We start from the raw sequence: 133,706 nt of genomic DNA, 5'->3' as shown, positions 1-133,706 counted from the left end.
GTTTAACATTTCTGGTCCTGAGAGGCAAGCTTTAAAAGACTACATTGCTGAGAGTCTGAGCAAAGGGCACATCAGGCCTTCGTCCTCGCCTTTTGCAACGGGGTTCTTCTTCATTAAGAAGAAAGATGGCGGGTTATGCCCGTGTCTGGATTTCAGGGAGTTAAACCAGATTACGGTTCGTGATCCTTACCCTATGCCGCTGATACCTGATTTGTTCAACCAGGTGGCTGGTGCTAAGTGGTTCTCCAAGCTTGACCTCAGGGGGGCGTACAACCTCATAAGAGTCCATCAAGGGGATGAGTGGAAGACTGCTTTTAATACTCCTGAGGGTCATTTTGAAAATTTGGTGATGCCATTTGGGTTGACAAACGCGCCTGCAGTATTTCAACATTTCATAAATTATGTGTTCTCGCATGTTTTGGGGAAATTCATTAGTGTGTACTTAAATGACATTCTCATTTATTCATGCGACCGTGATACTCATTTAGAGCATGTCAGGCAGGTGTTAGAGCTTCTCAGAGAGAATAAGCTCTATGCTAAACTTGAGAAATGTGTATTTTCGGTTCAGGAGTTTCCTTTCTTGGGTTATATTGTGTCCGCTTCAGGGTTTAAAATGTACGCCGCTAAGGTGCAAGCGGTGCTGAGTTGGGAACGGCTTGATAACCAAAAAGTGCTTCAGCGGTTCCTTGGGTTTTCTAACTACTATAGGAAGTTTATCAAAGATTTTTCTACCATTGCTAAACCGCTTACTGACATGATGAAAAAGGGTACCAATTTCTCCGCCTGGCCTGAGGCTGCTGTGCGCACATTCGAATTTCTTTAGAACAGTTTTGCTTCAGCCCCCATTCTGGTGCAGCCGGACGTATCGAAACCATTTACCGTGGAAGTCGATGCATCTGAGGTTGGAGTGGGGGCGGTGGTGTCACAAGGCTCATCTTTGGGCGAGTTGTGTCCATGCGCCTACTTTTTCAAGAAGCTGTCGCCCGATATCGGCAACAGGGAATTGTTGGCTATCAAGTTGGCTTTTGAGGAATGGCGACACTTCTTGGAGGGGTCGGTCCATCAGGTTACAGTTATCACCGACCGTAAAAACCCGCTTTATCTGGAGTCAGCCAAGCATCTGTCCCCCAGGCAGGCTCGCTGGGCATTGTTTTTCACGCGGTTTAACTTTTTTGTTACTTACCGACCGGGGTCTAAGAACACTAAAGCGGATGCTTTATCCAGGTGTTTTCCAGGGGGAGAGCCTCGGGAAGATCCGGTACCCATCCTCCAAAAAGGTGTAGTGGTCTCGGCTCTCACGACAGAGGTTGAGGCTGAGATTGCCAAGGCTCAGGAGGAAGTACCACCAGAGCTTCCCATTAACAAATCGTTTGTACCGCTCCATCTTTGCCTAAAGGTGTTGGGTGAGCATCATGATGCTATCCTGGCTGGCCATCCAGGGGTTAGGGGTACCTTGGAGTTGGTGTCGCGTCGGTTTTGGTGGCCCAAAATCCGACAGGACGTGGTCTCGTACGTGTCAGCATGTACCACGTGTGGTAGGGCTAAGACGCCTCGCTCCCATCCTGCTGGCACTTTACATCCGCTAGGGGTACCCAGTAGGCCATGGACGGAGATCTCCATGGATTTTATTACAGATTTGCCCTCTTCAGCAGGAACACGGTCATCTTGGTGGTTGTTGATCGGTTCTCAAAGATGTCGCACTTTGTGTCATTGCCTTCGTTGCCTAACGCTAAGACTCTGGCTCAGGTATTTGTACAGGAGGTGGTCAGACTTCACGGGGTTCCGTCTGACATCTTGTCTGATAGAGGTACTCAGTTTGTGGCAAAGTTTTGGAAAGCATTTTGCTCACGGCTGGGGATCAAGTTATCACATACTTCGGTGTTTCATCCTCAGTCAAATGGTCAGACCGAGCGTATGAACCAGAATTTAGAGCAGTATTTACGCTGCTTTGTTTCTGACAATCAGGAGGAGTGGTCGAAGTTCCTTCCTTTGGTGGAGTTTGCGATAAATAATCACCGCCAGGAATCGTCTGGGGAGTCCCCATTCTTTTGTGTTTACGGGCATCATCCTCAATTTTGTACTCTGCGTCAGGGGGACTCTGCTGGCATCCCGGAGGAGGACCAGCTAGGAGCAGAACTGTCATCTGTCTGGAGGAGAGATAAACAGCGCTTGCTGAGTGTGGGTGCTAGGTACAAATGTGTGGCTGACAGTAGACGTGTGCCAGGTCCGGACCTGAGTGTGGGTGACTGGGTGTGGTTGTCCACAAAAAACATCAAACTCAAAATACCATCCCTGAAATTAGGTCCAAGGCTTATTGGTCCATTTAGGGTTGCCGTCATCATTAACCCAGTAGCCTACCGATTGGAGCTTCCTACGGTTTATAAGATACACAACGTGTTCCACAGATCGTTGTTAAAAACGGTGGTGGGTTCCGTGGACACGATGCAGACGCCATCTCCAGTTTTGGTGGATGGCAATTTGGAATTTGAAGTCTCCAAGGTGGGTGACTCTCGAGTAGTGCGCCGCACATTACAGTACCTGGTACACTGGCGTGGTTATGGGCCGGAGGAGAGGTCTTGGGTACCAGCCTCGGACATTCGTGCGGACCGGCTGGTCAGTTTGTTTCACCAACGCCATTCCGACAAGCCGGGTCCTATAAGTCGTGAGGGCCCTGGGGTCCCTCGTAGAAGGCGGGGTACTGTCATGTCGGATGCTATTCATGCCAGGGCGTCCGACAGACAGCGGTAATTCTGCATTCGTCCACTATGCTGTTGTGAATTCCGTTTTTGGGCTCCCTCCTGTGGTTGTGAATGGTACTTTTGTGAGTTCTACCCTTGGGCTCCCTCTGGTGGTTTCAAGTGGAACTGCTGCTCCTTGAGTTTAGCTGTAGCAGCTGCTTTCACTGATCGTCACTCATGGCTTTGCTATTTAACCTGGCTCTGGTGTTCAGTTCATGCCAGCTGTCAATGTTCTGGGTTGGATTCAGATCTCTCCTTGAATTTCTCTTATGGCCTGTTCATTTCAGCAAAAGATAAGTTTTTGCTAGTTCTTTGGTTGTCCATTTGCTGTGGACTTTATTGCTCAGCACATGTTATGTTTCTTTTGTCCAGCTTGTCATTATGTTATATTCAGGCTAGCTGGAAGCTCTGGGGAAGCAGCTTTGCCCTCCACACCGTGAGTCGGTGTGGAGATCATTTTTGTAAACTCTGCGTGGATTTTTAGTTTTTAATACTGACCGCACAGTATCCTTTTCTATTCTGTCTATTTAGATTAGTATTGGCCTCCTTTGCTAAAATCTGTTTTCATTTCTGTGTATGTCATTTCCCTCTCCTCTCACAGTCAATATTTGTGGGGGGCTATCTTTCCTTTGGGGGTTTTCTCTGAGGCAAGATAGTTTTCTGTTTCCATCTTTAGGGGTAGTTAGTTCTCAGGCTGTGACGAGGTGTCTAGGGAGTGACAGGAACATCCCACGGCTATTTCTAGTGTTGGTGTTAGGATTAGGAACTGCGGTCAGTATAGATGCCACCTCCTCAGAGCTCGTCCCATGTTGCTCTTTAACCACCAGGTTGTGCTGGGTTTTCCATGGTTACAGGTACATAATCCAGTGCTGGATTGGAAATCTATGTCTGTGACTAGTTGGGGTTGTCAAGGGATACATAGTGATGTTCCTTTGATGTCAATTTCCTCTTCCCCCTCTTCTGAAGTTCCTGAGGTTTTGTCGGATTTCCAGGATATATTTGATGAGCCCAAGTCCAGTTCCCTACCTCCTCATAGGGACTGCGATTGTGCTATTAACTTGATTCCTGGCTGTAAGTTCCCTAAGGGCCGACTTTTCAATCTGTCTGTGCCAGAGCATGCTGCTATGCGGAGTTATGTAAAGGAGTCTTTGGAGAAGGGGCATATTCGTCCGTCTTCGTCACTGTTGGGAGCGGGGTTCTTTTTTGTTGCCAAGAAGGATGGCTCCTTGAGGCCCTGTATAGCTTATCGCCTTCTCAATAAGATCACGGTCAAGTTCCAGTACCCTTTACCTTTGCTTTCTGATTTGTTTGCTAGGATTAAGGGGGCTAGTTGGTTTACCAAGATCGACCTTCGAGGGGCGTATAATCTTGTTCGTATTAAACAGGGTGATGAATGGAAAACAGCATTTAATACGCCCGAAGGCCATTTTGAATACCTTGTGATGCCATTCGGGCTCTCTAATGCTCCATCTGTGTTTCAGTCCTTTATGCATGATATCTTCCGGAATTATCTGGATAAATTCATGATTGTATATTTGGATGATATTTTGTTTTTTTCCGATGATTGGGAGTCTCCTGTGAAGCAGGTCAGTATGGTATTTCAGATCCTTCGTGCTAATGCGTTGTTTGTGAAGGGGTCTAAGTGCCTCTTTGGAGTTCAGAAGGTTTCTTTTTTGGGTTTCATTTTTTCTCCCTCGGCTATTGAAATGGACCCTGTTAAGGTCCAGGCCATTCATGATTGGACTCAACCCACATCTGTGAAGAGCCTTCAGAAATTTTTGGGCTTTGCTAATTTTTATCGCCGCTTCATTGCCAATTTTTCCAGTGTGGTTAAGCCTCTGACTGATTTGACGAAGAAAGGCGCTGATGTGATGAATTGGTCCTCTGCGGCTGTGGAGGCCTTTCAGGAGCTTAAACGTCGTTTTACTTCTGCCCCTGTGTTGCATCAGCCAGATGTTTCTCTCCCTTTTCAGGTTGAGGTTGACGCTTCTGAGATTGGGGCAGGGGCCGTTTTGTCTCAGAGAAGTTCTGATGGCTCTTTGATGAAACCGTGTGCTTTCTTCTCCAGAAAGTTTTCGCCTGCTGAGCGTAATTATGATGTCGGCAATCGGGAGTTTTTGGCTAGGAAGTGGGCATTTGAGGAGTGGAGACATTGGCTTGAGGGAGCCAAGCATCGCGTTGTGGTCTTGACCGATCATAAGAATCTGATTTACCTTGAGTCCGCCAAGCGGTTGAATCCTAGACAAGCTCGATGGTCTCTGTTTTTCTCCCGTTTTGATTTTCTGGGCTCGTATCTTCCGGGATCTAAGAATGTGAAGGCTGATGCCCTTTCTAGGAGTTTTTTGCCTGATTCTCCGGGAGTCCTTGAGCCGGCTGGTATTCTCAAGGAGGGGGTGATTCTTTCTGCCATCTCTCCTGATTTACGGCGGGTGCTTCGGGAGTTTCAGGCTGATAAACCTGACCGCTGTCCAGTGGGGAAACTGTTTGCTCCTGATAGATGGACTAGTAAGGTGGTTTCTGAGGTTCATTGTTCAGTGTTGGCTGGTCATCCTGGGATTTTTGGTACCAGAGAGTTGGTTGCTAGGTCCTTTTGGTGGCCTTCCTTGTCGCGGGATGTGCGTTCTTTTGTGCAGTCCTGTGGGACTTGTGCCCGGGCCAAGCCTTGCTGTTCCCGTGCTAGTGGGTTGCTTTTGCCTTTGCCGGTCCCTGAGAGGCCCTGGACGCATATTTCCATGGATTTTATTTCGGATCTTCCTGTTTCCCAGAAGATGTCTGTTATCTGGGTGGTTTGTGACCGGTTTTCTAAGATGGTCCATTTGGTACCTTTGTCTAAGTTGCCTTCCTCCTCTGATTTGGTTCCATTATTTTTTCAGCATGTGGTTCGTTTGCATGGCATTCCGGAGAATATTGTGTCTGACAGAGGTTCCCAGTCTGTTTCTAGGTTTTGGCGGTCCTTTTGTGCTAGAATGGGCATTGATTTGTCTTTTTCTTCAGCATTTCATCCTCAGACAAATGGCCAAACGGAGCGAACCAATCAGACCTTGGAAACCTATTTGAGATGCTTTGTGTCTGCTGATCAGGATGATTGGGTGACCTTCTTGCCGTTGGCCGAGTTTGCCCTTAATAATCAGGCTAGTTCGGCTACCTTGGTTTCGCCTTTCTTTTGTAACTTTGGTTTTCATCCTCGTTTTTCTTCAGGGCAGGTTGAGCCTTCTGACTGTCCTGGTGTGGATTCTGTGGTGGACAGGTTGCAGCAGATTTGGACTCATGTGGTGGACAATTTAACATTGTCTCAGGAAAAGGCTCAACGTTTTGCTAACCGTCGTCGGTGTGTTGGTCCCCGGCTTCGTGTTGGGGATTTGGTCTGGTTGTCTTCTCGTCATGTTCCTATGAAGGTTTCTTCCCCTAAGTTCAAGCCTCGCTTTATTGGTCCTTATAAGATTTCTGAAATTATCAATCCGGTGTCTTTTCGTTTGGCTCTTCCAGCTTCTTTTTCCATCCATAATGTTTTCCATAGATCTTTGTTGCGGAGATATGTGGTGCCCATGGTTCCCTCTGTTGATCCTCCTGCTCCGGTGTTGGTTGAGGGGGAGTTGGAATATGTGGTGGAGAAGATTTTGGATTCTCGTTTTTCGAGGCGGAAGCTTCAGTATCTGGTCAAGTGGAAGGGTTATGGCCAGGAGGATAATTCTTGGGTTGTTGCCTCCGATGTCCATGCTGCCGATTTGGTTCGTGCTTTTCACTTGGCTCGTCCTGATCGGCCTGGGGGCTCTGGTGAGGGTTCGGTGACCCCTCCTCAAGGGGGGGGGGGTACTGTTGTGAATTCCGTTTTTGGGCTCCCTCCTGTGGTTGTGAATGGTACTTTTGTGAGTTCTGCCCTTGGGCTTCCTCTGGTGGTTTCGAGTGGAACTGCTGCTCCTTGAGTTTAGCTGTAGCAGCTGCTTTCACTGATCGTCTTTCATGGCTTTGCTATTTAACCTGGCTCTGGTCTTCAGTTCATGCCAGCTGCCAATGTTCTGGGTTGGATTCAGATCTCTCCTTGGATTTCTCTTATGGCCTGTCCATTTCAGCAAAAGATAAGTTTTTGCTAGTTCTTTGGTTGTCCATTTGCTGTGGACTTTATTGCTCAGCTCATGTTATGTTTCTTTTGTCCAGCTTGCCATTATGATATATTCAGGCTAGCTGGAAGCTCTGGGGAAGCAGATTTGCCCTCCACACCGTGAGTCAGTGTGGAGATCATTTTTGTAAACTCTGCATGGATTTTTAGTTTTTAATACTGACCGCACAATATCCTTTTCTATTCTGTCTATCTAGATTAGTATGGGCCTCCTTTGCTAAAATCTGTTTTCATTTCTGTGTATGTCATTTCCCTCTCCTCTCACAGTCAATATTTGTGGGGGGCTATCTTTCCTTTGGGGGTTTTCTCTGAGGCAAGATAGTTTTCTGTTTCCATCTTTAGGGGTAGTTAGTTCTCAGGCTGTGATGAGGTGTCTAGGGAGTGACAGGAACATCCCACGGCTATTTCTAGTGTTGGTGTTAGGATTAGGAACTGCGGTCAGTATAGATGCCACCTCCTCAGAGCTCGTCCCATGTTGCTCTTTAACCACCAGGTCATATCAGTGTTGCTCCTTAACCACCAGGTCATAACACTGTGCGCTCAGTGGCGCCGCCTAGATTTCATCTAGGTTGTCCGGGGTTAATCTAGCTGGTACTCGGATTGGAGGCTGGGTCTCGCCCACTGCCTTTAAATAGTTCAGCTGAAGTTTGGGTGTCGCCGATTATAGCTTGTGTCTTGGGCCTGGTGATCTGGAGTGGTGGTCTAGGAGAGGAAAATCGTATCTGGTGGTGTATTATCTTTCGTCATATTTCTCCTTCCTATATTTGTATTTGTTTTGCCTTGTGCACATTATAGTGTTTTCCTGTGTGTCTGCGGCGTGGTGCGTTTTTTTAGTTTTCCCTGTCTGTGCTTCCTGTAGGGGTTGCTGTGAGGTTTTATCACTGGGTGGCGGTTTCAGCTTAGTACTGAAACAGGAGTCAGGGTCGGGCCTGGCGGCCCAGACATGCACACCTTCAGTGTAAACTCTGGGAGAGGGACAGACAGGGTTTCCCTAGTCTGAGGGATATTGCAGGGGCCCGGGTAATCAGCTGTAGTCTACCCAGTACCCTCGGGACAGCCCCCCGCTGTATGCACCAATATGATCTCTGTGCCCCGCTGTATGCACCAATATGATCTCTGTGCCCCCCGCTGTGTGCCCCAATATGATCTCTGTGCCCTCCGCTGTGTGCCCCAATATGATCTCTGTGCCCCCCGCTGTGTGCACCATTATGATCTCTATGCCCCCCGCTGTGTGCCCCAATATGATCTGTGCCCCCCGCTGTATGCAACAACATGATCTCTGTGCCCGCTGTATGCACCAATATGATCTCTCTGCCCCAATTTGATATCTGTGCCCCCCGCTGTGTGCCCCTATATGAACTGTGCCCCCCGCTGTATGCACCAATATGATCTCTGTGCCCCACTGTTTGCCCCAATATGATCTCTGTGCCCCCCGCTGTATGCACCAATATGATCTCTGTGCCCCGCTGTATGCACCAATATGATCTGTGCCCCCCACTGAGTGCCCCAATATGATCTCTGCCCCCACGCTGTGTACCCCAATATGATCTGTGCCCCCCCCTCGCTGTATGCTCCAATATGATCTCTGTGCCCCCAGCTATGTGCCCCCTGTGATTTCTGTGCCCTTTGTGAGTGCGGGCCTCGTTCGTGCTTGGACGTGCGTCTGCAGCCCTGGTCAGTGTGGGCAAACAGGAGAGTGTGTGCACACCAGGGCCTGTGCAGAAGTGTGAAAAGGCCGCACAGACGCCTGAGGCTACTTTCACACTAGCGTCGTGCACTGCATGTCGCTATGCGTCATTTTGTAGAAAAAACACATCCTGCAAAAGTGCTTGCAGGATGCGTTTTTGCTCCATTGACTTGCATTAGCGACGCATTGCCACACGTTGCAACTGTTCTGCGACGGTTGCGTCAGACCGTCGCCACCAAAAAACGTTGCATGTAACGTTTTTTGGTGCATCGAGACCGTCTTTTACGACCATGCATGCGCGGCCGGAACTCCGCCCCCTCCTCCCCGCACCTCACAATGGGGCAGTGGATGCGTTGAAAATCTGCATCCGATGCCCCCGTTGTGCGGCGGTTTCACTGCTTGCGTCGGTACGTCGCAACATCGCAATTCGTCGTGCGTCGTACGACGCTAGTGTGAAAGTAGCTCACTCTGGACAGCGCTCTCCTCACCAATCCCTGGCCGCCATCCGCTCCAAGTCTTCAGCGCCTCCGACGCTGCCTGGACAGTGGACCCTCCTCATCCTACTCCATCTCAGGTGAGTACCAGCATGAAATCTTTTTACGTATACAGCATTTGCAGTTTGACCTGTATACTGTGTATAGACTGCTGCATGTACAATATATAAGTGACACTGCTGTATATAATCACCGTATCACCTATAATAATGTATATACAGAAGTCTATATTCATTATATAGGTGACACTGTGACTAATGTGTATATACCTGATATAGCTGATACTGCTGTGTACATATAGTGCGACTATACACTGCAATCACAGTATCACCTATATAATGCATGTACAGCAGTCTATATACATTGTATAGGTGAAACTGCAACTGCGGTATGTACGTTACATAGGTTATACCACTGTGTGTAATATACTGCTGTGTATAGCCCATATAGGCCAGCCGCAGTGTGTGTGTTATATACACACATACACTCTGCAGCTGGCCTATATGGGCCATTTCTCTGATATGAAACTGAAATGTTGCCACATGGGCTAATAAAGAGTCCACTGTTTAAAAGGATTGTAGAGATATAGAAAAAATACACAGCACCAATGTGCCTACGTGTCGCCGCCTCCACAAATAAATAGTACAACTGATTGCCCCTGCTATGCCATGTATGCCTGACCTTAGACACTGGGTGCACATAAAAAGTGGAATGTAAAAATCCAGGCAAAGAAAAAACAGAAGTGCACTCACCGGTCTCTTGTGCGAAAGTCCTTTATTTAGAACATATGCGGGCACACTTGGGGAGAATGTGGACAAAAGACTTTCTTTTGTCCATGTTCTCCCCAAGTGTGCCCGCATATTTAATATGTAATAAAGGACTTTCGCACAAGAGACCGGTGAGTGCACTTCTGTTTTTTCTTTGCTTGGATGTTTAAAGGGATTGTCTCCCACTAGGACAACCTCGTGTTAAACTAAATGTTCACCCCAATAAAATAATAAAGCCTATACTCACCTCTTGTGCCAGCGCCGTTCCCACAGTGGCTGTGATGATCCCCTCGGGGCTGTGATGTGCTGTTGTGATTCCCGGCACCAATCAGCGCTGGTGTCGCTGTCTCCATCTTCGAACAAACTGAACGTGAAGAGGAAGTCCAGGATGAGGGTGTGAGTTTGGATCAGGATACCCTCCACGAGGCTGGAGGTTGTGGTCTGTATACAGTGAACTTCAGTCTTTTGAACAGAGCCTACAACTAATTCTGTAATGGTGCATGTATACTAACGCAGATCGTGTTCGTTCGTGCGTGTCGCCATTTCTAATTCACCTATATATTTTGGCATGGTGGGGGGGCCCCCATTTGAAAGTTCGCACCGGGGCCCATAACTTTGTAGTTACGCCACTGGGTATACTAATTGATCACAGACTGAACATGAGTCAACAGTGTGATGCAGCAGCAAAAAAGGCAAATGCAATTCTGGGATGTATTAACAGAAGCATACAGTCTAGAGCACGTGAAGTCATTATTGCCCTCTACTCCTCTTTGGTCAGACCTCACCTCAAATACTGTGTCCAGTTCTGGGCACCACATTTTAAAAAATACATCAACAAACTGGAGCAAGTTCAGAGAAAAGCAACCAGAATGGTGACCGGTCTACAAACCATGTCCTATGAGGAACGGTTACATGATTTGGGAATGTTTAGTTTGCAAAAAAGAAGACTGAGAGAAGACTTAATAGCTGTTTACAAATATCTCAAGGGCTGTCACATTGTAGAAGGATCATCTTTATTCTCATTTGCACGAGGAAAGACTAGAAGCAATGGGATGAAACTGAATGGGAGGAGACACAGATTAGATATTAGAAAAAACGTTTTGACAGTAAGGGTGATCAATGAGTGGAACAGGCTGCCATGAGAGGTGGTGAGTTCTCATTCAATGGAAGTCTTCAAACAGAGGCTGGACAGACATCTGTCTGGGATGATTTAGTGAATCCTGCTTTGAGCAGGGGGTTGGACCAGATGACCCAGGAGGTCCCTTCCAACTATCATTCTATGATTCTATGTAGGGTTAGCACAAACAGGATAACTCCCAGCAATTGGCTGGAAGCCCTTTTACAGGTGTAGTAATTATACTAAATAGCTCTGAACAACAAGCTGAGGGCATTTAGTACGTGCTTGCACTGCCCCTTTAAGAATGGGGAAGTGTGCGCATGTGCATACTAGGTGCGCCGCTGGGTGCTGCGCTCACACAACAAGGAGAATGCAGATGATTGCGCCGAGGGTCTGGGGCAGTGAGTATGCCGGCGTCCCTGCATGGAGGAGGAAGGGGACACCATGCAGGGACAGTGGTAGTAGCGCTACAAACAAACTACGCCGTCATGGATTAAAATCTTTCAGGGCATGCAAGGTCCTGCTGCTCACGCCAGCACATGTCAAATAGTTCACCAATGGCCATCTGGATGATCCAGAGGAGGCAACGGAGAAGGTCATGTGGTCAGATGAGACAAAAATAGAACGTTTTACGATCAACTCCTCTCGCCATATTTGGAGGAAGAAGAAGGATGAGTGCAACTCCAAGAACACTGTTCCAACCATGAAGCATGGTGGGGCAAACCTCATTCTTTGAGGGTGCTTTACTGCAAAGCAGACAGGACAACTTTACTGTATAAAGGGAGGATGGATGGGTCATGGATCGCGAGATTTTGTCCAACAACCTCCTTTCAGAAGGAGCATTGAGGATGGGTCGTGGCTGGGTCTTCTAGCATGGCAATGACCCGAAACGCATAGCGAGAGCAACTAAGGAGTGGCTCCGTAAGAAGCATTTCAAGGAGCTTGAGTGGCCTAGCCAGTCTCCAGACCTGAAACCAATAGAAAATCTTTGGAGAGAGATGAATTTCAATGTTACACAGCGACAGCCCCGAAACCTGAAAGATTTGGAGAAGATCTGTATGGAGGAGTGGGTTAAAATCCCTGCTGCAGTGTGTGCAAACTTGGTCAAGAATTACAGGAAATGTCTGACCTTTGTGATTTCAAACAAAGGTTTCTGTACCAATTATTAAAAAAGTTACCCACTACCCTAATTTTTCATTTTTATTCACTAATCTATTATGTGCCAGTAAATGCATCCATACTCTTATTATAGATATATACCTTTATCATGCAGATAGCATCACTTGTGTCTGCCAGATGCAACTGATGTTTATCAATGACTTCTTGTCCCCAGGCGTACTGTGTTATACTACAAGCTCCATCATGGGTTGCAGTGGCCCGTGAGCCAGCACTTAGCATGGCTTCTCCATTTTCCACACAAACTCCTCCCTGCCTCCTCACCATATATATATGTATACATAGACAGATGCACACACATTTCCTATTCTTTTGTATGTTTGTCACACTTACATGTGTCAGATCACCAAACAAAAGTAAATATTAGACAAAGATAACACAAAATACAGTTTTTAAATGAAGGTCTTTATTATTACAGGGAAAAAAAATCCAAACCTACAGGGCCCTGTGTGAAAATGGTTGCCCCCTAAACCTAATAACTGGTTGGGCCGCCCTTAGCAGCAACAACTGCAATCAAGCGTTTGCGATAACTGGCAATGAGTTTCTGGAGTTATTTTGGCCACTCATCTTTGTCCGTTCATGACACAGCATCTCAATCACATAGCTCCCAACCGTCCCGGATTCAGCTGGACTGTCCTGTCATAGCTCAGCTGTTCTCCTAACTTCTATACTCACCTCTCCGACGTTTTCATTGCTCCCATAGCTCCTCCTCCTCGGAGGGTGGGGCTGCTTCTCTGCTGAGTGCATACATTAAGAGAACCAGAGAATAACACACGGAGTATAGGTCCCATTTAGAAAAAGTATAAATAATTGTATTCATAGAACAATCAAATACACTGTTTATAAATAATTAATCATTACAGACATAATGTAGACAGCAAGGGAACCAAAGGGAAACACTGAAATACTCTACACGGCGGCAGCCCCTGTGAGTCTCTGATTATTTTTCATCCTAAAGTGCTGCTAGTGCATATTAAGGTAAAGATACTACATAGGCCGGGTAACTACAGGTCGGACCACATAAATCCCACAGTGGGGTACCGATCAAAAAGTACGGCATATACCATGCTCAACCCGGTTCAATAGTTCTTACCCATTCCACAAGTACACGGGGGTCACTGCCGACGCGGATCAAGAGTATTTTTGTCCATTGTGGGATGGTTTTATTGAGTGCATACATTATATGTAATATTCACTTCCTCTCCCTCCAGTGATCGGTCTCCCCAGGACTATGAACTTCCATCTCAGTGTTTGCAGGCTGTTGCTTTACCATTGAGCCAAAGCTCACAATACTGGAGATGGGAGAGTTTGGTCATATTGACAGCTATATTGCCGGCAATGCACTCAGAAGCAGAGTATACATATCCATAGCAATACATTATGTATACAGTTGCACTCAAAAGTAGGGTTGAGCGAAACAGATCGGACATTTTCAAAAATCGCCGACTTTCAGCAAAGTCGGGTTTCATGAAACCTGACCCGATCCCACTGTGGGATCGGCCATGCGATCGGCGATCTTCACGCCAAAGTCGCGTTTCATATGATGCTTTCCCCGCCATTTTTCAGCCAATGAAGGAGTGTGGGCAGCATGATGACATAGGTTCCGGCTTGCTTTCTGCGGCGTAACAGGGGGTAAAACCGCCATATTACCGTTTGGGATGTAGCGATTTCCACAGTCCAACACAACCTTTGCAGGGATGAGAGAGAGACAGAGGCTCCCCCATTGACTTACATTGGGTTTCGTGTTTCGGGCGATCACCGACTTTGCGCGATAATCGGACGATTTGACTCGACTCGACTCGACTTTTGACAAAGTCGGGTTTCGCAAAACCCGACTCGATCCTAAAAAAGTTAGTCGCTCAACCCTACTCAAAAGTTTACATACCCCAGCAGAATTTTTGCTTTCTTGGCCTTTTATCAGAGAACATGAATGATAACACCAAAACCTTTTCTCCGCTCATGGTTAGTGGTTGGGTGAAGCCATTTATTGTCAAACTACTGTGTTTTCTCTTTTTAAATCATAATGACAACCCAAAACATCCAAATGACCCTGATTAAAAGTTACATACCCTGGGGATTTTGGCCTGATAACATGCACTGAAGTTGACACAAATGGGTTTGAATGGCTACTAAAGGTAACATCTTCACCTGTGACAAATGCCAGGAAAATTGTTTGGGATGCAAAGAAATACCCACAAATAACATCAACTGAAATACAAGACTCTCTGAAAACAAGCGGTGTGGCTGTTTCAAGATGCACAATAAGGAGGCACTTGAAGAAAAATGGGCTGCATGGTCGAGTCGCTAGAAGAAAGCCATTTTCGCCTATAATACACATAACAGCCCAGAGACAAGTCTGAAAACTTCAGGAACAAGGTAACTAGGACTGATGAGACCGAAATTGAACTTTTTGGCCACAACCATACAGTAGGAACACCATTCCTACTGTAAAGCACAGAGGTGAATCACTGATATTTTGGGGATGTGTGAGCTACAAAGACACAGGAAATTTGGTTAAAGTTGAAGGAAAGATGAATGCAGCACGTTATCAGCAAATACTGGAGGCAAATTTGCAATCATCAGCCTGCAAGCTGCGCATGGCAAGTACTTGGACATTTCAACATGACAATGACCCAAAACACAAGGCCAAGTTGACCTGTCATTGGCTACAGCAGAACAAAGTGAAGGTTCTGGAGTGGCCATCTCAGTTTCCTGACCTCAATATCATTGAGCCACTCTGGGGAGATCTCAAGCATGCAGTTCATGCTACACAGCCCAGGAATTTACAGGAACTGGAGGCTTTTAGCCAAGAAGAGTGGGCAGCTTTACCATCTGAGAAAATAAAGAACCTCATCCACAACTACCACAAAAGACTTCAGGCTGTCATTGATGTTAGAGGGGGCAATACACGGTATTAAAAAATGAAGTATGTGAACATATGATCAGGGTCATTTGGCTTTCTACTGGCGACTTGACCATGCTGCCCATTTTTCTTCAAGCACCTCCTTATTGTGCATCTTGAAACAGCCACACCGCTTGTTTTCAGAGAGTCCAGTATTTCAGCTGATGTTTTTTGTGGGTTTTTCTTTGTATCCTGAACAATTTTCCCTGCATTTGTCACAGGTGAGGATGTTACCTTTAGTAGCCATTCAAACTCATTTGTGTCAACTTCTGTGCATGTTATCAGGCCAAAATCACCAGGGTATGTGAACTTCTGATCAGGGTCATTTGGATGTTTTGGGTTGTCATTATGGTGAATGGGCATGGATTGGGGTGTGGCCCAAATTTGTTGCTATGCGCGCCACATGATCTGTGCTTCAAAAGTTATGAGGTGTGCATAGTTACTTGGTGTAACACTGGTGGATGTGGATCCCATGCACCATGGGCCGGGCTTTCCCTGGAGGGGTATAACAAGGTGTCCACCAGGTCTTCACTAGAGCTACTGGTGGAGAGGATAGGCTGGACAGACGGTAGCACCAGGTACTACTCCAAGGTAATCAAGACTGGAGCAGCTGATCGGGGGTCAGAGACACAAGTGTGAGGTACAACAGGCAACACAACCCAACCACTAAAAGCATGAACTGTCTAGGAACCAAGATTCAGCAGATTGGTGGGTGGAGCTGCCTATTATAGGACCTGCCGCCACGGGATAGGCTGGGGACCTAATCTCTGAAGGACACAGCAGGGTTATATTCCTGTAGAGATGGGCCAATCCCCCCTAAGGCCAAATGGAAGCAACATGCTGAGAAGTCGTGTAATGACCATAGTGAGTAGGGAGATGCTGAGAGGGCAGGTGAGGTACCACCGTGACACCTGGTTAGGAGCCCACTCAGATGTTTCCCCCCTGAGCTGAACCCCTTGCTGCACCTCAGAACAAATGTAATATTATCTTCACAACCAAGTGATAAAGAAATCAGTGACAGCTGTGGGATAAAAATGCCCATGACACCCTGAGATGACTTCCCTGGTGGGTACAGTGTCCGAAATGGGGTCACTTTAGGGGGTTGTATGTCTTCACACATCTTGGGGGCTTTGCAGTTGGCCCCCACCACAAGTGAGGACTGCCAAATTACTGCTCCAAAAGCAAAGCAGTGACTCTCCCCATTGGAGCCCGGCCGTGTGCAGTCATTTCTGACCTCAGGTTTGGGGAGAAATTTCTGTATAAATTGTGGCTCCATTTTACTCTGTGAAACTGAAAAATTTGGACCCAAAACATTTTAGTGGAAAAAATGACGACCAGAAATATAAAGATCTATGATACAATTGTGGGTTCAACATGCCCCCCACACCCAGATGGATTCCCTGAGGACTGTCGATCTGAAATGGGGTCACTTTGGGGGTGGGGGGAGGGGGTCGCTGTTCTGGCCGCTGCACATTATTCCAGACAAATGTACAATCCAGAAACCAAACAGTGATTCTTCCCTCTGGAGCCGCGGAAGCGAGATCTCCTGCCACATTCTGGGGGTCGCCTCATTCTCCAGAAATTGCTTTATAAATTGTGCAGCATCCTATAAGATATTCCTGCCCACAGCGCCCCCATCCAGCGAGTGTCTGAGAAAGGTCATTACTCCGAAACGTCATGATGATCAGATCCAGGGAGCACGATCACATTTATCATTGCTGCGCACTGTGTACGGCATCAATGGAGGGAGCAGCGGAGATTCTCTTATCACTGGGATCCCACTTCACTCACTCCTCACACTCAGCAAGTGTCTGCACTGCGGCCTATATACCCGAAGCATCACACTGCTCCGCTCTGTGCGCAGTGTACACCCAGTACTTCTGTTATATGCAGTCTGCTCTGCACATTTTGTACGCACGCGGCTCCGCTCCGTACACCTCGTACACACACAGCTCCTCTTGGCACACCTCATACACACACGGCTCTAATCCATACACCTCGTAGACACACGGCTCTGCTCTGTACACACGCGGCTCCGCACACCTCAGACACACATGGCTCCGCTCCGTACACACCACACACACACACACGCTGCTCCACTCCGTACACCTCATACACACACGACTCCGCTCTGTACACCTCGTACACATGCGCCTCTGCTCCGTACACCTTACACGCACGCGGCTCTGCTCTGTACACCTCGCACGCACGCGGCTCTGCTCCATACACCTCGCACGCACTCGGATCTGCTCCGTACACCTCGCACGTACGCGGCTCTGCTCCATACACCTTGCTCGCACTCGGCTTTGCTCCGTACACCTCGCACGCACGCGGCTCTGCTCCGTACACCTCGTACACACACGGCCCTGCTCTGTACACCTTGTACACACGGCTCTGCTCCATCCACACTGTAAACCCCTCCTGACCCCACACATAAACTTCCCCTCATCCAGCACCATGACAACCAGCACAGCAGAGTCCTGCATACACTGAGGCCCCTGATCATGTGACCCCTGACTCCTCCCCTCCTGTGACCTCATCACAGGTCCTGTGCATACAGTGCAGCCATGCAGCTCGTCTGCTGGTGTTGCCCTTTAAGATCAAGTAAGGTTTGGCAGAAATCTAGTCGGCTGTGTGGCGCAGGTCTCCTGGCAGTGTGCTCTGGGCGCGCTCCGGCCTATCACAGGGGCAGCACCTGCACGTCTGCAAACATCCTCAGCCAATAGCTGGGAGATGGATGTGTCAGAGGCTGCAGACCTCTGCAGAAGGTCTCAGTAGTTTGCTTTGCAGACGAGTGGCCACCTCCCCAAGTGCTAATGGCCATGCCTGGACCTGAGTGTTGATATACTTGCTGCTGGCAAGCGTGGGTGATATTTTCTATTTGCACTTCCCTGTTGAGGCCTGGAGCTGCAGCAGTCGCCTAGCGACCTCTGTGTAGGTTAAAGGACGATGGTGTTTCTCTCTGAGTCTACTCAAGCTAGGTTTCCCGTTGTTTTGTGTATCCTAGCTGTCTTTAGCGGTAGTGGGGATTGACTAACGCTCATTCTGTCCTTCCCGGTGCAGCGATTATCGCAAGGGTCAGGCAGGGATTATGTATCCTGCTCCGTGATAGGTGCGGAACCTATGTAGGTAAGATAGGGCAGACAGGGTGACATTAGATCTGTGGTCTCTAACTCCCCTCTTCCCTAGTGTTTGGTTCCCTTTTCCTTATCCCTTCGTGTTGCACACAGCCTTTCCTTCACGTTACATGATGGAGACGTTTGATATTTAAGGCACCCTCCATTATTGGAAGGTACTTTAGCAACTTTAGTAATCAGTGTGTTTTCTGCTACTTAGTTGTAAGGTCCCTGTATGTGTGCTCCCTTAACCTGATCCTGTCCATCATGCTTGCCCTGTTTGAACCTGATCATGTGCATCCTTCTGTAACCTATTCCTGAGCCCATCCTGCATCTACCAGAACCTGATCCATCTTGTATGCACCTATACCGCTACCCTCACCAGTGCAGTCTGAACCTGCACCTGTGTGATCCTGTACCTGAGTCCGTCCTGTGCTCCTGACCGTATCGTGTCTGTTTCCTATCCAGTACCCGTCCTTTTACCAGCCATACAGTCCTGATCCAGAACTTATTCTGTCTATGTGGTGCTCTGCTTAGATATTCATACTGATGGCTTCTGACAGGTCACTGATCCCTCACTGACCTGCCCCCTATTTTACATACTGAATATAATGTTTTGAAGAAAAATAAATGCACATTCAGCAGGCAGGCACTTGTCGGTGGCGATGCCTGCGCTGTAGCATGATCGCATCTATAATACCCATTTAATCATTTTATTTGGTGATATAAACTTATTAAAAAAAAATAAAAATTCTCTCTCAAAATTGCCCCAGCTGCGCCTGTGCAGTGGCATCTATTGGCGATCTGATCTCGGTGGAGTCAATTTTTTTCCTCTAACAAAATGGCACGGTCAGCGCCTGTGTAGTAGCATCCTTCGGATCGCCGATAGATGTTACTGCACAGGCTCTGCCGGCGCAATTCTTAGAATTATTTTTTTCTCTGAACAAGTTTATATCACAAAATAAAATAATTAAATGGACATTATAGATGTGATCATGCTATGGCACAGGCACCGGCACGTGCCTGCTGAATGTGAATTTTTTTTTTTTCAAAACCTATGATATTCAGTATGTAAAATGGGGGACATGTCAGTGAGGGATCAGTGACCTGTCAGAAGCCATCAGTATGAATATGTAAGCAGAGCACCACATAGAACCCCGCTCACAGGCCGCCCCGGAGCACGAGAATCTCATTACCTGAAAGTTGCAAATACAGATTAAACAACCACAAGACGGATTTCATCACCAGGTATCAATGTTATCAGTATAATGGCGCCTGTCTGTAGGTTACTGTGCACAATCCTGCTGACAGGTTCCCTTTAAATCATGTTGATCTGAGGGGCCCTGACCATTCAGAAGCTCTTCCCTTATCTCAGGCCAAGTTGGATTACACGTAACTGTAATAGACAAATCTGGACCGTCATATATCCGAACATGTGTCATGGCGTCCTGCGCATACTCGTGCATATGTCTGGGACTTCCTGTAAATGTAGCCGGTAAAATAACCATTCCCCCAATGTCCACCACGTTGCCGTAATTGGCAATAGCATTTCTTATATTAATGTATTCATACACTCTAAATATTTCTTTCTTCGGCTATATGTACAAAAGACGCTCGCTTTCCACTTTGGCATACATATCTACTATACATTGATGAAAACATTGCCAACATTGTTAAATGTGGTTTGATGAACCATGTCTGATCATTATTTGGTAGGCATAGAAGTCCATAGCTGATATTTCTTCATTGGTCGGCCTCGCAGTGTTGGGATCAGTCTGTTAGATTATAGTGATCGCCGTCTTGGCCATTCCATAATATTATAGGATATTGTAGAGCATCATATGATCTATGTGATTCTGTAATGCGTTGAAGATTTTTGCTTTGTCGCTGAATAATTACTGTATTTTTCGGATTATAAGACGCACATTTTCCCCCCCAAAATTTGGGGGGGAAATGGGGGGTGCGTCATATAATAATACTGTAATAATAAATAATAATAATAATCTTTTTATATAGAGCTAACATATTCTGCAGCGCCCCAGAGTCCTGGTCGTTGCAGTAGTGATGCTCCGCCGCTAAGGGGAGTGATGGTACGTCTGATGGCACTGAAGGAGTTCACCTGACCAGGTATCACAGACACCAATACACTTCAGTCTGGCCTCCAGGGGGAGCAAAGGGCACTATGTATTAGGCCACTCCTCACAATCTGGTAAAACTGGGGGTTGGATAGGAAGTTAGACAGAAGCTGACTGGGTTGGAACCAGGCAACATCCTGTGGCAGAGGGTGTTGCAGGGGAAGATTCAGGGGGGTCCCTGTCAGGGGTGGGATCCTGACAGAGGCCTAGCGAACAGAACGTTACGGGACCGCGCCTGCACTTCATTGCGGCGGTACCCAAAGAAAGGAAAAGAAGCGAGGTTTATTGTGAAGAGTGAGAAACGAGATCAAAGCAAAAAGGAGATAACACCAGTAGGAGTCGTGCTGTAAGACCGAGGCAACATCCTACTGAGGCGCGTAGCCGGTGGCCGGAACGCCGAGGAAGTATTGGGCTCCAAGCATTACTTCGAACCAACGGCAGGACAGTTAATTATAGGTTGGCTGTCTCACCTAAATCACCTAAGCAGACATAGGGGGCAACTGTGGGAGAGGGGCGTCACTAGGGTCCCGGAAGAACTCCAGGCCTACCCATCATACGGGTGCGTCCTAGCCATATCATCTGGGGGACGGAGAAGAACATCAGAACTGATACGAGTTGTGGGAAATAACATCAGAACCAGACACAACAGTTGTGAGGACTATCCCGTGGTGCTCAGCAGGGAAGTACTACAACACACAGGTGCTAGAAGGAAGGCACAGATTTCCACCTGCGAAGGGAACTCTGGAGGTGCCATCGGACCGGCCGGTCTCAGACAGCCCTGTTAACCGTACTCTGGATTGAGGATCTTGAAGCCTTCAGTAAAGAGGTAAAGAGACTGCAACCCTGTGTCCTCGTTATTCATCGCGACTTGCACCACTCACCACCACCACCTTTTACTCTCTGATTTGTCTTATGCAGGACCGCCTGTCTATCTGCACAGGCCTACTGCCTCTTTTCGTAGTACAGGATCACTGAGCCATCTCTCTATGGCTCCTAGGAGGACTCACCCACTAACCCCTACGGGTTCACTTCCTGTCCTCATTCTCTAGCAACATTATCAAACATTTTCACTGGACGCCCCTTAGCAGGGTCACAGACCAGGTCTAGCCACCGTGACAACCCCAGAATCGAGACAGAGAGAGGCCCGGTACCGAGTACCCCGCGGCCCTGAGTCTGGGGGCGCTCCATTTCCGTAGCGCTTTACAGTTTGCACACATTATCATCGGTTAACAGGGCTGTCTGAGACCGGCCGGTCCGATGGCACCTCCAGAGTTCCCTTCGCAGGTGGAAATCTGTGCCTTCCTTCTAGCGCCTGTGTGTTGTAGTACTTCCCTGCTGAGCACCACGGGATAGTCCTCACAACTGTTGTGTCTGGTTCTGATGTTATTTCCCACAACTCGTATCTGTTCTGATGTTCTTCTCCGTCCCCCAGATGATATGGCTAGGACGCACAGGTATGACGGGTAGGCCTGGAGTTCTTCTGGGACCCTAGTGACGCCCCTCTCCCACAGTTGCCCCCTATGTCTGCTTAGGTGATTTAGGTGAGACAGCCAACCTATAATTAACTGTCCTGCCGTTGGTTCGAAGTAATGCTTGGAGCCCAAAACTTCCTCGGAGTTCCGGCCACAGACTACGCGCCTCAGTAGGATGTTGCCTCGATCTTACAGCACGACTCCTACTGGTGTTATCTCCTTTTTGCTTTGATCTCGTTTCTCACTCTTCACAATAAACCTTGCTTCTTTTCCTTTCTTTGGGTACCGCCGCAATGAAGTGCAGGCGCGGTCCCGTAACGTTCTGTTCTGTTCGCTAGGCCTCTGTCAGGATCCCACACCTGACAGGGACCCCCCTGAATCTTCCCCTGCAACACCCTCTGCTACAGGATGTTGCCTGGTTCCAACCCAGTCAGCTTCTGTCTAACTTCCTATCCAACCCCCAGTTTTACCAGATTGTGAGGAGTGGCCCAATACATAGTGCCCTTTGCTCCCCCTGGAGGCCAGACTGTGAAGTGTATTGGTGTCTGTGGTGGTGTTCTATACCTGGTCAGGTGAACTCCTTCAGTGCCATCAGACGTACCATCACTCCCCTTGGCGGCGGAGCATCAGTACTGCAACGACCAGGACTCTGGGGCGCTGCACTCCCCCCCCCCCCCCCCCCCAGTTAAATCCAGTACTCCCGGACTGGGAAGAAAACAACAATACATGTCAGCAAAAAGACATACAAATTTTGAAATGCATTGAACAAGTAAATTTGAACAGAGCTTCCATTTATGGGAGGTGAGGACTCTTAAACGTTACAAACAAAACATGGTTAAATATTTTAAATAACATACTATAAATAACTTTTATTACCCAGCCGGGTATTCTACTAAGTGCAAATTCTGAACAATAATTTAACTTTGCCTCTAAGGAAGTATAAGCAGGATCCACTAAAGGCTCAGTATAAAACTCCTAAAATATAAATTAACTTTAATTCATTTTTTTTTTCTGCTTAGTGCAACATTTTTTTTTTTACTCTCTGATTTGTCTTATGCAGGACTGCCTGTCTATCTGCCCAGGCCTACTGCCTCTTTTCATAGTACAGGATCACTGAGCCATCTCTCTATGGCTCCTAGGAGGACTCGCCCACTAACCCCTACAGCTTCACTTCCTGTCCTCATTCTCTAGCAACATTATCAAACATTTTCACTGGACGCCCCTTAGCAGGGTCACGGACCGGGTCTAGCCACCGTGACAACCCCAGAACCGAGACAGAGAGAGGCCCGGTACCGAGTACCCCGCGGCCCTGCGTCTGGGGGCGCTCCAATTCCGTAGCGCTTTACAGTTTGCACACATTATCATCGCTGTCCCTGATGGGGGCTCACAGTCTAGAATCCCTATCAGTATGTCTTTGGAATGTGGGGGGGGGGGGACCGGAGTAACCAGAGGAAAACCACACAAACACGGGGAAAACATACAAACTTCTTGCAGATGTTGTCCGTGGTGGGATTTGAACCCAGGACCCCAGCGCTGCAAGGCTGCAGTGCTATCCACTGAGCCACCGTGCTGCCCAATGCAGGTATACCGTATATATTCAAGTATAAGTCTACCCAAGTATAAGCTGAGACACCTAATTTTGCCAAGGAAAACTGGGTAAGCTTATTGACTCAATTATAAGCCGGGTATGCATTGCCCCCTCATCCATGTCCTGCTCTGTGTGGCTCCCCCCATCCTGTCCTGCTCTGTGTGGCTCCCCCCATCCTGTCCTGCTCTGTGAGGCTCCCCCCATCCTGTCCTGCTGTGTGGCATCCCCCGTCCTGTCCTGCACTGTGTGGCTCGCCCATCCTGTCCTGCTCTGTGTGGCTCCCCATGTCTTGTCCTGTCCTGTGTGGCTCCCCCTGTCCTGTCCTGTGTGGCTTCCCCTCGTCCTGTCCTGTGTGGCACCCCCCCGTCCTGTCCTGTGTGGCTCCCCCCATCCTGTCCTGCTCTGTGTGGCTCCCCCCGTCCTGTCCTGCTCTGTGTGGCTCCCCCTGTCCTGTCCTGTGTGGCTCCCCCTGTCCTGTCCTGCTCTGTGTGGCTCCCCCGTCTTGTCCTGTTCTGTGTGGCTCCCCCCATTCTGTCCTGTGTGGCTCCCCCCATCCTGTCCTGTTCTGTGTGGCTCCCCCCATCCTGTCCTGTTCTGTGTGGCTCCCGCTGTCCTGTCCTGCTCTGTGTGGCTCACCCTGTCCTGCTCTGCGTGGCTCCCTCTGTTGTATGCATGGTTCCCCCGGTCCCACATCCCATCTTGTATGCATGGCTCCGCTCGGATCCCCCGTTCTCCCCTCTCTGTTGTCCCGATGCAGCAGCTCTTCCTGTGCTCAGTGGTCACGGGCCACCGCTCATTAAGGTAATGAATATGCGCTTGATGCCTATGAGAGTGGAGACGCGTGCATATCCATTACCTTAATGAGCGGTACCACATGACCGCTCAGCACAGGGGAGCTGCCGGCGTCGGGATAACCGAGATGCAGCGCCGTTCAGCAAGGGCCCGAGGAGGGTGTGTATGATGTCACAACTGCCGGCTCCTGCCGTTGCTCTGCCGCTCCCTCGCCAGCTTTTTGGACAAAGACTTGTGTATAAGCCGAGGGGGGTGTTTTCAGGACAAACAATGTGCTGAAAATCTTGGCTTATACCCGAGTATATACGGTACCTTACCGGCCACAGTGGAGCACGGTCATAGGGTAGCTGCAGGCTGGGATGAGGGGTGTTCCGATGTGCAGCACGCCGCTGCTGGGGTCTCCGGTGCTGTTGCGACGGTCTGCGGTTCTGCTGCGGGGGTCTCCGGTGCTTCTGCGGGGACCTGCTGGGGCTCTGTTGACATTTTGTAAGAGGTCAGAGGCCCCGCAGTTCCATGGTTTCCTATGCAGTGGACTCCGAGAAAATGGCTGCCGGGGACGGCGCATGCGCAGATGGAGATCTCGGCACCAAGATCTCAGGAGATGAGATCTCGGCGCTGAAATCTCATCTCCTAGATCTTGGTGCCGAGATCTCAATCTGCGCATGCGCCACCCCCTGGCAGCCATTTTCCCAGAGTCCACCGCATAGGAAACCATGGAACTACGGGGGCTCTGGCCTTTCACAAAATGTTGGAAGAGTCCCGGCAGCAGCACTAGAGACCCCCGCAGCAGCATCGGAGGCACCCACAGTGGTGTGCCAAACATTGGAAACCCCCCATCCCGACCTGCGCCACTTCTGTCTCCTCCAGCAGCGACCCTGGGATCCCGCTTCACCGCAGCCTACACCCCCGGTAAGCAATAAGATGCATGGATTATAAGAAGCACCATTTTATAATCTGAAAAATACGGTATATCTTGGCTTAGAAAGTCCTGTCCAACCATGACAATAGCTACTTCGTTGACACTGGGAGAACTAAATCTCCTTCTGCGCTCACCAACCGGAGTCTTGTCTGCTCTTATTACACCCTGATATTCCGCACTTGGCATTCTTTTTCTAAGTCTGTTTTATAAAGGTTTACTAACTGATTGTGTTGATGGAAAAATCATTGCAAATTCAAAACAATGTCTTTTTGTGTCTCAGGTATAACTTCACAACGTCTATCAGCTTGTATCTGTTCATCTCCCAAACAGTAAATTTGTAAAAATGCTGGGTCTTGATTTACTACAGGAAGCATCAAACCTATTTTGTGATGTACCGTAAATACTCAAGCATAAGCCGACCCGAGTATAAGCCGAGACCCCTAATTTTACCACAAAAAACTGGGAAAACGTAATGACTCGAGTATAAGCCTAGGGTGAAAAATGCAGCAGCTACTGGTAAATTTCAAAAATAAAAATAGACACCAATAAAAGTAAAATTAATTGAGACATCAGTAGGTTGTGTTTTTGAATATCCATATTGAATCAGAAGCCCCATATAATGCTCCATAAAGTTCATGATGGGCCCCATAAGATGCTCCATAATAAAATATACCCCATATAATGCTCCATAAAGTTTATGATGAGCCCCATAAGATGCTTCATGCAAAAATATGCCCTATATAATGCTGCACAAAGGTTGATTATGGCCCCATAAGATGCTCCATAGAAACATTTGCCCCATATAATGCTGCACAAAAGTTGATTATGGCCCCATAAGATGCTCCATAGAAACATTTGCCCCATATAATGCTGCATAAAGGTTGATTAATGCCCCATAAGATGCTCCATAGAAACATTTACCTCATATAATGCTGCATAAAGGTTGATTATGGCCCCATAAGATGCTCTATAGAAACAATTGCATCATATGCTGCTGCTGCGATAAAAAAATAACTGACATACTAACCTCTTGTCCTGAGCAGGCGGGGACACCCTCACTTGTGATATTCACCTGTCCTCGTTCCACCGCCGCATGCCACTCCGTCTTTCGGCTCTCTACAGTGACTGTTCAGGCAGAGGGTGGCGCACACACTAACCACGTCATCGCGCCCTCTGACCTGAACGTCACAGCCAGTGGACGCGGAAGACTCATCCCGGCGGTGGAACGGGGACAGGTGAATATCGGAATGCTCACCCTCCCCCGTTATACTCACCTGCTCCCGGTGCGGTCGCTGGCAGCTTCTCACTGACAGATGTTCTCCAGGTGTCGGCATCTTCTTCCTATGTTCAGCGGTCACATCGTACCACTCATTAAAGTAATGAACATGTCCTCCACCCTTATACATCGCAGCCATATTCATTACTTTAATGAGCGGCACCACGTGACCGCTGAACATAGGAAGAAGCTGCCGGCGCCTGGAGAAGCAAAGACATACAGAGACGTGCCGGGAGCAGGTGAGTATGATGTGACAGCTGCCGCTCCCCCTCCCCCGCCAACCCACTAGGACAATGACTCGAGTATAAGCCGAGAGGGGCACTTTCAGCCTAAAATAATGGGCTGAAAATCTCAGCTTATACTCGAGTATACACTGCTTGCAGAATTATTAGTCAAGTTGTATTTTAGAGGATTATTTTTATTATTGATCAACAACTATGTTCTCATTCAACCCAAAAGACTCGTAAATATCAAAGCTTAATATTTTTGGAAGTTGGAGTGGGTTATTTTTAAATTTTGCTATCTTAGGAGGATATCTGTATGTGCAGGTAACTATTACTGTGCAGAATTATTAGGCAACTTAATAAAAAACAAATATATTCCAATCTCACTTGTTTATTTTCTCCAGGTAAACCAATATAACTGCACAAAATTTAGAAATAAACATTTCTAACATGCAAAAACAAAACCCCCAAAATTAGTGACCAATATAGCCACCTTTCTTTATGATGACACTAACAGCCTTCCATCCATAGATTCTGTCAGTGGCTTGATCTGTTTATGATCAACATTGTGTGCAGCAGCCACCACAGCCTCACAGACACTGTTCCGAGAGGTGGACTGTTTTCCCTCCCTGTAGATCCCACATTTTATGAGGGACCACAGGTTCTCTATGGGGTTCAGACAGGGCCGCCATCAGGGCATTACAGCCATTACTACAGTATGGGGCCCAGAGGTCAGAGGCAAAAAGGGGGGCCCAAACACAAACACGCTGGCAGCTCACTCCACTCGGGCCCCTCTCTTTGTTTCTGTTCATCGGGCCCCTGGACATTTTGTTCTATTCTGCCAAACTCCCGATGCATAACAACACTGTGGTGATTTAAAGATAAACCTACAGTGTTGTTAACGCATCGGACAGATGAAAATGGGCGCTGTACCTTTAAGTTGCGGCCGGCCGGGGTGCATCATTGTCCTGAGTCACACTGCTCGTGATTGCACTTCCTCATTCCAAGCAGAGCAGCGTGCGATGTGCCAGGTGTCGGTGGGCGGACAAAGTAGGCTGAGGAGGACGCGGCGGGCAGTCAGGCAGAGTAACGTGAGGAGACTGCATCCTGTCTCTGAGTCTGGTGAGCAGAAGAGGCTTCAGGTGGCTGCGCCTGGCAGCGTGTGGCTGATGAGGGAAGGCGAGTGGTGACTGGGGGCTGCGTCCAACAGGGTTCAGGGGAAGGATAGTGGGAACTGCCAGCCCCCACTAGCCTCCCCCCTGGACCCTGCAGCCCCCACTAGCCTCCCCCTGTGACCTGCAGCCTCGAGTCCTCACTAGCCTCCCCCTGGGACCTGCAGCCCCGAGTCCTCACTAGCCTCCCCCTGGGCCCTGCAGCCCCCAGTCCCCACTAGTCTCCCCCTTGGGCCCTGCAGCCCCCACTAGCCTCCCCCTGGGCCCTGAAGCCCCCATTAGTCTCCCCCCTGGGCCCTGCAGCCCCCACTAGCCTCCCCCTGGGCCCTGTATCCCCCAGTCCTCACTAGCCTCCCCCTGGGCCCTGCAGCCCCCCAGTCCCCACTAGCCCCCCTGGACCCTGCAGTCCCCACTAGCCTCCCCCCTGGGCCCTGCAGCTCCCAGTCCCCACTAGCCTCCCCTGGACCCTGTAGCCCCCACTAGCCTCCCCCCTGGGCCCTGCAGCCCCCAGTCCCCACTAGGCTCCTCATGGTCCCTGCAGCCCCCACTAGCCTCCCCCCTGGGCCCTGCAGCCCCAGTCCCCACTAGCCTCCCCTGGACCCTGCAGTCCCCACTAGCCTCCCCCCTGGACCCTGCAGCCCCCACTAGTCTCCCCCTGGGCCCTGTTGGGGCCGCATCCAACAGGGTGAGGGGAGGCTAGTAGGGGATGGGTGCTAAGGGGAGTATGCATCCAGCAGGTGGAGATTGCTAGGGTGAGTCTGCGTTCTGCAGGTGGAATCTGCTGCGGGGAGGCTGAGGGGAGAGCGAGGTCAACCAAGGCTAGTCGAAGATTGCGTTTCAAGAGGGTGCCAACCTTTGCGAACGGGTAGCAAACAAGAATAGTTGACAAGTGTAAAGAGTTGTGGAATTAATGGTGCTATAAAAGTGAGTAAAATAATAATAATAATAATAAGAAATAATAATTATTTTATTTATATAGCGCCAACATATTCCGCAGCGCTTTACAAATTTATAGGGGGATTTGTACAGACAATAGACATTACAGCATAACAGAAATCACAGTTCAAAACAGATACCAGGAGGAATGAGGGCCCTGCTCGCAAGTTTACAGACTATGAGGAAAAGGGGAGACACGAGAGGTGGATGGTAACAATTGCTTTCGTTGTTTGGACCAGCCATAGTGTAAGGCTCGGGTGTTCATGTAAAGCTGCATGAACTAGTTAACAGCCTAAGTGTGTAGCAGTACAGACACAGAGGCTATTAACTGCATGAGGTGTATGAGAACATGATGAGAGGAACCTGATTATGGTTTAAGATTTGTGAATGGGCCACCAAGGAATAGTTAGGTAAAGGTCCTCGCCCCTCTGTATCAGTCTGTCATTGTTAGTTTACTGTAAGTGATATCTGTAATTTGCATGTAACCCCTTGTCATGTACAGCACCATGGAATCAATGGTGCTATATAAATAAATAATAATAATGCATTGAGGCGGTAGGCCAGTCTGAACAAATGCGTTTTTAGGGCACGCTTAAAACTGTGGGGATTAATTGTATTAACCAGGGTAGTAAATAAATGGGGTGATCACTCCTTTACTGTTGACTACTTTTTATTTTTTATATGATCACTTTGAGTTAAGTTTTGAGGTGTATTTATGTTCTAGAATTTATAGATTTTTAATGAATACCAATAAAGATTTTTTTTAGTTTTGCATAATTGGTGATTATATATGCAACTAGCTGAATAGCCCGGCTTTGCCTGGGCATAGTAAACATCTGTGGTTAATTATAGCACCTCACTTCTCTTATTTTCCCATCACGCCTCACATTTCCCCCCTCACATCTCTCATTTTCCCCCTCACTCCTCTTATTTTCCCCCTCACTCCTCTCATTCCCCCCTAACACTTGTCATTTTGACCTCACATCTGTCATTTTCTGATCACTCCACTATTTTCCCTCACTCCTCTCATTTTGCACTCACACCTTTTCATTTTCACCTCACACCCCTCATTTTCACCTCATACCTCTCATTTTCCACTTAGTATATACATGTTTGTCATCTCCCTTATATATAGTATACACCTGTATGTCATCTCCTGTATATAGTATATACGTGTATGTCATCTCCCCTGTAAATAGTATATACCTGCTGTATGTCATCTCCTCCTATATATAGTATATACCTGTATGTCATCTCCTGTATATAGTATATACCTGCTGTATGCCATTTCCTCCTCTATACACCTATGTGTCATCTCCTCTTTTATATAGTATATACCTGTATGTCATCTCCTCCTGTATATAGTATATACCTGTAAGTCATCTCCTCCTGTATATAGTATATACCTGTGTGTCATCTCCTCCTGTGTATAGTATATACCTGTAAGTCATCTGCTCCTGTATATAGTATATCTGTGTGTCTGCTCCTGTATATAGTATATCTGTGTGTCATCTCCTGTATATAGTATATACCAGTGTGTCATCTCCTCCTGTATATAGTATATACCTGTATGTCATCTCCCCTGTATATAGTATATACCTGTGTCATCTCCCCTGTATATAGTATATATGTGTGTGTCATCTGCCCTGTATATAGTATATACGTGTGTCATCTCCTCCTGTATATAGTATATATCTGTGTGTCATCTCCCCTGTATATACCTGTGTCATCTCCCCTGTATATAGTATGTACCTGTATGTCATCTCCCCTGTATATAGTATATATTTGTATGCCTTCTCCTTCTGTATTAGACCGCTTTCACACGTTATTTGGTCAGTATTTTTACCTCAGTATTTGTAAGCTAAATTGGCAGCCTGATAAATCCCCAGCCAACAGGAAGCCCTCCCCCTGGCAGTATATATTAGCTCACACATACACATAATAGACAGGTCATGTGACTGACAGCTGCCGTATTTCCTATATGGTACATTTGTTGCTCTTGTAGTTTGTCTGCTTATTAATCAGATTTTTATTTTGAAGGGTAATACCAGACTTGTCTGTGTTTTAGGGCGAGTTTCATGTGTCAAGTTGTGTGTGTTGAGTTGCATGTGGCTACATGCATGTAGCGACTTTTGTTAGGTGAGTTTTGTGTGGCGACATGCATGTAGCAACTTTTTGTGTGTCGAATTGCATGTGACAGGTTAGTGTAGAAAGTTGTGTGCAGCAAGTTTTGCGCATGGTGAGTTTTGCACGTGGCGAGTTTTATGTGTAGTGCGTTTGGAGTATGTGCAAGTTTTGTGTGAGGCAACTTTTGCATGTGTTGCAACTTTTGTGCATGTGGCAAGTTTTCCGTGTGTGCAAGTTTTGCGTGTGGCGAGTTTTCCATGAGGTGAGTTTTGCATGTGGTGAGTTTTGCGCGTAGCGAGTTTTGAGCGGCGACTTATGTTTTTCAACTTTTATGTGGCGAGGTTGGTGTATGTGTGGTGAAATGAGTGCTGAGGGTGGTATATGTGTTCAAGCATGTGGTAGTGTGTGGCTGATTTTGTGTGTGTGTTCATATCCCCGTGTGTGGTGAGTATCCCATGTCGGGGCCCCACCTTAGCAACTGTACGGTATATACTCTTTGGCGCCATCGCTCTCATTCTTTAAGTCCCCCTTGTTCACATCTGGCAGCTGTCAATTTGCCTCCAACACTTTTCCTTTCACTTTTTCCCCATTATGTAGATAGGGACAAAATTGTTTGGTGAATTGGAACGCGCGGGGTTAAAATTTCGCCTCACAACATAGCCTATGACACTATTGGGGTCCAGATGTGTGACTGTGCAAAATTTTGTGGCTGTAGCTGCGACCGTGCAGATGCCAATCCCGGACACACACACACACACATACACACACATACACACACATACATACACATACATACACATACATGCACACACACACATTCAGCTTTATATATTAGATAATATACACTGTTTCCATTTATTTGGTGGGCAGGCTGAGGCGACCATTAGATTCTTCTTGACTGGGTAGTGGGTGCGGTGGCAACATCGGCTGTGTGAGTAAATAACAAGTCCATGTATTTGTTTGTCCACCATTTCAGTTTTATTGCTGCAATTGTTGATGCAAGTGAGTATATATGACTGGGAAGCATCTTTATTATTATGGCAGTGTAATTTTGAAAGGGGGAAATCGGTCTGCGCTCACACAGCAGTGCATGGACTGGGCAGCCGGTCCATGCACTGCACTCCAGGTGCAGACCGATATTCACCAGCGGTTCCTCTAGTCAGATTTCTCTAGTTAGATCAAGAGTCTACCTTGTCGTGGTGGTGGAGCGCCCCCACACCGCCGCAGGGCCGAGGGGCACCCGGAGCCGGGCCTCTGAGTCTCTGCTCTGGGGTTGTCACGGTAGCTAGACCCGGTCCGTGGCCCTGCCGGTCAGTGGGGGACGTCCGGTGCAATGAGTGATGATGGTGGTGCAGTTGTGGGGTGCAGGTCGCGGTAAATAACGAGGACACCAGGTTGCAGTCTCTTCACCTCTTTACTGAAGGTTTTAGAGTCCTCAGTCCAGAGCGCTGTTAACAGGGCTGTCAGAGACCGGCCGGTCCGAAGGCACATCAGGAGTTCTCTTTACAGGTGGGAATCAGTGTCTACCTTCTAGCGCTGGGTGTTGTAGTTCTTCCCTGCTGAGCTCCCGGGATAGTCCTCACAACTGTTTCTGTCTGTCTCTGATGTTCGTTCTCTCCGTCCTCCAGGTGATATGGTAGGACGCACCCGTATGACGGGGTAGGCCTGGAGTTCTTCCAGGACCCTAGAGTCGCCCCTCTCCCACAGCTGCCTCCGTTGTCTGCTTAGGTGTTAAGTGAGACAGCCAACCTGTAATTGGCTGTCCGGCCGTGGTTTGCAGTGTACTTAAAGTCTCTTACTTACTCGGCGTTCCGGCCACCGACTCTTTGCGCCTCAGAAGGATGTTGCCTCAGTCTAACAGCACGACTCCTTCTGGTCCCAATTCCTCTGTACTGTATTCCCGTTGTGCACTGGTTAGTTCTGCTCTGAGGAGTCTGCCAGGATCCCATCCCTGACAGGTCCTCTCACTAGCTCTTCCCAGCTACTTCTCCCTGTCTTCCTGTCCAACCCCCAGTTTTACCAGAGTGTGAGGAGTGGCCTACTAGATAGGACCACCCCCCCTGGTGGCCGGAGTGTGAAGTGTAGTGAGGTGTTACCTGGTCAGAGAAACTCCTTTAGTGCAATCAGACGTACCATAGCTCCCCATAGTGGCGGAGCCACAGTACTGCAACGACCAGGACTCTGGGGCGCTGCACTCCCCCCCGGTTAAATCCAGTACTCCGGGACTGGGAAAACAAGAACAACAATACATGTTAACAGAAAACACACAAGTTTGTGAAATAGCATAACAATTAAACATAACAGTGCTTCCCTTTACGGGAGGTGAGGATTCTTGAACATTGCGAAAGTTAGGTCATGCACAGTTTATGACTCTCAGTTCAGTGGTTGAAACAGCGGGGACCCCGGGTAAACAAAGGGGTCCCCCTTATGAAAGTTTTTGAGCAATTCACCGTCCATTACTCTATTGTCCATTTAAAACCTGTAACAAAAGATATACACAAAAACATTCTCAACTAAAGAGCAGCCCTTATTAATACCTCCAAGTTTTGTAGCGGAGGGGAGTTTGATTTTGAGTGCTGCGTGTGGACCTTCGCAGCGCAGGGGTTGCTATTGGCCTAACAGGGCCCGCTATGCTTGCTACCGCTGGTGTAGTGCACTGTCTTCTAGCTACACTTCTAGTGAGTCTGGGTAGCACTGGCAGGTTGGGGCTCTCAGAGCTGCTGCTATCAACAGTGGGTACAGCAGATTCACCGATAGCAGAGGGAGGATTTGCCGGTTCAACGGTTGGCATGGCATCATCAGGTAAGGCTCGTTGAGGTAGCGGGGCCGGATGATCTGGTACCACCATTGCTGCTGGTGGGTCCGGCTGTTGAAACATTAGAACAGGCACCACGATGGCTTGATTTTTCTGAGTCCAGGACTGGGGAAAGTCACCAAGGACGGTATGGATCATCTTCTCCTTTTCTACCGGCGGGGAGATTTCTGGGGCCGTGTCCCTCTCTTTCAACTTATCGGGGCAGACCTTAAGGTGATCCCTGGATACCGCTGTCGAGGTCTCCCCTCTGTCCTTGCTAATGAGACAGACCTTCGTGTTGTCGAAATCGGATGGCAGGATGGTATACGGTTCCGCTTCCCATTGGTCATCGAGCTTGTGTAATCTCCTCTTTCGTTTAAGTACTTACTCGCCAGGTGACAGGGGAATCGCAGGAGCGTGTTGGTTGTAGTCCCTTTGTTGTTTCTGCCTAGCCTGGGCGAGACTTCTTTCTACACACTCCTGTACTTCACGGTACCTTCACTGCCTTTCTGCATCCCAATCTGCATCCGGCGAGGTATCTTCGGGTACTAGGACCCCCATGTCCAGATCAACGGGTAACCGACTAGATCTTCCTCGCATCAGGTACGCTGGAGTACAGTTGGTGGAACTTACTGGGATGTGATTGTACATATCCACCAAGTCAGGCAACTTTATCGGCCACAGGTTCCGTTCCTCCACGGGCAAGGTCTTCAATAAATCGATTACCACTTGGTTCATCTTCTCGCACATCCCGTTGGTTTGAGGATGGTACGGCGTGGTTCTGATCTTCTTACACCCGTACAGTTGGCAGAATTCTTGGAACACTTCCGCTTCGAATGCAGGTCCCTGATCGGTCAGTACCTTTTCTGGGTAGCCATGGGGCCTACAAAAGTGCTGCTGGAAGGCCCTGGCGGCAGTCCTGGCCGTTAGATCCTTGACAGGTACAACCACCAAAAACCTGGAGTAGTGGTCCACGATGGTAAGGGCGTAGATATAGCCCGACCGGCTAGGTGTCAGCTTCACATGATCCAGCGCGACCAGTTCGAGCGGCCGTTTGGTGATGATAGGCCGCAGGGGAGCCCGTTGACTGTCACGGTCCTTCCTGCGCAGACTACATGGACCACACTCCCGACACCACTTCTCAATGGTTCTCTTCATGCCAATCCAATAGAACCTCCCTTGGAGTAGCTTTTCTAGCTTCCTCCATCCGAAGTGTCCGGCTCCATCATGGTAGGCTCCCAGAACCATGGGCGCATCTCGCCTTGGCACCACTATCTGCCACACCAATTCATGAGTACGTGGGTCGATGCTCCTCCTGCACAGCTTGCCATCATGGATAAACAGTTTGCTTCTCCCCTTCCACAGCTGTTGGGTTTCTTGTGGATCATCTGGGCCAGGGTGCAACCCTACCTGCGTCAAGAGCTCTTTCACCCGACGGACCGCGGGGTCACCATCCTGAGTTTCTGCCCATCCGTGATGGGGCAGGGGATTCAGCGTGGCATCCGGTTGGTTCTTGTGCCTGTTCTTCACCTGATGAGAGTTCTGAGTGGCTTTGGGGCGATGGAATGCTGGCAGCTCCACCTCTTCAAGTGCCTCCGGGTCTTCTCCCGCTTCTGGCAAATTGGGCATTCGGGACAAGGCATCGGCATTGGCATTCTGGTGTCCCGCCCGGTACTTGATGGTGAAATCGTAGTTGGACAGCCGGGCCATCCACCGCTGTTCCAAGGCCCCGAGTTTGGCAGTATCCAGATGCGTTAGCGGATTGTTGTCCGTGAAGACGGTGAATTTCGCGGAGGCCAGGTAGTGTTTGAACCTCTCTGTCACTGCCCAGACAATGGCAAGGAATTCCAGCTTGAAGGAACTGTAGTTGTCAGGGTTCCTATCCGTGGGACGGAGTTTCCTGCTGGCGTAAGCGATCACTCTTTCTTTGCCTTTCTGGACCTGAGACAGCACAGCTCCTAATCCCACATTGCTGGCATCTGTGTACAGCACAAACGGTTGGTCGTATTCGGGGTAAGCCAGTACCTCTTCTCCCGTCAGTGCTGACTTCAAACAGGTGAAGGATTCCTCCAGCTCCTCGTTTCAGTCAAAGGGGGTGTTCCTCCCCTTGGTCTTCTTTGGTTGGCCCACCAACAGGTTTTGCAAGGGTGTGGCCTTCTTGGTGAAGTCCTTAATGAACCTCCGGTAATAGCCTACCAGCCCGAGGAACTGCCGGACTTCGTGGAGGTCACTGGGCTTTGGCCAGTCCTTGATCACGGTGACCTTGTCGGGGTCTGGGGCCACTCCTTCAGCGCTCACCACATGGCCCAGGTACTGCACTTTAGGTTTCAGCAGGTGACACTTGGACGGTTTCACCTTTAAGCCGAAGTTGGACAAGGCTTCAAACACCTCGGCCAGGTGCTTCAGATGGTCTTCGTAGGTCTTAGAGAAGACAATGACGTCATCCAAATACAGCAGCACAGTTTCAAAGTTCATGTGTCCCAGGCAGCACTCCATCATCCTCTGGAACGTCCCGGGAGCATTGCACAATCCGAAGGGCATGTAGTTGAACTCGCAGAGACCCATTGGTGTCGTGAAGGCCGTCTTCTCTTTGTCCGCCTCCGCTACAGGAACCTGCCAGTACCCACTGGTGGGATCTAAGGTAGAGAAGTAGTTAGCAGATTTTAAGGCAGCCAGAGACTCCTCTATCCTGGGCAAGTGGGTATGCGTCCTTATGTGTAATGCGATTCAACTGCCTGTAATCAACACACATCCTCATTGTACCATCTTTCTTTTTAACAAGGACTAACGGAGCTGCCCAGGGGCTACAGCTGTCTCTCACCACCCCAGCCTCCTTCATTTCCCGCAACATGTCCTTGGCACACTGGTAATGAGTTGGGGGTACAGGGCGATATCTCTCTTTTATGGGTCGGTGATCTCCCGTGGGGATGTGATGTTGGATCCCTTTCACCTGCCCAAAATCTAAGGGGTGTTTGCTGAATACCTGCTCGTACTCGTGTACCACCCTGTAAGCCCCCTGTTTTTGATAGGATGGGGTAGAGTCAGTGCCCACATGCAATTCCCAACACCAGTCTTTCGAGTGCTCTGCAGAACCTTTGTTCTCCGCCACGTTTGACGGGACCAAGGGTTCAGGTGTCTGTATCACACTATTATTGACAGTGAACAGTTTGGCGAGCGTGGTATACTTGGTGAGGTGAACCTCTTCCTCCCCACAATTGAGGACACGTACGGGCACTCTCCCCTGGCGGACGTCAACCACCCCCCGGGCTGTCAGAACAGTAGGCCTATTGTCTGAATATACGGGTTCTACCAAGGCCTGGTAGTCCTTACCCCTGAGGCCTATGGCTGCCTGACACCATATTAACATTTCACTCCTGGGGGGTATCGCGATGGGGTTTGAGTCACTCACAGTGACACGACCAATCTCACCACCAGTCAGCTCTACCTGCTGTCTCTGCATCAGAGCTCTGATTTACTTCTGCAGGGCATGTTGCTCACTGTGGCCAGCGGTTTCTGCCACCTGTTGCAACAAAACAATAACTTCTGCAAGACAATTTTCTATAACATTAGTACCAAGAGTCATCATGGGATTACATTCTCGACGATCAATATCAACAATCACAATCCCTTGGGCTTTCAATTCCACCCGCCCCACCTTGATGGTGACCTCCTTATACCCCACTTGTGGCAACGGCTGACCATTACTGGCTATTATGGTGAAATCATCGTCAGGGCCACGAGTAATATCAGCGTCCTCCCAATACCGTTTATAAAGCACGTAAGGTATAGTCGTCACCTGAGAACCGGTGTCCAGCAAAGTGTTCAAGGGGATTCCATCAATCACTACAGGGAGAACTGGTCGTCCTCCAATATACTTGGTTCTCCAATGCTGCGGGCCTGACCGTCCTACTCCTGGGGGTTGGCCCCTTGCCCCAGGGGTTGCTCGTTTAAAGGACAGTACCTTGCAAGGTGGCCCACCTGGTGACATTGGCAGCAGATGGGTCGTCCGTCCTGATGGAAGCGATCGCTGTCCCGGCCTCTGGTCGGTGGGGTCCTCTTCTGTCGCATCCAGGGGACATCTTCTGGTCTGGAGGCTAGCTGGATCTTTTCCTTGGGGGCCTCCTGTAGGGACTGCACCATCCGGGCTAGGGCAGCAACGCTCTTGGTCAGCTCCTGCATCTGAAGACGGAGTCCTGCAGGGGAGTCGTCCTCGAAGCTCTGGGCGTCGGCCCCCGCGGCAACTGGGGTATCCGATGCCACCTCCTGGTGGTATGTGAGAGCGGGGCGCCTGGATGGTATTGCGCGGCTGGGCTGTCGCTCCTGCAATGCCTGGATAGCTTTATCTTTGAATTGCGCAAAAGTCAAGTCTGGATTTTGCATGGCCAGGAAGTGCAATTGGCCCCGCTGGTGACTGCACAGGAGCCCCTCAATGAACCGTTCCTTCAGGAGTTTATCCTCATCCTGCATGCTGCCGGGGTCATTCTGCTTAATGGCCCGCATCGCCTCCTGGAGATTAAGGGCATAGTCCCGTAAGCTATCCTGCGGCCTCTGTTTGCATCCATAGAAAGTCAGTTTAATTTCTGTAGCAGTGCGAGTATCGAAGGTGGCTTTAAGCTTTGCAAAAATCTGTTGCGCAGTTCCCTTATCCTCGGCGGGCCAGGACTTCAATTCTCTCAGAGCCGCCCCAAAGAGTTGGCCGGTTATCATATGAACCTTCTGAGGCTCTGTCAGGGGATAGAACTCGAGCAGGCTGCAGAGCCCTTCCTTAAAGTCAGTGAATGTATGCGACTCCCCAGAGTATCGTGGGAGCCAGGCCGCTCCGGGCAGGTACGGCATAGAGAAGGGCATTATGGCTTTTGTGTTAGCGGCAGTGTCCGACTGGCTGAGGGGAACAGCGGGTTCTGCGGCAACCGGTGGTGGTATTAGGGCCGCGGCTTCGCCCGCTGCGGGGACCGGAGCTGCCCCTGCGTCCGCGGCTGCGGCCGCCACCTCCTCTCCTCCCGACTCGGACATGGCTGTCCCTTCCTCCCACTAACCTGCTTGAGGTCGGAGTTCCTCTTCCGGGATTGGCACCTTACCGCGCTTTCCGTTCCGCGCTTCTTTTGGCTGGTTCCACCCACGAAGCTAAGGCTCCTCCCTCCGTGCGCGGCAATGGCGAATTTTGGCGGTAAATGGCAATACACAGTCCAAGCACAATAAATCACAGTTCCAAGGCACACATGACCTGATTCTTCAGGCTTAAGTAGATCCTGTTCATGACGCCAAGTTGGAGCGCCCCCACACCGCCGCAGGGCCGAGGGGCACCCGGAGCCGGGCCTCTGAGTCTCTGCTCTGGGGTTGTCACGGTAGCTAGACCCGGTCCGTGGCCCTGCCGGTCAGTGGGGGACGTCCGGTGCAATGAGTGATGATGGTGGTGCAGTTGTGGGGTGCAGGTCGCGGTAAATAACGAGGACACCAGGTTGCAGTCTCTTCACCTCTTTACTGAAGGTTTTAGAGTCCTCAGTCCAGAGCGCTGTTAACAGGGCTGTCAGAGACCGGCCGGTCCGAAGGCACATCAGGAGTTCTCTTTACAGGTGGGAATCAGTGTCTACCTTCTAGCGCTGGGTGTTGTAGTTCTTCCCTGCTGAGCTCCCGGGATAGTCCTCACAACTGTTTCTGTCTGTCTCTGATGTTCGTTCTCTCCGTCCTCCAGGTGATATGGTAGGACGCACCCGTATGACGGGGTAGGCCTGGAGTTCTTCCGGGACCCTAGAGTCACCCCTCTCCCACAGCTGCCTCCGTTGTCTGCTTAGGTGTTAAGTGAGACAGCCAACCTGTAATTGGCTGTCCGGCCGTGGTTTGCAGTGTACTTAAAGTCTCTTACTTGCTCGGCGTTCCGGCCACCGACTGTTTGCGCCTCATAAGGATGTTGCCTCAGTCTAACAGCACGACTCCTTCTGGTCCCAATTCCTCTGTACTGTATTCCCGTTGTGCACTGGTTAGTTCTGCTCTGAGGAGTCTGCCAGGATCCCATCCCTGACAGGTCCTCTCACTAGCTCTTCCCAGCTACTTCTCCCTGTCTTCCTGTCCAACCCCCAGTTTTACCAGAGTGTGAGGAGTGGCCTACTAGATAGGACCACCCCCCCTGGTGGCCGGAGTGTGAAGTGTAGTGAGGTGTTACCTGGTCAGAGAAACTCCTTTAGTGCAATCAGACGTACCATAGCTCCCCATAGTGGCGGAGCCACAGTACTGCAACGACCAGGACTCTGGGGCGCTGCAGTGGCAGTCTTAAAAAATCTTTTGGTCAAAACAAAAGCTGATGGCTATATATGTGATATGGTGTATGTGCGATTGGTGAGGACGTGGTGCAGAAGTGGAGTTTTTCCAAGAGAGGGCAGAGGGACCGTGGAAGTTTTGAAGGGTGGAGGCGGAGCTAGGGTGGAGGCAGAACTGGGGGGTGGAGCCTGGGTGGAGTTTCAAGGGGGCCCCGAAATTTTGACAGTATGGGGCCCTGAAATTCCTAGTGGCAGCCCTGGGTTCAGATCAGGTGAACAAGGGGGCCATATCCTTATGTTTTTCTTCTTTGAGGCCTTTACTAGCCAGCCACTCTGTGGAGTAGTTGGAGGCATCTAATGGAGCATTGTCCTGCATGAAAATCATGTTTTTATTGAACGATACCGACTTCTTCCTGTACCACTGCTTGAAGTTGTCTTCCAGAAACTGGCAGTAGGTCTGGGAGTTGAGCTTCACTCCATCCTCAACCCGAAAAGGTCCCACAAGTTCATCTTTGATAATCCCAGCCCATACCAGTACCCCACCTCTACCTTGCTGGCGTTTGAGTCGGAGTGGAGCTCTCTGCCCTTTACTGATCCAGCCTGTGGCCCATCAAGAGTCACTCTCATTTCATCAGTCCATAAAACCTTTGAAAAGTCAGTCTTAAGATATTTCTTGGCCCAGTCTTGACATTTTATCTTATGTTTCTTGTTCAAAGGTGGTCGTTTTTCAGCCTTCCTTACCTTGGTCATGTCCCTGAGTATTGCACACCTTGTGCTTTTTGTTACTCCAGTAACGTTGCAGCTCAGAAATATGGCACAACTGGTGGCAAATGGCATCTTGGCAGCTTCACGCTTGATTTTCCTCAATTCATGGCCAGTCATTTTGCGCCTTTTTTGCCCAACACGCTTCTTGCGACCCTGTTGGCTATTTGCCATGAAATGCTTGATTGTTCGGTGATCACACTTCAAAAGCTTGGCAATTTCAAGACTGCTGCATCCCTCTGCAAGACACCTCCCAATTTTGGACTTTTCAGAGCCCGTCAAATCTCTCTTCTGACCCATTTTGCCAAAGGAAAGGAAGTTGCCTAATAATTAAGCACATCTTGTATAAGGTTTTGATGTCATTAAACAACACCCCTCCTCATTACAGAGATGCACATCACCTGATTTACTTAATTTGTAGTTCGCTCTCAAGCCTGAACAGCTTGGTGTAGGACAACATGTATAAAAAGTATCATGTGATCCAAAAAACAATTTGCTTAATAATTCTGCACGCAGTGTATATGCAGCGCCCCAGAGCCCTGGTCGTTGCAGTACTGTGGCTCCGCCGCTAAGGGGAGCTATGGTACGTCTGATGGCACTGAAGGAGTTCATCTGACCAGGTATCACAGACACCAATACATTTCACAGTCGGGCCTCCAGGGGGAGCTAAGGGTTCTATTCACTAGGCCACTCCTCACATACTGGTAAAACTGGGGGTCAGGCAGGAAGTTAGATCAGAAAGCTGACTGGGTTGGAACCAGGCAACACCTTGTGGCAGAGGGTGTTGTGGGGGAAGATTCGGTAGGGCCCCTGTCAGGGGTGGGATCCTGATAGAGGCCTGGCAACTTGAGAGAACGTCACGGGACCGTGCCTGCTCAGCATAGCGGCGGTGCCCAAGGAAGGACTAGAAGCGAGATAGATTGTGCCGAGTGAGAAACGAGATCAAAGCAACAAGGAGAATACCAGTAGGAGTCGTGCTGTGAGACCGAGGCAACATCCTACTGAGGCGCACAACCGGCGGCCGGAACGCCGAGGAAGTATTTATAAATCTAGCTTCAAGCAATACTTCAAACCAACGGCAGGACAGTCAGTCATAGGCGGGCTGTCTCACCTAAATCACCTACGAAGACATAGGGGGCAACCTGTGGAGAGGGGCGACTCTAGGGTCCCGGAAGAGCTCCGAGCCTACCCGTCATACGGGTGCCGTCCTAACCGTAACATCAGGAAGGGACGGAAGATTAGCAGAACATCATCTAATCGAGTTGTGAGGGAACTTAAGAAACAGACACAACAGTTGTGGGGACTTTCCGTAAGCACAGCAGGGAAGGACCGCAACACATAGCTCTAGTAGGAAGGCACAGATTTCCACCTGCAAAAAGAACTCTGGAGGTGCCATTGGACCGGCCGGACTTGAGCAGCCTGGTTATCCGGATTCCGGACTGAGGACCCAGAGATCTTCAGTAAAGAGGTAAAGAGACTGCAACCTGGTGTCCTCGTTATTTACTGCGACCGGCACTTCACAACTACATCATCATTCACCACTCTGTCACCGGACGTCTCCCACTGACTGGCAGGGCCACGGACCGGGCCTAGCCACCGTGACCACATACCCCCCGAACAGAGACTCTGAGGCCCGGCACTGGGTACCCCTCGGCCCTGCGGCAGTGGGGGCGCTCCATTTTGGCGTCACGAACAGGATCTACTTAAGCCTGAAGAATCAGGTCATGTGTGCCTTGGAACTGTGATTTATTGTGTTTGGACTGTGACTTATTGCAAAGACTGTGTATTGCCACTTGCCGCCAGAAGTTCCCGCCAAAACCGCCGCCATTGCAGCGCTGAGGAGAAGCGCAGGAGAAGAAGAAGGGCGTGGAGTGGGCGTAGACAAACTGGAGAGCGCGAAAGACAATGGCCGCCCAGTCTAAATATTTCTGCCCCTTGAGGATGTGTCCGTCAGCAGCCGAGATCCGCCTACTGATCCTCAATGGGGGGTGGAGCCAACGAAAGCGAAACCGCCCACGAAGGAGAGAGCGGGAAAAGGATCAGGAAGAAGAAGTCAGCGACATGGAGGACGCCATGGCGAGCCACCCGGAGCGGGAGCGTGGGGTCGGAGCCGAGGACTCCCCCAGCTACCCGGAGAGGCACCGCAGCCAGACCTCCACAGTTGACGCTGACCTCCTGCAGACCGGAGCGGACGGGCTGATCCACCAACTCCTGCAGATGGAGCTAAGCACTGAGGCCGGGTGGAAGAAGACCATCATCGGGAGCCTCACCAGACGCCTGTCGGCAGCCTCGCTTGGTCCGGATCAGGAAGGAAGGTCCAGCGCTCCGAAGCTGGAAAGCAAGGCCCTGCCGGAAAGCGAGATGCTGCAAGCAGAGATGACAACGCCGCAGCGCGAGGCCCTGCAACCAGTGCTACAGGCCGCAGTGGAGACGGAGCAGACCGGCACCGGAGGGACCGCATCTGAAGCAGGTATGAAGGACGACCCTGCCCTGACGACCGACACCACTCCAGTGACTGCTAGTGCCAAAGCTGCTGACTCCGTTCCAGTGACTGATCTTGCAGCAGCCGCTACCTCTGCTGCAGCAAATGCCCCTACTCAAGCTGCGCAGACCTCCATCGCTGCACCCGATTTAACCGTACATGCAAGACGGATTAACGGCATTTGTCCAGCACTGGGTGCAACCCTGGACCTCACTTTTCCCAGGCCAGGAAGGGTTAAGTGCCAGGTGCAGCCCTGGAAGCCGTCCAACTAAACCTCGGAAACCTGAAACTGTACATAGTTAACTGTTTGTTTCCCTGCTTTTTGCTACTTTAAACCCGACCTGGGTTATTCTTAAAGGGATCCCTTTGTTTACCCGGGATCCCTTCTTCTGCTTTTTGTTTTGTTTCCTGTTTATTCACCACTGAAATAACTGCTGGATCATGAACGATGCATGATACAAACTTCTTGTAAATAGTTTGCACCTTCTTAAAGGTGCTCCCTACTGGTTTTACTTAAAGAAGGACTCTTTGCGAAGATACCGCACCGGAGCCTTTGCTGAGTACGGACTGGTAGCCTGAGAAGATATGCTACCTCATAAAGACTTGGTCTCCTCTTAAAGGGGATGTTCATGTGTTGTACTTAAAAAGTGGTATTGCTTTAAACCAGTTAGCAATAATGTCTTGACAAAGAGAAAGTGATGATAATTCTTACATGTAAAACTTATATGTATCCAACTAGTTGATTGTAAGAAATGATTGATAATGTTGATAGAAGCATGGGGACAGAAAGTGAACCCGTACGGGGTTAGTTAGCGAGTCCTCTGAGGAGCCATATAGGGATGGCTCAGTGATTTCAAACTGAAAGTAATGTTATGTTCTATACTGTGTATAGTAGTTGAAAAGGCAGTAGGCCCGGGCTGAAAGGGGCGGTCCTGTATAGAAAGGAGAGGCAGTAGGCCTGGAGCAGTTAGGACAGGCGGTCCTGCAGATTTAACGAAGGAGAATGAAAGAGAAAGAGTTAATTGATATTATAATGTTTTATAAGTACCGTATTTTCCGGCGTATAAGACGACTGGGCGTATAAGACGACCCCCCAACTTTACCAGTTAAAATATAAAATCTTCTTAAAAGTCGGGGGTCTTCTTATACACCGTATGTCGTCTTATAGGGCCGGTGAATATGTGCCTTTTGGGGGGGGAGTGATCCTGATGATGACGAGGGGGCGTCTCACAGGAAAGTGAGTATCCCCCATTACCTTATCGTAGCGCTGCAGCGTGGGGGTCTCTGTGCTGGGAGCGGCGGCTGCTGTGCTGTGGTGCGGCGGCTCCTCTTCTGTGTGGGGCCTCTGTGCTGTGGTGCGGCGGCTCCTCTTCTGTGTGGGGCCTCTGTGCTGTGGGGTGGCGGCGGTGGCGTATCTTTATGCATTTGGGGCTCCTCCGGCATCTAAGCCCTGGAGGCCCCGCCGGCAACTCCATCGGTGCAATGCAGCGGCCATTTTCCCGGAGGCAGCTCAATAGGTGCGATGCGGTGGCCTCCAGGAAAATGGCCGCTGGGGGCTGCGCATGCTCAGATTCAGATCTCGTCCCGAAATCTTGGGACACGAGATCTGAATCTGAGCAGCGGCCATTTTCCCGGAGGCCACCACATTGCACCGATGGAGTTGCCGGCGCTGCCTCCAGGGCTTAAGGAGATGCCGGAGGAGCCCCAACTGCATAAAGATACGCCGCCGCCCCACAGCACAGAGGCCCCACACAGAAGAGGAGCCGCCGCACCACAGCACAGCCGCCGCCGCTCCCAGCACAGAGACCCCCACGCTGCAGCGCTACGATAAGGTAATGGGGATACTCACTTTCCTGTGAGACGCCCCCTCGTCATCAGGATCACTCCCCCCCCCACCCACCCACCATATACACCCGGCGTACAAGACGATTCCCGGCGTATAAGACGACCCCCGACTTTTAAGAAGATTTTCAGGGGTTAAAAAGTCGTCTTATACGCCGGAAAATACGGTAAGTCTTTAGTGGATAGGAAGTGTACGTCCTTAAAGACAAGTTAACTTATCGTTCAAAAGTTTGCACTGAGTAGAATACCCGGTTGGGTAACAGGAGTTATTTATAGCCTGTAATTTATAATGTTTAACCATGTTTGTAACGTTCAAGTGTCCTTACCTCCCATAAAGGGAAGCTCTGTTCAAATATGCTTATTGTTTTGCACTCACAAATATTGTATGTCTTTTTGCTAACCTGTATTGTTGTTTTCTTCCCAGTCCAGGAGTACTGGATTTAACCGGGGGGGAGTGCAGCGCCCCAGAGCCCTGGTCGTTGCAGTACTATGGCTCCGCCGCTAAGGGGAGCTATGGTACGTCTGATGGCACTGAAGGAGTTCATCTGACCAGGTATCACAGACACCAATACATTTCACAGTCGGGCCTCCAGGGGGAGCTAAGGGTTCTATTCACTAGGCCACTCCTCACATACTGGTAAAACTGGGGGTCAGGCAGGAAGTTAGATCAGAAAGCTGACTGGGTTGGAACCAGGCAACACCTTGTGGCAGAGGGTGTTGTGGGGGAAGATTCGGTAGGGCCCCTGTCAGGGGTGGGATCCTGACAGAGGCCTGGCAACTTGAGAGAACGTCACGGGACCGTGCCTGCTCAGCATAGCGGCGGTGCCCAAGGAAGGACTAGAAGCGAGATAGATTGTGCCGAGTGAGAAACGAGATCAAAGCAACAAGGAGAATACCAGTAGGAGTCGTGCTGTGAGACCGAGGCAACATCCTACTGAGGCGCACAACCGGCGGCCGGAACGCCGAGGAAGTATTTATAAATCTAGCTTCAAGCAATACTTCAAGCCAACGGCAGGACAGTCAGTCATAGGCGGGCTGTCTCACCTAAATCACCTACGAAGACATAGGGGGCAACCTGTGGAGAGGGGCGACTCTAGGGTCCCGGAAGAGCTCCGAGCCTACCCGTCATACGGGTGCCGTCCTAACCGTAACATCAGGGAGGGACAGAAGATTAGCAGAACATCATCTAATCGAGTTGTGAGGGAACTTAAGAAACAGACACAACAGTTGTGGGGACTTTCCGTAAGCACAGCAGGGAAGGACCGCAACACATAGCTCTAGTAGGAAGGCACAGATTTCCACCTGCAAAGAGAACTCTGGAGGTGCCATTGGACCGGCCGGACTTGCGCAGCCTGGTTATCCGGATTCCGGACTGAGGACCCAGAGATCTTCAGTAAAGAGGTAAAGAGACTGCAACCTGGTGTCCTCGTTATTTACTGCGACCGGCACTTCACAACTACATCATCATTCACCACTCTGTCACCGGACGTCTCCCACTGACTGGCAGGGCCACGGACCGGGCCTAGCCACCGTGACCACATACCCCCCGAACAGAGACTCTGAGGCCCGGCACCGGGTACCCCTCGGCCCTGCGGCAGTGGGGGCGCTCCATATACAGTATTTGATCCTGGACTTTAAGGCTATGTGCACACGTTCAGGAATTTTCGTGTTTTTTTTTTTCGCTATAAAAACACTATAAAACTGAAAAAAATGCACACATTAAGCATCCTATTATTAGAATGCATTCCGCATTTTTTGTGCACATGCTGTGTTTTTTTTCCACGGCGGAATCACATTCCGGAAAAAAATGCAGCATGTTCATTCTTTGTGCGGGGATTCCGCACACATAGGAATACATTGATCCCTTTACTTTCCGCATGTGGCTATGCCTACCATGTGGGAATTAAGCGGATGATGTGCGGTTGGTACCCAGGGTGGAGGAGACTCTCCTTCAGGCCCTTGGAACCATATAATTGTTAAAAAATAAATAAATAAAAAATGAAAATAAAAAATCATGATATTCTCACCTTCCGGCGTCCCCGGCAGTCTTCCCGCTCCTCACGATGCTCGCGTTCCCAAGGATGCTTTGCGGCAATGACCTGTGATGACGTGCAGTGCTACGTCATCTGGGGTCATTGCCGCTAGGCATTACTGGGAACGCGATGCATCGCGAGAAGCGGGAAGGCTGCGAGAGACGCCGGAAGGTGAGAATATCATGATTTTTTTATTATTTTTAACATTCTATCTTTTTACTATTGATGCTGCATAGGCAGCATCAAAAGTAAAAAGTTGTTCACCCTTGTCAAACACTATGTTTGACAAGTGTGACCAACCTGTCAATCAGTTTTCCAAGCGATGCTACAGATTGCTTGGAAAACGCTAGCATTCTGCAAGCTAATTACACTTGTAAAAAGCTAGTGTTTAGCGGGAAAATGCATGCCAATTCCGCATGCGTTTTTCCCGTGGCAGGGAGTTCCGGAATTGCCGCAGAAATTTCCGCGGCATTTCCGGACGTGTACACATAGCCTGAAAGTTGGCATAATTCCTGCTTCAAGTCAATCTGTCTTACAATTTATCTTTCCAGGTGACATCCTATGGTATCTCCTAATTTAATTTGCAGTAAATGCTTAGACTCATGAGTTGTTCCCAACATGTATGAAAAAAGTGGTTCGGGAGGTAGAGTTAAAGCTGGGGTCACACTAGCGATGAATACGGACGATTGCTATGTGATGAAACATAGCACTCGGACCAGTATTTATCTATGTGGGAGCTCCCATCGGCGTTTTTTTTTTTTCTCGACCGTTTTCAACGTGCGAGTGAAATCGCAGCATGCTGCGATTGTCACCGACACTCGTCCGAATCTCGGTTCACTCACACCCATATAAGTCTATGGGTGCGAGTGAGACAAAGCACATCCCTTAGATATCATCCGAGTGATGTGCAATATATGCTGACCAGGGGCGTAACTACCGCGGTCGCCGTTGCGACCGGGCCCAGCAGGTCAGGGGCCCGGCAGGTCAGAGCAGTGGCGTATCCGGGGGGCGGCCGGGGCATGTGCCCCGGGCGCAGCCAACAGTGGGCCGCCTGATGATGCGGCGGTCCAAGGAGGGGGTTGGCAGGCCCAGGGAGCGGGGGTGCTGTCTAATTATACTCGCCTACTCCTGGCGCGGTCCCTGCAGGTCCCTGGCTGCCCGGCGCCCCGGCTTCTTCCTGTACTGAGCGGTCACATGGTACCGCTCATTACAGTACTGAATATGCGGCTCCACCTCCCATAGGGGTGGAGCCGCATATTCATTACTGTAATGAGCGGTAACGGTAACTGCTCAGTACAGGAAGAAGCAGCAGCGCCGGGGAAGCAGGGACTGCACCACGCCAGGAGCAGGTGAGTATAACGGGGAGGGGAGCCCAGCACTGCGCGATATTCACCTGTCCTCGTTCCAGCCACCGCTCTGTCTTCTGCAGTGATGCTGAGGTCAGAGGGCGCAGTGACATAGTTAGTGCACGCCTCTGCCTGAGCGTCAGTGCGGAGGAGGCGGAAGATGGAGCGGCCAGCGGCGGCTGGAACAAGGAGCGGTGAATATTGAAAGTGCCGAGGGCCTGAGCGACAGAGAGGTGAGTATGTGGTTTTTGGTTTTTTTTTATCGCAGCAACAGCATATGGGGCAAGTGTCTGTATGGGGTCATAACGTTTGTGCAGCACTATATGGGGGCCATAATGTTTGTGCAGCACTGTATGGGGGCCATAATGTTTGTGCAGCACTATATGGGGGCCATAATGTTTGTGCAGCACTACACTGTGTTCCAAATTATTATGCAAATAATATTTCCTCATATTTTCTCTAAATTACCTATCTGAATTGCAGTCATTGTTATTTTCCAGTCATCTACTATTCTAGTATAATTGCAATGTTTTTGGAAAAAACTGCCCATGAAAACAGTATCTTTTAAAAAAAAATAAACACTCAAAATGCATGTTCCAAATTATTATGCACAGCAGAGTTTTCAACCTTTTTTTTTATTTTGAACAAAAAAATGGTCAATTGTGAAGTTATAAGCATTATCAGCTTATTACAAAATGAAATCAAACAGTTTTCAAGTGAAAACTTTATTCTAGGTGATGTTACATTTGCACGTAGGACCTCTTGTTCGAAATAAGCTTCTGAACTCTCTCGTCCATTGAATTTCAGTTTTTGGATGGTTTCTGCTTCAATTGTTTTGCATGTGGACAGAATACCCTCCCAGAGCTGTTGCTTAGATGTGAACTGCCTCCCGCCATCATAGATACTCCTTTTGATGATGCTCCAGAGGTTCTCAATGGGGTTGAGGTCAGGGGAAGATGGTGGCCACACCATGAGTTTGTCCTCTTTTATGCCCATAGCAGCCAGAGATGCAGATGTGTTTTTTGCAGCATGAGACATTATCATGTATGAAAATGATCTTGCTGCGGAAAGCACGGTTCTTCCTCTTGAACCATGGCAGGAAGTGTTGTTTTAGAAACTCCACATAGATTATGGAGTTCATCTTTACCCCTTCAGGGATCATAAAGGGGCCGACAATCTCTCTCCCCATGATTCCAGCCCAAAACATTACTCCACCTCCTCCTTGCTGGCGCCTTAGCTGTGTTTTCATGGGGTGTCCATCCTCCACTCCATCCATCTGGACCATCGAGCGTTGCACGGCACTCATCGGTGAACAAAACAGTTTGGAAGTCAGTCTTCATGTATCGTTTGGCCCACTGGAGCCGTTTCTGCTTGTTGCAGTGGATAGAGGTGGTCGATAGGATGGCTTACGCACAGCTGCAAACCTCTGAAGGACCCTGCATCTTGTTGTTCTGGGGACGTTGGAGGCACCAGCAGCTTCAAAAACTTGACTGATGCTATGACAAGGCATTTTTGCAGCTTCTCTATTAACCTTATGCAATTGCCTGTTGGAAAGAGTCCTCAATTTTTCCTTATCAGCACACACACGTGTGTGCTGGGAATCAGCTACATACTTTTTGATTGTGCGATGATCACGATGAAGTGTCTTGGCAATGTTGATTGTAGTCATGCCTTGACCTAAATACAAAAAAACACCAGAAAACAGGCAGAGATGCTTACCTGTTCAAGGCCTCCAACAATTGCACTAACCAGGGTGCACCAGGCCCAAGTAAAGATAGCAAAAACACAGGTGCAAATAATACCTATGCAGCCAACCTACAATCAGGAATTGGCTGCTTGGAGCACCCGTGCACAAAAATAGTCTGTATGTGGCATGTTCACACAGGAATGCAAAATATATGGTGCAAAGCCTATTAATGACGCCATATATATAGTGGGCTAACCATGGTGCATCCTGTGTGAACAGAGGCCACAGTGTACAGAGCCATCTAGGGCCCAGCCGCACCCTGGAAAAATGTACAGTGCACCAAAAACATAACAATGTATGCAAGGTATTGGTTGATATTATGGCCACAATATTGAAGCTGCCAACCCACGTCAAGGGTCCTTGTATCTTGGCAGTCCTAATCTAAAAAAAAAAAAAAAAAAAAAAGCACGGGTGCTCCAAGCAGCCAATTCCTCATTGTAGGTTGGCTGCATAGGTATTATTTGCACCTGTGTTTTTGCTATCTTTACTTGGGCCTGGTGCACCCTGGTTAGTGCAATTGTTGGAGGCCTTGAACAGGTAAGCATCTCTGCCTGTTTTCTGGTGTTTTTTTGTTTAGTATAGTGGAGGTTTTTCCTCCAATGGTGTTTTTTTTTTTTTTTTTTTTTTTTAAGATTAGGACTGCCAAGATACAAGGACCCTTGACGTGGGTTGGCAGCTTCAATATTGTGGCCATAATATCAACCAATACCTTGCATACATTGTTATGTTTTTGGTGCACTGTACATTTTTCCAGGGTGCGGCTGGGCCCTAGATGGCTCTGTACACTGTGGCCTCTGTTCACACAGGATGCACCATGGTTAGCCCGCTATATATATGGCGTCATTAATAGGCTTTGCACCATATATTTTGCATTCCTGTGTGAACATGCCACATACAGACTATTTTTGTGCACGGGTGCTCCAAGCAGCCAATTCCTGATTGTAGGTTGGCTGCATCGGTATTATTTGCACCTGTGTTTTTGCTATCTTTACTTGGGCCTGGTGCACCCTGGTTAGTGCAATTGTTGGAGGCCTTGAACAGGTAAGCATCTCTGCCTGTTTTCTGGTGTTTTTTTGTTTAGTATAGTGGAGGTTTTTCCTCCAATGGGGTTTTTTTTTTTTTCTTGACCTAAATACTCCACAATTTGTTTCTTCTCAGCAGCCGACACATCCTTTTTCTTTCCCATTTTGGCAAAAAATGTAGGCTGCTTAATAATGTGGAACAGCCTTCCTAAGTAGTTTTGCCTTTATTTGGATGCACCTGCCAAACTAATTTGCACAGGTATCTGCAATTGCTTTCAGTGATATAAAGAGCCCTGACACACATCACCATCAATGAGTTTAAATGACAAACAAAAAAATTCTAACCTTATCACTCCTAAACTCTATGTGCATAATAATTTGGAACACAGTGTATATGGGGCCATAACATTTGTGCAGCACTATAATGGGACAAGTGTCCATATGGAGCATCTTATGGGGCCATAATCAACGTTTCTGCAGCATTATATTGGGCAAATGTGTCAATGGAGCATCTTATGGGGCCATTATTAACCTTTATGCAGCATTATATGGGGCATATTTTAATATGGAGCATCTTATGGGCCCATCATGAACTGTATGGAGCATTATTTGGGGCTCCTGATTCAATACGGATATTCAAAAACACTTAACCTACTGATGTCTCAATTAATTTTACTTTTATTGGTGTCTATTTTAACATTATGGAGATTCAGGAATGTACCTTGGCTTGGTCATACAGTTTCAATAGAGTTAAGGCTCAAATGGGGGAGGTTTTGGGGGGGGTTGGCCCATTTGAAAGTTCGCACTGGGGCCCATAACTTTGTAGTTACGCCACTGACGCTGACCCCGGCATTGGAGGAGATGGAGAAATTTATTTCTCCGCCTCCTCCTCAGCTGTGCTCCAAATGTCTGTCAAATGTGCGAGAGGCTCGGAGCACAGTAGCATGACTCTCGGCTCCCACTTGCAGCAGAGCAGGAACAGAGGGGTCCTTAGCATATCGCATCAGATGCCATACGCTAGTCTGACACCGGCCTAAAGGTGACAAACTGACATTACTATTTGACCACCACTCACCAGGCGATTTAAAGTTAAACTTTTGTTTGGCAATGTTCTCATATTACGTCCATTTTGCCTATTATGATTTTCAGATGTGACCTATAATCCTAAATTGAGTTGTAATGAAACACATCCAGACTCAGGTCAGCCTGCCTACGTCCTTATGTTCATCCTTTTGTTCAGATGTTTCCTCATTCCTTGAATCAGCATGTCTTTATTTTACACTAAATAGCGTAAAATAAATCTTATTATCTTATTTCCCTTATTATCTCCAGTAATTGTATTATTACACAGGATTTTTATGATGTTACATCGGCTCATCTTCTTCTCATTCAGGTCTCTACAATATCAGATCCTCTCAGTGAAGATCTTCCATATAAAATAATTTTTCTGATTTACCCATCAAAGATGGATATGGACAGAGACAAGATGGCGGAGAGGATATTAAACCTCACCCTAGAGATCCTCTTCCGGCTTACTGGAGAGGTGAGAGATTCTGATGACGTCACATTACATCATTCTTATCTATGGGAATAACAGATGGACAGAACTGGAGAGGTGAGGACTCTGGAAATGTCTGTAGTGAGATTTATTATTGTGTCTCTCCATAACCAGGATTACACAGTAGTAAAGAAGACCTCTAGTGAGCGCTGTCAGGACCCTGTGTCTGAGGGATGGGGAAGACCCCTGAGCCCAATCACGGGGCCTCCACCTCACCCCCTGATACATGAGGACATCAATGACCAGAAGATCCTAGATCTCACATACAAGATGATTGAGCGGCTGACTGGAGAGGTGACACTGCTGGGAATGCTGGGACATTATACAGTAATGCTATGAAGGGATCGGGTAGATGACGGTATCATTGTATGTGTCAGGTTCCTATAAGGTGTCAGGATGTCGCCGTCTATTTCTCCATGGAGGAGTGGGAGTATTTAGAAGGACACAAAAATCTGTACAAGGACATCATGATGGAAGTTCCCAAGCCCCTCACATCACCAGGTAATAGACAGGACTAAATATACACTGCCTATAATTATCTGTATGCAAAAAATGATTCAGTCCCTGTATGTGTTTCCTCCAGATCTAGCCAGTAAGAGGACAACACCAGAGAGATGTCCCTGTCCTCTTCTTCCACAGGACTGTAAACAAGAAGATCCCAATGTTCCTCAGGATCATCAGGTAGATGGAGTGAAAGTGTCATGAGATCTCCCCTATGATGTGTAGACGCCGGTGAAGGTCTTGTGTTCAGTCTTGTTTTATCCACCAGTATTATATGTTTTATACTTGTTTAATGAGAACGGTGGAGATGGCAGGAATAGAGCTGATCATAGATGTGACTTCTCCATCTGTCTGTGACTTTTACAATATTTGTTTCAGGGTGAAGATCTGACCCATATTAATACTACAGAGACATATGTGAGGGGTGATGAGCAGTGTAAAGAGGAGATTCCTACATATGACTACCCAGGTGAGTAGTAATGATAAGCAATTTTTTTCAGAAAACGATCGCCAAGCATCAATTCACACATTCGGATTCATGATCGGAAACACGAGCAAAATTTTATAAAATAGGGAAAAATCAGAAACATTTTGTTGAAAATACTTTTGTGGCAATCTACAAATTTTCCTGCAATTTTCAACTCTTTTGCAGCCATAATGGTGGTGTATCATGAGCGTGGGGCACGTGTTTGAGGGAAGGAGGTTTGCAGAGCTCAGAGGCGCAGCGTGCTTGTAAAAAGTATTTTTCTCAGTCCCCCATGACAGCTCCACGGAGAGAGGGGATCCGCCCTTCAGTGACAGGAAACCTATAGTTAAAAGGGCGGTACCTCTCCCTCGCATCAGTTGGTTTCTTGTTCCTGACGGGGAACCTTCAGTACGGTACCTGCATGAAGACTGCGTCTGATGAAGATAGGGAACGGGGCTGGTCAGTCGAAATCTCCCCGCGAGGACGCTCCTGTCGCGGCTGGTCCCAGGTTCCAAGGCTGCCACGTCTGGAACCAATGGGTTCTTCAGGGTGAGCGGGGGGACTGCCACTGCTCCAAAAGGGAGATAGGGGCTTTCTGGACTCTGGGGAGCTCACATCTATCAGCACTCCTTCCGGAAGGTGCACAAAGATGGCTGCCCCTCTGGTAGTAGAACGGAGCTTCCGGGTCCCTGAGGCGCGCGCACGCACAATAAGAACTCTCCCTCACTGACGCGGTGCAGGAAGAGGCAGCCGGAAACGCTGGAGGGGCGAGAGATTTAAAAATGGGGAGAGTGCACACACTCTTGATGCACTCAGTCCCCTATGAGCCATGGAGGACGGCGACATCCAGCAAGAACTGGAACAGCAGCCTAGGCCATAGCACCAGCGCCACCAGAAGCAGCAAATGGAGATCCCTAAATACAAAGACAGGAGAGGTGGGTCCAGCAGCCACTCTACACAGCGCAGCAGATCTGCTGCAGTGAGCAACCCACCATCTTTGAATCTTCCTCCGATTCCCCCCTCCAGAACCGGTACCTGCGTCCACATCTGAATGGTGAATGATCATAGAGAAAGATCACTATTATAATTAGGTTCCTTCTCTTCCCTTACTAGGGAAAGAAGAGATAGGGGGAAAACAAAAAATAGGCGATGTCCTACCTATAACAAAGCTTTGCCGGTATCCTGGAACAAGAAGCTTTGTAATGCCTGCATTCAACATTGGTCCGTGTGCAATGCGTAGTTTTTGCACCTCCCATACGTCCGTAAAACTCTCTAGTGTGATGCAGGCCTAAAGCTTATGGGAAAACCTGGATAAAGTTCCTTTGTATCTCCAAAATAAAAGTGCAGGATGGGGCTTCAATTAGTAAAATACTTGAATTCCTACAAAAAGGTCTGGAACAAGGCTTAGCAGTCAGTACTTTAAAAGTACAGGTGGCGACCTTAGGTGCACTATACAATCAGGACATTGCAGTCAACCCATGGATAACAAGGTTCATTAAACCTCCAGCAAGATCTAAACCTCTAGTCACACAAAAGCTACTGTACCTTCATGGGATCTCAATCTAGTCCTGTCCGCTCTAACAGGTCCTCCATTTGAGCCCATAGAGACAATTCCCCTTAAGATCTTATTCTTAAAAACTATTCTCCTGGTAGCTATAACATCTGCACGAAGCGTAAGCGACATTGAAGCCCTATCTGCAACCCCTCCCCCTTTAACAAAGATCTTAGATAATAGGGTCATCCTTAAACCCGACCCGTCCTATTTACCCAAGGTAGAATCTGATTTTCTCAGATGTCCAAAGGTATCCCTTCCATCTTTTTGTCCAAATCCCAAAAAAATGAGAAAGAGAAAAAATTCCATACCTTAGACATTAGTCTGGTTCAATACCTAGAATCTACCCAGGGGTATAGGAAGGAAGGCTCTCTTTTTGTCTGCTTCCAGGGACCCAGGACGGTATTCAAAGCATCCAGGGGTACCTTGGCGAGGTGGATAAGGGATGCCATAGCCTTGGCTTAATCATCCACGGGGATTATTGTCCCGGATGGCTTAAAAGCTCATTCCACAAGGGCCATAGCAACCTCATGGGCTGAGAGGTCAGAGGTATCAATAGAACAAATCTGTAAAGCTGCCACCTGGTCATCACCATAAACCTTCTTCAAACACTGTAGATTAAATCTAGCCTCTGTTTTTGACTTGACCTTCAGGAGAAGGGTTCTTCAGGCCGTGGTCCCTCACTAAGCTTATAGTCTCTGCAAATCTCTCCGTGGTGCTGTCATGGGGGACTGAGAAAGTCGTAGTTACTCACCGATAGCAGTGTTTCTGAGAGACCATGACAGCACCCGCTTATTCCCTCCTGTCACGTCTGTGGTGAGCACCTCTTATTTTTTGAGTTGTGTATAGACACGGTGTATATTTTGCTAAACAAATATGATGTGCATATAATTTTCCTGTTGTCATTAACCTGGAGGTCCTCCGATGCTCTGCAACTGATGCGAGGGAGAGGTACCGCATCATCTTATCTGTAAGTTTCCTGTCCCTGAAGGGCAGATCCCCTCTCTCCGTGGTGCTGTCATGGACTCTGAGAAACACCATTATCGGTGCGTAACTATGACTTTTTTTCCCCTAACTTTGTGTGCACATTGCAGCTAGCCAGTTAGGGTGCAGAAAACATCCACAATGTCCTGACACAACGACTTGTGGCATTAGCTGCTGAAGTCATATGTCTTTCTCCATTTAGAGAGCGGACATCCTGTTTTAGCGGCATTTTGACACTGTAACAGAGAAGAGAGGCTGCTCCTGACGCTGGCAGTGTTAGCATCTAGTTTTTAGCTAGTCAGCTAGGCGGTTGTTTCTTACTCCTAGTGTAGCTCGGTAGTGTCCTGTACGGCTGTGAAATCGACCTTCTAAATATATATATATATATAGATAGATATAAAATGTATTATTATTTTTTTATTTTGCCATCACTGAGGTCCACAGACAAAGACAGCAGGTTGTGTGTTGTGCACTGCTTCTATTGTGCTCCCTGCACAAGTTTGATTCTAAATCTTATTTTTTTCACTAGCTAAATGTGAAACAGCATGCTATATCTCACCTTGTCATTTAGTGCTGTGGTGATATTGTTCTTTGATTTGAGCTGTTGTGTATGAAGAAATATTATTTTTGGGCTGTTGCTAGTGTGATTCGCCATGCCATATCTCACCTTGTTATGTGTTGGCGGTGAAATTCCACAGTGTGCATATTATTAATTTATAATATTATTTTTTTTTCTATTGCTTAATGTGATACAGCCCGCTGTATTCCACATTGTCATTTTGTGGCGGTGATATGAAGCTGTCTGCAGACCTCACACACATTAAAATATATATATATTTTTCTTTTGCTAAACTTGATGCAGCTAGCTTTATCCAACCTTTTCATTTACTGGCGTTGAAAATGTTCTGTGTGCAGAGCTGTTGCACATTATTTTTTTTTCTTTTTTTTTTTGCAAACGAGATACAGCAGCAGAGATCTGAGTTTGAAATTAGTTTTGAGTCTATCTTCATATTTGGCAACTAATTTCTCACGGGCATCTTTTTGCCTAGCTTGAGACGCACATCTGTTACACATATCTTCTGACGAGCATCAAATGCTCTCTGGTAATTGGTGTGGGTAAACGAATATTCTTTGTATGATGGATCCTGGATCTCATACCACCCATAGCCACCATGTTATTGATCCTGTTTATCCTGTCGTACGACGTTCCTGCCACCGTCATGCCCCTTTTTCTGCTCAGTTCATCTAACGACACGTCGGCCATTCCATTTTTCTCAAGCAAACTTTCCAGCAGGAACTGTAGGAAAGAGGATGTTCCAACGCCATGGACAATCCTCTAGATTATACAGGCCTCATCCACACTAAAAATATATTTTTTTATGTTACTAACGTGATACAGAAAGCGTGATCTCAGTTTTAAATTGTTTTGAGCATCTAGTCAATTGTATACAGGCCTCATCAAAAGGCCCCTAAAAATTTCATCAGTTACGAACGTCATACACTAGGGGACATCTCACTTTGAAATTTTTTTGCGCAGTTCTTCTTTGTCATGCAGGCCTTATCCACACTGAAATAATTCTTTCTTCTGTGAGTAAAGTGAGTCATCACGCCATATTTCAACTTATCATTTTGTGCGCTGAAATTCAGCTGTGTGCAGAGTAAAAAAATCAAATTTTTAGTTGCTAATAGTGTTCTTCTAGCACAATATTGGAGCAACATGACTGTGGAAAAAGCGAGGTCATGGTGGAAGGGGGATTAGACTTGGTGTTCGAGGTGTATGTGGGGTAGGTGTTAATGTTTCTGAAAACACTATTGAACCAACAACGTGATGTCCTATCCAAAGACAAATGACAACTTTTATTACTGGATGTTGAAGATGGGAATGAGGTATCATACAAAGTGCTTTTGATGAAGGTTCCAAACAGAATGTACTTGAAAAGATTTATTGTGAAGGTTTTAAAAAGTCTACGCATTTGGAGGTCACGCAGGACCACGTTATCAGGACATAAAACTAGGTTTCCAAGACTTGGTTTCTAGTGACATCTTGGTGTCTACTTCTTTAGTTCTCCATCCCCTGATGTCTAGTAGCTTAGTCCATCTTATGGTGTGTAGTGGATTATTTCTCCATCCCCATGCGCCCTGCAAGCCTTGGGGATTGCAAGACTTGTGTAGCAGCCTGAGCCCCGACTGCCCTGACAGCCACTAGAGTCACCCAGGGCCCTGTCATCGAGTTAACAAAGGTTTGGAGGGTTTGTGGATAATCTGCGCTGTTTGTATCCCATATAATAAATCCAAATCCAGACAAAGTACATGCAGTTAATCTTTATTTAGTCTACGCATTTTGAAGAACTGCAGACTTCTTCATCGGGGCAAGAATAAGGCTTTTCTTGTCCTGATTAAGTCTGTAGTACTTTGAAATGCGTAGACTAAATGAAGAATAACTGTTTTCTGTCTGGATTTGGATTTATTATATGTGATACCAGCAGAACAGATTACCACAAACCCTCCTTACCTGTGTTTTCCTGGTCTGAAGACCCCCTTGGACCTGCAGCAACTGGATGTATAAGTGATTGAAATGCTGTGTATACCAGGGCTGTGGAGTCAGTCATGGAGTTAGAGCCGATTTTGGTGGAGTTGGAGTAGATATAAAATAGACAAACTCTTGACTCCTAAAATATATAACAGGAAAGATATATATCTTGGTACCGTGTTAGCCAGTGGATAGAAAAATGAGTCCTCAGTGGTTGATACCTTTTAATGGCTAACTGAAAAGTTGGTAACAAATTGCAAGCTTTTGAGACTACTCAGGTCTCTTCATCAGGCATAGACTAAAAGAAATTCTGAGGAATCACATATTTATGCACAACACAGCACAGAAAAATGCCATAGACAAGACAGGTGACGTGAAGCAGGATTACCATTATGTGAGTGATAAACAGGTTATGTCCATAAATATTGGAGGTTCATAGATAAGGAATGTTTTATTGTCCTCTACTTGGGGTCTGGTTCTGTTATCATGACCCCACATGGTCTGAGGAGCAAATCCCTTAGTTAATGTAAAAGACATAAATCCATGCAACACATTCATTCCTGCACTGAGAGTGTCAAAGGTCATAATCAGCTTATATTCCCATACTCTACTGTCTCTCTTAGATTTGAAGTTACCTTTAAATATGGGTAATTTCATGTCCATAATGTTATGATTGGGGAGACAAAAATGTATTGTCACAGGTAGATCCATTCTTTTTTCTCTTATTGTATGGCGATGAGAGTTCATCCTTGTTCTCAGTTTCTGCCCTGTCTCCCCTACATACAGACCCCCAGTTGGACATTTAGTACAAATAATTAAGTACACCACATTAGAAGTGATGCAGCTGAAAGTACCTGGTATCTTGTAGTCCTGATGTGAATTGGGGATCTTTATCTTGTCCGTGGTCATTATAAATGGACAGGTTTTAAATTTTTTCTGGTTGCAAGGAAAGGTTCCTGCAGCTGTTGGAGAGGACAGCGAGCTTCTGACAATGATGCTTCTTAGATTTGGGGGCTGCCTAAAACACAGTAGTGGGGGGTCTGGAAAAATGGAGTCGGGCATCTTTTTGTAGTAAAGGTTGTAATTTCCATGCAGCTCCCCTTAGCACCTCCAGATTTGGATTGTAGGTGACCACTAGAGGCACCCAGTTGTTTTCTTCTTTAGCTTTGTAATGTAGCAGGTGATTCCTTGATATTCTGGTGGCTCTTGTAATCTGGTTTCCAATTATTCTTGGATGGTAACCTTGATTCAAAAAGGTCTTTCTGGGGCGTCCAAAGTGTTCATCTCTATCCAACATACCTTAAATTGGACAGTTTCTATCCAAAACACATAAAAAATTCTATTGTCTACAGCCAAGCCATCAGATACAATCGTATATGTTCCAACCCCATGGATAGAGATGAACACCTTGGTCGCCTCAGAAATACCTTGTTTCTAAATTCTCAAATTAGGATCTACAGTAATATGATTGATGAGGATATATATATATTTGTGTCTGTGTTCCGGAACATGATTCAGCACAAATATACTCCCTCCCTCCTCCTCTCTTCATAGACTTTGAAGAAATATGATGCAAAGCATTTAGTGAGCTGTACCCTGAGACAAGCCTGACATTGTAAAATATGTTGTTAGATAGTGTTACGCTGAACTTTCAAACTTTTATACTTTTCTGTCCTATTGACTTATGCAAAGATTTTTATTTCTATCCTAAATTATACAGTGCATGATTCCCTATTCTTGCAAGAATTTCAATATACCTTATTTTTTAGAGGACAAAATTATTTTGAGAGCGAATTTACATAATTACAAAATGTCTAAGCATCTTATGAAGTCCACTGTATTTGAGCATTTCACAGTGACTCAAGATAAAAAAAAATACATTTTGTGTGTCAGTGTATAAGTGACCCAGATGAAAACAAATGCTGTGATGCCAAAATCACTGCATACTCAGGCAGTGATATAAATGTTCCTTCAAGAGCTTCCAATCTTAAAAGACATTTGTAACACTGCCACCCAGAAGATTACAAAGCTGTGATTGTAATAGATCACAGCAGCACCAAGAAACCAGATCCCAGCACCTCCTCACCCGACAAAGGAGGAGGAAAGAGCATCTCGAACATCAGTTACAAGATATTTTGTAAGTGATAGTTACTGTTACTGTAAAAATGACAGCAGATGTTTAAAAGACAGCTCATCGAGCTTGTTGTGAAGGACAGTGTACAATTATCATTATTTGCACAACCAGATTTTACAGCTCTTAATGGAGAAATGGCCCGCAAACTTGGTGTTTATCGGTCATCCATGACAGCACTACGGAGAGAGGGGATCCGCCCTTCAGGAACAGGAAACCTACAGATACATAAGGGCGGCACCTCTCCCACGCATCAGTTGGTTTCCTGTTCCTGAGAGGACAGGATTCCCTTCAGATACGACTTCGTTTCTCCTATCAACACCCAGGCCGGCTGTCCGACCCAGGTAGTGAGGGGGTCTCCTACCTCGGGCAGTGCGGGTCCCTGGAAGCGCCACGGTGGGTCCGGGTAGGACTCCACGACAGTGAGAGGTGCAGTGTGGAGCGACGTCTGGAGGAGGTCCATCCTCAGTGGTCAGCAAGGTGAGTATGCCCCCCCGGGGTCCGCTCACCCTCCTGGGCCTCGGTCTTCCCCGCCTCTAGTCCCTGTCGGTGCGGTGTGGTGCGGCGCCCTGTGCGCTCCTTTTTGGTTGGCAGGCCGGGGGTCGGGCGCCGGCTTCTGCCGCTTTCGCCGCTGTGCTGCGGCCACGGGCGGCGGTGGTGTAGCGGCGGGCGGTTAGGGGGGCCGGCGACCCCGGCTTCCGGGTGCGTTCCTGAGCCCTCAGGCTGATACCGGAAGTGACGCACAGGGGGCGGGGCCAAAACCGGAAGTTGGACGCAGGCCGTTTTTTTTGCAAAAAACACCGCTGTCCTGCATGCGGTCGTGGCGGGGAGGGGGGGGCGGTTGGAGGCGGGGGTGTGGGGCACGGATTTGCAGGTGGAGGAAAAGATTCTGGCCACACACCTGCACATGTTCTGGATTTGGGGGTGGGCTATATATAGCCGAGCATAACGCTGCAGGGCTGCTTGTGAGCCCATCTGCAGCTATGGATGAGCCGGAAGCTGCCGTTGGTCTGCTGGAGCAGGAGCATTACAGATCCTCGGAGAAGTCCCATGCGAACCCCCAGCCGAAGGCCCGCGGACGCAGTAACCAGCCCGGTCGCAGATATAAACAGAAGGAACTGGACCGACCCCCCCAGTAATCCGGTACCTACTGCTACTGCCTGGGTAAGAGATCTTCGTGAATGTACCCTGATGCAGTCTTTTCCTATGTTTATTTCCGTAGGGGAAAAAAAGCGCTGGTAAAACAAAAAACAAGGAGTGCGCGCTATGCGCTTGCCCTTTGCCAGACGCCTACCCTAAAAGACTTTGTCAGTCATGTGTACGGCAGACGGTAGGAAATAAATTGATGGGAACTCTGATAGCGGTAGCGCCAGATAAATTACATAGCCTTTTTCTCCGCTCCCATAGGTGGCGGAAGAATCTCCTGATTTCACATCAAACCTTAGGGAGATGATCAGGAAGGAGGTGAAAGATTCCCTGAAATCCCTGTCCCGGGAGCCTTCCAAAAGAAGGGAACCTAGCGCCTCAGATTCGGATTCGTCCGCTGGCCCTAGTAGGGAGAATGAGTCAGATGCCTCTGTCTCCTCAGCGTCCTCTTCGGAAGAGGAGTCTAACCGGTTCTGTTTCCCATTGGACCAAATGGACAAACTAATTAAATCAGTTAGATCCACCATGGGGGTGGCTGATGAAAGGCCAGAACTCTCAGCACAGGACCTAATGTTTGGCGGTCTAGACCCTAAAAAACTTAGGTCTTTTCCGCTCAATGACAAGGTCCAGAACCTCATCAAAAGGGAATGGAAAAAAAACAGAGAAGAAAGGCTCTTTTCCACCTGCCTTTAAACGTAGATATCCCTTTGAGGACCCCATGGTGAACACATGGGATAAGGCGCCGAAATTGGACGCAGCGGTGTCTAAGGCGTCTAAAAAATCATCTATCCCCTTCGACGACATGGCTTCCCTAAAGGATCCTCTCGATAAGAAGGCTGACTCATTCTTTAAAGGGACATGGGAGATGTCGGCGGGTGCCCTGAGACCTGCTGTAGCCGCGACATGTGCAGCCAGATCGATGATGGTCTGGCTGGATCAGCTAGGGTCTAAGTTGGAAGGGGGTGTTTCCAGAGATTCTATGCTGAAATTCCTGCCAACAATTCAGAATGCCGCTGCCTTTCTCGCGGATGCATCTGCGGATTCGGCAAGAATGGCGGCTAGGGCGGCTTGACTATCAAACGCAGCACGCAGGGCCCTATGGCTGAAATGTTGGCCGGGTGACCTTCAATCCAGATCCCGTCTGTGCTCTATCCCATGCGAAGGGGAATACCTGTTTGGTCCAGTCCTAGACGAACTGCTGGAGAAAGCTGGAGACGAGAAGAAGAAGTTTCCCAATCTACCAACTACCTCTTACAGGCGTCCCTTCGCAGAGAAGAGATTCTTTCGGAGGAGACCAGCCAGAGACCAGAGCAGATGGGATGAGAAAAAGAAGAAAGGTACTGGATTTATGTTTGGAGGTGGAGGACGTCAGGAGCCATCCCGTGAGGTCAAAAAACCACCCCAATGACTAGTCGCCCCGGTGGGAGGTAGACTATCTGCCTTCTACCCGGCCTGGTCCAAAATCTCCAGTAGTGATTGGATTTTGGGGTTAATAGCTACGGGTCTGCAGCTAGAGTTCTCTTCTATCCCTCAGAACTTCTTCAGAATTACCCCTCTCAGGTCCTTTCCAGCAGAACAGGCGGCCCTGGAAGCAGAAGTTCATGACCTGCTCAATAAGAATGTCCTGTCAGAGGTTCCGGAAGGAGAACAGGGTAGAGGATTCTACTCTCCTCTATTCCTAATAAGTAAACCTGACGGCTCCTTCAGAACAATTATTAACCTTAGGGCTCTTAATAATTTCCTGACCGTTCAATCATTTAAGATGGAAACTATTAACACCGCAATAAAGCTGCTGTTTAAAAACTGCTTTATGGTAGTATTGGATTTGAAGGACGCCTATTACCATATCCCTATTTATGCAGGTCACCAACGATACTTGAGGGTGGCGGTAAGGTTGGAGGGGGTAATCAGACACTTCCAGTATAGGGCCCTCCCCTTTGGTATATCGGTCACCCCTCGAGCGTTTACCAAAGTTATGGCGGAAGTTATGGCACACCTGCATGAGTCCAACATTCTAATAATCCCCTACCTGGACGATCTCCTTATCGTAGGTAAAACAGCGGATCACTGTCTAGAACAGTTACATAAAGTGATGTCTGCACTGGAGCGTCTGGGGTGGATGCTAAATGTTAAAAAATCGCGCTTACAGCCCATGACGGTGCAGCGATTTTTTTTTTAGGCCTGACCCTGGATTCCCAGGTTCAGGAATGCCGGTTGCCTCAAGAGAAAATTGATCGCCTGCACCTTCAGGTGCTGAATGCCTCTAAAAACCGCACCATGTCCCTTAGAAGAGCCATGTTGCTGTTGGGTTCTCTCTCGTCCTGTATTCCAGCGGTCCGATGGGCCCAGTATCATACGAGGATACTTCAGGGCGAGGTGCTGTTACAACAAAAAAGGTTGGGGGGATGTCTGGAGAGCCTGATGACCCTATCCCAAGATGCTATTATGTCCCTCGGATGGTGGCTAGACCAAGAGAACCTGTCCATAGGGGTCCCCTGGGAATATAATGTAACTCGTATAGTCACCTCGGACGCTAGCCCTTCTGGGTGGGGGGCTCACATGGGGGATACATTGGTCCAGGGGCTTTGGGATCAGGATCAGATAGAAATGTCTTCCAACCTAAAGGAGTTAATGGCTGTGGAACAGGCAGTTAAATCACTCCTTGTCTATCTACAGGGCCACCACGTGCGGGTATTCTCGGACAATCGGGTCGCCGTGGCATACATAAATCACCAAGGCGGGACTCGTTCCAAATCCCTAATGTGCATAGCAGATCGTCTATTCCATCTAGCAGAGCAACATCTTCTCTCATTGACGGCTCTTCACATAAGAGGGGCAGAAAACACTACGGCGGATTTCTTAAGCCGCAACACATTGAGGCAGGGAGAGTGGTCCCTGAACGACTCCATCTTCAACCTCATCGTGGAAAGATGGGGTCAACCAGAGGTAGACCTGTTTGCCACAAAAGAAAACAGGAAAGTGGCACAATTCTGCTCTCTCAACCCCAGAGAAAATCCTCTGTCAGTAGACGCCCTCCTCATAGACTGGAACTTCAGGCTAGCCTACGCCTTTCCTCCCCTGTCTCTACTTCCTCTGGTGGTGAGGAAAATCAGGAAGGACAAAGCCACAGTGATAATAATTGCCCCCTTCTGGCCCAGAAGGACATGGTTTCCATGCCTGAGAGCTATGTCGATATCCGACCCATGGGTCTTGCCAGACATCCTGGATCTCCTATCCCAGGGCCCAGTCTACCATCCTCTGGCGGTTAACCTTCATCTGACGGCGTGGATTTTGAGCGGGCGCTGTTAAAGGATAGGGGGTTCTCTCCGGGCCTCATTAACACTCTGCTGAAGAGCAGAAAAATAATCACCACAAAGATTTATGTTAGGATCTGGAAGAGGTTCCTTCAAAACTCGGGGGTAATAGCTGGTCAGTCAATACCAATAGACCAGATTTTAGAATTATTACAGAAGGGGTTAGATATGGGGTTGTCCCCAAATACTCTTAAAGTACAGGTATCAGCCTTAGGGGCCCTCTTTGGCTGCAACATTGCTGAGAATCACTGGGTCAGCAGATTCATCAGAGCGACAAAACGGTCTAGGCCAATGGTGAAGAATAGGGTCATGCCATGGGACCTGAACCTAGTCCTCTCAGCCATGACAGAGGCTCCATTTGAGCCAATTGCATCAGCCTCTATTAAAAATGTATCCCTTAAAGTAGCCTTCCTGGTGGCCCTAACATCGGCGCGTAGGATAGGCGACATCCAAGCATTATCCAGGGTTCCCCCTTACATGCAGCTTAGGGATGATAGAGTGATACTATCCCCTAATCCAGCATATCTTCCTAAAGTAGTGTCCAGGTTCCACAGAACACAGGAAATAGTTCTTCCATCTTTCCTCCCCAATCCTACTAACGATAAGGAAAGGAAGCTACACACTTTAGATGTAAAAAGATGTATCCTGGAATATCTGGCAGTAACTGATCCCTGGAAGATAGATAACGCCCTATTCGTGTCCTATCAGGGTAGTAGGAAGGGTCACAGGGCATCAAAATCTACTTTAGCTAGATGGATTAGGGAGGCTATCTCGCTGGCATACATCTCAAAGGGCAAGCCGGCGCCTGAAGGTCTGAAAGCGCATTCCACTAGAGCTATGGCGGCTTCGTGGGCGGAAAGATTGGAGGTGTCGATCGACCAAATTTGTAAGGCTGCTACTTGGTCTTCCCCACATTCTATAACCATTATAGATTGAACTTGGGTGCCTCTTCTGACCTTTCTTTTGGTGTAAGGGTGCTGCAAGCTGTAGTCCCTCCCTAGTTAGTTACTCTCTGTAATTCTCTCCGTAGTGCTGTCATGGACGACCGATAAAGTCTTAGTTACTCACCGGTTAACTGTGTTTTTCGGAGTCCATGACAGCACCTGTACATACCCTCCCATCTTCTTAAGTTCTGGGTGTACACCTCTTCCTTTATTTATATAATTCACGGGTAGTGAATAGTTAGTTATTGTATCATTGTTTATTATGTATGCTATTAACCTTGGTGGTCCTCTTGTGCTCTGTAAACCAACTGATGCGTGGGAGAGGTGCCGCCCTTATGTATCTGTAGGTTTCCTGTTCCTGAAGGGCGGATCCCCTCTCTCCGTAGTGCTGTCATGGACTCCGAAAAACACCGTTAACCAGTGAGTAACTAAGACTTTCCCTGAAAAGAGAAAATATTAGAAAATTAGTAATTTGGAGAAGACCTTTGTTAGGTGTCGAGTTCCCGCCGCTGCACAGGGGGAATCTCGAACCATGTCCACTGCGGTCTCCCATTCATTCTTCTCCAGCCGCAGTGGAACCTGCTCAGCGGAGACGTCAGTCCCAGCGCCTGGCTCAGACAGATACTGGACGTTTGGTTACTGCTGCCCTTCCAGATTCATCCATTATAACCAGTACTGATCGGCGGTGAGCAGGTGCTCCTGGGACTAAGTCCTGCTTTTCTCCTTCTGAGCATGCCCAAGGGAAGACCTCTCACTGGAGGTCGGGGGTCACATGCTCAGGTCCTGTAACAGCTCCTATTGGTCCACTAGGAAGGTCCTGGAGAGCTACAACTATAAAAGGTTTGCATGGCCATGCGCTAGTATCCTTTGTGTTTGGCTGTTGCCAGTGGATACTCTACCACTCAGTTATATGTGGTGTGAGTCTGTTTAGCTTTGGGGCTGTACAGGCAGGCAGCTAGCATCAGCGGAGGCAATTAGCCTTGGCTTAGCATCTGGTTCCTTCATGTGTGCGGTTAGCACAGAAGAGTTCCAGAGCAAGCACAACCCTAGTTAGGGTATTATCTTCTGTGTACAGCGCGACTCTGTGAGGTAACAGAGCTCGCTTTCATTTCACACGTGGTGAAGTTTAACCCACGTGTGAGCTCAGTGTCCATCTGCCATTACTTTGCTGCAGGTATATCTGCAGGGCGGACTCCGGGCAGCGAACGCACCTCGTATCAATCTCTCTATTACTTGGTGCATTCCGCTAGCCCTAACAGTATACTAGCGCCAGGGTCTGGCTAGTAATGGCGGACGAACAGCAACTGCTGCGGTACATCCTGCAGCTGGAGGGCAGGTTGGCTGCTCTCGAGTGCACAACCTCAGCTGTGGATATTACTGCCGTAGCTGTTCAGGCTGCTAGCGTGGTGCAGCAAGTTTGTCCACTGCCACCCCTGTTCCGACCTTATCTTGCCTCCCGCTGCCAGATAAATACTCTGGTTATAGTAAATCTTGTAGGGGTTCCGTGAGCCAGTGTGCAATACACCTCGAGCTCCTGGCTGCACATTTTCCCACAGAGCGGGCAAAGGTGGGATGTATTATATCTCTCTTGTCGAACAGGGTGTTGGAGTGGGCTACACCTCTGTGGGAGTGTAGCGATCATGTGGTGCAGAGTGCTGTTCTTGAGCACTCTGAAACAGGTCTTCTTAGGACCTCGAGTCACCCATGATACGGCGCTCCAACTGTTGGCATTGACTCAGGGCTCGTCCATGGTCAGCCATTTTGCCGTCCACTTCCGGACTTTAGCATCTGAGCTGGAGTGGTCGGAAAAAGCCCTCATCCCTGTATTTTGGAGGGGGCTGGCTGACCATGTGATGGACGCTTTGGTCACAAGGGAGATTCCCGCCACACTGGAGGGGCTAATAGCTGTATCTACTCGCATAGATCTTCGTTTTAATGAACGAAGGTTGGAGCGAGCCCAGTGTAGGCAGAGGTGTCAGCTGGCTCCCACCTTCACCAAACTTTTGGAACCTCCGATCCAGGTGCCCGAGTCACATGAGGCCATGGGGGTGTCACGAGCGGGATCGAAGTCCCGGACCGCTCATGCACTCAACGTCTGTCATGTCTGCCGGCAGTCAGGACATCTTGTCTCCACATGTTTCCAGCGGTCGGGAAAAGTCAGCGTCTAGTGGTTGTAGGAGGAGGTACACTAGACACGGTGACGGTTTCCTCCAAACTGTCCTTTAAGGGGACATTTACCATAGGCTCATCATCTCATTCGGTAGAGCTTTGCATGGATTCCGGGGCAGAGGGCAATTTTATGTCATCTGCCTTCGCCCAACGACATGCAGTACCCCTTGTGATGCTCGCCAATCCAGTGACCATACGAGTCGTGAATGGGTCGACACTGCCCTCACAGATAACACATCAGACCATCCTCTTTACTCTATTTATTTTGCACTCTCATCAGGAGATTATTTCTTTACTCGTCATTCCTGAGGGAATTAATGGGGTCCTGTTAGGGATACCTTGGCTACGGTACCACTCCCCTCATATAGAGTGGTCCACAGGCAGAATTTTGGGATGCAGTAAATCTTGTGAGGGTAGATGTCAGAGGGAGTGCGTTCAGGTTGCTACTACTGAGGTACCTGCAGATCTTTCCTCTCTCCCCAAGCAATATTGGCCCTATGCAGACATGTTATCCAAAAGGGCTGCGGAGACCCTTCCATCTCACTGTCCCTATGACTGTCCTATTGACCTCTTGCCTGGTGCTGAGCCTCCCCAGGGTTGAGTCTACCCGTTATCTCTCCCGGAGATGGAGGCAATGTCTCAGTACATCCAGGAGAATCTGGCAAGAGGATTCATTAGGAAGTCAGTGTCACCTGCAGAGGCTGGGTTCTTCTTCGGCCAGAAGAAGATCGGAGAATTACGTCCATGTATAGATTAAAGGGATCTTAACGCCATCAAAGAACAAGTACCCACTGCCCCTGATATCTGAGCTCTTTGATAGGCTTCGGGGAGCAAGGGTATTTACTAATCTAGATCTGCGGGGTGCTTACAACCTGATTTGCATCCGTGAGGGGGACGAGTGGAAGACGGCTTTTAACACCAGGGATGGGCACTGTTGTGAATTCCGTTCTTGGGCTCCATCCTGTGGCTATGAATGGTATTTTTGGGAGTTCTGCTCTTGGGCTCCCTCTGGTGGTTTCGAGTGGAACTTAGCAGCTGCCTTCACTAATCGGTTCCCTGGCCTTGCTATTTAACTGGGCTCTAGTCTGTAGTCGATGCCAGCCTGTCAATGTTTTCCTGTTGGATTCAGTCCTCTCCTGGAAGTACTCTGTTGGCCAGTCCATTTCAGCTTAAGATAAGTTCTGCTAGTTCTTGGGTGTATCCCTGCTTTTGACCTTCTGTTCAGGTTTAAGTTATGTCTCTTTTGTCCAGCTTGTCATTATGAAATATTCAGGCTAGTTGGAAGCTCTGGGGTACAGATTTGCCCCTCCACACCGTGAGTCGGTGTGGAGGTTATTTTTGTAAACTCTGCGTGGATTTTAGTTTTTATACTGACCGCACAGTATCCTTTTCTATCTCTGTCTATTTAGATAGTGTTGGCCTCCTTTGCTGAAATCTATTTTCATTTCTGAGTTTGTCATTTCCCTCTCCACTCACCGTTAATATTTGTGGAGGGCTATCTTTCCTTTTGGGGGTTTCTCTGAGGCGAGATAGTTTTCCGTTTCCATCTCCAGGGGTAGTTAGTTCTTAGGCTGTGTCGAGGCATCTAGGCAGAGATAGGAACGTCCCACGGCTATTTCTAGTGTTGGTGTTAGGAGTAGGGATTGCGGTCAGTAAAGCTACCACCTCCTCAGAGCTTGTACATTTTACCCACCAGGTCATTTCTGTGCTGCTCCGTAATCACCAGGTCATAACTGTGATTGTTGTCGGTGGAGCTGCCACCTCCTCAGAGCTTGTCCATGATTGGTTTTACCCACCAGGTCATCTCAGTGCTACTCCGTAGCCACCAGGTCACAACAGTACAGCTGGCCCACAATGTGTTAAATGCATCTCAAAAGAGGGAAAATAAAGTTCTGAGTCATTGTTTTTTTTTCCTTGTTGCCTGTTTTGTCCTTTTTTTTCCCCTTGATCTTTGGATGGTTCAGGAGCTTGGTGCTGATATGGAGGTTCAGGGTCTGTCTCCGCGTGTTGATCATCTCGCTGCAAGGGTACAGAGTATCCAAGATTATGTTATTCAAACTCCAGTTTCTGAGCCTAGAATTCCTATCCCTGATTTGTTTTCTGGGAATAGATCTAAGTTTTTGAACTTTAAAAATAATTGCAGATTGTTTTTTGCTCCGAGACCCCGTTCCTCTGGTGACCCCATTCAGCAGGTGAAGATTGTTATTTCTCTGCTGCGCGGAGACCCGCAGGACTGGGCATTCTCACTTGAGCCATGGAATCCTGCATTGCTCAATGTAGATTCATTTTTTCAAGCGCTTGGACTGCTTTATGACGAACCTAATTCTGTGGATCAGGCAGAAAAAATCTTGCTGGCTCTTGGTCAGGGTCAGGAAGCAGTAGAAATATATTGTCAGAAATTTAGAAAGTGGTCTGTGCTTACAAAATGGAATGAGGATGCCCTGGCAGCTATTTTCAGAAAGGGTCTTTCTGAAACCCTGAAAGATGTTATGGTGGGGTTCCCCACGCCTGCTGGTTTGAACGAATCAATGTCTCTGGCCATTCAGATTGATCGACGCCTACGTGAACTATGCAATGTGATAGGATTTTGACTAGAGCAGAACGGCAGGAGTTCAGACGTCAGAATGGGCTGTGTTTTTACTGTGGTGACGCTACTCATGCTATCTCTGACTGCCCGAAGCGTACTAAGAGGGTTGCTAGGTCAGTTACCATCAGTACTGTACAGCCTAAATTTCTCTTGTCTATTACCCTGATTTGCTCATTGTCGTCCTTTTCTGTAATGGCATTTGTGGATTCTGGCGCTGCCCTGAACTTAATGGACCTAGAATTTGCCAAGCGCTGTGGTTTTTCCTTGGAGCCCTTGCAGAGCCCTATTCCCTTGAGGGGGATTGATGCTACGCCATTGGCCAAGAATAAACCTCAGTACTGGACACAGTTAACCATGAACATGGCTCCAGCATATCAGGAAAATATTCGCTTTTTGGTGTTGCATAATTTGCATGATGTGGTTGTGCTGGGGTTTCCATGGTTACAGGTACATAATCCAGTGCTGGATTGGAAATCTATGTCTGTGACTAGTTGGGGTTTTCAGGGGATACATAGTGACATTCCTCTGATGTCAATTTCCTCGTCCCCTTCTTCTGAAGTTCCTGAGTTTTTGTCGGATTTCCAGGATATATTTGAGGAGCCCAAATCCAATCCCTGCCTCCTCATAGGGACTGTGATTGCACTATTAATTTGATTCCTGGCTGTAAGTTCCCTAAGGGCCGACTTTTCAATCTGTCTGTGCCAGAGCATGCCGCTATGCGGAGTTATGTAAAGGAGTCCTTGGAGAAGGGGCATATTCGCCCGTCTTCGTCACCGTTGGGAGCGGGGTTCTTTTTTGTTGCCAAGAAGGATGGCTCCTTGAGGCCCTGTATAGATTATCGCCTTCTCAATAAGATCACGGTCAAATTCCAGTACCCTTTACCTTTGCTCTCTGATTTGTTTGCTCGGATTAAAGGGGCTAGCTGGTTTACCAAGATTGACCTTCGAGGGGCGTATAATCTTGTCCGCATCTAACAGGGTGATAAATGGAAAACAGCATTTAATATGCCCGAAGGCCATTTTGAATATCTTGTGATGCCTTTCGGGCTCTCTAATGCTCCATCTGTGTTTCAGTCCTTTATGCATGATATTTTCCGGGAGTATCTGGATAAATTCATGATTGTATATTTGGATGATATTTTGGTTTATTCTGCTGATTGGGAGTCTCATGTGAAGCAGGTCAGGATGGTGTTTCAGATTCTTCGTGCTAATGCACTGTTTGTGAAGGGGTCTAAGTGCCTTTTTGGAGTTCAGAAGGTGTCTTTTCTGGGGTTCATTTTTTCTCCCTCGGCTATTGAAATGGACCCTGTTAAGGTCCAGGCTATTTATGATTGGACTCAACCCACATCTGTGAAAAGCCACCAGAAATTTTTGGGCTTTGCTAATTTTTATCGCCGCTTCATTGCTAATTTTTCTACTGTGGTTAAACCTCTGACCGATTTGACCAAGAATGGTGCTGATGTGGTGAATTGATCCTCTACGGCTGTGGAGGCCTTTCAGGAGCTTAAGCGTCGTTTTACTTCTGCCCCTGTGTTGCGTCAGCCAGATGTTTCTCTCCCTTTTCAGGTTGAGGTTGACGCTTCGGAGATTGGGGCAGGAGCTGTTCTGTCTCAGAGAAATTCTGATGGCTCTGTGTTGAAACCGTGTGCTTTCTTCTCCAGAAAGTTTTCGCCTGCTGAGCGTAATTATGATGTCGGCAATCGGGAGTTGTTGGCTATGAAGTGGGCATTTGAGGAGTGGCGACATTGGCTTGAGGGAGCTAAGCATCGTGTTGTGGTCTTGACCGATCATAAGAATCTGATCTACCTAGAGTCTGCCAAGCGGTTGAATCCTAGACAGGCTCGGTGGTCTTTGTTTTTCTCCTGTTTTGACTTTGTGGTCTTGTATCTTCCGGGATCTAAGAATGTGAAGGCTGCTGCCCTGTCTAGGAGTTTTTTGCCTGATTCTCCGGGAGTCCCTGAGCCGGCTGGTATTCTCAAGGAGGGGGTGATTCTTTCTGCTATCTCCCCTGATTTGCGGCGGGTGCTTCAGGAGTTTCAGGCTGATAGACCCGACTGCTGTCCTGTAGGGAAATTGTTTGTTCCTGATAGATGGACTAGTAAGGTGATTTCTGAGATTCATTGTTCTGTATTGGCTGGTCATCCTGGGATCTTTGGCACCAGAGATTTGGTTGCCAGGTCCTTTTGGTGGCCTTCTTTGTCACGGGATGTGCGTTCCTTCGTGCAGTCCTGTGGGACCTGTGCCCGGGCTAAGCCCTGCTGTTCTCGTGCTAGTGGGTTGCTTTTGCCTTTGCCTATCCCTGAGAGGCCCTGTACGCATATTTCCATGGATTTTATTTATGATCTTCCTGTTTCTCAGAAGATGTCTGTCATCTGGGTGGTTTGTGACCAATTTTCTAAAATGGTCCACTTGGTACCTTTGCCTAAGTTGCCTTCCTCCTCTGATTTGGTTCCTTTATTTTTTCAGCATGTGGTTCGTTTGCATGGTATTCCGGAGAATATTGTGTCTGATAGAGGTACCCAGTTTGTTTCTAGGTTTTGGCGGTCCTTTTGTGTTAGAATGGGCATTAATGTGTCTTTTTCTTCGGCATTTCACCCTCCAACAAATGGACAGACGGAGCGAACCAATCAGACCTTGGAAACCTATTTGAGATGCTTTGTGTCTGCTGATCAGGATGATTGGGTTACCTTTTTGCCGTTGGCGGAGTTTGCCCTTAATAATCGGGCTAGTTCGGCTACCTTGGTTTCGCCTTTTTTTTTGTAACTTCCTTTTTCATCTTCGTTTTTCTTCAGGGCAGGTTGAGCCTTCGGACTGTCCTGTGGTAGATTCTGTGGTGGACAGGTTGCAGCGGATTTGGACTCATGTGGTGGACAATTTAACATTGTCTCAGGAAAAGGCTCAACGTTTTGCTAACCGCCGTCGGTGTGTTGGTCCCCGGCTTCGGGTTGGGGATTTGGTCTGGTTGTCTTCTCGTCATGTTCCTATGAAGGTCTCTTCCCCTAAGTTCAAGCCTTGTTTTATTGGTCCTTATAGGATTTCGGAAATTATCAATCCGGTGTCTTTTCATTTGGCCCTTCCAGCTTTTTCCATTCATAATGTGTTACATAGATCTTTGTTGCGGAGGTATGTGGTGCCCATGGTCCCCTCCGTTGACCCTCCTGCTCCGGTGTTGGTTGAGGGGGAGTTGGAATATGTGGTGGAGAAGATTTTGGATTCTCGTCTTTCGAGGCGTAAACTTCAGTATCTGGTCAAGTGGATGTGTTATGGCCAGGAGGATAATTCTTGGGTTTTTGCCTCCGATGTCCATGCTGCCGATTTGGTACGTGCTTTTTATTTGGCTCGTCCCGATCGGCCTGGGGGCTCTGGTGAGGGTTCGGTGACCCCTCCTCAAGGGGGGGGTACTGTTGTGAATTCCTTTCTTGGGCTCCATCCTGTGGCTATGAATGGTATTTTTGGGAGTTCTGCTCTTGGGCTCCCTCTGGTGGTTTCGAGTGGAACTTAGCAGCTGCCTTCACTAATCGATTCCCTGGCCTTGCTGTTTAACTGGGCTCTAGTCTGTAGTCGATGCCAGCTGTCAATGTTTTCCTGTTGGATTCAGTCCTCTCCTGGAAGTACTCTGTTGGCCAGTCCATTTCAGCTTAAGATAAGTTCTGCTAGTTCTTGGGTGTATCCCTGCTTTTGACCTTCTGTTCAGGTTTAAGTTATGTCTCTTTTGTCCAGCTTGTCATTATGAAATATTCAGGCTAGTTGGAAGCTCTGGGGTGCTGATTTGCCCCTCCACACCGTGAGTCGGTGTGGAGGTTATTTTTGTAAACTCTGCATGGATTTTAGTTTTTATACTGACTGCACAGTATCCTTTTCTATCTCTGTCTATTTAGATAGTGTTGGCCTCCTTTGCTGAAATCTATTTTCATTTCTGAGTTTGTCATTTCCCTCTCCACTCACCGTTAATATTTGTGGGGGGCTATCTTTCCTTTTGGGGGTTTCTCTGAGGTGAGATAGTTTTCCGTTTCCATCTTCAGGGGTAGTTAGTTCTTAGGCTGTGTCGAGGCAGAGACAGGAACGTCCCACGGCTATTTCTAGTGTTGGTGTTAGGAGTAGGGATTGCGGTCAGTAAAGCTACCACCTCCTCAGAGCTTGTACATTTTACCCACCAGGTCATTTCTGTGCTGCTCCGTAATCACCAGGTCATAACTGTGATTGTTGTCGGTGGAGCTGCCACCTCCTCGGAGCTTGTCCATGATTGGTTTTACCCACCAGGTCATCTCAGTGCTACTCCGTAACCACTAGGTCACAACAGGGCACTATGAATACCTGGTGATGCCCTTCGGGCTCTGTAATGCCCCAGATGTTTTCCAAGACTTTGTGAACGATATCTCCTGCGATATGCTCTCCACCTTGGATGTAGTCTATCTGGATGATATTCTCATCTACTTTCCAGATATGGACTCCCACCGGAGAGATGTTTGCAAAGTCTTTGACCTCCTACGGGCAAACTCCCTCTATGCCAATTTGGAGAAGTGTGTGTTTGAGCAGGACTCTGCCTTTCCTGGGCTATATCATCTCGGCCCAAGGATTGTCTATGGATCCCGCCAAGCTACAGGCTGTGATGGACTTGCAGGAACCCCATTCTCTCAAAGCAGTGCAGTGCTTTATGGGGTTCATCAACTACTATCGCCGGTTCATTCCTCACTTCTCAACTTTGGTAGCTCCCCTGGTTGCCCTCACCAAGAAGGGAGCAAATCCCAAATTGTGGTCGGAGGAGGTCTCCAAGGCATTCCTCTTTATTAAGTCCCATTTTGCTGGCACTCCCATTCTACATCGCCCCGATGTACATAAGCCATTTATAATGGAGGTGGATGCCTCATCTGTCGGTGCAGGAGCAGTCCTCTTCCAAAAGGATGCTCAAGGTTGGAAGCATCCTTGCTTTTTTTTCTCCAAGACCTTCCGCAGAGAGGAATTACTCCACCGGGGACAGGGAGTTGCTAGCTATGAAGTTGGCTTTTTCAGAATGGAGACACCTTCTGGAAGGGGCTCGCTTTCCCTTCCAAGTCTACACTGACCACAAGAATTTGGTATATTTGCAGATAGCCCAGCGGCTGAATTCTCGCCAGGCCAGATAGTCCCTGTTCTTCTCCCGGTTCCACTTCACACTTCATTTCCTATCTGGGGAGAAGAACATTCATGCCGATGCTCTCTCCCGCTCCGTGGTATCATCATCATCATCAGAGGAGCCTCGACTAATTGTTCCCTCTGAGAGTCGAGAGTCTGAACTGTGGCACCGGTGTCGCTAGAGTCTGTCCCTCCTGGCAAGACTTTTAGTGCCATCTAATTTGCGACCGAAGGTTCTCTCTTGGGCTCATTCGTCCAGGGTGGGTGGACATTTTGGGATCAAAAGGACATCTGAGCTTCTGGCAAGGACGTACCGGTGGCCGCATATGGCCAGTGACATTAGAGACTATATTCTGGCGTGCGTCTCCTGCACAAAGAGTCGGTCTCCTCGGCAACAGCCTGCTGGGCTACTTTACCTTCTGCCGGTGGCAGACAGGCCCTGGGAGATGGTCGGGATGGACTTCGTGGTGGGCTTACCCAAGTCTCATAGCTGCACCGTTATCTGGGTAGTCACCGGCCATTTTTCTAAAATGGTGCACTTGGTGCCGCTTCCACGGTTACCTTCTGCACGGGCCTTGGCGGCGTTGTTCATTAAACATGTTTTCTGTTTACATGGCATGCCTGACAAAATTGTCAGTGACCGGGGTCCCCAGTTTGCTTCTCGGTTTTGGAGAGAGCGCTGTCGTTTACTCAGCATTGAGCTGAATCTCTCTTCTGCGTACCATCCCAAGACGAATGGGTTGGTAGAGAGGGCCAACCAGACTCAGGTCACATACCTGCGACATTTTGTCTCTGTCAGGCAGGATAACTGGGCATCTTTGTTACCCTGGGCGGAATTTGCTTTGAACAACGCCGTAGTTGACTCCACGGGGCAGACTACATTTCTCCTTAATTACGGCCAGCATCTGCGTGTCCCTGTGGCCATGCCCGTGTCATCCACCGATTCTTGGGTGGCAGACTAAGCGGTGGAGGCACGTGACATTTGGGACCGCACACAGGATGCCGTCCTGGCCTCCAAGGAGAGAAAGAGTGTTTCTGCCGATGCACACCGGCGCTCTGCTCCGACCTTTGCTCCTGGCGACTTATTGTGGCTCTCCGCCCGTAACATCAGGCTGTTAGTGGAGTCCACTAACTTTGCACCTCGCTACATAGGTCCTTTCAAGGTTCTGAAACAAATTAACCCTGTGGTCTACCGTTTGACTATTCCTCCGCGCCTAGGTATCACTGACATTTTTCATGTATCCATCTTAAAGCCCATCTATATGTCCCGGTTTTACGAGTCATCTGCCGGGACATCGGGTTCGTCCACGGATGAGTACGAGGTGAACTCTATCTTGGGGTGCAAGATGGTACATGGCAAAAATACTATCTGGTGGACTGGAAGGGCCACAGCCCAGAGGACAGAACCTGGGGTGCACATTCGGGCTCCGCTGCTCATTGCAGCCTTTGAACGTAGTGAGGTCCAAGGAGTGGGGGCCCTAGGAGGGGGTAATGTTAAGTGTCGAGTTCCTGCCGCTGCACAGGGGGAATCTCGAACCATGTCCACTGCTGTCTCCCATTCTTCTCCAGCCGCAGTGGAACCTGCTTAGCGGAGACATCAGTCCCAGCGCCTGGCTCAGACAGATACTGCACGTTTGGTTACTGCTGCCCTTCCAGGTTCAGCCATTATAACCAGTACTGTTCTGCGGTGAGCAGGCACTCCTGGGACTAAGTCCTGCTTTTCTCCTTCTGAGCATGCCCAAAGGAAGACCTCTCATTGGAGGTCGGGGGTCACACGCTCAGGTCCTGTAGCAGCTCCTATTGGTCCACTAGGAAGGTCCTGGAGAGCTACAACTATAAAAGGTTATGAACTCAAAAAAGAACAGCTTCTTCCTATTGTAACTGATAATGCTTCAAACATAAGTAGAAATAAAATGATGAATAAGAATAATGAAGGTGAACAGCAGCAAGAAGAGCATTTCACATTCAGTATGTTCGAGATGGAAGGCCACAGTCCTTTTCCCATAATGGAGGAACAAACAGATATTACTACAGAAGAACAGCAAAATGATTCTTTACAATTAGATCTTGTTGAAGCTGCTTCACACCTCTTTCCTATTCATCACATGCGCTGTGTTGTGAAATTGGCTATTGTTACCAGAACCCCTAAAATTGATTCCATCTTGAGGAGTCATGCTGGAAAGGGGCAATTGTGGTTCAAGTCACTCAGTGGGGCAGCACCTATTTAATGATTGAGTGATTGAGTGAGCTGAAACCTTCCTTGTAGATATAGCCAACCTTCAGGTAACACTACATGAAGGTCAATAGACACAGGTGGCTGAAGTGAAGGAATTGCTTTATCACCCATTTACAGTGACTAAAAAGTTGCAAGCTGAGGATTTAACTCCTGGCTCCTTTATAAAGAAGTGGAAGAACTTGTTGTTTTGCCTGTCCCAAAGAGGAGGTTTAATCGCAGATGGCATTGCTGCTTCAATGAAACGGAGAGACACTGCTATTAGAAAATAAAATTCTTCTGGCAGCTATTTATGTGGACCCGAGTCATCGTATATTGCTGGCTGATCAACAGCTTACTAAAGGAAAAGAAGCTCTGACTGAGGTACCAGTTAGGACAGACCTGGGCAAGATGCGGCCCATGGGCCGCATGCGGCCCGCCTGATTTTAAACGGCCCGCCAGCTAGCTGTCACTTCTGCCAGCCGCCCCCGACACCGCTGGGCCAGCCTCCAGACGCTTCTGAGGAGGACCGCTGGTGGCTGGAGTGAAGGCCCAGAGCTCATACGCATCGGCCCTGTACGTCACGTGCAATGTGAGCAGCACAGCCGGGTTGATCACCGGTTTATGGGTGGCGGCGGCCATCTTCCCGATGCCGCGTGTGCGCGCAGATGGAGTGCTCTGCCTCACGGGGCTTCAGGAAAATGGCCTCGGGAGGCCGCACGTGTGCAGAGAGATCGTGGCGGCCATTTTCCTGAAACTAAGTTTGCAGATTTAGATCTCGGCTTCAGGAAAATGGCCGCCGCGATCTCCATCTGCGCACACGCGGCCTCCCGCAGCCATTTTCCTGAAGCCCCGTGAAGCAGAGCACTCCATCTGCGTACGCGCCGCCTCGGGAAGATGGCTGAAGCCACCAATATTCAACCCGGCTCTGCTGCTCACATTGCATTCCAGGCCACTGCGTCACCTCACTGGTGGAAGGGACCCTGCGCACGCCATACCGCACCTCTGCCGTCGCCACACCACTGCTGCAACCCCCTCATGGACACCAGGCTGTGGCGTTGCCCACCTAAGCAGGAAGGGACCCTGCTCAGGTGCATGCCACACCACATCACCCCACCTCTGCCGACTCCATGCCTCCTGTGACCCTGCCCTGCCACCGCCAGCCCTCAGGTAAGATACTATAAATTCGGACAATAAGACGGTCCCCATCTTATAAAAAATCTTCTGTTCTGCAATTTTCACCCCAAATTTGGGGTGCGCCTTATGGTCCTGTGCATCTTATAGTCCGAAAAATACGGTAATTATATTAGTCCGGCCCTCTAAAACCATCTCAATTTCTAATGCGGCCCCATGGCAAAATCAATTGCCCACCCCTGAGTTAGGATGAGTGGGCTACAGGATGGCTAAGAGCTAGAGGACTCGGGTCCTTCCATTGCTGCTGCTGTCATTTCTTCATCCTCATCAGATGAAGAGTTTGATTTCGACAAGTAGTTGGACGGCATGGAGCAGGCAAGCGCTGCAGCAGGGAAAAAGATTCCACTCCCATAGAAAACAGATTCAACATTTTTCACTTGCTCTCAAAGAAGTAGTAGAGTTCAACAGTTTATCAAAACTGACTGTGCACGAGGCAATTTCTTTACACCCTGAAATTGTTAGAGATGTTGCCCATGTGGTTACAGCTTTGCCACCAACCTAAGTTAGTGTAGAGAGGTTGCTCTCTAGCCTTAAAATAATTAGGTAAGATTTGAGGTAATCTATGAAGGAGGATCTGATGGAGGCGATACTTTTTCTCATAACAAATTCATAGACTGCACAAATGTTATTCAGTACGTTTTTGTTGAAAACACTTTTTTTCCCCACTTACTGCAGAGTGTATAATAAATTGAAAATATGTAAATAAAGATTTTTGCTTTAAAGTTGTATTCCAATAAATATATTTTATCTAACTGTCTTGATTGTTGTATCATAATAATGATTAAAAGCCTTATGTTACCATTTTACTACAGTAAATTTATCACTTAAACATGAGTCATGTATGAGTCGGATATTTGATTTACTGACTCCACAGCCCTGGTGTATAGACAACTAAATTGGGTTATTATAACCTTGTTTAAACACCTTTTATCTTCCTTGAATGATGCGATTGGGCAATGATCATCCCAGGAGGCTGCAAGCTGTTCGCAGTAATTAGTTCTCTGAAAGTAATAGTGAGCGTACGGCTTATCAACCTCCAGATTAGAACACATGGAATATGTGTATATTCCCCTGTACGATCACTGATAACTCCACAACAACCACCCTCGCTGCCAACAACAATCCTGTTTTTAACTAAATAAATAAAGTCCAATTGGACACCATTCTTCTTTTGAGGTTCACACCATCAGGGTCTTCCAAAACTCAGAGTAGCAGTCATAAATCGGCCCCCAGGCTCACCCATCCACTTCCTTGATCACTTTTATGTGTTGCTGCCACACTTCATAAATATAGCTCAAAAATGGGATTTAGAGAGCCTTCAAAAATTCAAAAAATACTTGCAAAAAGGCTGAGATGCTTACCTGCTCAGGCCTCCAAACAAATGCACTATCAGGATGCAGTGGACCCATGTAGTTAAGATGGTGGCAACACAGCTGCAGAAATGCCCGGGGCTTCAGGAAAATGGCCGCGGGATGCCGCGCATGCGCAGATGGAGATCGCGGCGGCCATTTTCCTGAAGCCCCGGGCAGCAGAGCGCTTCATCTGCGCACGCGCAGCCACAGGAAGATGGCCGCGCCCACCGGCAAACGGCTGAATAGCGCAGATCGCGCTCTTTTTCATCACCTGGGCAGTGGATATTCTCTGTTGGACATGCGCACACAACTACGCCACCAACGGAATGATGAGCCTGATCTGGGGGAGAAACTGCGCTGTCACCACGCCCATAGGACAAGACCAGCGTGAGTGACAGCACAAAACGGCGACTTTACAAAGGTATTTCGGCAGCATAGGTGGGTAATAAAGGCACACAAAAGACACTAATGTAACGCCCAGCTCTGCCCCTATTTAACGCTATTTTTAGCTCATCTTTAAAAAAACGGGTGACAGGTTCCCTTTAAGATGGCGGCAACACAGGTGCAGAAATACCGATGAGGCAACCACTCACAACTTACCAATCCCAATGGAGGGCCAAAAGTCTTTTTTGTGCAGTAATATACCCAACAGCCACCCCCTCCATTGGGATTGGTAAGTTGTGAGTGGTTGCCTCATCGGTATTTCTGCACCTGTGTTGCTGCCATCTTAACTACATGGGCATTTGTTTGGAGGCCTGAGCAGGTAAGCATCTCTGCCTTTTTGCTAGTATTTTTTGCCACAGTTCATATCCTCAAAATTGCCAACCCTTATCCTGGGAGACTTCAACAGCCCCACCTCCCCAACTGCATTCCAGCTTCTATCTCTAGCCACTTATCGTGGCCTCTTACAACTTTCAACCTCTGTGACACACAAAGACAGTAACACCCCTGATCTGGACTTTGTCCGGCTCAGACCAATCTCCTGCCTAGATAACTCACCTCTTACCGTTTGTCTCCTATGAAATTAGGAGTATAACCACAACTTCGCCATTTTTCGGCGCTCCCTAAAAACACATCTGTTTTGGGCGGTCTATCACGTTCCCTAATCAAAGTCCGTTGTATATATATATTTAGCCTATTCTCTTCTTCTTCGATCATAATTCACCATCAAACTCATCTGTACCCAAAAGGTTCATCAGCATTTATCTACCCCCCCCAATTTCCCCTAGATGGTTGTACCATCATTGTAAATAAGCACCTGTACTTTGTCACCACCACCTCATTGTAGATTGTAAGCTCTGAAAAGCAGAATCAATCTTTTTTTGTTTAAATTGTTTGATTATCTTAAACTTGGTAACTTTTGACTGTTTTATATGAACTGCTGACTTGTAAAACTATGAGAAATATGTTTGTGATATATAAATAAAGGTTATTAGTAGATTGAAGATGGTGACATTCAAGCTCTTTGCCATGTGTAGGAGGAAACAATCTTTTATGTGAGCACAACTGCACAAATGGGGGCTCACTGCTGTGCTGACACATGGTGGAATAAGGTGAACACAACAAGCCGCTGGACTGTGAAAGAGGTGCAGGCAGAGATATTATGGTGGATAGAGAAAGACTGGGTGTGCTTGGTATCTAAGATCAGTCAAAAATAGCATGTGTCAAGCTCACGCCCTGATTGGTGGGCGTGAGCTCAGGGGGTTTGCGGCCCCACTGAGCCACAAACCAGACTACCCTGGAAGGGGCGTGACTATGACAGCTACTTGGGTTTTTACTGGAGCCTCTGATGGTGAGGTCAGGCTTGTGCAGCAGGCAGCTGCCAGGTGCTACTCCAGGGTGGTGTCTGGCTGTGGCTGCTGATCCCACTTGGAGAATAGAAACACTAGGACAGGTGCGGGCATCAGGCAGGACTGGCAAAAGAGCACGGCTGAAACTCAGACGAGTAGGCTGGCACTGTTGAGACACAGGGCTGGCAAAGACACGGCAGAGAACACAGGGCTGGCAGGCATGGCAGAGAACACAGGGCTGGCAGGCACGGCAGAGAACAGGGCTGGCAGAGAACACTGGGCTGGCAGGCACGGCAGAGAACACAGGGCTGGCAGGCACGGCAGAGAACACGGCTGGTTGGTGTGGTGTATGAAGGAACAGGTAGGGACCTGTTCACACTGGAGGTGCAGGTAAAGAAACAAGCAGAAAGGAAAGCAGTATGAAGGAACAGGTTGGGACCTGTTCACACAGGAGATGCAGGTACAGAAACAAGCCAGAAGGAAAGGAGAATGAAGGAACAGGTTGGGACCTGTTCACACAGGAAGAGAAGTGCAAGGCTGCAGATAGGAGCGGAAGAGCAGCAAGAGATAGCATAGTAACAATAGCTAAACAGAGCAGAACCGCAAGGAATGCGGAGAGGAGCTGCAGCAAGAGATTTCTGCAGAAGCTAAGAGCGGAGCCACAAGGAATGTGGAGAGGAGCTGCAGCAAGAGATAACTGCAGCAGCAGAAGCTAAGCAGAGCGGAGCCACAAGGAATGTGGAGAGAAGCTGCAGCAAGAGGTTTCTGCAGCAGCAGAGCAGAACCGCAAGCAATGCGGAGAGGAGCTGCAGCAAGAGTTTACTGCAGCAGCAGAAGCTAAGGAGTGCGGAGCAGAGGTAAAGCCACAAAGGTACAGAGCAGGCAGAGCTGCAAGAGTGCGGAGCATAAGCAGACTGAGAACACAAGGAAAGACACAACAGGGAAGGAAGCCACAGACAAGGAGACCGAGATAAGACTAAGTTCAGACAAGAAAATGGAACAAGACAAGAAACAAGAACAAAGACACAGGGACCAGGATATTCTGCCTCCTGGAGGGCGGAAAACAAGATCAAGGCAAGGAGAAGAGCCTCTAGAGAGGGAGTAACACAGAGCAAGGCCTGGCAAACTCAGAAGCTAATCACAAACTGAGCTAACACATTGCACAGGCCCAGTCCACTGGGTGGAGCTGAACTAAATACTGGAGGCCACTTGGTAATTGGTCAGGAACAGATTAGACAGGTGCACCTGATTCCTATAAGAACCAGAGAGTTCAGGCGCCTTCCCCTATGCACACAGCCAGGAAGCATGCAGAGAGCAGAGGAACAGAATATGGAGCTGGCAAGAAACAAACCACATCATGGCCTGAAGCAGTGGGTAAGATAGTGTGAGAGACGAGAGGCCATGCTGTGATGCCAGAAGAGTTGTTACAGCATGCATGTCCACTTCCGTGGACTTTAGCTGATGGGCTCTGTCACCCCATCTGTAGGAGATAAAGTGAATGGCAGCTAAACAGACTACTCATCCCTCATACCTGTCTCAAAACCCTAAACAGCTATTCAGCACTTTCAGTTCTCTACACCAGCTCCCCCTCCCTCTCCTCTCAGCTGACGACTCCTTCTCACCACCTGTGAACAATAACGTCCCACCTCATTCCAAACCTTACCACAATCGTCATCCTAAGCCTAACCCACCTCTTCAACCTGGCAATAACTGGTGTATTCCCTCCTTATTGAAACCTATCTTGATCACACCAATCTTCAAAAAGCTCACCCTTAACCCATCCTCTGTGTCCAGCTCTCGCACCATATGATTTCTCCCTTTTGCCTCCAGACTACTGGAACAACACATCCAATTTGAATTGTCCTTCCACCTCTCCTCTTGCTCCCTCTTTGATGGCTTACAATTTGGCTTCAGACCTCAGCATTCCACTGAAACTGCCCTGACTAAAGTCACCAACAACCTACCAATGCTAAATAAAAGCGACACGAGTTTGTCTTGCTCCTTCTCCCGGACCTGGCATCTGCCCTTGAAACAGTGGACCATTCCCTCTTAGGCTGTGTGCACACGATGCGGATTTGCTGCGGATCCGCAGCAGATTTTTCCATGCAGAAAAGCTGCAGATCCACACGGTCATGTACAGTACAATGTAAATCAATGGGTAAAAAAAAAGTTGTGCAGATGGTGTGGAAAAATCAGTGTGGAATTGCTGTGGATTTAAAAGAAGTGCATGTCACTTCTGTTGTGCGGATCTGCAGCGTTTCTGCACCCCTCCATGATAGAAATCCGCAGTGGCAAAAACTGCATAAATTCTGCACAAAATCCACATCAATTCCGTGTCAAATCTGCACAAAATCCGCATAAAAACAGCAGCAAATCCGCAGCTGCGGATTCTGCCAGGAGATGCGGATTTTGTGCAGAAAATTCTGCAACACATTTCCTACGTGTGCACATAGCCTTAGGCTACTTTCACACATCAGGTTTTGTAATTTTGAAAAAAAAACGATCCGGCAAAAGTTGCCACCAGATCTGTTTTTTTTCTCACAGACTTGTATTAGCGCCGGATTGCGACGGATAACCTGACGCTTCATCCGTTCTTTGCCGGAACCGTCATATTAGTTTTCCAGCGGCCGGAGAAAATGTACATAGGAATGTTTTTTTCTGTACGGCGAAAAAACACCCAGCGACTGACCTAGAAAAAAACGGATTAAATGTGAGGTGAAATGATGAATACGGTTTTTCATGCATTTTTCCATTCAAATCATGCATTTTCCAGTCTTCTCTCTCTCTCTCTCTCTCTCTCTCTCTCTCTCGTGTGAAAGTAGCCTTACTACAGACTTTGATCTGTTGACATTACAGACATGGCCCTTTGTTGGATCTCCTGGTACCTAACAGACAGGACATTCAATGTCTCGCATTCACACACCACCTCCTTATCTCGCCCACTATGTGTCGGTGTCCACCAAGGTTCAGTTGTAGGGCTGGGCACTATGCTTAGGGCGTGCATGCGCTCCCTCTTAAAGGGACCGACCTCCGTGTCAACCTAAGGTGTCTCCCTATAGCTAGGTGACACCTTCTATTTAAGGCTTCTCCTCCAAAATGGGAGTTGCCTGAGCTCTGAACTACAATGTTAGTTTGCCTTGCATTCTTGCTAGCTGTCAGGTTTCCCAGGTTCCCTCATATGCTTGTCTAACCTGTACCCATCTGCTCGTACCTGTCTGTGCTCTTATGTCCATCAGCTGGTCCAGGCCGCCCCTGCCAGTGCTTTTCTGTTCCTCAGCTGGTCCCATCTGCACCCGTGGTTCCAGTGTCTCTACAGTGCCTGCCAGCATTCTTCATCCCTCCTTCCGGCAGTAGCAGACTACCCGCTGTAGGGAGTCAACTGCCAACTTTTGTAGGTCAGCCACGGAGTAGCACCTGGTGCCACCTCCTATTCCATCCTTGGGTCTCAGTTTTCCCCTGCTGCCATTTATCTGAGTTGGGATTTGGTAGGTCAACTAGTTAGGCCCCTCCAGGCTTTCAGAGGGATATGGCACAGTGCTTTCACCACCTTGCCTGTTACAGTGTATATCTGCTGGGTTGGGTGTAGTGGAAGAGGTGTCGGTCCCTGCTATACTAGTTCTACTCTATTACAATTGATGCCACTTTGTTTGTGCCTGCCACTATTTTTTTTAAATATGTAGAATACTAGTTGGGTCTTGCGTGTTGCCTGTAGCAGTAGGCCTTCAAGACCGTCAGGCCTCCACTTCATTGAAGTCACCTACCTGTGTTACTACTTTCCTTACATTTTTCTGACAATGGTATTCAACAAAACTGATGTTTGTGCCACCAGAGAGTGGCTGAGCATGAAAGCAGGTTGAGCTGTTGTATGTGGTATCAGGGCTCCCAGCACAGGAGGCCTACACGGATCCCTCACCCACCTCATTTTACTTTTACGCTCAACTGAAAGCTGTAAATGCTGGGCCAGACCACGATACCTCATACATGGTTGATTGCTGCAGTGCCATGCTACAATTTGCAACTGTGGGTGAATTGAGGCCACTTTCCTGGTGTCTGCCCCTCATTTGATGTGTTTTGGCAGCTTTTGGGGCCGTTAAAAGGTGCTGTGCATATGTTTGTTTTTGCCTCCCATTGACTTGAATGGCATTCGGCTTTGTTCGGCGAATATAGGACAGATAAAACTGTGAATATTGCAAATTCGGTGATCGTAATCCCAACCAAACATTATTATTATTATTTATTTTTATAGCATCATTAATTCCATGGTGCTGTACATGTGAAAAAGGGGTTACTTACAGGGTTATAGATATCGTTAACATTAAACAAATTTACAATGACAGACTGGTACAGAGGGGAGAGGACCCTGCCCTTGCGGACTTACATTCTACGTGATACTGGGGAAGAGACAGAAGGTGGGCATGCGGCGGCTCTGGTGGCTGGTGAGGCGGCAGCTCGGTTGGCTGATGAGGGGGCAGCTTGGGTGGCTGGTGAGGCGGCAGCTCGGTTGGCAGCTCAGGTGGCTGGTGAGGTGGCAGCTCAGGTGGCTAATGAAGTGGCAGCTCAGGTGGTTATTGCAGGCTTTAAGCTTTCCTGAAGAGAGAGGTTTTCAGGTTTCGTCTGAAGGGTCCGAGGGTGGTGGATAATCGGATTTGTTCAGGCGTGGAATTCCAGGGGATGGGGGATATTCGGGAGAAATCTTGGACGTGGTTGTGTGATGAACGAATAAGTGTGGAGGAGAGTAGGAGGTCTTGGGAGGATCGAAGATTACATGAGGGAAGATAGTGGGTGGTTAGTTCAGAGATATAGGGAGGGGACAGATTGTGGATGGCTTTGTAGATCAGTTTTAGTAGTTTGAACTGGATTCCTTGGGGAATAGGGAGTCAGTGGAGGGATTTGCAGAGGGGTGAAGCATTGGAGTAGCGAGGAGAGAGGTGGATTAGCCGAACAAGAGTTGGGGACAGACTGGAGTGGTGCAAGGGAGTTAGCAGGGAGGCCACACATTGAAATATTCTCTCATCTCTGCCCTGGTTACATATGCTAGATATAAGGACAAGGATGTAATGAATATTTAAAAAAAACGGACTAAAATGATTATACTGCCAGAAAGAATTAGATTGATCACATAAGGTACTATTAACTTTTTACTCTTCAGGAACACTTTAAACTATAGGGTTAGGGTACCATCTCACAGTGGCACTTTGGTCGCTACGACGGCACGATCTGTGACATTCCAGCGATATCCATACGATATCGCTGTGCCTGACATGCAGCAGCGATCATGGACCCCGCTGAGAATCGTACGTCGTAGCAGATCGTTTGGAACTTTATTTCGTCGCAGGATCTCCCGCTGTCATCGCTGGATCAGTGTGTGTGACACCGATCCAGCGATGCGTTAGCTTGTAACCAGGGTAAACATCGGGTTACTAAGCGCAGGGCCGTGCTTAGTAACCCGATGTTTACCTTGGTTACCATCGTAAATGTAAAAAAAAAAAAAAACTGTACATACTCACATTCCGGTGTCCGTCAGGTCCCTCGCCGTCTACTTCCCGCACTGACTGAGTGCCGGCCGTAAAGTAAAAGCAGAGCACAGCAGTGATGTCACCGGGGAGGAAGCATGAGCAATCTCAAGGCTACAAGTCCATCTCCAAAGACCTGAATGTTCCTGTGTCTACCGTGCGCAGTGTCATCAAGAAGTTTAAAGCCAATGGCACTGTGGCTAACCTCCCTAGATGTGGACGGAAAAGAAAAATTGACAAGAGATTTCAACGCAAGATTATGCGGATGTTGGATAAAGAACCTCGACTGCCCTGCAATCCGAGGGTACAACAGTGTCAACCCATACTATCCGTCGGCATCTGAATGAAAAAGGACTGTATGGTAGGAGACCCAGAAAGACCCCACTTCTTACCCCGAGACATAAAAAAGCCAGGCTGGAGTTTGCCAAAACTTACCTGAAAAAGCCTAAAATGTTTTGGAAGAATGTTCTCTGGTCAGATGAGACAAAAGTAGAGCTTATTGGGCAAAGGCATCAACATAGAGTTTACAGCAGAGAAAAAGGCTTTCAAAGAAAAGAACACAGTCCCTACAGTCAAACATGGCGGAGGTTCCCTGATGTTTTGGGGTTGCTTTGTTGCCTCTGGCACTGGACTGCTTGACCGTGTGCATGGCTGTTATGATCTGGTGGCCTAGGAGCGGCATGAGACGTACTCTGGAGAAGGTGGTGACTGTACTGACCGCAGACCCTGCACTTAACACCGCAACTAGAAGTAGCCGTGGGATGTTCCTACCAATCCTAGACACCTCGTCACAGCCGGAGGACTAAATAACCCTATAGATAGAAAAGGGAAAACTATCTTGCCTCAGAGAAAATCCCCACAAAGGATAGACAGCCCCCCACAAATATTGACTGTGAGAGGAGAGGAAAAAACATACACAGACTGAAAACAGGATTTAGCAAAGGAGGCCAATCTAGCTGAATAGGAAAGATAGGACAGAGACCTATGCGGTCAGTATTAAAATACTAGGAAATATCCACCACAGAAAATACAAAAAACTCCACATCTAACTAAAGACATGGAGGGTATATCTGCCTCTCCAGAGATTCCAGCTTGGCTGCATAAATCCTTACACAGATTAAGCTGGACAAGAAAAAACATGCAATGCACTGAACAATGAGACCCACAACATGTGGGCAGCAAAACAAGCAGAACTTATCTTGTTGAAAAGAACAGCAAGCAGGAGCGACCAAGAAGGGATGTGAATCCTCCAGAAACAATGAACAACTGGCACTCACTAAAGAGTGAAGCCAGACTAAATAGCTCAGTCCGAAGTAGACACACCTGATGACTGCTGTGAAGGACAAACAGGAGCACTACCACTTATAACCACCAGAGGGAGCCCAAGAGCAGAATTCACAACAGTACCCCCCCTTGAGGAGGGGTCACCGAACCCTCACCAGAGCCCCCAGGCCGATCAGGACGAGCCAAATGTAAGGCACGAACCAAATCGTCAGCATGAACATCGGAGGCAACAATCCAAGAATTATCCTCCTGGCCATAACACATAAGATACTGAAGCCTCCACCTTGAAAAACGAGAATCCAAGATCTTGTCAACAACATACTCCAACTCCCCATCAATCAACACCGGGGCAGGAGGATCAACATATTTCCGCAACAAAGATCTATGAAAAACATTATGGATGGAAAAAGAGGCTGGAAGGGCCAAACGAAAAGACACTGGATTGATAATCTCAGAAATCCTATAAGGACCAATAAACCGAGGCTTGAACTTCGGGAAAGAAACCTTCATAGGAACATGACGGGAAGACAACCAGACCAAATCCCCAACCCGAAGCCGGGAACCCACACGCCGACAACGGTTAGCAAAACGCTGAGCCTCTTCCTGAGACAACACCAAATTGTCCACAACATGAGCCCAAATTTGCTGCAACCTGTCAACCACAGAGTCCACCCCAGGACAATCAGAAGGCTCAACCTGCACTGAAGAAAAACAAGGATGAAACCGAGAATTACAAAAGAAGGGTGACACCAAGGTAGCAGAACTAGCCCAATTATTAAGGGCAAAATCGGCCAATGGCAAGAAAGCCACCCAATCATCCTGATCGGCAGACACAAAGCATCTCAAATAAGTTTCCAAAGTCTGGTTAGTTCGCTTGGTTTGGCCGTTTGTCTGAGGATGAAATGCGGAAGAAAAAGACAAATTAATGCCCATCCTAGCACAAAAGGACCGCCAAAACCTAGAAACAAACTGGGAACCTCTATCGGACACAATATTCTCTGGAATGCCATGCAAACAAACCACATGCTGAAAAAACAACGGAACCAACTCAGAAGAGGAAAGCAATTTAGGCAAAGGTACCAAATGAACCATCTTAGAAAACCGGTCACAAACCACCCAGATAACCGACATCCTCTGGGAAACAGTTAGATCCGAAATAAAATCCATAGAAATATGCGTCCAAGGCCTCTCAGGGACCGGCAAAGGCAAAAGCAACCCACTGGCGCGGGAGCAGCAAGATTTGGCCCGCACACAAGTCCCACAGGACTGCACAAAAGAACGCACAACCCGTGACAAAGAAGGCCACCAAAAGGACCTACTAACCAAATCTCTGGTACCAAAAATCCCAGGGTGGCCAGCCAACACAGAACAGTGAACCTCAGAAATCACTTTACTAGTCCATCTGTCAGGAACAAACAGTTTCCCCGCTGGACAGCGATCAGGTTTATCAGCCTGAAATTCCTGAAGAACCTGTTGTAATTCAGGGGAGATGGCAGAAAGAATCACCCCCTCCTTCAGAATGCCGACCGGCTCAAGGACCCCAGGTGAATCAGGCAAAAACTCCTAGAGAGGGCATCAGCCTTAACATTCTTAGAACCCGGAAGATACAAGACAACAAAATCAAAACGGGAGAAAAACAGGGACCATCGGGCCTGTCTAGGATTCAGCCGTTTGGCAGACTCGAGGTAAATCAGATTCTTATGATCGGTTAAGACCACAATACGGTGCTTGGCCCCCTCAAGCCAATGTCGCCACTCCTCAAATGCCCACTTCATAGCCAACAACTCACGATTGCCAACATCATAATTGCGTTCCGCAGGCGAAAACTTTCGAGAAAAGAAGGCACACGGTTTCATCAAGGAACCACCAGAATTCCTCTGAGACAAAACGGCCCCGCCTCAATCTCAGAAGCGTAAACCTCAACCTGAAATGGAAGAGAAACATCCGGCTGATGCAACACAGGGGCAGAAGTAAATCGGCGCTTAAGCTCCTGAAACGCAGAAACTGCCGCAGAGGACCAATTCGTCACATCAGCGCCTTTCCTCGTCAAATCGGTCAGGGGTTTAACCACACTGGAGAAGTTGGCAATGAAATGGTGATAAAAATTAGCAAAGCCCAAAAATTTCTGAAGGCTCTTCACGGATGTGGGCTGGATCCAATCATGAATGGCCTGAACCTTAACCGGATCCATTTCTATAGATGATGGAGAAAAAATGAAGCCCAAAAAAGAAACCTTCTGTACTCCAAAGAGGCACTTAGACCCCTTCACAAACAAGGCATTATCACGAAGGACCTGAAATACCATCCTGACTTGTTTCACATGAGATTCCCAATCATCTGAAAAAAATCAAAATATCATCCAAATATGCAATCATGAATTCTTCAAGATAATTCCGAAATATATCATGCATGAAGGACTGAAACACAGATGGGGCGTTAGAGAGTCCGAATGGCATCACAAGATATTCAAAATGGCCCTCGGGCGTATTAAACGCAGTTTTCCATTCGTCACCCTGCTTAATACGAACAAGATTACACTGTGTTCCAAATTATTATGCACATAGAGTTTAGGAGTGATAAGGTTAGAATTTTTTTGTTTGTCATTTAAACTCATTGATGGTGATGTGTGTCAGGGCTATTTATATCACTGAAAGCAATTGCAGATACCTGTGCAAATTAGTTTGGCAGGTGTGTCCAAATAAAGGCAAGACTACTTAAGAAGACTGTTCCACATTATTAAGCAGCCTACATTTTTTGCCAAAATGGGAAAGAAAAAGGATGTGTCGGTTGCTGAGAAGCAACAAATTGTGGAGTATTTAGGTCAAGGCATGACTACAATCAACATTGCCAAGACACTTCATCGTGATCATCGCACAATCAAGAAGTATGTAGCTGATTCCCAGAACACACGTGTGCGTGCTGATAAAGAAAAATTGAGGACTCTTTCCAACAGGCAATTGCATAAGGTTAAAAGAGCAGCTGCAAAAATGCCTTGTCATAGCAGCAGACAAGTTTTTGAAGCTGCTGGTGCCTCCAACATCCCCAGAGCAACAAGATGCAGGGTCCTTCAGAGGTTTGCTGCTGTGCGTAAGCCATCCTGTTGACCACCTCTATCCACTGCAACAAGCAGAAACGGCTCCAGTGGGCCAAACGATACATGAAGACTGAGTTCCAAACGGTTTTATTCACCGATGAGTGCCGTGCAATGCTCGATGGTCCAGATGGATGTAGTGGAGGATAGACACCCCATGAAAACACGGCTAAGGCGCCAACAAGGAGGAGGTGGAGTAATGTTTTGGGCTGGAATCATGGGGAGAGAGATTGTCGGCCCCTTTATGATCCCTGAAGGGGTAAAGATGAACTCCATAATCTATGTGGAGTTTCTAAAACAACACTTCCTGCCATGGTTCAAGAGGAAGAACCGTGCTTTCCGCAGCAATTTTCATGCATGATAATGCACCATCTCATGCTGCAAAAAACACATCTGCATCTCTGGCTGCTATGGGCATAAAAGAGGACAAACTTATGGTGTGGCCACCATCTTCCCCTGACCTCAACCCCATTGAGAACCTCTGGAGCATCATCAAAAGGAGTGTCTATGATGGCGGGAGGCAGTTCACATCTAAGCAACAGCTCTGGTAGGGTATTCTGTCCACATGCAAAGCAATTGAAGCAGAAACCATCCAAAAACTGACAAATTCAATGGACGAGAGAGTTCAGAAGCTTCTTTTGAACAAGGGGTCCTATGTGCAAATGTTTTATCACCTAGAATAAAGTTTTTAATTGAAAACTGTTTGATTTCATTTTGTAATAAGCTGATAATGCTTATAACTTCACAATTGACCATTTTTTTTGTTCAAAATAAAAAAAGGTTGAAAACTCTGCTGTGCATAATAATTTGGAACATGCATTTTGAGTGTTTATTTTTTTAAAAAAGATACTGTTTTCATAGGCCGTTTTTTCCAAAACATTGCAATTATACTAGAATAGAAGATAACTGGAAAATAACAATGACTGCAATTCAGATAGGTAATTTAGAGAAAATATGAGGAAATATTATTTGCATAATAATTTGGAACACAGTGTATATGCCCCTCGAAGGTCAATCTTAGTAAACCAACTAGCCCCCTTAATCCTGGCAAACAAATCAGAAAGCAAAGGCAAAGGGTATTGGAATTTGACCGTGATCTTATTCAAGAGGCGATAATCAACACAGGGTCTCAAGGAGCCATCCTTCTTGGCAACAAAAAAAAACCTGCTCCCAATGGAGAAGAAGATGGACGAATATGCCCCTTCTCCAAAGACTCCTTAACATAACTCCGCATGGCGGCATGTTCAGGCACAGACAGATTGAAAAGTTGGCCCTTAGGGAACTTACAGCCTGGAATCAAGTCAATAGCACAATCACAGTCCCTATGCGGTGGAAGGGAAGTGGACTTGGGCTCATCGAAAACATCCTGGAAACCTGACAGAAACTCAGGAATTTCAGAAGAGGGGGAGGAGGAAATTGACATCAAAGAAACGTCATCATGAACCCCCTGACAACCCCAACTAGTCACAGACATGGATTTCCAATCCAACACCGGATTATGCACCTGTAACCATGGAAATCCCAGCACAATAGCATCATGCAAATTATGCAACACCAGAAAACGACAATCTTCCTGATGGGCTGGCGCCATGCACATGGTTAGCTGTGTCCAAAACTGAGGTTTATTTTTAGCCAATGTGTAGCATCAATGCCCCTCAAAGGAATAGGACTCTGAAAAGGCTGTAAGGGAAAACCACAACGTATGGCAAATTCTAAGGCCATTAAATTTAAAGCGGCGCCTGAATCCACAAATGCCATGACAGAAAATGACGATAATGAGCAGATCAGGGTCACAGATAACAGAAATTTAGGTTGTACAGTACTGATGGTAACGGAATTAGCGATTCTCTTGGCACGCTTAGGGCAATCAGAAATAACATGAGCAGAATCGCCGCAGTAAAAGCACAACCTATTCTGACGTCTGAATCCTTGTTGTTCAGCTCTAGACACAATCCTATCACACTGCATAGGCTCAGGACTCCGCTCGGAAGACAACGCCATAGTGTGCACAACTCTGCGCTCACGCAAGCGCCGATCAATTTAAATGGCCAGAGACATAGAATCACTCAGACCTGCAGGCATGGGGAACCCCACCATAACATCTTTAACGGATTCAGAAAGACCCTTTCTGAAAACTGCCACCAAAGCATCCTCATTCCATTTAGTAAGCACAGACCATTTTCTAAATTTCTGGCAATACGATTCTGCCGCTTCTTGACCCTGACACAGGGCCAACAAGGTTTTCTCAGCATGATCCACAGAATTAGGTTCATGATATAATAACCCAAGCGCCTGAAAAAAGGTGTCTACATTAAGCAAGGCCGGATTCCCAGATTCCAGGGAGAACGCCCAATCCTGAGGGTCGCCACGCAACAGAGATATGACAATTTTAACCTTCTGGATGGAATCAGCAGAGGAATGGGGCTTCAGAGCAAAAAACAGTTTACAGTTATTGTTAACGCTCAAAAATTTGGACCTGTCCCCAAAAAACAGATCAGGAGTAGGAATTCTAGGCTCTAAAACCGGAGTCTGCACGATATAATCAGAAATACCCTGTACTCTAGCAGCAAGTTGATCCACACGAGAAGTAAGTCCCTGAACATCCATGTCAGCGCCTAACTCCTGAGCCACCCAGAGGTAAAGAGGGAAAAAAAACACAACAGAGTACAGAAAAAAAAAATGGCTCAGCACTTTCTTTCCCTTCTTCTGAGTACAACTCATTGTTGGCCAGTTGTACTGTTATGATCTGGTGGCCTAGGAGCGGCATGAGACGTACTCTGGAGAAGGTGGTAACTGTACTGGAACAAATAGAGGAGAAAATCCAGCTTCCAAAAATATCAAAATTTATTGAGGATAAAATCCAAGATCCAAAAACATGGTTCACAGGAGAAGAAATGGCAGCATGCCATTTTTTTCTTCTCCTGTGAACCATGTTTTTGGATCTTGGATTTTATCCTCAATAAATTTTGATATTTTTGGAAGCTGGATTTTCTCCTCTATTTGTTCCATTGCCTCACGTGAAGACTGCACATTATCCGGGCTTCCCCACAACAAATGCCTAGTAGGTGAGCTGATTTTGTCACATTTTTTTTTTTCTTTTGTAACTGTACTGACCGCAGACCCTGAACTTAACACTGCAACTAGAAGTAGCCGTGGGATGTTCCTACCAATCCTAGACACCTTGTCACAGCCGGAGGACTAAATAACCCTATAGATAGAAAAGGGAAAACTATCTTGCCTCAGAGAAAATCCCCACAAAGGATAGACAGCCCCCCACAAATATTGACTGTGAGAGGAGAGGAAAAAACATACACAGACTGAAAACAACAGGATTTAGCAAAGGAGGCAAATCTAGCTGAATAGGAAAGATAGGACAGAGACCTATGCGGTCAGTATTAAAATACTAGGAAATATCCACCACAGAAAATACAAAAAACTCCACATCTAACTAAAGACATGGAGGGTATATCTGCCTCTCCAGAGATTCCAGCTTGGCTGCATAAATCCTTACACAGATTAAGCTGGACAAGAAAAAACATGCAATGCACTGAACAATGAGACCCACAACATGTGGGCAGCAAAACAAGCAGAACTTATCTTGTTGAAAAGAACAGCAAGCAGGAGCGACCAGGAAGGGATGTGAGTCCTCCAGGAAACAATGAACAACTGGCACTCACTAAAAGGTGAAGCCAGACTAAATAGCTCAGTCCGAAGTAGACACACCTGATGACTGCTGTGAAGGACAAACAGCAGCACTACCACTTATAACCCCCGGAGGGAGCCCAAGAGCAGAATTCACAACACATGGCATTATGAAGTCTGAAGACTACCAACAAATTTTGCAGCATAATGGAGGGCCCAGTGTGAGAAAGCTGGGTCTCCCTCAGAGGTCATGGGTCTTCCAGCAGGACAATGACCCAAAACACTTCAAAAAGCACTAGAAAATGGTTTGAGAGAAAGCACTGGAGACTTCTAAGGTTTCCAGCAATGAGTCCAGACTTGAATCCCATAGAACACCTGTGGAGAGATCTAAAAATTCGGAGAAGGCACCCTTCAAATATCAGGGACCTGGAGCAGTTTGCCAAAGAAGAATGGTCTAAAATTCCAGCAGAGCATTGTAAGAAACTCATTGATGGTTACTGGAAGCGGTTGGTCGCAGTTATTTTGGCTAAAGGTTGTGCAACCAAATATTAGGCTGAGGGTGCCAATACTTTTGTCTTGCCCATTTTTGGAGTTTTGTGTGAAATGATCAATGTTTTGCTTTTTACTTCATTCTCTTTTGTGTTTTTTTTCATTTAAGACAAATTAAATGAAGATAATACCAAAGAATTTGTGATTGCAATCATTTTCAGGAAGAAAAGGCAGTAGTCTGGTTCTTGCAAACAGCTGATCAGCTGTTTGTGAGAACGCTGTAGTGTATGTGATCGCTGGAGAGTTATCTCTGGCGATCATCCACAGGCTCTGCTATATCTGGATGTCTGGCATCCAGATGTAGCAGAGCCGGACTCATCTAGACTGTGTGCACATACAGTCATGGACAAAAATTTTGAGAATGAGACAAATTTTAATTTTTCCAAAGTCTACTGCTTCATTTTTTCTAATGGCAATTTGCATATACTCCTGAATGTCAGAGTGATCAGCTTAACAGCAATTACTGTACTTGCAAAGTCAATATTTGCCCAGAAAATGAACTTTAACCCCCAAAACACATTTCAACATCATTGCAGTCCTGCCTTAAAAGGAGCAGCTAACATCGTTTTAGTGATTGATCCATTAACACAGGTGTGGGTGTTGATGAGGACAGGGCTGGCGATCAATCAGTCATGATTAAGTAAGAATGACATCACTGGACACTTTAAAAGGAGGCTGGTGCTTGGTATCATTGTTTCTCTTCAGTTAACCATGGTTATCTCTAAAGAAACACGTGCAGCCATCATTGCACTGCACAAAAATGGCCTAACAGGGAAGAGTATCGCAGCTACAAAGATTGCACCTCAGTCAACAATCTATCGCATCATCAAGAACTTCAAGGAATGAGCTTCCATTGTTGTCAAAAAGGCTCCAGGGCGCCCAAGAAAGACCAGCAAGCGCCAGGACCGTATCTTAAAACTGTTTCAGCTGCGGGATCGGACTACCAGCAGTGCCGAGCTTGCTCAGGAATGGCAGCAGGCTGGTGTGAGTGCTTCTGCACGCACTGTGAGGCGGAGACACTTTGAGCAAGGCCTGGTTTCAAGGAGGGCAGCAAAGAAGCCACTTCTCTCCAGAAAAAACATCAGGGACCGACTGATATTCTGCAAAAGGTACAGGGAGTGGACTGCTGAGGACTGGGGCAAAGTCATTTTTTCTGATGAATCCTCTTTTCTATTGTTTGGGACATCTGGAAAACAGCTTATTCAGAGAAGAAGAGGTGAGCGCTACCACCAGTCTTGTCTCATGCCAACTGTAAAGCATCCTGAAACCATTCATGTGTGGGGTTGCTTCTCAGCCAAGGGAATCGGCTCACTCACAGTCTTGCCTAAAAACACAGCCATGAATAAAGAATGGTACCAGAATGTCCTCCAAGAGCAACTTCTCCCAACCGTCCAAGAGCAGTTTGGCACCCAACAATGCCTTTTCCAGCATGATGAAGCACCTTGCCAAAAGGAAAGGTGATAACTAAATGGCTCATGGAACAAAACATAGAGATTTTGGGTCCAGGGCCTGGAAACTCCCCAGATCTTAATCCCATTGAGAACTTGTGGTCAATCATCAAGAGACGGGTGGACAAACAAAAACCAACAAATTCTGGCAAAATGCAAGCATTGATTATGCAAGAATGGACTGCTATCAGTCAGGATTTGGTCCAGAAGTTGATTGAGAGCATGCCAGGGAGAATTGCAGAGGTCTTGAAGAATAAGGGTCAACACTGCAAATATTGACTTGCTGCATTAACTCATTCTAACTGTCAATATAACCTATTGGTACTCATAATATGATTGCAATTATATTTCTGTATGTGATATAAACATCAGACAAACACTAATAAAAACCAGAGGGCAGCAGATCATGTGAAAATATAATTTTGGTGTCATTCTCAAAACTTTTGGCCATGACTGTACAACACACAACATACAACATTCACCAGACTACATACAACATGCGACACACAACATGCGACGACATGCTACATGCGACAACATGCGGCAAGATGCGACATGCGACGACATACAACATTCGACGCCATGCAACATCCGACAACATGCGTCATGCAGTATGCGGCGACATGCTACAACATGCGTCATGCAACATGCGACAACATGCAACAACATGCGACATGCAACAGCATGCAACGTCATGCAACATGCGACATTCACCATACAACATGCGCCATACACCACATACATACAATACATACATATAGACATACAGTACATATAACATAAAGTACATGCTGACCATCACTTGTCACTTTGATCCCAGAAGCCATTGTCACCTGTAAAAAATATTAAAATAATAAACAAACACTATACTCCCTGATCCGCCGAAATCTCATTAAAACGAGTGTCCCACGACGATCTCACGTGGAGAGCTGCCACATCAGCTGATGTGACCACTCTCCAGGGGCTCCAGGAATACAATGATGGAAGGTATCCTTCCACAATGTATTCCTCACAATGTATTCCTATGCCCCTGTGAGAAAATAGTCCCTAGTCTCACTTTTGGCATTGCTGTGTGAGAAAATTCCCACTCAGCAATTGCCATGAAGTGAGACCAGTGAACTACAGTAACCTCTCAGTGATGCACTGCAGGAGCCATTGTCTCCTGTCAGTGTCACTGGAGGTCTATAGAGCAGTGACATCACCCGATGTCACCGTTCTATAGGGGAGATCGTCGTGGGACACTCGTTATTAATTGGACTGCGTCGGACAGGGAGTATACGGTTTATTATTTTACGTTTTTTCCAGGCGATCGAGTATGGTAAGTATGGTTAAATTAAGAATAATAAAATACTTTTTTCAGGCTGTGTCTTTATTTCTTTTTTAACTCTTTCACTACTCTAGGATTAATAATGGATAAGCGTCTTATTGACGCCTCTCCATTATTATCCCGGCTTAATGTCACCTTACAATAGCAAGGTGACATTAACCCCTTATTACTCCATATCCCACCGCTACATGGGAGTGGAAAGAGAGGGGCTAAGTGCCGGAATTGGCGCATCTTACAGATACGCCATTTCTGGGGCAGCTAGGGGCTGGTTTTTGTAGCCGGGGGGGCCAATATCCATGGCCCCTCTCTAGGCTATGAATATCAGCCTGCAGCTGTCTGCGTAGCCTTTCTGGCTATAAATTATAGGGGGACCTCATGTCTTTTTTTTTTTTTTTTGAGGTCCCCCTATTTTAATAGCCAGTAAAGGCTATGCAGACAGCTGCGGGCTGATATTCATAGCCTGGGAAAGACCATGGGTATTACCCCTTTCCCAGGCTACAAATATTGGCCCCCGGCTGTCGGCTTTCCCCCTCTGGCGCAGAAAATTGTCAGTGACGCGGGATTTCCGTTTCAGACAAACAGACCCTTAGATGATTATTTATATATTTATATTGGGTATTCTAGAATATGTATGTATGTACGTCGCGCTGTGAGCGGGGGTTAAATTCTGCGCCAATATCGCTGATTGGTCACTGCCTGCCGCGTAGTATATAGCACCGCCACATAGTATATAGCACACCCATGTAGTGTATAGCACAGCGATGTAGTATATAACACAGCCCACGTAGTATATAACACAGCCATGTAGTATATAGCACAGCCCACGTAGTATATAACACAACCCGCGCAGTAGATAGCACAGCCACGTAGTATATAGCAGCCACGTACACTGTGTTCCAAATTATTATGTAAATTGGATTTAAGTGTCATAAAGATTTAATTGTTTTGTTTTTCAAATAAACTCGTGGATGGTATTCTGTCTCAGGGCTCAATGGATCACTGAAATCAATCTTAAACACATGTGATAATTGGTTTTCCAGGTGATTCTAATTAAAGGAAAACTACTTAAAAATTATGTTCCACATTATTAAGCAGGTCACAGTTTTCAAGTAAGGCTACTTTCACACTAGCGTCGGGCTCGGCCCGTCGCAGTGCGTCGGGCCGAGGTTACCGACTCTAGCGTTTGATGCGCCGCACAACGGGTGCAGCGGATGCATTTCTCCGGCGCATCCGCTGCCCCATTATGAGGTGCGGGGAGGTGGGGGCGGAGTTCCGGCCGCGCATGCGCGATCGGAAAAAGCGGTCCGTCGGCAGCAAAAACCGTTACATGTAATGTTTTTTGCTACCGGCGGTCCGCCACAACACGGCGCAACCGTCGCACGACGGTTGCAACGTGTGACAATACGTCGCAATGCGTCGGTAATGTTACTCTATGGGGCAAAAACGCATCCTGCAAACAACTTTGCAGGATGTGTTTTTTCCCCTAAACGACGCATTGCGACGTATTAAAAAAACGCCAGTGTGAAAGTAGCCTTACATACGAAAGAAAAAGGATCTCTCTGCTGCTGAAAAGCATCAAATAGTGCAATGCCTTGGTGAAGGGATGAAAACATTAGAAATTTTCCAAAAACATAAGCGTGATCACCGTACTGTTAAGAGATTTGTGGCTGTATCTGAGCACAAATGTGTTTGTGCTGATAAAGGCATAATGAGGAAGATTTCTGCCAGGCAAGTTAATCGGATTAAGAGAGCAGCTGCTAAAAAGCCATTACAAAGCAGCAAACAGTTATTTGAAGCTGCTGGTGCCTCTGGAGTCCCTCGAACCTCAATGTGTAGGCTCCTTCAAAGGCTTGCTGTGGTGCATAAACCTACTATTCGGCCACCCCTAAACAGTGTTCACAAGCAGAAATGGTTGTATTGGGCCCACACATACATGAAGACTAATTTCCAAACAGTCTTGTTTACTGATAAGTGTTGAGCAACCCTGGATGGTCCAGATGGATGGAGTAGTGGATGGTTGGTGGATGGCCACCATGTCTCAACAAGGCTGCAACGTCAGCAAGGAGGTGGAGGAGTCATGTTTTGGGCCGGAATCATGGGAAACAGCTGGTAAGGCCCTTTAAGGTTCCTGAAGGTGTGAAAATGACCTCTGCAAAGTATATAGAGTTTCTGACTGACAACTTTCTTCTATGGTCTAAAAAGCAGAAATGTGCCTTCAGGAGCAAAATCATCTTCATGCTGACAATGCTCCATCTCATGCTGCAAAGAATAGCTCTGAGTCATTGGCTGATATGGGCATAAAAGGAGATAAACTCATTGGGTGGCCACCATCTTCCCCTGACCTCAACCCTATAGAGAACCTTTGGAGTATCATCAAGCAAAAGATCTATGAGGGTGGGAGGCAGTTCACATCCAAACAGCAGCTCTGGGAGGCTATTCCAACTTCATGCAAATAAATACAAGCAGAAACTCTCCAAAAACTCACAAGATCAATGGATGCAAGAATTGTGAAGGTGACATCAAAGAAGGGGTCCTATGTTAACATGTAACTTGGCCTGTTAGGATGTTTTGGCGTTAAATAGCTTTTTTGTTCAGTGAATGTGACCTCCTAATGCTGCAAATTCCACAAATGAGCATTTTCAGTTCTTTAAAACATATCAAATGTTTAGAAATTCTACTGTGCATAATAATTTGGAACTGTGCATTTTGATGTTTTATACATTTTGGAGATTATACTGTTATCATTGGGAGGTTTCTTCAATAAAATTCGATGTATAATCTAATGGGTGATGACTTTTATTAGACTGACTGTCATTTGCACCGACCATTTAGGAAAATCTGATAAAAATGTAAATTGCATAATAATTTGGAACATAGTGTAGTATATAGCACAGCCACGTAGTATATAGCACAGCCAACACAGTAGATAGCGCAGCCACGTAGTGTATAGCAGCCACGTAGTATATTGCCCAGACATGTAGTATATAGCACAGACACATAGTATATAGCCCAGTCATGTAGTATACAGTATAGCACAGACACGTAGTATATTGCCTGTTATGACCTGGTGGGTAAAATAACTCATGGACAAGCTCTGAGGAGGTGGTAGCTTTACTGACCGCAGTTCCTACTCCTAACACCAACACTAGAAATAGCCATGGAGTGTTCCTGACTCTCCCTAGACACCTCGTCACAGCCTAAGAACTAACTACCCCCAAAGATGGAAACAGAAAACTATCTTGCCTCAGAGAAATTCCCAAAAGGAAAGATAGCCCCCCACAAATATTGACTGTGAGTGGAGAGGGAAATGACACACACAGAAATGAAAACAGATTTTAGCAAAGGAGGCCAATTTCTATTCTAGATAGACAGAGATAGAAAAGGATACTGTGTGGTCAGTATTAAAAACTAAAAATCCACGCAGAGTTTACAAAAATAGTCTCCACACCGACTCACGGTGTGGAGGGGCAAATCTGCTTCCCCAGAGCTTCCAGCTAGCCTGAATATCTCATAATGACAATCTGGACAAAAAGATACATAACTTAAACTGAGAAGTAAATCCAAAGCACAGGAACAACCCAAGAACTAGCAAGAACTTATCTTATGCTGAAATGGACTGGTCATCAGAGAAATCCAATGAAGGTCTGAATCTAACCCAGAAAACAATGACAGCTGGCATGAATTACAGACCAGAGCCAAGTTAAATAGCAAGGCCAGGGGAGCCGATTAGTGAAAACAGCTGCTAAGGCTAAACTCAAGGAGCAGCAGTTCCACTCGAAACCACCAGAGGGAGCCCAAGGGCAGAACTCACAAAAGTACCATTCATAACCACAGGAGGGAGCCCAAGAACGGAATTCACAACAATTGCCCAGTCATGTAGTATATTGCCCAGCCATGTAATATATTGCCCAGCCACGTAATATATTGCACAGCCACATAGTATATAGCACAGCGATTTAGTATATAACACAGCTCACGTAGTATATAGCACAGCCAACACAGTAGATAGCTGTTGTGAACTGTGTTTCTGGGCTCCCTCTTGTGGTCACTAATGGTACTGTATGAGTCATGTCTTTCTGCTAGCCTGGGCTTCAACTGTTTCATTAAGCTGTGGGTGTTCCCTATTTAGTCCTCCTTTGGACTCAGTCTCTTGCCTGGCATAAATGTATTCAGTTCTATTTGGTCTCCTCCTGATTCCTTGCCATCTGACTCATTCAAGAAAAGCTAAGTCCTGTTTGCATTCTTTGGATCATTGCATTTTCAGTGTTTTTTGTCCAGCCTGCTCAATATGTGATTTTCTAGTTCGCTGGAAGCTCTAGGGTGCTGATATTCTCCCCTCACATCGTCAGTCGGTGTGGGGGTTCTTGAATATTCAGCGTGGATGTTTTTGCAGGGTTTTCTGCTGACCGCATAGTTCACTTTCTATTTTCTGCCTATCTAGATTAGTGGGCCTCACTTTGCTGAATCTAGTTCATCTCTACGTTTGTGTTTTCCTCTTGCCTCACCGTTATTATTTGTTGGGGGCTTTCTATATCTTTGGGGTTTAATTTTTCTGGAGGCAAGTGAGGTCTTATTTTCCCTTTAGGGGTAGTCAGTTCTCCGTCTGGCTCGAGACGTCTAGAATCAACGTAGGCACGTTCACCGGCTACTTTTAGTTGTGTGTTAGGATCAGGTATGCGGTTAGCCCAGTTTCCACCTCCCTAGAGCAGTTTCTATGTTTTTGCAGACTTGCCAGAGATCCTCTGCCATTAGGATCATAACAGTATGCCAGGCCAAAAGGAAATGTTTATTGCATCGCAGAAGCGGGATTAAAAAGAAGTCTGAGTATTTTTTTTTGCTGCAGTTTGTCTAGCTTCTTCCATCCCCTTATACTCTGAGTGGCTTGGAGCTCAGCTGCAGACATGAATGTTCAGACTCTGACTTCTAGTGTGGATCAGCTGGCTGCTAGGGTGCAAAGCATTCAGGATTTTGTTATCCATAGCCCTATGTCTGAACCAAAAATACCTATTCCTGAGCTGTTTTTTGGAGATAGATCTAAGTTCCTGAATTTTAGGAATAATTGTAAATTGTTTCTGTCTCTGAGACCTCGTTCCTCTGGTGATTCCGCTCAGCAAGTTAAAATTGTTATCTCCTTCTTGCGTGGCGACCCTCAAGATTGGGCTTTCTCTCTGGCGCCAGGAGATCCTGCATTGGTGAATGTTGATGCGTTTTTTCTGGCACTTGGTTTGCTTTATGAGGAGCCTAATCTTGAAAATCAGGCTGAAAAGGCGTTGCTAGCTATCTCTCAAGGTCAGGACGATGCTGAGGTGTATTGTCAAACATTTCAGAAATGGTCCGTGCTTACTCAATGGAATGAGTGTGCCCTGGCCGCAAATTTCAGAAATGGTCTTTCTGAAGCCATTAAGAATGTGATGGTGGGGTTTCCTACCCCTACAAGTCTGAATGATTCAATGGCTCTGGCCATTCAAATTGATCGGCGTTTGCGGGAGCGCAAATCTGCTAATCCTTTGGCGGTGCTGTCTGAACGGACACCTGACCCTATGCAATGTGACAGAATTCTGACCAGAGCCGAACGGCAAAATCATAGACGTCAAAATGGGTTGTGTTTTTACTGTGGTGATTCAACGCATGTTATCTTAGCATGCTCTAAGCGCTTAAAAAGAGTTGTTAATTCTGTCGCCATTAGTACTTTACAGCCTAAATTTATTTTATCTGTAACCTTAATTTGTTCATTATCTTCTTACTCAGTCATGGCTTTTGTGGATTCAGGTGCTGCTCTGAGTCTGATGGATTTTTCGTTTGCCAGGCGCTGTGGTTTTGTCCTGGAGCCTTTGGAAATTCCTATTCCTCTTAGAGGAATTGATGCTACGCCGTTGGCGGAGAATAAGCCTCAGTATTGGACGCAGGTGACCATGTGCATGACTCCTGTACATCAGGAGGTGATTCACTTCCTTGTTTTGCATGATTTGCATGATGTTGTCGTTTTGGGTCTGCCATGGCTACAGATCCATAATCCAGTTTTGGATTGGAATGCTATGACTGTGTCAAGTTGGGGTTGTCGGGGGATTCATGGCGATACTCCGTTGGTGTCTATTGCTTCTTCCACTCCTTCTGAGATCCCTGAGTTTTTGTCAGATTACCAGGATGTATTTAGTGAGCCCAGGTCCAGTGCCCTTCCTCCTCATAGGGACTGTGATTGTGCTATAAATTTGATTCCTGGTAGTAAATTTCCTAAGGGTCGACTCTTTAATTTATCTGTACCAGAGCATGCCGCGATGCGGAGTTATATAAAGGAGTCTTTGGAGAAGGGACATATTCGCCCATCCTCTTCTCCTCTTGGTGCAGGATTTTTTTTTGTGGCCAAGAAGGACGGGTCTTTGAGATCTTGTACAGATTATCGTCTTCTGAATAAGATCACGGTCAAATTTCAGTATCCTTTGCCTTTGTTGTCTGATTTGTTTGCTCGGATTAAGGGTGCCAGTTGGTTCACCAAGATAGATCTTCGTGGTGCGTATAACCTTGTGCGCATTAAGCAGGGAGATGAATGGAAAACAGCATTTAATACGCCCGAGGGTCATTTTGAGTACTTGGTGATGCCTTTTGGACTCTCTAATGCTCCTTCTGTGTTTCAGTCCTTCATGCATGATATCTTCCGAAAATATCTGGATAAATTTATGATTGTTTATCTGGATGATATTTTGGTTTTTTCTGATGATTGGGAGTCCCATGTGAACCAGGTCAGGATGGTGTTTCAGGTTCTGCGTGATAATGCTTTGTTTGTGAAAGGCTCAAAATGTCTCTTTGGAGTACAGAAGGTTTCTTTTTTGGGTTTCATCTTTTCCCCTTCTACTGTGGAGATGGACCCAGTCAAGGTCCGTGCCATTCATGACTGGACTCAGCCCACGTCTGTTAAGAGCCTTCAGAAGTTCTTGAGCTTTGATAACTTTTACCGTCGTTTTATCGCTAATTTTTCTAGCGTAGTTAAACCTTTGACGGATATGACCAAGAAAGGTTCCGATGTTGCTAATTGGTCTCCTGTGGCCGTGGAGGCCTTTCGGGAGCTGAAGCACCGGTTTACTTCAGCGCCAGTCTTGTGCCAGCCGGATGTCTCTCTTCCCTTCCAGGTTGAAGTTGATGCTTCTGAGATTGGTGCGGGGGCCGTTTTGTCGCAGAGAAGCTCTGATGGCTATGTGATGAAGCCATGTGCTTTCTTTTCCAGAAAATTTTCGCCTGCTGAGCGGAACTATGATGTTGGTAATCGGGAGTTGCTGGCTATGAAGTGGGCATTTGAGGACTGGCGACATTGGCTCGAGGGAGCTAAGCATCGTGTGGTGGTCTTGACTGATCATAAAAATCTGATTTATCTCGAGTCTGCCAAGCGTCTGAATCCTAGACAGGCTCGTTGGTCGTTTTTCTCCCGTTTTGACTTTGTGGTCTCATACCTGCCTGGTTCGAAGAACGTGAAGGCTGATGCGCTTTCTAGGAGTTTTGTGCCCGACTCTCCGGGAGTCTCTGAACCGGCTGGTATTCTCAGAGAGGGAGTGATTTTGTCTGCCATTTCCCCAGATTTGCGACGAGTGCTGCAGAAATTTCAGGCTGATAGACCTGATCGTTGCCCACCAGAGAGACTGTTTGTCCCTGATAGATGGACCAGCAGAGTTATTTCCGAGGTTCATTCTTCGGTGTTGGCGGGACATCCTGGGATTTTTGGTACCAGAGATTTGGTGGCTAGGTCCTTTTGGTGGCCTTCCTTGTCGCGGGATGTGCGTTCCTTTGTGCAGTCCTGTGGGATTTGTGCTCGGGCTAAGCCTTGCTGTTCTCGTGCCAGCGGCTTGCTTTTGCCCTTGCCTATCCCAAAGAGGCCTTGGACGCACATTTCCATGGATTTCATTTCAAATCTTCCAGTGTCTCAGAAGATGTCAGTCATCTGGGTGGTGTGCGATCGTTTTTCGAAAATGGTCCATTTGGTGCCCTTACCTAAGTTGCCTTCCTCCTCCGATTTGGTTCCTTTGTTCTTTCAGAATGTGGTTCGTTTGCACGGCATCCCTGAGAATATTGTGTCTGACAGAGGATACCAGTTTGTGTCCAGATTCTGGCGATCCTTTTGTGCTAAGATGGGTATTGACTTGTCGTTCTCATCGGCTTTTCATCCTCAGACTAATGGCCAAACCGAGCGAACTAATCAGACGTTGGAAACTTATTTAAGATGTTTTGTTTCTGCGGATCAGGATGATTGGGTGACCGTTTTGCCACTGGCCGAGTTTGCCCTTAATAATAGGGCTAGTTCTGCCACTTTGGTTTCGCCCTTTTTCTGCAATTCTGGTTTTCATCCTCGTTTTTCCTCGGGCCAGGTTGAACCTTCTGACTGTCCTGGGGTTGATTCTGTGGTGGATAGGTTGCAGCGGATTTGGAACCATGTGGTGGACAATTTGAAATTGTCACAGGAGAAGGCTCAGCGTTTTGCCAACCGCCGCCGCGGTGTGGGTCCCCGACTTTGTATTAGGGATTTGGTTTGGTTGTCTTCTCGGCATGTTCCTTTGAAGGTCTCCTCTCCTAAGTTCAAGCCTCGCTTTATCGGTCCTTATAAGATTTTGGAAATCCTTAACCCGGTGTCTTTTCGTTTGGACCTTCCAGCGTCATTTGCTATTCATAATGTGTTCCATAGGTCCTTGTTGCGGCGGTACGTGGTGCCGGTGGTTCCTGCTGTTGAGCATCCTGCCCCGGTTTTGGTTGAGGGCGAGTTGGAGTACGTGGTAGAGAAGATCTTGGATTCTCGTATCTCTAGACGTAGACTGCAGTATTTGGTTAAGTGGAAGGGCTATGGTCAGGAGGATAATTCCTGGGTTGTTGCCTCTGATGTTCATGCGGCTGATTTGGTTCATGCATTTCACGCTGCTCATCCTGATCGCCCTGGGGGTCTTGGTGAGGGTTCGGTGACCCCTCCTCAAGGGGGGGGGGTACTGTTGTGAACTGTGTTTCTGGGCTCCCTCTTGTGGTCACTAATGGTACTGTATGAGTCATGTCTTTCTGCTAGCCTGGGCTTCAGCTGTTTCATTAAGCTGTGGGTGTTCCCTATTTAGTCCTCCTTTGGACTCAGTCTCTTGCCTGGCATCAATGTATTCAGTTCTATTTGGTCTCCTCCTGATTCCTTGCCATCTGACTCATTCAAGAAAAGCTAAGTCCTGTTTGCATTCTTTGGAACATTTGCATTTTCAGTGTTTTTTGTCCAGCCTGCTCAATATGTGATTTTCTAGCTCGCTGGAAGCTCTAGGGTGCTGATATTCTCCCCTCACATCGTCAGTCAGTGTGGGGGTTCTTGAATATTCAGCGTGGATGTTTTTGCAGGGTTTTCTGCTGACCGCATAGTTCACTTTCTATTTTCTGCCTATCTAGATTAGTGGGCCTCACTTTGCTGAATCTAGTTCATCTCTACGTTTGTGTTTTCCTCTTGCCTCACCGTTATTATTTGTTGGGGGCTTTCTATATCTTTGGGGTTTAATTTCTCTGGAGGCAAGTGAGGTCTTATTTTCCCTTTAGGGGTAGTCAGTTCTCCGGCTGGCTCGAGACGTCTAGAATCAATGTAGGCACGTTCACCGGCTACTTTTAGTTGTGTGTTAGGATCAGGTATGCGGTTAGCCCAGTTTCCACCTCCCTAGAGCAGTTCCTATGTTTTTGCAGACTTGCCAGAGATCCTCTGCCATTAGGATCATAACAGATAGCGCAGCCACGTAGTATATTGCACAGCCATGTAGTATATAGCACAGAGACGTAGTATATAACACTGCCCATGCAGTATATAACACATGCCACGTAGTATAGAGCACAGCGATGTAGTATATTGCCCAGCCACGTAGTATATACCACAGCCACGTAGTATATAGCACAGCCCACATAGTATATAGCACAGAGATGTAGTATATAACACAGCCCACCCAGTATCTAACACAGCCCACATAGTATATAGCAATCTGGACACCATATCGCTGTTAAAAAAAGAATTAAAATAAAAAATAGTTATATAGTCACCCTCCATCGGCCCCCAGATCCAGGCGAGGCGTTTACCGATGCTCCTCGCGACGCTCCGGTCACAAGAGTGCATTGCAGTCTCGCGAGATGATGACGCAGCGGTTTCACGAGACCGCTACATTATCATCTCGCGAGACTGCAATGCATGGACCGGTCACCGGAGCGTCGCGAGGAGCGGTAAAGGCCTTAGCTGGATCCAGGGGCCGGCGGAGGGTGAGTATGTAATGATTTTTTTTATTATTATTATTTTTAACATTAGATCTTTTTACTTTTGATCTTGCATAGGCAGCATCAATAGTAAAAAGTTGGTCACACAGGGTTAATAGCAGCGATAACGGGACGCGTTACACCGCGGCATAGCGCGGTCTGTTATCACTGCCATTAACCCTGTGTGAGCGCTGACTGGAGGGGGCACTGACTGCAGGGCAGTAGGGAGCGGCCATTTCACCGCCGGACTGTGCCCGTCGCTGATTGGTCGTGGCCGTTTTGCAGCGACCAATCAGCGACTTGTGATTTCCGTGACAAACAGACAGAATAAAGACGGAAGTGACCTTTAGACAATTATATGGTAGATGGATAATTTATCTATAGATATATTTATAGATATATATACCTATAGATACATAGATAATACCAAGCCCGATGTTTAGTATATCTAGCTATCATATCTATCTATTATCTATCTATCGATAGATATATTTATAGATAGATGATAGATACGATAGATAGATACAATAGATAGATACGATAAATCTATCTATTATCTATCCCATATCTATCATCTATCTATCTGTTATCTATCTATCTGTGTGTGTAAACATTATTATTCAATGGACTATGTAAATGAAGAGGTTGGACAAGAAATGACATCACCCTTTTTTTTGGTATCTTTATTGAGCTTACAAAAACACACACAAATCCGCATGAAAAAAACGCGTTGAAAAACGCAGGTGACCTGCCAGTGACCTCAGGTGCAGATTTGGTGCAGATTTTACCTGTGTCAAATCCTGAGCATATCCTGAGCAAATCCTGATGCAATCCTGAACATGGACACATACCCTTATGATGGACCTGTAAGAGAAAGTGGAGAGTAATGATGCTGTTGGATTCCTACCACCCTGATATCTTATTGGATGAATCTACCGTCTCTCCCTTCTTTGCTGATGAATGTGCTCATATGGTCCGTACAAGACCAGGTCTAGTCTTTCGAGCCAAAATTCACTTTTATAATCGACAACATTGAATGTGCAGTGAGGGCCAAGTGTGAATTTCTGTACAATAGTAGCAGAGTATCCCTTTATCCTGACCCTGAAACATATGTTGTTAAAGATGCAACATAGAATAAAAAATGTGTTTCCCAGGATGTCCCTCATGACAGCACGTTAGGAGGTAGTCCCGTATATCCTCTAGGGACCGGAAACACACAAGAGACTAAAAGCCCTTCCACCCCAACCCCAGTGTTTTTCCTGTCCCTAGCAGGACAGAGCGTGCAAGAGGATCGCAGGAGCGCGATACTTACCGGAGCTCAGTGGGATCGGAGGGAACTGGATCTCTTTCTTTCCTGCTGTAAAGAGGCTCCATCATTGATACCTCACTGGGCGGGGGTCACTAAGCGTGTCGGTGGAGCAGAGGAGCTTCCGCTTACTTCCGGTCGCATGGTGAACATAGGTTCCATCGGGGAACGTGATTCCGGCCGGACGCGATTCGAGGATGCACAGTTCCGGTTTAGAGGGACACTTCCAATCAGAACGGTGCAGCGTGGGTTCCAATCAGGAACACATGAGAGAGCTATGGGGGTAATCTGGAGGCCATCTGGACAAGGTAAGACCCTTTAAAAAGATACTCATGAGACGGGTGATGTGCACAGTCTGAACCATGGAGGTTAATCCATCTCGCTCAGAAGCACCAGCCGAGCAGTCCTTGGCCAGCATAAGTGCCCCCATAGCGCCTGCTTTGTCTCATGTTAGTAGTCACTTAGTTAAAGGGGAATTGTTCCATTTTGTGTGTTAGGATAAAGGGACCCCCCTAAGATCCAGCTCTTCTTCCTGGAAAAGGATGTGGAGATGCCCGACATGCAACACTAAATTAGCGGACTCATACACAAAACAATTATGTCCAGAGTGTGTTGCAAAATTCCTAAAAGAGGAACAGGTGTCCTTCCTGATGGGTATGCGGGCGATTATCAGGGAAGAAGTCCAGAACACCATTGCTAATCTTGTGCTGCCACAGCCAGATCTGAGCACCTCCCGTCACAAGAGAGCCCGATGGGAGATGGAGGAATCCTCAGAGGAAGCGTACCCTAACTCGAACTACTCAGAGGAAGAAGCTGAAGCCGAGGAAGAATGTTTTTCCCAAAGGCCATCCAAGGAGAGGAAAAAGTGTTTTTTCTCATCTGAAGATACGGACTTCTTATTGAAAGCAGTGAGAGCAACCATGAAGATTGAAGAAACAGAGGTCGCACGGTTCAGGACGAGATGTTCGGCTGTCTCAGAACACAAAGAAATAGTGTTTCCAGTCAACCAGCATAGTAGATCCATGATCCTGGAAGAATGGGAAGATACAAAGAAGCACCTGGTCATCCCTTGTGACTTTAAAGCCCGTCTTCCTTTTGATCCTTCAGAAATCAAATAATGGGAAGAAATCCCTAAGGTGGAAAGGTGGATATTCCCGTCACCAGAGTGACAAGAAAGACCGCTACACCATTTGAGGACACTTCCTGCCTATGGAACGCCATGGACAGGAAGGCAGAAGGTCTGTTGAGAAGAAGCTGGGAGTCCATGGTGGCGATTATTAACACAAACATAGCAGCCACCTCGGTAGCTAGGTCCATGTGCTTCTGGATTGACAACTGTCTACCCAGATAAAATTCAACACCTCTAGAGAGGTTATAGCAGAATCTATCCCCATGTTAAAAATGGCGACACAATTTATGGTGGACGCTTCAGCAGAGTCTGTAAGATTTGCGTACTATCCAACTCGGCACGGCGGGCCATATGGCTTAAAACATGGTAGGGGGATAGCCAATCCAAAAGCAAGCTCTGCTCTATCCCTTTCTCAGGAACACGTCTTCGGTCCTATACTGGATGACATTTTAGAGAGGGCCGCTGTTGACAAAAGGGGGTTGCCGGAGGGAAAAACTAAAGGTTTAATTACTTTCGTGGGCCCCGTCGGCCCTCTAGGCAGGACTCTAAGGGAAAGGGTAAGGCAGGCAGGTGGAGTTACCCCAAGGGAGGTAAGGGTAAAGTCACCCAATCTTCCTCCACATAGAAGGTCTTGACACCAGGAAAGTACGAGGGAGACTGCAGTTTTTTCAAACAGAGTGGGGGGCCATAACCAGCAACAAGTGGATCCTGCGATCCATTGGAGAAGGTAACAGGATAGACTTTGCCCATCTCTCTCCCCATTGGTTTTGCATCACCAAACCCCAATCCCTTTCCGCGCAAGGCAGGCTCTGAACAGATGTCAGAAATCTCTTAGAATTGGGGGTGGTGCCTATTGTAGAAGTTCATCAGGGCCACTACTCCTCTCTATTCTCCATAAAAAAGCCTTCAGGCAAATATTGCACCATCATAAATTTAAAACCACTGAATCAGTGGGTAAGATACAAAAGATTTAAAATGGAGACAATAAAATCTGCCATCCAACTGATAGAGAGAGACAACATCATGTGCACTTTAAATCTAAGAGATGCGTATTATCATGTGCCAAATCACCCAGACCATCGCCAATATCTGAGGTTTGCTGTACACCATTACGATTCAAACCATCATTTCCAGTTCACATGCCTCCCATTTGGCCTATCCCCAGCCCCGTGCATCTTTACGAAAATAATGACAGAGGTGGCAGCCTTTCTGAGGAAACAAGGAATAGTCGTGGTCCCCTACCTGGATGACATCCTTCTGGTAGCAGACATGGCTGTACACCTCAGGCAACAGCTATCCCACACTATAAAAGTTCTGGAAGACCTAGGGTGGCAAATAAACTGGGAAAAATCCAATTTACATCCAGGGACCCAGGTGGTGTTCTTAGGGGTCCTCCTTGATCCCCATCACAGGATGTCCTACGTACCCCACGTGAAGCAAGAGGAGATCAGAAGCAGGATCTGTGCATTACAGAGGAAGAAGATGAGCTCCATCAGATACGCCATGAGGATCCTAGGACTGATGACATCCTGCATCCCAAGTGTATGTTGGAGTCAGGCCCACTGAAGACGCCTTCAATGTGCAGTCCTTGCGTCCTGGAACAGGCATCCCTCAGGAGTAGACAAAAAGATGGCGGTCCCCACTGGTCTAAAACATTCCCTGTCATGGTGCACATCCAAGGACAATCTCAGAAGAGGAGTGTCTTGGATCGTTTCCCCCTGCATCTGGAATACCACCGATGCGTTTGAGCGGATGGGGTGCAGAGGTAGAGGGTTGTTTTCTACAGGGCACATGGGGCGGAGAAGATCCTCCAATTAGAGAGAGCTGAAAGCTGTATGGGAGACTCTGCAATGTTGTCAGGACACGGTACGAGATCTACATGTAAAAGTCCTGTCGGACAATATCACAGAAGTTTCCTTCTTGAGACGCCAGGGAGGCCAACTCCTGCAGACCTTAGCCAAAAATATTTTTCAGTGGGCGGAAAGAAACGTCCGGTCCATCTCCGCTGTGCACTTGAAAGGTTCCGAGAACATAACGGCAGGTTATCTCAGCAGGGAGAAACTTTTTTCCTCAGTGGGAACTGAACCCAGAGCTATTCCACCAGCTGACCCAGAGATGGGGAACACCGCGTGTAGACCTGTTTGCAACCCGGAAGAACGCGAAGGTGGCAAGATTCTTCTCCATAAATCCAGCCGACAGCCCAGAAGGCATAGATGCCCTATCTCAGAGTTGGGAAGAAGGTCTTCTGTACGCATTCCCTCCTTTTCCCCTCATACAGAGAATACTGAGAAAAATCAAAGATCAGGCCACAGTGATATTGGTAGCTCCCTTCTGGCCGAAGAGGATTTAGTTTCCAATGTTGCACCTCATGACTCTGGAAGATCCAGTTCCACTTCCAGACAGATCCGATCTGCTGTTGCAAGGTCCCCTCTGGCACCAACACCCTCGTCTTCTGTGCCTGACGGCCTGGATCCTGAACAGAAGATCCTAAGTTCCAGGGGATTGTCAGACAGGGTGATAGCTACTATGCAGGCGAGTAGGAGACCAATAGCGATCTATTCCAAAATATGGAAGAGGTTTTGTTCTTACATTGGCGAATCTACTTCGAGCACAGTTGGCCCAGACATTCCCAGAATATTGGACTTCCTCCAGGAGGGATTTGAGATGAGCTTAAAGCCTACCACACTGAAGGTGCCAATCTCTGCCCTTAGTGCCTTCATGGACTTCCTTTAGCGGACCACCCTTGGGTAGCAAAGTTTTCTCGAGCCATTACCAGATTGACCCACAGTCAGAGAAACTGTGTCTTCTTGGGACCAAAATCTTGTGTTATTTACCCTGTGCAGATCCCCCCATGAGCCCCAAGAAGAATCCAGCATCAACTTCCTCTCTATGAAGACGGCATTTCTGGTGGCAGTTACCTCGGCGAAACGTTTGGGTGAATTACAGGCACTGTCAGTCAGGGATCCCTACTTACAGATCCTAGAGGATCGGTTAATATTTAGGCTTGACCCATCCTTTTTACCAAAGATAGTGTCAGAGTCAAATTTTAGCCAAGAGATTATTCTTCCATCTTTGTCATCTTCTGTTATGACCTGGTGGTTAAGGAGCAACACTGATATGACCTGGTGGTTAAAGAGCAACATGGTATGAGCTCTGAGGAGGTGGTATCTATACTGACCGCAGTTCCTAATCCTAACACCAACACTAGAAATAGCCGTGGGATGTTCCTGTCACTCCCTAGACACCTCGTCACAGCCTGAGAACTAACTACCCCTAAAGATGGAAACAGAAAGCTATCTCTCCTCAGAGAAAATCCCAAAAGGAAAGATAGCCCCCCACAAATATTGACTGTGGGTGGAGAGAGAAATGACATACACAGAAATGAAAACATATTTTAGCAAAGGAGGCCAATACTAATCTAGATAGACAGAATAGGAAAGGATACTGTGCGGTCAGTATTAAAAACTAAAAATCCACGCAGAGTTTACAAAAATGATCTCCACACCGACTCACGGTGTGGAAGGCAAATCTGCTTCCCCAGAGCTTCCAGCTAGCCTGAATATATCATAATGACAAGCTGGACAAAAAGAAACATAACATGAGCTGAGCAATAAAGTCCACAGCAAATGGACAACCCAAAGAACTAGCAAGAACTTATCTTTTGCTGAAATGGACAGGCCATCAGAGAAATCCAAGGAAAGATCTGAATCCAACCCAGAAATATTGACAGCTGGCATGAACTAAAGACCAGAGCCAGGTTAAATAGCAAAGCCAGGAGAGACGATCAGTGAAAGCAGCTGCTACTGCTAAACTCAAGGAGCAGCAGTTCCACTCGAAACCACCAGAGGGAGCCCAAGGGCAGAACTCACAAAAGTACCATTCACAACCACAGGAGGGAGCCCAAGAACGGAATTCACAACAGTACCCCCCCCCTTGAGGAGGGGTCACCGAACCCTCACCAGAGCCCCCAGGCCGATCCGGACGAGCCAAGTGAAAAGCACAAACCAAATCGGCAGCATGGACATCGGAGGCAACAACCCAAGAATTATCCTCCTGGCCATAACCCTTCCACTTGACCAGATACTGAAGCTTCCGCCTCGAAAAACGAGAATCCAAAATCTTCTCCACCACATATTCCAACTCCCCCTCAACCAATACCGGAGCAGGAGGATCAACAGAGGGAACCATGGGCACCACATATCTCCACAACAAAGATCTATGGAAAACATTATGGATGGAAAAAGAAGCTGGAAGGGCCAAACGAAAAGACACAGGATTGATAATTTCAGAAATCTTATAAGGACCAATAAAGCGAGGCTTGAACTTAGGGGAAGAAACCTTCATAGGAACATGACGAGAAGAGAACCAGACCAAATCCCCAACACAAAGCCGGGGACCAACACACCAATGACGGTTAGCAAAACGTTGAGCCTTTTCCTGAGACAACGTTAAATTGTCCACCACATGAGTCCAAATCTGCTGTAACCTGTCCACCACAGAATCCACACCAGGACAGTCAGAAGGCTCAACCTGCCCTGAAGAGAAACGAGGATGAAAACCAAAGTTACAAAAAAAAGGCGAAACCAAGGTAGCCGAACTAGCCCGCTTATTAAGGGCAAACTCGGCCAACGGCAAGAAGGTCACCCAATCATCCTGATCAGCAGACACAAAGCATCTCAAATAGGTTTCCAAGGTCTGATTGGTTCGCTCAGTTTGGCCATTTGTCTGAGGATGAAATGCTGAAGAAAAAGACAAATCAATGCCCATTCTAGCACAAAAGGACCACCAAAACCTAGAAACAAACTGGGAACCTCTGTCAGACACAATATTCTCTGGAATGCCATGGAAACGAACCACATGCTGAAAAAATAATGGAACCAAATCAGAGGAGGAAGGCAACTTAGGCAAAGGTACCAAATGGACCATCTTAGAAAACCGGTAACAAACCACCCAGATGACAGACATCTTCTGAGAAACAGGAAGATCAGAAATAAAATCCATGGAAATATGCGTCCAGGGCCTCTCAGGGACCGGCAAAGGCAAAAGCAACCCACTAGCACGGGAACAGCAAGGCTTGGCCCGGGCACAAGTCCCACAGGACTGCACAAAAGAACGCACATCCCGCGACAAGGAAGGCCACCAAAAGGACCTAGCAACCAAATCTCTTACCAAAAATCCCAGGATGACCAGCCAATACTGAACAATGAATCTCAGAAATTACCTTACTAGTCCATCTATCAGGAACAAAGAGTTTCCCTACTGGACAGCGGTCAGGTTTATCAGCCTGAAACTCCCGAAGCACCCGCCGTAAATCAGGGGAGATGGCAGAAAGAATCACCCCCTCCTTGAGAATACCAACCGGCTCAAGGACTCCCGGAGAATCAGGCAAAAAACTCCTAGAAAGGGCATCAGCTTTCACATTCCTAGATCCCGGAAGATACGAGACCACAAAATCAAAATGGGAGAAAAACAGAGACCATCGAGCTTGTCTAGGATTCAACCGCTTGGCAGATTCAAGGTAAATCAGATTTTTATGATCGGTCAAGACCACAACGCGATGCTTGGCTCCCTCAAGCCAATGTCGCCACTCCTCAAATGCCCACTTCATAGCCAACAACTCCCGATTGCCGATATCATAATTACGCTCAGCAGGCGAAAACTTTCTGGAGAAGAAAGCACACGGTTTCATCAAAGAGCCATCAGAACTTCTCTGAGACAAAACAGCCCTTGACCCAATCTCAGAAGCGTCAACCTCAACCTGAAAAGGGAGAGAAACATCTGACTGACGCAACACAGGGGCAGAAGTAAAACGACGTTTAAGCTCCCGAAAGGCCTCAACAGCCGCAGGGGACCAATTCATCACATCAGCGCCTTTCTTCGTCAAATCGGTCAGAGGCTTAACCACACTGGAAAAGTTAGCAATGAAGCGGCGATAAAAATTAGCAAAGCCCAGAAATTTCTGAAGGCTCTTCACAGATATGGGTTGAGTCCAATCATGAATGGCCTGGACCTTAACATAATCCATTTCAATAGCCGAGGGAGAAAAAATAAAACCCAAAAAAGAAACCTTCTGAACTCCAAAAAGGCACTTAGACCCCTTCACAAACAACGCATTAGCACGAAGGGTCTGAAATACCATCCTGACCTGCTTCACATGAGACTCCCAATCATCGGAAAAAAACAAAATATCATCCAAATATACAATCATGAATTTATCAAGATAATTCCGGAAGATATCATGCATAAAGGACTGAAACACAGATGGAGCATTAGAGAGCCCGAATGGCATCACAAGATATTCAAAATGGCCTTCGGGCATATTAAATGCTGTTTTCCATTCGTCACCCTGTTTAATACGAACAAGATTATACGCCCCTCAAAGGTCAATCTTAGTAAACCAACTAGCCCCCTTAATCTGAGCAAACAAATCAGAAAGCAAAGGTAAAGGGTACTGGAATTTGACAGTGATCTTATTGAGAAGGCGATAATCTATACAGGGCCTCAAGGAGCCATCCATCTTGGCAACAAAAAAAACCCCGCTCCCAACGGTGACGAAGACGGGCGAATATGCCCCTTCTCCAAAGACTCCTTAACATAACTTCGCATAGCGGCATGCTCTGGCACAGACAGATTGAAAAGTCGGCCCTTAGGGAACTTACAGCCAGGAATCAAGTTAATAGCACAATCGCAGTCCCTATGAGGAGGAAGGGAACTGGACTTGGGCTCATCAAATATATCCTGGAAATCCGACAAAAACTCAGGAACTTCAGAAGAGGGGGAAGAGGAAATTGACATCAAAGGAACATCACTATATATTCCTTGACAACCCCAACTAGTCACATACATAGATTTCCAATCCAGCACTGGATTATGTACCTGTAACCATGGAAAACCCAGCACAACAACATCATGCAAATTATGCAACACCAAAAAGCGAATAACTTCCTGATGTGCTGGAGCCATGTACATGGTTAACTGTGTCCAGTACTGAGGTTTATTCTTGGCCAATGGCGTAGCATCAATCCCCCTTAAGGGAATAGGGCTCTGCAAAGGCTCCAAGGAAAAACCACAGCTTTTGGCGAATTCTAAGTCCATTAAGTTCAGGGCAGCGCCTGAATCCATAAATGCCATAACAGAAAGGACGACAATGAGCAAATCAGGGTAATATACAAGAGAAATTTAGGCTGTACAGTACTAATGGTAACAAACCTAGCGACCCTCTTAGTACGCTTAGGGCAACCAGAAATAGCATGAGTAGAATCACCACAGTAAAAACACAGCCCATTCTGACGTCTGAATTCCTGCCGTTCTGCTCTAGTCAAAATCCTATCACATTGCATAGGCTCAGGACTCTGCCCAGAGGACACCGCCATATGGTGCACCACCTTGCGCTCGCGCAGGCGCCGATCAATATGAATGGCCAAAGACATTGATTCGTTCAAACCAGCAGGCATGGGGAATCCCACCATAACATCTTTAAGGGCTTCAGAAAGACCCTTTCTGAAAATTGCTGCCAGGGCATACTCATTCCATTTTGTGAGCACAGACCACTTTCTAAATTTCTGGCAGTATACTTCTGCCGCTTCCTGACCCTGACACAGAGCCAGCAAGGTTTTTTCTGCCTGATCCACAGAATTAGGTTCGTCATACAGCAATCCGAGCGCTTGAAAAAATGTGTCTACATTGAGCAATGCAGGATTCCCTGGCTCAAGGGAGAATGCCCAGTCCTGCGGGTCTCCACGCAGCAGAGAAATAACAATCTTCACCTGCTGAATGGGGTCACCAGAGGAACGGGGTCTCAAAGCAAAAAACAATCTGCAGTTATTTTTAAAGTTCAGAAATTTAGATCTATCCCAAGAAAACAAATCAGGAATAGGAATTCTAGGCTCCAAAACCGGAGTCTGAACAACACAATCTTGGATACTCTGTACCCTTGCAGCGAGTTGATCCACACGTGAGAACAGACCCTGAACCTCCATGTCAGCACCAGAATCCTGAACCACCCAGAGATTAAGGGGGAAAAAAAGACAAAACAGGCTGCAAAGGAAAAAAAATGACTCAGAACTTTTTTTTCCCTCTTTTGAGATGCATTCAACACATTGTGGGCCAGCTGTACTGTTATGACCTGGTGGTTAAGGAGCAACACTGATATGACCTGGTGGTTAAAGAGCAACATGGGACGAGCTCTGAGGAGGTGGTATCTATACTGACCGCAGTTCCTAATCCTAACACCAACACTAGAAATAGCTGTGGGATGTTCCTGTCACTCCCTAGACACCTCGTCACAGCCTGAGAACTAACTACCCCTAAAGATGGAAACAGAAAGCTATCTCGCCTCAGAGAAAATCCCAAAAGGAAAGATAGCCCCCCACAAATATTGACTGTGAGTGAAGAGGGAAATGAAATACACAGAAATGAAAACAGAACAGATTTTAGCAAAGGAGGCCAATACTAATCTAGATAGACAGAATAGGAAAGGATACTGTGCGGTCAGTATTAAAAACTAAAAATCCACGCAGAGTTTACAAAAATGATCTCCACACCGACTCACGGTGTGGAGGGCAAATCTGCTTTCCCAGAGCTTCCAGCTAGCCTGAATATATCAGAATGACAAGCTGGACAAAAAGAAACATAACATGAGCTGAGCAATAAAGTCCACAGCAAATAGACAACCCAAAGAACTAGCAAGAACTTATCTTTTGCTGAAATGGACAGGCCATCAGAGAAATCCAAGGAGGGATCTGAATCCAACCCAGAAACATTGACAGCTGGCATGAACTAAAGACCAGAGCCAGGTTAAATAGCAAAGCCAGGAGAGACGATCAGTGAAAGCAGCTGCTACTGCTAAACTCAAGGAGCAGCAGTTCCACTCGAAACCACCAGAGGGAGCCCAAGGGCAGAACTCACAAAAGTACCTTTCACAACCACAGGAGGGAGCCCAAGAACGGAATTCACAACAATCTTCCAAAAAACGAGAAGGAAAGGCTGTTCCACACACTAGACATGAGAAGAGCATTGATGCGCTATGTAGAGATCACAGCTTCTTGGAGGCAGGATTCGAACCTCTTGCAATATGCTGGGAAAAATAAGGGTAAAAAACCCTCTAAATTAACTTTGTCTAGGTGGATCACGTGTACCATAGCACTAGCATATGAGTCAGAGATAAAAGATCCTCTGCTTAAAATTAAAGCCCACTCTACAGGAACAATTTCTGTTTCCTTGGCTGAAAGGACAGGGGCTTCCATAGACCAGATTTGCAGGGCAGCAACTTGGTCCAATTTAACAACCTTCTGTAGACATTATAAGTTAGATGTGATGTCAGGTCTTCAATTGTCCTACGGACGAAAGGTCCTACAGGCAGTGGTCCCACCCTAGAATGCCATTTATATGGTATTTCTCCTGACGTGCTGTCATGAGGGACATCCTGAGAAAATACAAATTAGACCTACCGGTAATTATATTTCCAGGAGTCCATCATGACCGCACCATTACATTTCCTCCCCTTAACTTTGAAACTAATGTGAGTTAACATTTGTGTGTAAGAGTTAAATAAAATAGAGTTGCATCCATCCTGGTTTAGTGATCGGTAAAAGACACTGGGGTTTTGGTGGAAAGGGGGGCTTTTAACCTCTTGTGTGTTTCCTGTCCCTAGAGGACATACGGGACTACCTCCTGATGTGCTGTCATGATGGACTCCTGGAAATATAATTACCAGTAGGTCTAATTTGTATTTTTTTTTTTTTTACAGTTTCTTTCTGTATGATAGTTTGCTTGTGGAGGGATCGGCCTGCCTCACTTATGTGAGTTTTCAATTCCCTGGTATCTTTAAAAAAGTTCTCCATTTCCTCTGCCAAATGCCAGAGATCTGACACCTTAGCTCTGCACTATTATAAAAAGTTCTCTTTAAATATCTAATATTTCTTCTTGATATTCCTCTGACAGAAAATATTGTCATTTACAATAGTTTAGATTGCCAAGAGCCACCGAGCCCCAAACTGTAATTACCCCAGAGAGGTTTCACCTCTGTTTACTAATTTCTTACTAATGAAGACTGTTGAGTTTGATCATTTCAGTAGATGTGTTGTTGTATATAATCAGTTTTTGACTACAGTAGTTAGTGTCCAAAATAGTATTTAAGCCCCTTAACCCCCGGAGCTTTTTTCGGTTTTGCTTTTTCATTTTTCGCTCACCTCCTTCCCAGAGCCATAACTTTTTTATTGTTCCATCAATATGGCCATGTGAGGACTTATTTTTTGCAGGACGAGTTGTAATTTTGAACGACATCATTGGTTTTACTATGTCATGTACTAGAAAACAGAAAAAAAATTCCAAGTGCGATGAAATTGCAAAAAAAAAAGTGCAATCCCACACTTGTTTTTTGTTTGGCTTTTTTCCTAGGTTCACTAAATGCTAAAACTGACCTGCCATTATGATTCTCCAGGTCATTACAAGTTCATAGACACCAAACATGTCTAGGTTTTTTTTTATCTAAGTGGTAAAAAAAAAAATCCAAACTTTGCTAAAGAAAAAAAAATTGTGCAGTTTTCCAAGACCCGTAGCGTCTCCATTTTTCGTGATCTGGGGTTGGGTGAGGGCTTCTTTTTACTTACATACTTACGTCTTTAATGATACTATTTTGGTGCAGATACGTTCTTTTGATCGCCCGTTACTGCATTTTAATGCAATGTTGCGTCGACCAACAAAATGTAATTCTGGCATTTTCAGGTTAATCCCTTTTGTAATTGATAGATCAGGTGATTCTAAACGTGGCTATACCAAATAAGTGTAGGTTTTTGCTTTGTTTTTTTTTTATATTTTGAATGGTGCGAAAGAGGGTTGATTTGAACTTTTTATATTTTTTATTTTTTTTCATATTTTTAAAAACTTTTTTAACTTTTGCCATGCTTCAATAGCCTCCATGGGAGGCTTTAAGCTGGCATAGCCTGATCGGCTCTGCTACATAGGGGAGATGCTCAAATTGCCCCTATGTAGCTGAATTCCAGCATTGCTATGAGTGCCGACCACAGGGTGGCGCTCACAGCAATCTGGCATCAACAACCATAGAGGTCTTTAGGAGACCTCTGGTTCTTATACCGATGTACCACTGACGTACTATTCCGTCCGATGGCAGAAAGGGGTTAACCTCGTCCCCCAGCCAGTTTTGTGTTCCTAATCAGGGCCCTGACATTGTGTCCCTTTATGAGGTGATAATTTTGGAATTCTTCACAAAGGATAATAGGAAACAAGTGGACCTTACAAATTATTTTCAAAATTCTCTTGAATTTCCTGGTTCCCATGTCTCTTCCATTACCAGCGCTGCCTGCAGGATGAATAAGGCGACTCCTGGTGACAGAAGCAGACATTGCAGGAACAGATCACATAGGAGATGGGACACGCTATGTGCAGAAGGCCTAATGTGACAAACGTGCAGATAAATAATAAAATAAATAAAACATTGAATGAATTAATCATTAGAAGTAGGGAATATTTTGGCTTCAAAGACACTTTGCTAATATCTGTAATCAGTGCATGTTGGAGAGTGAAAATTGCACATTTGCCTTTTTTATTAACCAACACATAGTGCCCAGATTGTACTTCAGGAGAAACACACCATAAATTAAGTGGGTTCTTTTCACTATAGAAATGGCAAATACATGGATGCTAAATCTGATTTGGGCACAATTCAAGGCCCAGAAGCGAGGGGGAGATTTGACTTTGGAAGAGCGGATATTGCTGGATTGGTTTATGGAAGCCATGTTGCTTTTCAAGAGCCTTTGAGCCTCTAATATGGTGGAAACCTCTGTTTTACCACTGACAGATGATGGACCTGAGTGGGTGACTTGTTTTTTGTGAGATGAGTAGAAGTTTTTATTAGTATTATTTTAGTCTACATAACATTGTTTGGTGCCTTTTTATTCCATATTAGGGAAGCAGAATGAACAAACATATGAACACCACGCTCTACTGGTTCATCCTATGAGGTTTTCTATTAAACTGTTAACTGTCATTGTCTTGTGAATATTTCAAAATTTACTGACAGTTTAATTGGAACTTTTCAAAAATATCAAATTTAAGGGTATTTTATTAAAAAATAAATATTGTTTTTTTTCTTGGCAGATGACTGTACCAGGAGACCAGAGGGACAGCTGACATATTCAATTTTTAAATCAGATGATCTTGAGATCCCACACGATACAACTGAAGTGAGTGCCATTACTCCAGATATACAATCATCACATCAGAGCAAAGATATGTCATCTGATCCTTTGAAACAGGTCCTGTCTTCTGATTCATCACCAACTACTAAGGAAAATCAAAGTTACAAACTAAGAATTCAAAAACAAACTGCTCCTAAAGCAAAAAATACATTTTCAGTTTCAGAATGTGGAAATAGTTCTCCTGTTGAAAAGTCTTTTCACAAACATCAAAAAATTCACACAGCGAAGAATAACTTTTCTTGTTCCAAGTGTGGGAAATGGTTTAACCAGAAAGCGCAACTTGGTAGCCACTGGAGAACTCACACAGGGGAGAAGCCTTTTTCATGTTCAGAATGTGGGAAATGTTTTAACAGGAAAGCACAACTTGATAGCCACTGGAGAACTCACACAGGGGGGAAGCCTTTTTCATGTTCAGAAAGTGGGAAATGTTTTAATGTGAAAACGCAACTTGATAACCACCGGAGAACTCACACAGGGGAGAAACCTTTTTCATGTTCAGAATGTGGGAAATGTTTTACTAGGAAAGCACAACTTGATAGCCACTGGAGAACTCACACAGGGGAGAAGCCTTTTTCATGTTCAGAATGTGGGAAATGTTTTAACCTGAAACGGCAACTTGATAACCACTGGAGAACTCACACAGGTGAGAAGCCTTTTTCATGTTCAGAATGTGGCAAATGTTTTAACAGGAAAGCACAACTTGATAGCCACTGGAGAACTCACACAGGGGAGAAGCCTTTTTCATGCTCAGAATGTGGGAAATGTTTTAATGTGAAAACGCAACTTGATAACCACCGGAGAACTCACACAGGGGAGAAGCCTTTTTCATGTTCAGAATGTGGCAAATGTTTTAACAGGAAAGCACAACTTGATAGCCACTGGAGAACTCACACAGGGGAGAAGCCTTTTTCATGCTCAGAATGTGGGAAATGTTTTAATGTGAAAACGCAACTTGATAACCACCGGAGAACTCACACAGGGGAGAAGCCTTTTTCATGTTCAGAATGTGGGAAATGTTTTAACCTGAAACGACAGCTTGATAACCACTGGAGAACTCACACAGGGGAGAAGCCTTTTTCATGTTCAGAATGTGGGAAATGTTTTAATGTGAAATGGCATCTTGATAGCCACTGGAGAACTCACACAGGGGAGAAGCCATTTTCATGTTCAGAATGTGGGAAATGTTTTCGAGAAAAATCAGCTCTTTTTAAACATCAAACAACTCACACAGGGGAGAAGCCTTTTTCATGTTTAGAATGTGGGAAATGTTTTAACAGGAAAGCACATCGTGATAGCCACCGGAGAACTCACACAGGGGAGAAGCCTTTTTCATGTTCAGAATGTGGAAAATGTTTTAAGGAAAAATCAGCTCTTCTTATACATCAAAGAAATCACACAGGGGAGAAGCCTTTTTCATGTTCAGAATGTGGGAAATGTTTTAAGGTGAAAGTGCAACTTGATAACCACTGGAGAACTCACACAGGGGAGAAGCCTTTTTCATGTTCAGAATGTGGGAAATGTTTTAAGGTGAAAGTGCAACTTGATATCCACTGGAGAACTCACACAGGGGAGAAGCCTTTTTCATGTTCAGAATGTGGGAAATGTTTTAACCTGAAACGGCAACTTGATAACCACTGGAGAACTCACACAGGGGAGAAGCCTTTTTCATGTTCAGAATGTGGGAAATATTTTTACCAAAGAGCGGACCTTGTTAGGCACGTGAGAACCCACACAGGGGAGAAGCCTTTTTCATGTTCAGGATGTGGGAAATGTTTTCGAGCTAAATCAACTGTTTTTAAACATCAAAGAATTCACACAGGGGAGAAGCCTTTTTCATGTTCAGAATGTGGGAAATATTTTTACCAAAAAGTGGACCTTGTTAGGCACGTGAGAACCCACACAGGGGAGAAGCCTTTTTCATGTTCAGAATGTGGGAAATGTTTTAACACGAAATCGCATCTTGATAGGCATGTGAGAACCCACACAAGGGAAAATTCATTTTCATGTTAAGAGTATGGGGAATGTTTTAATTCGAAATCAGAACATGTTAGTCACGAGACAATTCATGCAGGTTATAAGTCTTTTTTCTGTTCACAATGTGGGAAATGTTTTAACCAGAAATCAAATTTTGTTAAGCACCAAAGAACACACAGGAGAGAAGCCTTTTTAGTGTTCAGAATATGATAAATGTTTTATCAAGAAATCATCTCTTCTTAGTCACCAAATAATTCACATAGGGGATAAGCCTTTTTTCTGTTCACAATGTGGGAAATGTTTTACACAAATCAACTTTTAATAAACTTCCGAAAGGTCACACATGAGAGAAGCCTTTTTCATGTTCAGAATGTTGGAAAAGTTAACTGAAAATTTTATTTCTTAAAGGGATTATCCACTAGTAGGACAACCCCTTGTCATTCCTCATGTTTGGCCTCGTTAAAATATAAACACTCATACTCTCGTTCCTTTATGGCTGTGTTCCAGTGGTGTCGGGACTCGCATTCTGTGTCACAGCTCACTGACCAGGTACAGAGATTAAGAGGATGATGTCATATAAGGTATGGGCCATCATAATTCTCATAAGAAAACACTGGAGTTTCACAGCCAACAGATAAACAGTCTGTTTAATATGGTTGAAGACCAAGAAAATCACAATAATATCCAAATAAGGTGTATACCTGAAAGCATCAATACACAAGCGCTTATGCCAACACTGCAGACATTATTCAATAATATCCTTGGTGATCCTATTGATAAGGAGCTGGAGATAGACAGGGCGCACCGTACACTAGGCATGGTCCATGTTAATTTCAATGGAAAACGCATACAATTAATTGCCCACAGATCTATCCTGAATGACACTTGCTAAAGGAAGGGTGTTGAAACCACTACTTGATGCCTTTTAGGAAAATGGCATTGTTTACATTGAAAGATCCAAGTGACATGAGACCATTCTGTGATGTTCTGAATATTCCCAGAATCCAAATATCTGACTGGTCACCTGCTCCAATAATGCCACAGAGATTTCCAGAACGGCGCAGAAGGCGTTCTATGGATCAAGAACTTAATGATGATGCACCTAGACTGCAAAGGAGCCTGCCAAGCATGTGAGCTCCTGCAATGAATCTGGTCTTCCCTGAAGAGATAGACAGTTTGCAGATGCTTACTTATTTCTTTAAGCATATAATTAGATTTAGCTACAAAGAGTTTCCAGGTCATCCCTACTGACAGTACTATGGAGGTCGTCCTTCTTATCCTTGCTGGGACAGGAAACAACTAGAGGTTAAGAGGACCCTCCCATCTCCACCCCTCAGTGTTGTTCCTGTCCCAGTGAGAATAGGAATGACGAGAGAAGAGCTCCGGCATATCCCTCGTGGCTATACCTGGCACACCCAGAGCGGATCAGGGGGCCCAGCCTCTCTCTTCCTTCTGTTAAGCGGTCTGTGGCCGACACCCTCTGATGGGTGTCCCTCAGACTACGTGGTGAGCGCTGCTCCCAGGCTGTGAGCAAATTCCACCTGCCAGGAGGCTTTCTGCTCCAGCATCTGGCTCCAGCACACAGAATCTCCTGAGGGCCGGGTTGAGCATTTCTGGGTCGCGGTCAGCATGCGTTCCATGGTGGAACGCAGAAAGTATGCAAACGAAGCAAGGATCCTAGCGGCACCTCGTCTGATGGGTATTATGTAAATAGGGTTCTAAATGTCTGTAGGCTGCCCAATTGTATGCTTAAACATGAAGGAATCTGCCAAAGGTGAGGTTACTTATAAACAAGGTCAGGGCACATGAATAGAAGGGTTAATGAGAAGCCCACTGTCAGCCCCTTACCGCACACATAGAAACACCTGTCATATGCTGTGTATTCTAGGGGCGAAAATCCACCTCTGCAACACCTAAAAGGGACGGCAAGAAAGCAGGGAAGTCCAGAAGATGTGCTCTCTACCATACTAAGCTGCCAGACACCTGGCAAAAACATCTATGCAAACCTTGCACCTCAATGGTCATCAGGGAGGAGCACTATGCAGGTGGAGGAAACCCAGTTTCCTCACTCTACTGTATACAGGACGAGAGGTTCTGTGGTTTAAGATCCCAGAGGAACAGAGTCTTACTGGTTAACAGCCACATCTGCTCGATTATCATGGAGGAGTGGAAAGACACCAAGAAAAGGCTGGTTATTTCCAGAGACTTTAAGCTTCGCCTGCCCTTCAAGCCAGAGGACATCACCAATATCATTGTGCCCATAGCCAAGGTGGCAAAGAGGATTTCAATCCCATTTGGGGACTCCTCTAACATTAAAGAGCCAATGGATCGGAAGGCGGATTGTCTCCTTAAGAGAACCTGGGAGACATTGGCCATAATTCGAGCCCACATCACAGCAAGCTTGGTCCATACACCTATGGGTCGACGACCTGGAAAATACCTAAAGTCTAAAATCCCCAGGGATGCTATCCTGAAATCCCTTCCCCTCCTAAAGCTAGCTACCGGGTTCATGGCTGATGCATCTACAGAATCTGTTAGATTTGCAGCCAGGAATGAAGCCTTAGCTAATGCTGCCCGGTGAGCTATTTGGCTAAAAACATGGTCTGGGGACACACAGTTCAAAAACAAACTGTGTTCCATTCCTTTCTCGGGTGATAGTGTTTGGCCCGGTTCTAGATGATATTCTGGAAAAGGCATCAAATAAAAAGGGATTCCCTGAGGATAAACCAAAAAAATATTAGGCCTTTCGTACACCCCAACCCAACCGGATGTCAGGCTATAGGGGAAGTCAGGCAGATGGACCTACCCCAAAGGAGGTAGGGGTAAGGACTTTCTCTTCTGTTCAGGAAGAAAATGAGCTTTGGGGAATGGCTAGGACAGTATCTTGAAAGTTGGCAAGAGATCTCAGAAAATCAGTGGGTGTTTGGGATAATCTCTTCAGGTTACAGAATAGAGTTTACCCAGACCCCGCCAGGGAGGTTCATAATAACAAGCTCCTGCCTCCAGTCTGCTGCTTACCCCATGTGGTCAGATGTTCAGGATCTCCTAAACATCGGAGCAATAGTACCGGTGCCCGAGGAAGAAAGGTGCAAAGGCCATTATTCCAGTCTCTTCTCGGTCAAAAAACCCTCGGAAGAGAGCCGCACGATAATAAACCTGAAACCTCTAAACCGTTGCGTAAAGTCCAAAATATTCAAAATGGAGTCCATCAGGGCCACAGTCATCCTGATAGAAAAAAAATGTGGTAATATGTACCCTAGACCTAAAAAATGCGTACCACGTTCCCATCCATGCTTCCTTCCAGCGGTACTTATGGTTTGCTCGAAAGGTCCAGGGGAGGGATTTTCACTACCAGTTCCGTTGCCTTCCCTTCGGTCTAGTCTCGACCCCAGAGTGTTCAAGCAAGTGGCGGAAGTAGTCGCCTAAGAAAGTTAGATATTATCATAGCCCCCTACCTGGATGACTTGTTTATCAAAGCCAGATCCAGGGAAGAACTCAAGGAGCACTGTTGGAACTCAGTCTGCATGCTACAAAGGCTGGGATGGGTGATAAACTGGAAGAAGTCAGATCTCTCTCCAGAGTCCAGAAAGAGGTTCCTGGGGATTCTCCTAGATTATCCTTTAACAACATCTTTCTTGGCAGTAGAGAAGCAGACCTCAATAGGGGACAGGATCTGTCAATTCTCATGAAGCTGTTGTTCCATCAGAGAGGCAATAAGGATCCTGGGACTGACTTCCTGCATCCCTTGTGTTCAGTGGAGTCATTTCCACTCACGGGGTCTTCGGGCCATTCTGGCTGCTTGGGTCAAACGCCAACTGTCCCTGGATGCTGTGATGCCCCTCTCCTCCTTAGTCAGGAGATCTCTATGCTGGTGGACCATTCCAGAAAACCTCCAGATTCAATTCCCCTGGGTTCTCTCTCCCTGCTCAGTGATCACCACTGATGCAAGTCAACTAGGCTGGGGTGATCGTGTGGAAGGGAGATACTTCCAAAGACCTTGGACTCCAGAAATCCAAGCCAGGTCCTCAAATTATAGGGAACTTTGCAGTGTAGGAGATCCTGCTCCAAGTCCAGTTAGTACTCAGGAGCAAACATGTGAGAATCCTATTGGACAACACGACCGTGGCGTTTTTACGCTATGAGGAAGTTCCAAGACATCCCTCTCTGCAACATCTTGCAGAGAAGGTCTTTCAGTGGGCGGAGGGGACGGTGCTATCCATTTCAGCAGTTCACCTAGAGGGGTCCAAAAACCAGGTGGCAGACTTCCTAAGCAGGCAGAGGATACCTCCGACAGAGCTGAACCGGGTGTTCTACATGCTGTCAGTGTAGGGGGTTTGATATATTACTTTTATACCCTTGACTTTTCCTCTCGTCCCATTGCCGTAGATTATCAGTGTCGGATTAATTGTTAACGTATGTTAGCAAGTGAAGGTGGAGGGCACCATAGGACAATAATTGAGGGGATCCACCCAGGGCCCAAATATTCACAGTATATACACAAGAAAGAAAGGCTGAGGCCACTAAATGGGTGATCACCACACAATAAATATATAATCAAAACTTTATTGAGCACCAAAACGTGAGAACAACACAATTAAAACATTTAAAAACGTCACACATGTGACTAAACCAATACAATCATAACCCATAATAGGGTAATACCTAAAACAAAGTGACACTAATGATGAAAACCTAAATGGTACAAAGGTACAAGATACAAGCAGCACACCACAATGATAATAGTATATATGGACAATCAAAAACAGTATGGAGGTGAGGCAATGTAAATATCTAAACCATGCAATATATAGTCAAAAATTGACACTGTTACTATCCAATAATGGCCCACAAAGAATAATTAAAACAGAAATGTAAAAGATAATAATAGGTATATAAGTCCACAAGAGATGAGCCTGTCTGTACCTGAAAGAATTGCAGGATGGCGGCATGTACTAACACTCCAAATACCTAAACCACATGGGATCAGCACCTCAAAATCATTCAAGAAGCACCTCCTGTAAGTGTCCCCATAACAGCGGCTAAAAAGTGCCCAGGGGATTAATGCCTAATGAGGATGCAAATAATACGAGTGGCATAGTTTATAAATTATAGCTGATCAGCAGTATAATACCACAAATTGATACACAGACCAGCAAGCCACTGAAAGAGTCGGTGCCATGGGATCCCAGGAGGTAAGTAGATATGTCAATGCATATATGTCAGATCCTGCAAAATAAGTGTCACAAGGATGAGTCTGGAAGCCCAACGTGTGTCGCCACTCTCGGTGGCTTCGTCAGGGGCGGGTTGCTCTTAGAACGCTTTATGAACAATATTTATACAAAATAATTAGCGGTATTCACATCAGCTGTTCAGCTTACGAGAGACCGACGATGTGTGAAACGCTGGGGCGCCGGAAGTCCAACAATGTAACCAGCGCATGCGCGGACTATGTCAATACTGCGCAAGTCAGAGGGAATAAGTCCAATGCCACTGCGCAGGCGTCCAAATGTAGTAACTCAAAATCCCTTGGTGGCAACGTATACTGGCAACGAGTAAGTATAAACATACCGGATTCCATAGTAAAAGCGCCTGCGCAATAATGGAAAGACTGTGCCAAAGAGACCGGAGTATCCAGATAACAAAACAGTGGAAATAAGACCAGTGAATCCATGGACTCTGAAGAATTACAAGCCATGCCTAGAGAACAGTATATACAATAAAAAATAATAATAAATAATCACCCAACAGTAATTTAACCCCTTCATGACCCAGCCTATTTTGGCCTTAATGACCTTGCCGTTTTTTGCAATTCTGACCAGTGTCCCTTTATGAGGTAATAACTCAGGAACGCTTCAACGGATCCTAGCGATTCTGAGTCTGTTTTTTCGTGACATATTGGGCTTCATGTTAGTGGTAAATTTAGGTCGATAATTTCTGAGTTTATTTGTGAAAAAAACAGATATTTGACAAAAAATTTGAAAATTTCGCAATTTTCACAATTTGAATTTTTATTCTGTTAAACCAGAGAGTTATGTGACACAAAATATTTAATAAATAACGTTTTCCACATGTCTACTTTACATCAGCACAATTTTGGAAACAAATTTTTTTTTTGCTAGGAAGTTATAAGGGTTAAAATTTGACCAGTGATTTCTCATTTTTACAACAAAATTTACAAAACCATTTTTTTTAGGGACCACCTCACATTTGAAGTCATTTTGAGGGTTCTATATGGCTGAAAATACCCAAAAGTACACCATTCTAAAAACTGCACCCCTCAAGGTGCTCAAAACCACATTCAAGAAGTTTATTAACCCTTCAGGTGTTTCACAGCAGCAGAAGCAACATGGAAGGAAAAAATGAACATTTAACTTTTTAGTCACAAAAATGATCTTTTAGCAACAATTTTTTTATTTTCCCAAGGGTAAAAGGAGAAACTGGACCATGGACATTATTTTCCAATTTGTCCTGAGTACGCTGATACCTCATATGTGGGGGTAAACCACTGTTTGGGCGCACGGCCGGGCTCGGAAGGGAAGGAGCGCCATTTGACTTTTTGAATGAAAAATTGGCTCCAATCTTTAGCGGACACCATGTCGCGTTTGGAGAGCCCCCGTGTGCCTAAACATTGGAGCTCCCCCACAAGTGACCCCATTTTGGAAACTAGACCCCCCAAGGAACTTATCTAGAAGCATAGTGAGCACTTTAAACCCCCAGGTGCTTCACAAATTGATCCGTAAAAATGAAAAAGTACTTTTTTTTCACAAAAAAATTATTTTAGCCTCAATTTTTTCATTTTCACATGGGCAACAGGATAAAATGGATCCTAATATTTGTTGGGCAATTTCTCCTGAGTACACCGATACCACACATGTGGGGGTAAACCACTGTTTGGGCATATGGTAAGGCTCGGAAGGGAAGGAGCGCCATTTGACTTTTTGAATGGAAAATTATCTCCATCGTTAGCGGACACCATGTCGCGTTTGGAAAGCCCCTGTGTGCTTAAACATTGGAGCTCCTCCACAAGTGACCCCATTTTGGAAACTAGACCCCCCAAGGAACTTATCTAGAGGCATAGTGAGCACTTTAAACCCTCAGGTGCTTCACAAATTGATCCGCAAAAATGAAAAAGTACTTTTTTCACACAAAATTTCTTTTAGCCTCAATTCTTTCATTTTCACATGGGCAACAGGATAAAATGGATCCTAAAATTTGTTGGGCAATTTCTCCTGAGTACGCCGATGCCTCATATGTGGGGCTAAACCACTGTTTGGGTGCACGGCAAGGCTCAGAAGGGAAGGAGCGCCATTTGACTTTTTGAATGGAAAATTAGCTCCAATCGTTAGCGGACACCATGTCGCGTTTGGAGAGCCCCTGTGTGCCTAAACATTGGAGCTCCCCCACAAGTGACCCC

General features: G+C 46.9%; 1 protein-coding gene across 1 annotated transcript; it reads left to right on the top strand.

Annotated features, from left to right (window-relative positions):
* Positions 1-27,477: 27,477 nt before the first annotated feature.
* Positions 27,478-126,856, top strand: LOC143767732 (uncharacterized). Its single transcript, XM_077256227.1, has 7 exons — positions 27,478-27,642; positions 52,431-52,580; positions 52,710-52,889; positions 52,973-53,096; positions 53,179-53,276; positions 53,475-53,565; positions 124,218-126,856. The coding sequence occupies exons 2-7, from the start codon at positions 52,503-52,505 to the stop codon at positions 126,326-126,328; spliced, it is 2,682 nt and encodes an 893-aa protein (XP_077112342.1). The 5' UTR covers positions 27,478-27,642; positions 52,431-52,502; the 3' UTR covers positions 126,329-126,856.
* Positions 126,857-133,706: the final 6,850 nt, after the last annotated feature.

The sequence above is a fragment of the Ranitomeya variabilis genome, chromosome 4, assembly GCF_051348905.1.
Source record: "Ranitomeya variabilis isolate aRanVar5 chromosome 4, aRanVar5.hap1, whole genome shotgun sequence".
Classification (NCBI taxonomy): Eukaryota; Metazoa; Chordata; class Amphibia; order Anura; family Dendrobatidae; genus Ranitomeya; species Ranitomeya variabilis.
Note: the sequence above shows the minus strand (reverse complement) of the source record. Positions and strands in the feature narration are given on the sequence as shown.

What these genes read in the sequence shown, in the direction of transcription:
- LOC143767732 (XM_077256227.1), top strand. Translation starts at nt 52,503, where the DNA reads ATGGATATGGACAGAGACAAGATGGCGGAGAGGATATTAAACCTCACC. An exon ending in TCTTCCGGCTTACTGGAGAG is followed by an intron (nt 52,581 to 52,709) that starts GTGAGAGATTCT and finishes CTCCATAACCAG; the next exon opens with GATTACACAGTAGTAAAGAA. An exon ending in ATGTTCCTCAGGATCATCAG is followed by an intron (nt 53,277 to 53,474) that starts GTAGATGGAGTG and finishes TATTTGTTTCAG; the next exon opens with GGTGAAGATCTGACCCATAT.